This window comes from Coregonus clupeaformis, chromosome 13, assembly GCF_020615455.1.
Source record: "Coregonus clupeaformis isolate EN_2021a chromosome 13, ASM2061545v1, whole genome shotgun sequence".
In the NCBI taxonomy this organism is placed as follows: domain Eukaryota; kingdom Metazoa; phylum Chordata; class Actinopteri; order Salmoniformes; family Salmonidae; genus Coregonus; species Coregonus clupeaformis.
In genome coordinates this window covers 25,879,366-26,023,544 of record NC_059204.1, presented here as the reverse complement: position 1 = coordinate 26,023,544, position 144,179 = coordinate 25,879,366, and the positions used below count along the sequence as shown (strand labels likewise).

The window sequence follows — 144,179 nt, the reverse complement described above, 5'->3', positions numbered from 1 at the left end:
TAAACTTGTGATCATCAACATTATACAAATCTTTGGAGCGATGTTACGTTTGATAATGGAGCTCCGATGCATGCGTCGAAATCGCTAAGCAGCTAACTTCAAAGCAGTGTGTCGATGCGTGTATCACTTGTGACGTCACGAGAGGCTACACAGCTTTCAGCGGGATTGCTCAAGTAGTGCAAGGAGACCAGGTTCAACCAAAACAAGGATTTTATTAAAGGGCTTGGGAAACTAACGAAAGTATAACACAATACTGTTCTCTGGTGGCTCTTAAGGGTTAACAGTTCAGGGATGTCTCTTCCACATCCAAAATCATAACTCTCCCTCGCTCAAATAACTTTTCCCCAGTCTTACTGTCTTCCACGTTGCAGCTAGTGGCCAACCCAGCAAAACGTCCTTCCAAATGTCTCTCACGTATTTCCACAGGTGCATATATCCAAAGGTGAGTATTTCCCAAAGGTAAGTATCTCCAAATCCTTATATTCCTCATGGAAGTGGACGTGCAGCACTCTTGTCCTCCCGAGAGCCCAGGTTGGAGACTGTGTCTCTTCACCCCCCACACACCCCCTCAGTGTGTCTCTTCCCTTCCCCAAACCTTCAGCTCATCAGCTCCTCATTTGTTTCAGCTGCGTGGGAAGATTGGCCATAGAGGGGTGGAGTTCCCGACCATACCAGCAGATGGAGCCATAGCTGTCTGGGTTTGCAGCCACCTCAGGGGGATGTAACGTCCCTCCAGGACACAGCCTCTCGTGACATCACACATCCCCCTCCTCGGGACCGACGTCCTCGTCGGGGTAAAGGCAGCGAAGAAGGCATCACGCCGGGAGAGGGCGTCCGCATTGCCGTGGTGCTTGCCAGCCTGCTCTCTCTTCAACTCCTCCACCTCTAGGACCAGGGACTCAGCCTCCTGTTGTCTCTCCTTGAGTTTCTTACTGAACGCATCAGCCTTGTTTTTAGCAGAGTTTAGCTTCTGTTGAGCAGCTTTCAGTTCCTTCTCTCTCTCTGCCTCCGCATTCTTCATCTTGTTCTCCAACACCTTGTACTTCTCCTCTGCCTTCTTCTGGACCTCCTTACTACTGCGCAGGGTCTCCTCACACTCCTCGATGGTCCTGCGCAGCCTCTCCAGCTCCTCCTGTTGCTTATGGAAGGAGCTCTGTTGGAGTTTAGCCTGGAGGATATCTAACTCTTCTGTCTTCATGTCTAACTGTTGCTTTAACAAACGATACCTCTCAGCGGTCCCCTTCAGACCAGACAGTTCTTTGTCCAGATTCTGTAGCTCCGTCTCTGTGTCGGTCTGGGCACCTGCCATCCCTATCAGAGCCCGGGCGGGAGTGAGTAATTCGGAGGATTGCACCGGAGCCTTCCCAGGATGAGTCTTGCCTCTCCGTTTCCGAGGTACTCGGGTTATCCTCTCCCTAGACTCTCTCCAGAGTGGGTAAAAGGCTGGGCAGTCTCGTCCAATTAGGACAGGGACGGGGAGGGAATCAACCACCCCCCGCCGTCGTGTGTATGGTTCCCCGTGTGCTGGTCATTGTAAGTTCAGTAATGGGGTATTCTCTGGTGTCCCCATGGACACAGGAAACTGGGAGGACTTTCCCCGGGGTCAGACACGTTGGGCCCACCAAATCCTTACGCACCAGGGTGGCCCGGCTACCAGAATCCAGTAAGGCCTCCACATCATGGTGATTCACAGTTACCGGGCAGGTGGGGGGTCGATCTGGGCCGCCATCTACGACTCCCAAGAGCGAGGCAAAAGCGGTGTGTGGGTGCTGAGCTGGAGGACTCCGCAGTGGGCATAGGTTCATCGGCTGGTTTCCCCACACTGCCAGGAGATATGTCCCATCTCCCCACACCGGTAACACTGTCGAGTTTCCCCCTCCTGGTGTACTCTTCTTGGACCCGTCTGGTTTCTGGCTCCCCCTGGAGCCGGGATAAGTCCTGACGTGGCTGGGTTCGAGACCTTGGGGTCCTTTGGACGGGTTCTTCCCATTTGTGGTGGGGCCGCACTCCTGGGGTCTTTTTCGGGAAGCATTCAGCATCTCCGCTGTGGCCTGGTACTTTTCCACAGCTTCCACGGTCAGATCAGCCGTGGTCAAGGCCTGTTGACTGATGACCCGTTTTGCCTCATAAGGCAGGGCGCGTGAGTAACGATCCACCACAACGGCCTCCACCACCGCCGCTGCTGTATTCCTCTGCGGATCCAGCCATTTCCTTGCGATTCGGACAAGTTCATGCATCTGCGCCCGAGGAGGTTGGTCTGGTTGGAAGGTCCAGCTGTGAAAGCGCTGGGCCATACCAAACTTTGTGAGTCCATATCTGCTGAGGATCTCAGACTTCAGGGCATCATAGTCAGTAACCTGGTCAGGGCCCAGGTCCCGGACAGCATTCAGCGCTTCCCCGGTTAGAAAGGGGGCTAACAGACCAACCCACTGTTGCTTGGGCCAGGCTTCCCTAGTGGCCGTGGCCTCAAATGCATGCAGGTATGCCTCAATGTCATCGGTAGCTCCCATCTTAGATATAAAGTCACTTGCCTTTATTGGGCGGGTATTTTGGACCACCCTCTGTCTCTGCAACTGCAATTCCTCTGCCTTCAGAAGGTTGGCTTTCTTTTGCTCCTCCAAGAGAGCCACGTTTGCTTGCATCTGGGCTTGCTGGCCAGCAACAAGGGCTTTCAATATGTCCTCCATTTCAGTCGGGCGGGGAGCCTACGGCCAACTTGGAAAACTGGGTGATCAAACCTTCGGTATCCTCCTCTGACATGCACTATTAACGCTTGAGCGTGCCCGTATTCACCACCATCTGTGACGTCACGAGAGGCTACACAGCTTTCAGCGGGATTGCTCAAGTAGTGCAAGGAGACCAGGTTCAACCAAAACAAGGATTTTATTAAAGGGCTTGGGAAACTAACGAAAGTATAACACAATACTGTTCTCTGGTGGCTCTTAAGGGTTAACAGTTCAGGGATGTCTCTTCCACATCCAAAATCATAACTCTCCCTCGCTCAAATAACTTTTCCCCAGTCTTACTGTCTTCCACGTTGCAGCTAGTGGCCAACCCAGCAAAACGTCCTTCCAAATGTCTCTCACGTATTTCCCACAGGTGCATATATCCAAAGGTGAGTATTTCCCAAAGGTAAGTATCTCCAAATCCTTATATTCCTCATGGAAGTGGACGTGCAGCACTCTTGTCCTCCCGAGAGCCCAGGTTGGAGACTGTGTCTCTTCACCCCCCACACACCCCCTCAGTGTGTCTCTTCCCTTCCCCAAACCTTCAGCTCATCAGCTCCTCATTTGTTTCAGCTGCGTGGGAAGATTGGCCATAGAGGGGTGGAGTTCCCGACCATACCAGCAGATGGAGCCATAGCTGTCTGGGTTTGCAGCCACCTCAGGGGGATGTAACGTCCCTCCAGGACACAGCCTCTCGTGACATCACACACTTTATCAGAAATACATAATCAATGACGTCTGAAGCTTCGTTTGATCACGTGCTTTTCCAAACCGTGTGTTGCAAAATGCGAGATCCCACTGATTTCGCTGTGGTTCCGGTGCTTTCTTCGATTCCAAGCTGCTTTCTAACATTTAATGACCTCTACTGAACACCGTACTTACAAATATAGTTATAAAAAAGATTTCACTTGACTGGTAGCTTAGCAGGTAGAGAAGGAATGTTCAGGGACGTGAGGGTATGAGGTAAAATCCTGCTATTTTGAAAAAGATTTGTGAAACCACATTTTCTGCACTGTTCAAATACTTTTTTGTATTTATTATAGTATAAGATTCTGTCTTAAGCATAAAAATAATGCCATATATTCAGTTTTTGAAAAATGGACAACTTGAAGGTAAAAAAGGGAAGATTGACACAAACCTGGTATTCCAACTGATTATGGCTACTAAAGCCAACAATTTACAGCAGCGCCACAGAGTTTTGATGAAAACTGTGGATAAAAAAAAAAAACTTTCTGATAATCACATGCTGCTATTTATTGCTGACCAGCAGATGTCACTAATGTGCATTGTGAACAGATAATGCAGCACTGAGTAATTAACAGTTTTTCTGCACAATTTGGTGAAAGAGCCAAAGCCTTCAGAAAGCCTTGGTTTCCCATCACTAACTCCGTGTTTATCACAGTGATAAAATGATTAACTTTACTGTAATACAGTTTGTTGACTTAAAAATGGTCAATAGGCTAACATTAGCTAGCTAGCAAACACAATCTTATACATAATCTTACCTTCTACATTGTGAATGTTCCCTTCTCTTGTAATGCTCTTGTAATGCTTCCTACCTGCTATGAAAAAGTGGTAGCTGTTTTTTCTTATTCTTTGATGAGGTTTAAGGGCCATTGGCATCCAATAAATGTTGCATTACCGCCACCTACTAAACTAGAGTATAAGTCCCTTATACTTTGCTTAAAAATATATTAATACCCTACCACCTAACACTACAACCACAAAAAAATACAAAATACAAAATAAAATAAAAATATAATATCATACTCCACTATTTAAATCTATTTAGTCCTACTTCAGGCCAAGAGCCTGAAAGAATGGGACACCACCACTTAACACACCCTGTAACTCTTCTGACGTCAAGTCTCGAACACCCAAATACCTCTCTGCAGCTGCCACCACAACCTCTATTTTCTGCAATTTACGTTCCATCCCTGCAGTACAGTTGATAGCTATTGCCATAAATGCCAAAAATCCAATCTTACTGAAACATATATAATTTGTTGGTTTATCCATATGTACTGGTACTGATCTACTACTCACACCACTCCTCTCAGGTTCCCTCCCCTTAACCCATCTTCCTCTACTTTCTTCACTGCCTCAGCATATGACAACTTCTGCACTACTCTAACCTTGGCAACCTCAACCTGCCTCTCTCGCACAGGACATTTCTGGTCCCCAACCCCATGGGCACCCTTACAATTAACACATACCACTACTTTCCCCAATGCTACACATTCCTTTGTCTCATACCCTTTCTGCACACTTCTCACATCTAGGAACCTCCCTCCTACACACTGCTGCCACATGCTCATAAGCTTGACACCTGTAACAACGTAATGTATTTGGCACAAAAGCTCGTACAGGATGACTTATATATGCTAACATCACTTTGTCGGGCAAAGACTCAACATGAAAATTCAAAAGAACAGACAATGACTTTTCTGTTTCACCACTCACGCCACCCTGTCTGCGTCGCACCAAATGACGAGTATCACAAACACAGGGAATCTTCCCCTTCAGTTGGTCAACTTTTACATTTACCGCTGCCCCAGTAATCACTCCTTTCATTGGCGCCCTTTTCTTGAGAGCAAAACAATTCACATCTCTTGCCCCCATTCGCTTAACGCGGAGCGCCTGCTCCCTCTGACCAGCAGAAACAAAAAAAATTATCAAAAGTCCACTTCTGGTTACCATCACCAATTCCACAGCACCCAACTCTGTTTTCACCCACCCTGAAACCACAAATGGATCAGCCAAAAGGCAAGGGTCCACTTTTTCCAAACACTTCACTCCTACTGTCACAGACTCATCTTTATCCTGACCCTCGGTGCAAGCCTCGGGCTCCGAGAACTTCACCACAGCTACCACCTCTGATACTTCGCCCTCATTCACTTCCATTTCTCCTCCTGTCTTCAGCTCACTCTGCTTACACTTTCTACCATTCTTCTTTAACAAACCATCTCCCTTTTTTCTGCCATTTTTTACAGACTCAAGCTCACTCTCTTCCTCCCTCTCTCTCTTAGACCTCCTCTGCCTCTCCTTTTCCCTCCATTCCTCCTCCGTATTCCAATTATACATCTCCTTATGATAATACTGCACTACTCTTGACATACATCTTGTTCTTGGCTTGTCAAGGGACGCCATTTAACCGGCTGTCACAATCTCCGTACAATCAGCACGAACCCCTCGGGATGTCAACAGTGCATCCCACTTGTAAAGCAGCTGCTTCGTCTTGATGTTCTTTATCAATAGCTACCGCAACGCTTTTCCATTTCAAACAAGCGCGCTCTCTTTCTGCCCACGCCTTAGCTGTTTTTTCCCACTCTAGCCTCGCTTTAGTTTATGACTAATTCCAATATAGTCACCAGTTGATTAAAGCACAGGATTAAAGCCTATTATAATTATCCACAACGTTATTAACCTCTTAAATGTAACTAAATGTAATCGAAAATACAATCGAAGTAATCCCCAAAAGTAATTATCATGAGAGGGCAATAAACAGTAACGCTGCATACTCCAAGTAAGGTTCAAATCTCACTTTTCTGGTAAAAATAGTTAGAAATCGCAGAGATGTAGTCACTTTTGAGGACACAAGCTCAAGTACACAGTACAAATATGATAAAAATATGAAATATTTGATGATGTATTTCCTATTTTACAAAACAGTATGAATAAGGCTTTAAATTACTATTAGTTGAAGTCGGAAGTTTACATACACCTTAGCCAAACACATTTAAACTCAGTTTTTCACAATTCCTGACATTTAATCCTAGTAAAAATTCCCTGTTTTAGGTCAATTAGGATCACCACTTTATTTTAAGAATGTGAAATGTCAGAATAATAGTAGAGAGAATTATTTATTTCAGCTTTTATTTCTTTCATCACATTCCCAGTGGGTCAGAAGTGTACATACACTCAATTAGTATTTGGTAGCATTGCCTTTAAATTGTTTAACTTTGGTCAAATGTCCTGGTAGCCTTCCACAAGCTTTCCACAATAAGTTGGGTGAATTTTGGCCCATTCCTCCTGACAGAGCTGGTGTAACTGGTCAGGTTTGTAGGCCTCCTTGCTCGCACACGCTTTTTCAGTTCTGCACACACATTTTCTATAGGAATAAGGTCAGGGCTTTGAGATGGCCACTCTAATACCTTGACTTTGTTGTCCTTAAGCCATTTTGCCACAACTTTGGAAGTATGCTTGGGGCATTGTCTATTTGGAAGAACCATTTGCGACCAAGCTTTAACTTCCTGACTGATGTCTTGAGATGTTGCTTCAATATATCCACATAATTTTCCTTCCTCATGATGCCATCTATTTTGTGAAGTGCACCAGTCCCTCCTGCAGCAAAGCACCCCCACAGCATGATGCTGCCACCCCCATGCTTCACGGTTGGGATGGTGTTCTTCGGCTTGCAAGCATTCCCCCTTTTCCTCCAAACATAACGATGGTCATTATGGCCAAACAGTTCTATTTTTGTTTCATCAGACCAAAAAGTACGATCTTTTGTAGTCTGGCTTTTTTATGGCAGTTTTGGAGCAGTGGCTTCTTCCTTGCTGAGCGGCCTTTCAGGTTATGTCGATATAGGACTCGTTTTACTGTGGATATAAATACTTTTGTACCTGTTTCCTCCAGCATCTTCACAAGGTCCTTTGCTGTTGTTCTGGGGTTGATTTGCACTTTTCGCACCAAAGTACGTTCATCTCTAGGAGACAGAACACGTCTCCTTCCTGAGCGGGATGACGGCTGCGTATCCCATGGGGTTTATACTTGCATACTATTGTTTGTACAGATGAACGTGGTACCTCATTTGTCTGTAAACAATTGTTGGAAATATTACTTGTGTCATGCACAAAGTAGATGTCCTAACCGACTTGCCAAAACTATAGTTTGTTAAGAAGAAATTTGTGGAGTGGTTGAAAAACGAGTTTTAATGACTCCAACCTGTAGACTTCCGACTTCAACTGTATTTTTTCTAAATATTGTATAATCAATTTATAAAATGACTACCTATAAGATTTCACCTTCCTTATAACTGTAAAATACATATTGGTATATTTAGTGTTACAGAAAATGCTGACTAGCAAAGGTAGGTAGATCCCAAAAATGCTGTCAAGTACATGGCAACTTTTCTCATGTTTGGATATTTTTCCTTCACGATAAGGTTCCAAAAGTGTTCCCCCAATACCCTCGATTTGATTTGGAGGTCACTTTGCAGAGTAAAAATTTCACTCTCGAACGGCTGATGTCTCCATGTGAAACAATGATGCAATTTCTGTTCCAATTTCGTCAACATCAACTTCCACACCAAACGGAAAGCACATAAATGTTGCCACAGGTTCCAGGATCGCAAAGTATTTTTTAAGATGCTCCCTCAAATCCTCATCCATCATGTCACAGCGCAGTGTAACATTATTTCTGGATAGCTGAACATCCTTAATAGCGGAAATTATTTCTGATTTATTTTTGAAATCATCAAACAATGATTCTGCTGCCTCTAAAAAGGCCTCTTTTACCATTTCTCCATCCTGGAACGGTTTCTTGTGCTTTGCTAGTATGCAACTCACCCGGAATGATGCAATCGTGGCTGCCTTTGATAATGAGCTGGGCCTTGTAAAGATTGATTGTTGGGCAGCTAGTTGAGACTTCAACTCTTCTACTTTTCTCTTACGTAGTTCACTTTTAGCTGGAAAGTCACTTTCATATTTGAAATGCCTCTCGACATTTCCCTTCTTAGCAAGATCTACTTATGAATGGCAGATCAGACACACACATTTTGAATTTGTTGTGGTGAAAAAAATATCTTCCTCCCACTCACAGTGAAAGTGGTAGATTTTCGGTTTCTTGCTGCTTGGTCCAGCACTCATATTAAAAACGTAACCGCAACTTCACAGAAAAAAACGTAGTAAAAAAACAACTACCACTGGAACAACAAAGAATATTCTGTTACAGGTCTCGCAAGCGTGGAAATGTAAACGTACTAACTGCAGACGGTTGCTATGGTAGCGAAAGTTTGGAAAACAAATGTAGCAACTATAGTGCCACGGGTTGGTCCAATTTTATGTCAATCAAGCAGTTTCTTTTATATTTTGGCTGTGCAGTAATATTCGACAAAGAAGCTAAACAGTAATCAAAGCATACGGTGCTTCAGAACTGTGGACCTCATTATTTTTAAACAGGCTCGATGGTAATGCTGTGAATTGCCAAAATATATATTTTTTGTGCATACATTTTGAAAACTTTTATGTGGTCTACTAGAAAGAAGTCCAATGTGCTACAGTGATGAAACCACTCTCCTGCTGCGTTACGATGTAAGGATTCCATGCATTGTTAGTGGCTATGATATAGGGTTCAGCCAGAAGTTGATGGACAGTCAGAAGAGCGAATTAAATGGTAGGAGTGACATCCCAGCTTCAGGTGGTGTCAGATTTCACATCCCGCTTCACACACAGTGTTGCCAACTTTGACTGACTTTGTTGCTATATTTAGCGAGTTTTCAGACCCCTCTAGCGACACATTTTCAAAAAAGCGACTAGCGACAAATCTAGCGACTTTTTCTGGTGTTATTGGAGACTCTGACGTGAAAGCACGTATCGTTCTTACTCTTCTCAACGAGCAGCGGGTGCTTTGTTAACCCCGTCCCAAAGCACTCACAGGCGGCCCAGTCCTCGCGCAGCAGTCCCTCCCAGCTGCAGTCAGAGCAGGAGATGTTCACCCCTCCGCGTCCAGACTGCAAATGAATCGCGCATTCGGGAAGCTGCCGCTGGCTGATCCCGCCCTGGCTTACATTCAGGGCGGGATGTAAATGTAGGGTGTTTTTTACTCACTTTTTGTCTCTCCCACAACGTTATTCCTCTCTCCTACAGCCTCCATCACAATTACATGCACATTGCCAATTATGCAAATTAGGTGATGATGTCATTTAGCAACATCTAGCAACTTTCCTTACTGAGGAGTTGGCAACACTGTTCACACAGGCAGAAGAGACATTCTACTCACATGCTGTCTGTGAGAATCATGGCTACCGCTCAGTGCAAACCATTTCGATCTATGGTGTCCACATATCGATTTATTAGCGAAAATGTCAGTCTGAACTGGTACCAGAACCATGCAGGTCCCCAAAACAGGTGACTTTACATCGAATAAGTTTTAAAGCTGAGATCCGCATTAGGGGAAACGGTGCTACTGGCTGCCCCAGGCATATTTGTTATTTTGTTTATTAAATGGAGAAGAAAAATCTCCAGCATTATGTAAAAACTTTTTTTTAAACTGTTGTACATACCCTGCTGTTCTATCGCATGTGCAATGATGTCCGACCAAAGAAAGTTTAGTTGTTTGAAGTAACATCTTTGTTGTAATACCGCAAACGGACGTGGCAGTTTCACCGCTACGGATTCCAACTTTAGCCTTTGAAGAAAACTCATAAATTCTACCTATAAAGTGTTACCATTTTTATTTTAGTTCCTGATTCTGAAGTCCAGGATTAAGATGATTGTAATATTCATATGTGTCAGCATACTGAATTGTAATTAGATGCATTATACTGTCATATCATACTGTGCTATGATTGGTTAAGACCACCCAGGTGGTGAGGTCATTCTAAGATGATCATGGCCAGAGACACATGGACATGCAAGTTATAGCTAGTTAATAAAGAGCTACGTTTATAAATATCCTGTCGTCCTGCATTTTATTATTTTGTACAAATCATACAAAACAAGACATGGTGTCAGAGTAAAAGGACTAAAATATGGATTTTGCTGGAGTTCCTTCACCTCGAATGGATTGGGGGTCTACAAATCTACCCGATGCATGGCGTCAGTTCAAACAGCATGTGGAGCTGATGTTCACGGGTCCTCTGAAGGAAAGAGGAGAAGAGGAAAAGTGCAGCTACCTTCTCCTCTGGATCGGTGAAAAAGGGAGAGACATTTACATCACATGGACACTTACCGAGGCTGAATCAAAGGTACTGAAAACATACTACGATCGTTTTGAAGCATATGTTGTGCCAAAGACCAATACAATTTTCGCTAGGTACAAATTCCATGAGAAAGTACAAGGCGCTAGCGAATCGTTTGAACAGTTTGTCACTGAGCTGCGTCTGCTTGTGAAAGACTGTCATTATGCAAACAAGGATGAGATGGTCAGGGACCGTATTTTATTTGGAATACACTCACCGCGAGTGAGAGAGAAACTTTTGAATGTTGGATCAGAGTTAACGCTGGACAAAGCTATCGACATAGCCAGATCTCACAAGCTAGCACAGATTCAGATGAAAACCATTTCAGGCGGCAGCACGAGCGCATCACGTGAACAAGCAGTGCACGCAGTCAGGCAGACATCAGAGCACACCTCCAGTGCCCAGAGAGCATGTTTCAGAACGGAGACAGACAGAACTCCAAAACAGAGCGACACAGACTCCAAACGGCCCAAACCATGTGGATATTGTGGATACAAAGTGCATGGCGAACAGGGGAATTGCCCAGCTAAAGGCAAACAGTGTACTAAATGTGGAAAATGGAATCACTTTGCAAAAGTGTGCAGAGTTTACCGTGGAAAAACAGTACATACAGTGAGTGAAGATGAAATGTCAATCAAAGAGTCAAATGCTGATGAACTGTTTATTGATTCAGTGACACAGAAAAGTCAGATATCAGAGACAGAGCAAGCCTTTGCTGACATTGAGATAGGAATACAAGGCACAGAGCTAAAATTCAAACTAGACACTGGTGCACAAGTAAACATTATTCCTCTGAGTAAGTACAGAAGCTTGACATCTGAGTGTGAGCTACAGCCCACCATGCGCAGACTGACTGGTTATGGTGGTGAACAGCTCCCAGTAAAAGGCACATGCACTCTCAAATGCAAATACAAGGAAAGGGGCATGATGTTGGACTTTTACGTTGTTGACACTCGAGCACCTGCAGTGCTAGGTCTTAAAGCATGTTTAGACATGGACCTTATCAAGCTAGTTTTATCAGTGACAGCACCAGTAGAGATAGAGAATGTCATGGAGGAGTTTGCTGATGTTTTTACAGGAATAGGACTATTCCCAGGAGAATGTACCATTCACCTTGACCCAGACGCAACCCCTGTGGTCTACCCACCGAGAAAGATTCCACTTGCTCTCCGCGCCCGTCTGAAGAAAGAGTTGGAGAGCATGGAGCAATCTGACATCGTCACCAAGGTTACAGAACCGACGGATTGGGTCAACGCGTTAGTGGTGGTGGAGAAACCACGCACAGGCAAGCTCAGAGTATGTCTCGACCCAAGAGACTTGAACAAGGCTATCAAACGCCCCCATTACCCCTTACCAACGCTAGATGGCATCACACACAAGCTAGCGGGCGCACGCTACTTCAGTGTCATGGACGCCAGATCAGGCTACTGGGCTATCAAGCTCACAGAAGAGTCATCTAAGCTCAGAACGTTCAACACACCGTTTGGACGCTACAGGTTCCGTCGCCTGCCTTTTGGGATTATCTCAGCCCAAGACGAGTTTCAGCGAAAGATCGACGAGGTGTACGAAGGCCTCGACGGAGTCGTGGCAATTGTGGACGACATCCTTGTCTATGGTCGAACCAAAGAGGAACACGACAGAAACCTCAATGCGATGCTGCAAAGGTCCCGCGAGAGAGGAGTCCGGCTCAACCCAGAGAAGAGCACAGTCGGCGCTACAGAGGTCAGCTACTTCGGGCATCTTCTCACAGCGAATGGAATCAAGCCAGATCCGCAGAAGATCTCAGCCATAAAGGAAATGGAGCCACCAAAGAACCGCGCAGAGCTGGAAACAGTGCTTGGCATGGTCAACTACTTAGCCAAGTTCGCACCCAGCCTCTCCAATGCTAATGCACCCCTGCGTCAGCTGCTAAAGCAGTCCAGTGAGTTCCTCTGGGACAACCAACACGACATCGCTTTCCAGAAAGTGAAAGACTTGATCACGAGAGAACCAGGACCAATCCTTGCCTACTACGACCCCAACAAAGAGCTCAGACTCCAGGTGGACACGTCAAAGTATGGACTAGGGGCAGTGCTACTGCAAGAAGGAAAACCCATCGGCTACGCTTCCAAATCTCTCACAGACTGTGAAATCAACTACGCTCAAATCGAAAAGGAGCTGTACGCCATTCTGTTCGGATGTAAGCGTTTCCATCAGTATGTCTATGGACGACAAGTCATTGTGGAATCAGACCACAAGCCCCTCGAGTCAATCATGAGGAAACCGTTAGCCGCAGCCCCGCCAAGGCTACAGAGAATGATCCTTCAACTACAAAAATACGACTTCACAATCACTCACCGTCCAGGCAAAGACATCCCTGTCGCAGACACACTCTCCAGGAAGTTTCTTACCTACAAGGACAGCAGCCTCAGTGAAGGCATGGACATGCAGGTGCACACTGTGTACAGCAACTTACCAGTTAGTGACACAAAACTGAAGGAGATCCGAGCAGAAACAGAAAAAGACACACAACTCACACAGCTGAGGAAAGTCATACAGTCAGGATGGCCTGAGGAGAGGAGAAAATGCCCTCAGAGCGTCTCAGAGTTCTGGAACCATCGTGACGAACTATCACAGATCAACGGAATAATTTTCAAAGGAGAGAAAATCATCATTCCTACCAGTCTCAGAGAAGAGATTTTGACAAAGATCCATGCTGGACACATGGGCATGGAAAAGTGCAAACAGAGAGCACGGGACATTTTGTTTTGGCCCGAATGTGCAAACAAATAGAGGACATGGTTGGTAAATGCCCCACCTGTCTTGAACGACGCCCCTCAAACACCAAAGAGCCAATGTTACCTCACCGTATCCCAGACCGACCCTGGCAGGTCGTGGCAACCGATCTGTTCACGTGGAACAACAAGGACTACATTATAACAGTGGACTACTACAGCAGATACTTCGAACTCGACTAAGCTTCACAGCACCACATCTGCAGCTGTGATACACAAGCTGAAAGCAGCCTTTGCCAGGCATGGCATTGTAGAGACTTTAATATCTGACAATGGGCCCTGTTACAAATCAAATGAGTTTGAATCCTTCACAAAAGCATGGGAGTTCACACACGTCACCACAAGCCCACATTACCCTCAAAGTAATGGCCTTGCTGAAAAATCTGTGCAGATCGCTAAATCACTCATGGACAAAGCAAAGCAGACAAGAGAGACCCCTACCTCAGTCTCCTTGAATACCGCAACACTCCAGTTGACAACTTCAAATCACCAGCCCAGCTGTTGATGAGCCGCAGACTTCGCTCAATCCTTCCCAGCACCAACCAGCAGCTGCAGCCTGAGGTTGTCAGCTACAAGGAAGTGCATGCAAAACGTGCACAGAGACAACAACAGCAAAAGCGATACTACGACAGGTCAGCCAGACCACTGCCACCACTGAACGACGGAGAGTCAGTTAGAATCCAGGAGCATGGCTACTGGAAGCCAGCAGTCGTCATCCAACCAGCTGACACTGAACGTTCATATCTCGTTCGCACCGCAGAAGGAGCGGTGTACCGCCGCAATCGTCGTCACCTACTGAACACAAAAGAACAACACACTGACGAGATGAACTGTTCCCCTGAAAGAGAACGGGTGGACTAAACACAGACACAACACAACATACACCATACTTACCTGCAACACCACAAGAACTGTTGACTGACACAGAAGCATGCTCAGCTTCATATCACACAAGGTCAGGAAGAGAGGTCAAGCCTAGAGCTGTCCTAGACCTGTGAAATTTCAAAGGGTGTAGGCGGATCGCTGCCCTAAAAAGAGTTCCAGACTGTAAACTTGTTATTGAAAGTTAACTTGAAATGCTTTGGTATGGTATTTGTTTGATATGTTGAGATGTCATTGCTACAGTGAAAAGCCGAGTTGCTGAGAAATATTTGTTCTAAAAGTAACAGTATGCTGAATCATTGTTTGTCTGTTATGTTGATGCAGTTGGTGCAGTTTAAATGGTTACTTACCTCGAGTTCAAACTACAGAGCATATATTCAAAAGAAACGCTTTATTGTTCTACATATTTTTTCTTTTTTTTAAAAGAAGGGGGATGTAATATTCATATGTGTCAGCATACTGAATTGTAATTGGATGCATTATACTGTCATATCATACTGTGCTATGATTGGTTAAGACCACCCAGGTGGTGAGGTCATTCTAAGATGATCATGGCCAGAGACACATGGACATGCAAGTTATAGCTAGTTAATAAAGAGCTACGTTTATAAATATCCTGTCGTCCTGCATTTTATTATTTTGTACAAAGCATACAAAACAAGACAATGATGATAACTGTGTCTGGATCAGCAGTTTAGGGCAGTTCCGTTTAGACAGCCATGTCTCAACCCTACCACAAGGGGGAACACAAATCCCACTGAAAACCTCAGTCCTATACATGCGAGAGCTACAGAACAACTTCACTTCCTGATCAAGGCATGTCATCAGTCTAAAAGGGCCTCCCCTGTATTCCTCTCCCTAAAACCTTGACAGGTTAAAAGAAAAGCATATTTCTTTGACATATGTTTTCAGATCAGTGCAGAAAAGCAGATGAAACAAGGAAACCTGGAATATAAATTCCTAAAAATCTACACTGTGGACAATGGTCAGCCTGGTTTCATAGACTAGACGTAACATAGTAAACTTAAATTCGGGACACTCAAATTATTATATTTTACGTTTGGTATGGTTACTTAAGGCTAAAACGAAAGGAGGGTTGTTGGTCGGGGAGGATGGTTGGGTGTAAAATGTGAATGTCTAGCAACCCAGAGGTTGTGGATACGAATATCATCACGGACAACTTTAGCAACTTTGCAACTACTTACTTATTTTTAGCTACTTTGCAACTACTTAGCATGTCCCCTAACCTTAACCCTTCAACCTAACTCCTAACCTTAATCTTAACACTAACACTAACCCTAACCCTAACCTTGACCCTTAGCCTAGCTAACGTTAGCCACTTAGCTAATGTAAGTGATAGCCACCTAGCTAACGTTAGCCACAAGAAATTGGAATTCGTAACATATCATACGTATAGCAAATTCGAAACAAATTGTAAGAATAGCAACATATGCCTTGCAGTTCCAAAATCTAATCAGTGTGGGACAGACAGCGATTCCCACAGTCCTCCTCTGCTCTCTCAGTGATGCAGTCTGGGAAGAAAACTCCTAGCTGGCCTGTGTGTGTGTGTGTGTGTGTGTGTGTGTGTGTGTGCGTGTGTGTTCGCAAATGCCTGTCCTTCTCTGGAAGAGAAAGAGAAGGGGGGGGGAGTGCAGCGTGAACTTTCCTTCCTCTGGGCCCTCAGCGGTCCCGAAACAGGCGACCCCGGGCCCTCTGAGGAGCAGCTGTCAGACCCTGTGTCCTGGCTTTTCCGGCCTGGACTGTGGGAAAGTCAGGAGCACTGCTCCATCCCTCCAGCCTCCCTCTCATCCTGCTTCCTGTTGGGACGCTAAATATACCCAGGCCTTTTGTTCCCCGCGCTTCCCAAAATATGCTGCCACCGCCACTGACATCAAACATGTTCTTTCCGAGTTCCTCCCACCGGCCTATCGGATGCTGACACTCTTCCCTGGCTGGCACAGAGGTCTGTTTTCCTGCATGGAGAGGAGATTAGATGCCTGGGGAAGGTGGGTTTGGGAGGTACGTGGGTAGAAGGATAGGGGAGCTGTCTGGGCTGAGAAATAGGATGGCTAGTTGAGTTGGAAACCGAGAGCAGAGAAGTCATTGACCTGGTGAATTGAGTTCTGATTTGGACTAAGACTTTTATAGTTTGCATTAATGACGAATTAATAATCCAAAGACATGTTATATCAACATGGCTGGGTGAGCTCAATGGTGTTCACCTGAATGATTATGATTTTGAGCTGATTGACTTTCCAGTCCGTCTAAGACCAGACAAGGTCTACAATCGTTTTCTAAATCATGGGTCAGGACATGCACACTGTAGGTAGGTCACAGCCAGATTCTCTGATGTTAGAGCTAAAAACTGGGTTCAAGCTAGAAACACACACACCATTACACAAACGCATGCGCATGCACACACACCATTATACATGCACCCATACACTCACATGAGTGCACAAATAACCACATTTCCCTTTCCGTTTTCCTTTTAGCCCACTAGCCATAACTGGGCCATTGGACTGAGCATACTGTAGAGCCATAGAGCAGGGGAATGGAGGAGAGGAGGGGCGAAGCGGAGGAGACGAGAAGACCGTGTGATTATAGTAAAGGAGAAATGATTAAATAATTTACTCTAACCCTTCCTCAGGGTGGAATCTCAAAGATAACAGACAGAGTGTGTGTGTGTGTGTGTATGTGTGTGTGTGAGTCCTGACTCTCACACACACAGAGATGTGATGCTGCTTGGTGGACATCATCTAATCATCCGTTAGTCATTTGATCCGTCTCCCTGTGTTATTTCAACATCTATTGTATCTCAACCGGACCTTTGTGCCTCTTTCCCTTCTCACAGAGATGACTGGGTCCATTCAGATCAACCTCTCTATACGTCAATGGTCTGTTTCACCTCAAATAGCCCATCTCCCTCTCTGTCTCTCCCATTCACAAAATAAAGGATGCTGCCTGAGTCTTCTGATGAGTAATAGTCTGGGGCTCTGGTGACTAAACCCCAGGCTTTCGCATGTACCCAAGCACCCACGCAGACACACACACACAGTAGTAAACATCTGACACGAACAATGGCTAACAAGCAGTGATTATCACAACCCAGCTCCCATCACTGCAGCAATGACTCCAACACCACCACTCGCATCCACATCCACATCCTAGCCCTCCCTCCCTTCCTACCTCACTCTCCCCCTCCCTCTCTCTCTCCCTCTTTCTCTCTCCCTTCCAGGTCAGTGGCTGTGTCCGGTTGAATCGATGCACTCAGCAATTTGTAACATTTTGAAAAATGCAAGGAATGCAGCAGCGTTTCCTGTTTCCAGCCGACAAACCACACAGGATTAGAGATCACACACACACGCTGAAACACACACACACACAAGAAAACACATACAAAACTCACTAACATTACACAAGCAACAATCACACAAACACACACAGTTATCCAAGGGTCTCTGCCTGCACCCTCCTGTGGGTATTTCCACATCCTCAGTGCATCCAATAAATGCCCCCAGAGAGAACAGCAGAGCAGAGTACAGCCCAGCCGTGGAGGAACAGAACACAGCTCCAGTGAACAACATGAACATCTGGGTCTCTCATAACGTCTCGGGCCTCCAGATACAGACCCCGTTCCAGACATTGGCCAGAACCCAGGGAGATGGCAGCAGGCCAGGCACTAAGAAAAACATACTGGTTCAGAAATACTGCAGGAACCCTCAGAGGACCAGACCTCAGATCAGCTCCATCCCTGTGAGAATCATCCCACCCCCAGCTAGCTCTCCTTCTCCCTATCCTATCCTGGGTTCAAATAGTAGTTGTTTTATCGAAATGTAAGTTTCCATTCCATTGGTTCTGTTGCACCAGGCAAGCTTGATCAAATGCAGATAAATGATGTGAAAGAAAACAAATTGAACGCAGATCTGCTTCCTATTTCCCAGGCCACCCCAGCCCTCCACATGCCCCCACGACAGAGGAACCTTTCTGGGGGGTTTTGGTCAGAGTCAGGGAGGGTATTGGAGAACATCTGTGAAGAGTGTATACACAATGATACACACACACACACATGCTACACACACACGCTACACACACACACACCAGTGGAGGCTCCGCAGAGGAGGAAGAAGAGGACTATCCTCCTCAGTGAATTTCATACAAATGTTAAAATGTTAGATAAAACTATACTAAATAATTGATTAAAACACACTATTTTGCAAAGAAGGTCTACAGTATTTTCAACAGCACTCTGTAGGGTAGCACCATGGTGTAGCCATAGGACAGCTAGCTTCTGTCCTCCTCTGGGTCAATACAAAACCTAGGAGGCTCATGGTTCTCACCCCCTTCCATAGACTTACACAGTAATTATGACAACTAGACGGAGGACGTCCTCCAGCCTATCAGAGCTCTTGCAGCATGAACTGACATGTTGTCCACCCAATCAAAGGATCAGAGAATGAATCTATTACTGAAAGCATAAGCTACAGCTAGCTAGCACTGCAGTGTATAAAATGTGGTGAGTAGTTGACTCAAAGAGAGAGAAAGACAATAGTTGAACAATTTTGAACACATTTCTTTCTTCTAAAATGAAGGAGAAGCAAGAGAGAAATAGAGAGACAGAGATTTCGTAATTTATTTTTCACTTTCAGTTACACTTACTTAGCTAGCAAATGCAGCTAGCTAGTTTAGCCTACTGAAACACCCTGCTCAAACAGAGGGATGCTATGTTAGCTAGCTGGCTATGAATTTCCAACACAACACTGGAACTCTTCCAAGTCAAGGTAAGCTTTTGGTATTACTAATTTATTGCAACCGGGGCTCGCCGGTGTAACTGCTTACTGACTGTACACTGTAACGTTACTGCATGATTGTAGCGGGTTTACAAACGCGTTAGTTCTATTAGCTATGCTGACTATGACGTTACTTTAGCTAATGTGGCGACAACGATGTAGGCTGTGTGTAGCGGTTTGGCTTGGAAAGGTTTTTTCGCCTGGTCACATACAGCTGATGTGTTGTGCATTGAAGTCCACAAGCGAAGGGAAGTGGTGAGAAGAGGAAAGCACATAGATGCGAGAAGGAATACAATGTGGCTGCTATGAAAGTGAACTGTGTTTACGCGTGATCAGGGGTGTATTCCTTCCACCGATTCTGTTGAAAAACGTTTCTTAAACGGAAGCAAACGGAACAAAACGAGGATAAACATACAAGAATTTGTCCAATAGAAACTCTCGTTTGCAACTGTTGGAGTAATGATTACACCCTATATCAGCTAGATGCAGGCAAGAGTGTGCAAGGCAGTATTGAATGTCACTGTCTGTCCATGTGTCACTGTCTGTCACCTCAAATTTGTCTCTTGACCTGTGTGCACATTCGTTGTAAACTTTCATTCATAGGCTAAGTTGTAGCAACCTCATGATGGGTATAGGGAAAATTTGAGTATCATGTAGTAGCCTAAACCTATCGCTGTTACATTGAACTGGGTGAATTAAATATGAATGAGAATCATCCAATATGCTGTAATAGAAATAAGGCCATGCTCATGAAAAAATAATAATCCTACCTCATCTTAAACGGCACTGACCGCCACTGACACAACACCTTTTAACAGCAGTCCAGATTTACATCCTCTTCCTGATCCACAGGATATCATCCACATGGCTGTGTAGCCTCTCTGCCTGACTCACATGTCTCTGTCTGAAGAGCTCATGGTGGCTCACGCTCAATACACTCACTGCTGGGCTGGGACTGGGGCTGGGACTAGGGATTAGGCTAGGGATGAGGCTGAGGCTGGGACTGGGGCTAGGGCTGGGACTGGGGCTGGGACTAGGGATGAGTCTGGGACTGGGGCTAGGACTGGGGCTGGGACTAGGGATTAGGCTAGGGATGAGGCTGAGGCTGGGACTGGGACTAGGGCTGGGACTTTGGCTGGGGTTTAGACTGTGGCTAGGGATGAGGCTGGGGCTGGGGAAAGGGCTGGGACTGGGGCTGGGGCTTACACTACCGGTCAAACGTTTTAGAACACCTACTCATTCAAAGGTTTTTCTTTATTTTTACTATTTTGTACATTGTAGAATAATAGTGAAGACATCAAAACTATGAAATAACATATATGGAATCATATAGTAAACAAAAAAGTGTTAAACAAATCAAAATATATGTTACATTTGAAATTCTTCAAATAGCTACCCTATGCCTTGATGACAGCTTTGCACACTCTTGGTATTCCCTCAACCAGCTTCATGAGGTAGTCACCTGGAATGCATTTCAATTAACAGGTGTGCCTTCTTAAAAGTTAATTTGTGGAATCTCTTTCCTTCTTAATGCATTTGAGCCAATCAGTTGTGTTGTGACAAGGTAGGGGGGGTATACAGAAGATAGCCCTATTTGGTAAAAGACCAAGTCCATATTATGGCAAGAACAGCTCAAATAAGCAAAGAGAAACGGTTCATCAAGGTCAGTCAATACGGAACATTTCAATAAATGTTTACGTTTTTTCAAGTGCAGTTGCAAAAACCATCAAGCGCTATGATGAAACTGGCTCTCATGAGGACCGCCACAGGAATGGAAGACCCAAAGTTACCTCTGCTGCAGAGGATAAGTTCATTAGCGTTACCAGCCTCAGAAATTGCAGCCCAAATAAATGCTTCACAGAGTTCAAGTCACAGACACATCTCAACATCAAATGTTCAGAGGAGACTGTGTGAATCAGGCCTTCATGGTCGAATTGCTACTAAAGGACACCAATAAGAAGAAGAGACTTGCTTGGGCCAAGAAACACAAGCAATGGACATTAGACCGGTGGGAATTGGTCCAAATTTGAGATTTTTGGTTCAAACTGCTGTGTCTTTGTGAGACGCAGAGTAGGTGAACGGATGATCTCCGCATGTGTGGTTCCCACAGTGAAGCATGGAGGAGGAGGTGTTATGGTATGGGGGTGCTTTGCTGGTGACACTGTCTGGGATTTATTTAGAATTCAAGACACACTTAACCAGCATGGCTAGCACAGCATTCTGCAGCGATACGCCATCCCATCTGGTTTGGGCTCAGTGGGACTATCATTTGTTTTTCAACAGGACAATGACCCAAAACACACCTCCAGGCTGTGTAAGGGCTATTTTACCAAGAAGGAGAGTGATGGAGTGCTGCATCAGATGACCTGGCCTCCACAATCCCCCGACCTCAACCAAATTGAGATGGTTTGGGATGAGTCGGACCGCAGAGTGAAGGAAAAGCAGCCAACAAGTGCTCAGCATATGTGGGAACTCCTTCAAGACTGTTGGAAAAGTATTCCAGGTGAAGATGGTTGAGAGAATGCCAAGAGTGTGCAAAGCTGTCATCAAGGCAAAGGGTGGCTATTTGAAGAATCTAAAATATAATATACAGTGAGGGAAAAAAGTATTTGATCCCCTGCTGATTTTGTATGTTTTCCCACTGACAAAGAAATGATCAGTCTATAAATGTTATGGTAGGTTTATTTGAACAGTGAGAGACAGAATAACAACAAAAAAATCCAGAAAAACGCATGTCAAAAATGTTATAAATTGATTTGCATTTTAATGAGGGAAATAAGTATTTGACCCCCTCTCAATCAGAAAGATTTCTGGCTCCCAGGTGTCTTTTATACAGGTAACGAGCTGAGATTAGGAGCACACTCTTAAAGGGAGTGCTCCTAATCTCAGCTTGTTACCTGTATAAAAGACACCTGTCCACAGAAGTAATTAATCAATCAGATTCCAAACTCTCCACCATGGCCAAGACCAAAGAGCTCTCCAAGGATGTCAGGGACAAGATTGTAGACCTACACAAGGCTGGAATGGGCTACAAGACCATCGCCAAGCAGCTTGGTGAGACGGTGACAACAGTTGGTGCGATTATTCTCAAATGGAAGAAACACAAAAGACCTGTCAATCTCCCTCGGACTGGGGCTCCATGCAAGATCTCACCTCGTGGAGTTGCAATGATCATGAGAACGATGAGGAATCAGCCCAGAACTACACGGGAGGATCTTGTCAATGATCTCAAGGCAGCTGGGACCATAGTCACCAAGAAAACAATTGGTAACACACTACGCCGTGAAGGGCTGAAATCCTGCAGCGCCCGCAAGGTCCACCTGCTCAAGAAAGCACATATACAGGCCCGTCTGAAGTTTGCCAATTAACATCTGAATGATTCAGAGGAGAACTGGGTGAAAGTGTTGTGGTCAGATGAGACCAAAATCGAGCTCTTTGGCATCAACTCAACTCGCCGTGTTTGGAGGAGGAGGAATGCTGCCTATAACCCCAAGAACACCATCCCCACGTCAAACATGGTGGAAACATTATGCTTTGGGGGTGTTTTTCTGCTAAGGGGACAGGACAACTTCACCGCATCAAAGGGACGATGGACGGGGCCATGTACCGTCAAATCTTGGGTGAGAACCTCCTTCCCTCAGCCAGGGCATTGAAAATGGGTCGTGGATGGGTATTCCAGCATGACAATGACCCAAAACACACGGCCAAGGCAACAAAGGAGTGGCTCAAGAAGTACATTAAGGTCCTGGAGTGGCCTAGCCATTCTCCAGACCTTAATCCCATAGAAAATCTGTGGAGGGAGCTCAAGGTTCGAGTTGCCAAACGTCAGCCTCGAAACCTTAATGACTTGGAGAAGATCTGCAAAGAGGAGTGGGACAAAATCCCTCCTGAGATGTGTGCAAACCTGGTGGCCAACTACAAGAAACGTCTGACCTCTGTGATTGCCAACAAGGGTTTTGCCACCAAGTACTAAGTCATGTTTTGCAGAGGGGTCAAATACTTATTTCCCTCATTAAAATGCAAATCAATTTATAACATTTTTGACATGCGTTTTTCTGGATTTTGTTGTTGTTATTCTGTCTCTCCCTATTCAAATAAACCTACAATTAAAATTATAGACTGATCATGTCTTTGTCAGTGGGCAAACGTACAAAATCAGCAGGGGATCAAATACTTTTTTCCCTCACTGTATATTTTCTTGTTTGTTTAACACTTCTTTGGTTACTACATGATTCCATATATGTTATTTCATAGTTTTGATGTCTTCACTATTATTCTACAATGTAGAAAATTGTAAAAATAAAGAAAAACCCTTGAATGAGTAGGTGTTCTAAAACTTTTGACCGGTAGTGTAGACTGCGGCTAGGGATGAGGCTGGGTATGGGGCTTAGACTGCGGCTAGCGATGAGGCTGAGGCTGGGACTGGGACTGGGGCTAGGACTGGGGCTAGGGCTGGGACTGGGGCAGGGACTGGGGCTAGGGATGAGGCTGGGGATAGGAATGGGGCTGGGACTGGGGCAGGGACTGAGGTTCGGGATGAGGCTGGGGCAGGGACTGAGGCTGGAACTGGGATTGGGACTCTGGTGCCTACTCAATACACTATGAGTTAGATAGACCTCCCTGTAACATAGTGTAGGGCTGGGGCAACTCACTATGAAGCATTTCACTATGGCACCAATTCAATACAATATACTGTAGAGCTAGTCCTGGTAACATTTGACTAAGGCACCCACTCGATACAGCGCTGGGCTGGAGTGTGATCCCTGTGCGCTCCCTGTAGCAGTTCCACTGTGGAGAGGCCTGCCGGGCCAGGCAGCATGGATCGACAGGACAGATCTATAGGCAGAGCAGGATGGACCTCGGTGCTGCTCATTGATTGACTGAGGGCACAGAGAGAGGTGAGAGTGCATTATGGACAGAGAGAATGAGAGAGAGGGGGAGAGGAGTACTGTACTTTAAGCTGCATAAAGAAAAATGTGTGTGTGTGTGATAATAGAGGGATACTCTATAGAGATGAGAAAGACGAGATATGAACGATGGATGACAACAATAAGAGAGAGGAGCGAGAGAGAGATATGAAGGATAAAGGCCAGCAGAAAGCAAAGAGTGATAGAACAGTTGTGAATGAGTTGTGAATGATGGAGCAGAAATAGAGTTGTGAATGATGGAGCAGAAAGAGAGTTGTGAATGGTGGAGCAGAAAGAGAGTTGTGAATGATGGAGCAGAAAGAGAGTTGTGAATGATGGAGCAGAAAGAGAGTTGTGAATGGTGGAGCAGAAAGAGGGAGGGAGAAGGAGATAGGGGGGAGGAGTTGTTAGCAGTGGATGAATTCCAGAGAGAGGAGGAGAAGAGGAGAGGAGTGTTGTCATCCAGGCAGCAGCAGCAGCAGCAGGAAGTGTGTTAAACCTCTCTGCTGACCCCCGACCTCTGAGATACCATTCCCATCATCTCCTCCTCCAGCTGTCTGCACTCACACACACAAACATACACACGCACACACACACAATCTTCTCTCTTCTCTCCCTTGCGCTCTCTCTCTCAGTTATCTGCCAAAAACACATCTATACTTGTTTTCTGAATAGCTTCCATCTCTCTCCCTTCCCCCTCTCAAATGCTATCCTTTGGCATCCCAGTTAAAACAAATCTGTTTCTTTCCACACCTTTTCTCTCTACTCTCTTCTCTCCATCCCTACATTACTTCCTGTTCATGACTACACAGCCTTTCTCCTCCGCTCCTTTCTATTCAACCAACTCCCAAAGTCCTGATAATTAGCATAAGTATTCATCCAAGTCATTATAATAATGACCATTATACAGATTTACACTGGAATCTCCAGTGATTTCAGAAATTTCTGAATGAAATTATTAAGATAAAGGTCTGAGCTGCTCTATACTATAGTTCCTGTGGATCTAATCACAGCACTGGCACAGAGCAGAGGAGGAAGGGAGTGAGGTAGAGAGCGAGAGAGAGAGAGAACAGTTTACAAGGAGGGAGGAAATCACCCATCTCTCCCTGTTTTCCTCTTTCCCATTGTCGTTGTCCCCCCACACACGAGAAGGATCTGCAGATGTGCAGTGTATTATCGGCTGTTTACCACCACTCCCTCCATCCCTTCCTCCCACCATTCCTCCCTCCCTGACACACATTCCACACACTGCAACCACCAGCCACAGCAGAGAAGCCTCTTTCTCCCCCACAAACACACACACACACAAACGGAAGACTCCTCAAAGCTTGTCTTGTCTGATTCCCATGGTATCCAGGCTAATGGTGGTGCTGTGTTGAAGGGGTCTGGTTAGCCACTGGGCCCAGGCCCATACTTTAGTCCCATTTCACTGACCCTAATTGGGTTGATTATCCAGTGAGTCTGGTGGCCAGATGACTCCCATGTGTGAAGCATTTCTCAGGGATACTGAGGGGGAACAGACCTGACTTGAAGATAAACTGAGAAAATAAACGTGTGAATGAGAAAGGATGTGGTTTACTCATTTAGCACTATTATAGTGGAGGAGAGTAGTCTCTCCACTCCTCCCTCTCTTCTCCCCCCTCCCCCTCTCCACTCTCTCTCCTCTCTGTGTTGTGTCTAGCAGCACATAGTCAGGCACTTCTCAGGATGGCTCCAGCATACCCCAGGACCCCGGCCCCTCTGGCCCCGCTGGGTCCTCTCTGGCGCCTGCCCCTCCACGACACCTCCACCTGTCAACAGCTCCAGGCTGCAGCCCTGCAGCTGACACACACACATGCCCAGGACGCCAGGCTCAGGAGCCCGCCGTGAAGGCCCTGAGCAGCGGGTCGGAATGCTGGAGTGGTTTAGGTGGGGGTGGGGGTCGAGGTTGGAGGGTTATTCCATTCAATTCAATTCCCTGTACATTATTTATCCCCAGGGTGCTATTGTGTGTGACAATGCAGACAACCAACAAGAACCAACAATAATAGGCTAATCTTAATCTTTACATACTTTACAATAAGTGTACGGGCCTGCATGAATGGACATCAATTAAAGGGATAGTAAACAAAGCATGTATTATTGTAAGCAACATTGTATACAGAAAGAAGACAGTCTACTCAAACAGTTCCAATACAGATAGTGTGTATGTCCATCCTGGAAGCCTTAGCTCCATCCACATCCCAGGCTCAGGATTGACAAGCAGGGCCTCTCACCAACACACAGATAAGGCTGAGCTAGGGGCCACGGCCTGCTCTGCTCCCATAACCTGTTAGATAACTGCTAACCGCTAACTGCAAACACACACACAAACTGGTGTAGTCTACTCTGTGAATGTTCTGTTTGGGCTCCAGGAATGCATTCATTGTGACTGACAGCTGTATGGAGACTTGACAGACAGGTACTTTTGTTCCTCCGGGGCTTTGAGACTGACTCCCCGGGCATCCAGGACAGTGCCTGTATAGAAACAACAAGGGCCACAAAGGAGATGCACAAGGCAGCCGGGGTAGGGGGTCGAGCAGGGAGAGGAACGCCCCTAACCCCTAATGCCTACTGCTTTAACACCGAGGTTAAAGGTTAAGGATGGAAGTAGTCTCATTTCAATGTGGATAATTGGCTAATATTTGGTTGGGACATTGATCAATGAGATTACAACCTATATTTAACCACTCAAAAAGACAGCCAAAAGTTAGTTGAATTTCCCATGTGTTGTCACTATGCTTTCAACCATCTAGAAGCACAACCAAATTCTATCATTGCGCTATCAATCAAATGTCTATCATTGCGCTATTAACAATTTAAAAGCACAGCAAAGTTGAAATGGGAATACAATGTCAGATATTCTGTTTATTTATACAGTGGGGAGAACAAGTATTTGATACACTGCCAATTTTGCAGGTTTTCCTACTTACAAAGCATGTAGAGGTCTGTAATTTTTATCATAGGTACACTTCAACTGTGAGAGACGGAATCTAAAACAAAAATCCAGAAAATCACATTATATGAGTTTTAAGTAATTAATTTGCATTTTATTGCATGACATAAGTATTTGATACATCAGAAAAGCAGAACTTAATATTTGGTACAGAAACCTTTGTTTGCAATTACAGAGATCATACGTTTCCTGTAGGTCTTGAGCAGGTTTGCACACACTGCAGCAGGGATTTTGGCCCACTCCTCCATACAGACCTCCAGATCCTTCAGGTTTCGGGGCTGTCGCTGGGCAATATGGACTTTCAGCTCCCTCCAAAGATTTTCTATTGGGTTCAGGTCTGGAGACTGGCCAGGCCACTCCAGGACCTTGAGATGCTTCTTACGGAGCCACTCCTTAGTTGCCCTGGCTGTGTGTTTCGGGTCGTTGTCATGCTGGAAGACCCAGCCACGACCCATCTTCAATGCTCTTACTTAGGGAAGGAGGTTGTTGGCCAAGATCTCGCGATACATGGCCCCATCCATCCTCCCCTTAATACGGTGCAGTCGTCCCCAAAGTAGAGGTCTGTAATTTTATCATAGGTACACTTCAACTGTGAGAGACGGAATCTAAAACAAAAATCCAGAAAATCACATTGTATGATTTTTAAGTAATTAATTTGCATTTTATTGCATGACATAAGTATTTGATCACCTACCAACCAGTAAGAATTCCGGCTATCACAGACCTGTTAGTTTTTCTTTAAGAAGCCCTCCTGTTCTCAACTCATTACCTGTATTAACTGCACCTGTTTGAACTCGTTACCTGTATAAAAGACACCTGTCCACACACTCAATCAAACAGACTCCAACCTCTCCACAATGGCCAAGACCAGAGAGCTGTGTAAGGACATCAGGGATACAATTGTAGACCTGCACAAGACTGGGATGGGCTACAGGACAATAGGCAAGCAGCTTGGTGAGAAGGCAACAACTGTTGGCGCAATTATTAGAAAATGGAAGAAGTTCAAGATGACGGTCAATCACCCTCGGTCTGGGGCTCCATGCAAGATCTCACCTCGTGGGGCATCAATGATCATGAGGAAGGTGAAGGATCAGCCCAGAACTACACGGCAGGACCTGGTCAATGACCTGAAGAGAGCTGGGACCACAATCTCAAAGAAAACCATTAGTAACACACTACGCCGTCATGGATTAAAATCCTGCAGCGCACGCAAGGTCCCCCTGCTCAAGCCAGCGCATGTCCAGGCCCGTCTGAAGTTTGCCAATGACCATCTGGATGATCCAGAGGAGGAATGGGAGAAGGTCATGTGGTCTGATGAGACAAAAATATAGCTTTTGGTCTAAACTCCACTCGCCATGTTTGGAGGAAGAAGAAGGATGAGTACAACCCCAAGAACACCATCCCAACCATGAAGCATGGAGGTGGAAACATCATTCTTTGGGGATGCTTTTCTGCAAAGGGGACAGGACGACTGCACCGTATTGAGGGGAGGATGGATGGGGCCATGTATCGCGAGATCTTGGCCAACAACCTCCTTCCCTCAGTAAGAGCATTGAAGATGGGTCGTGGCTGGGTCTTCCAGCATGACAACGACCCGAAACACACAGCCAGGGCAACTAAGGAGTGGCTCCGTAAGAAGCATCTCAAGGTCCTCGAGTGGCTTAGCCAGTCTCCAGACCTGAACCCAATAGAAAATCTTTGGAGGGAGCTGAAAGTCCGTATTGCCCAGCGACAGCCCCGAAACCTAAAGGATCTGGAGAAGGTCTGTATGGAGGAGTGGGCCAAAATCCCTGCTGCAGTGTGTGCAAACCTGGTCAAGACCTACAGGAAATGTATGATCTCTGTAATTGCAAACAAAGGTTTCTGTACCAAATATTAAGTTCTGCTTTTCTGATGTATCAAATACTTATGTCATGCAATAAAATGCAAATTAATTACTTAAAAATCATACAATGTGATTTTCTGGATTTTTGTTTTAGATTCCGTCTCTCACAGTTGAAGTGTACCTATGATAAAAATTACAGACCTCTACATGCTTTGTAAGTAGGAAAACCTGCAAAATCGGCATAGTATCAAATACTTGTTCTCCCCACTGTACATACATATACGCATATACATACATATATACATACATATCCTTTAAAACTATATATATTACCCTTTATTACTTTCCAACCCCACCATCCCTTCCCTAATTGGAGTAAACCAGTGAACAACAATGCTTAGGCCTATACTTCATGCTTATACATACTATATACATTTTATGGACACAGTCAATAATTATATTTTGTTTGTTTTTACTCCTGAACTTCCTCCGATCATTTTCATGATGTCCATCTGGTATGCTTCTATTTGCCATATCTTTCTAACTGTGCTCTTTCACAAAAGCTCACAATATATAACCTATATACAGTGAGGGGAAAAAAGTATTTGATCCCCTGCTGATTTTGTACGTTTGCCCACTGACAAAAACATGATCAGTCTATAATTTTAATGGTAGGTTTATTTGAACAGTGTGAGACAGAATAACAACAACAAAATCCAGAAAAACACATGTAAAAAATGTTATAAATTGATTTTTCATTTTAATGCGGGAAATAAGTATTTGACCACTCTGCAAAACATGACTTAGTACTTGGTGGCAAAACCCTTGTTGGCAATCACAGAGGTCAGACGTTTCTTGTAGTTGGCCACCAGGTTTGCACACATCTCAGGAGGGATTTTGTCCCACTCCTCTTTGCAGATCTTCTCCAAGTCATTAAGGTTTCGAGGCTGACGTTTGGCAACTCGAACCTTCAGCTCCCTCCACGGATTTAGGTCTGGAGACTGGCTAGGCCACTCCAGGACCTTAATGTGCCTCTTCTTGAGCCACTCCTTTGTTGCCTTGGCCGTGTGTTTTGGGTCATTGTCATGCTGGAATACCCATCCACGACCCATTTTCAATGCCCTGGCTGAGGGAAGGAGGTTCTCACCAAAGATTTGACGGTACATGGCCCCATCCATCGTCCCTTTGATACGGTGAAGTTGTCCTGTCCCCTTAGCAGAAAAACACCCCCAAAACATAATGTTTCCACCTCCATGTTTGACGGTGGGGATGGTGTTCTTGGGGTCATAGGCAGCATTCCTCCTCCTCCAAACAAGGTGAGTTGAGTTGATTGCCAAAGAGCTCCATTTTGGTCTCATCTGACCACAACACTTTCACCCAGTTCTCCTCTGAATCATTCAGATGTTCATTGGCAAACTTCAGACGGGCCTGCATACAGTATGTGCTTTCTTGAGCAGGGGGACCTTGCGTGCGCTGCATGATTTCAGTCCTTCACGGCGTAATGTGTTACCAATCGTTTTCTTGGTGACTATGGTCCCAGCTGCCTTGAGATCATTGACAAGATCCTCCCGTGTAGTTCTGGGCTGATTCCTCACCGTTCTTATGATCATTGCAACTCCACAAGGTGAGATCTTGCATGGAGCCCCAGGCCGAGGGAGATTGACAGGTCTTTTGTGTTTCTTCCATTTGTGAATAATCGCACCAACTGTTTTCACCTTCTCACCAAGCTGCTTGTCGATGGTCTTTAAGCCCATTCCAGCCTTGTGTAGGTCTACAATCTTGTCCCTGACATCCTTGGAGAGCTCTTTGGTCTTGGCCATGGTGGAGAGTTTGGAATCTGATTGATTGATTGCTTCTGTGGACAGGTGTCTTTTATACAGGCAACAAGCTGAGATTAGGAGCACTCCCTTTAAGAGCAAATCAATTTATAACATTTTTAACATGCGTTTTTCTGGATTTTTTTGTTGTTATTCTGTCTCTCACTGTTCAAATAAACCTACCATTAAAATTATAGGCTGATCATTTCTTTGTCAGTGGGCAAACTTACAAAATCAGCAGGGGATCAAATACTTTTTTCCCTCACTGTACTTATTATGGACACAGCATGTCTTCCACTAGTTATCTTGTTGTTATTAGTTGTTGTTATTAGTCCCATCCTTCAGCTCCATTCAACACCTCCCATCTATCTCTTAACACCATCCATATTGGATTTCTATTTGCCATATATTTTTCAACTGTACTGTGATGTTTTACAAAAGTTCTGAACCTTTCTATTCTCATTGTTTTTATAGTTTGTGAATTGAAAATAAACATTTTTGCTAAAAGTATTATTATATTATTGATCGATTGACAATGACTTTTCAGATCACCCAGTAGTGCTATCTGCAGGGTCAGCTCCATGCAAATATTACAATCCTTCAGCCATTCCTGGACCTGTGTCCAGAAACAAGCTAAAAATGGACAGTACCAAAACAAATCATCTAATGATTCTGTCTCTTCACAGCCAAATCTGCAGAGCTGGGAAGATTGTATCCCCCATACAAATAACATTCTATTGGTAGCAAGAATGTCATGGAATCGGTACGTCAAAAATCTCTTTTCAACTATTTTGCAATCTATATGGGACGGCTGTCAATCTTTTGGTCCTTAAATGAAACTGGTAAACTTTTTTATTTATCACAATTTTCCTTAACCAATTATGTTCTTTAATGCAAGGCCGACAGCCAAGTTACTTAGGTTGTTTTCCTCTTCCATTTTTGCGGTAATGCTGCAATTATTTGGTTGTAATTTTGGGTAGAGCAGACATTTCCATATGTTTATGTTAGCTGCATGTGCGACATAACTCCACCATTCCTACCGATAATATCATTTACGAAGATTATACCTTTTTTTTTTTTTTTTCTTAAAAAATAAAGGTTTTTTGTCAATTAGTATATTTGAATTGAACCACAATATTTGTTGCATTATTTGTTCTGTCGTTTCTGGAGGATTCAATTGAAATTGCAGCCAACTTTCTATGGCTTGTTTTAGAAATAGTGATATTTGGGAGATTATTTCCTTTTCAAATACCTGAAAGTGAGGGGTTGTAATCTGAATAAAGGGAAAAAGTCCCTTCTTGAACATTGGGTGAGACAATCTTACTAGTTTGCTAGAGAACCAGTTCGGATTTAAGTACAGTGGGGAAAAAAAGTATTTAGTCAGCCACCAATTGTGCAAGTTCTCCCAATTAAAAAGATGAGAGAGGCCTGTAATTTTCATCATAGGTACACGTCAACTCTGACAGACAAATTGAGAAGAAGAAATCCAGATAATCACATTGTAGGATTTTTTTATGAATTTATTTGCAAATTATGGTGGAAAATAAGTATTTGGTCAATAACAAAAGTTTCTCAATACTTTGTTATATACCCTTTGTTGGCAATGACACAGGTCAAATGTTTTCTGTAAGTCTTCACAAGGTTTTCAAACACTGTTGCTGGTATTTTGGCCCATTCCTCCATGCAGATCTCCTCTAGAGCAGTGATGTTTTGGGGCTGTCACTGGGCAACACAGACTTTCAACTCCCTCCAAAGATTTTCTATGGGGTTGAGATCTGGAGACTGGCTAGGCCACTCCAGGACCTTGAAATGCTTCTTACGAAGCCACTCCTTCGTTGCCCGGGCGGTGTGTTTGGGATCATTGTCATGCTGAAAGACCCAGCCACGTTTCATCTTCAATGCCCTTGCTGATGGAAGGAGGTTTTCACTAAAAATCTCATGATACATGGCCCCATTCATTCTTTCCTTTACACGGATCAGTCGTCCTGGTCCCTTTGCAGAAAAACAGCCCCAAAGCATGATGTTTCCACCCCCATGCTTCACAGTAGGTATGGTGTTATTTGGATGCAACTCAGCATTCTTTGTCCTCCAAACACGACGAGTTGAGTTTTTACCAAAAAGTTCTATTTTGGTTTCATCTGACCATATGACATTCTCCCAATCCTCTTCTGGATCATCCAAATGCACTCTAGCAAACTTCAGACGGGCCTGGACATGTACTGGCTTAAGCAGGGGGACACGTCTGGCACTGCAGGATTTGAGTCCCTGGCGGCGTAGTGTGTTACTGATGGTAGGCTTTGTTACTTTGGTCCCAGCTCTCTGCAGGTCATTCACTAGGTCCCCCTGTGTGGTTCTGGGATTTTTGCTCACCGTTCTTGTGATCATTTTGACCCCACGGGGTGTGATCTTGCGTGGAGCCCCAGATCGAGGGAGATTATCAGTGGTCTTGTATGTCTTCCATTTCCTAATAATTGCTCCCACTGTTGATTTCTTCAAACCAAGCTGCTTACCTATTGCAGATTCAGTCTTCCCAGCCTGGTGCAGGTCTACAATTTTGTTTCTGGTGTCCTTTGACAGCTCTTTGGTCTTGGCTATAGTGGAGTTTGGAGTGTAACTGTTTGAGGTTGTGGACAGGTGTCTTTTATACTGATAACAAGTTCAAACAGGTGCCATTAATACAGGTAACGAGTGGAGGATAGAGGAGCCTCTTAAAGAAGAAGTTACAGGTCTGTGAGAGCCAGAAATCTTGCTTGTTTGTTATTGACCCAATTCTTATTTTCCACCATAATTTGCAAATAAATTCATTAAAAATCCTACAATGTGATTTTCTGGATTTTTTCTCATTTTGTCTGTCATAGTTGACGTGTACCTATGATGAAAATTACAGGCCTCTCTCATCTTTTTAAGTGGGAGAACTTGCACAATTGGTGGCTGACTAAATACTTTTTTCCCCCACTGTTTAATGTTTGTATGACTGAAGCTTTTATTGATAGGTCTAATGCTTTAATATTTAATAATTTCTGTCCTCCTAATTCATATTCATTATATAAATAGGTCCGTTTAATTCTATCTGGCTTGCCGTTGCAAATAAAATGGAATAGGTTTTTCTCATATAATTTAAAAAACTGTTCGTGCCTACACCTAGCGAACAGTTTTTTAAATTATATGAGAAAAACCTATTCCATTTTATTTGCAACGGCAAGCCAGATAGAATTAAACGGGCCTATTTATATAATGAATATGAATTAGGAGGACAGAAATTATTAAATATTAAAGCATTAGACCTATCAATAAAAGCTTCAGGTGTAGGCAAGACCATAAGCAAATAGGTAAACTGGGATAATACTAAAGAGTTAATCAGGGTGATTTTTCCACAAATTGACAGGTATTTACCTTTCCATGGTAGCAAGATCTTATCTATTTTTGCTAACTTTCTATTATATTTTTTTGGAGTGAGATAATTTATTTCATTTGGGATATGTATTCCGAGTATATTCACATCACCATCAGACCATTTTATTGTTAAACTACATGGTAATGTAAAAATTGTATTTTTTAGTGATCCAATACGTAATATAGTACATTTATCATGATTTGGTTGTAATCCAGAGAGGTTAGAAAATGTATCTAGATCCTCTATGAGGCTGTGGAGGGATTCAAGTTGTGGATTTAAAAGAAAACATGAATCATCAGCGTACAATGACACCTTTGTTTTTAAGCCCTGGATTTCTAATCCCTTGATATTATTGTTGGATCTGATTTTAATAGCTAACATCTCGATGGCAATAATAAATAGATATGCCGACAGTGGACAACCTTGTTTCACTCCTCTTGACAGTTTAAAACTTTCGGAGAAATAGCCATTATTTACTATTTTACACCTAGGGTTACTGTACATGATTTTAACCCAATTTATAAGAGATTGTTCAAAATTGAAATGCTCCAGGCATTTATATATAAACCCCAGTCGTACTTTATCAAATGCCTTTTCGAAGTCTGCTATGAATAGTAGGCCTTGTTTCCCAGATTTTTCATGGTGTTCTATTGTTTCCAGTACTTGCCTTATATTATCTCCAATGTATCGCCCATGTAAAAAAGCTGTCTGATTAGAATGAATAATGTCCGACAATACCTTTTTAATTCTATGCGCTATACATTTTGCTAGAATTTTTTGCATCACAACACTGAAGTGTAAGTGGGCGCCAATTTTTTTAATGGACTGGATCTTTATATTTTCCACTTGGCTATTTACTGTATTACAAAAGTAATATTGAATTACTTTTATCTACATTTAAAGGAGATGTATCTACTGCTTGGATAGTTCAATTTTACAGATGTAAAATCTTAATTTGAGCTAGTTTGCTACAGCAGGAAAATAATCCTGCAGCAACAGGAAATGTGAATTATTATGTCGATTATAATTAATGGACATTTTTGTAGGGGTTGATACATCTTTCTTTAGGGCAAATAAAGTCCAACATTTCTAAGAGGAAATTACAAACTTAAGAAGCCTTTTTAAATTTCAAATACACTACAAGTTTGTAGAGGAATTTTTTTTGTTGACAACCAAACACAATTCACTAAATATCATTACATTTGAAATCAACCAGAGCTTGAAACCCTAGGCCTATTGTATTGTATATTTTTTGTTTAATTCTGGGTTGAATTGAAACAAACAGCATCGCTGATGGTATATGAGTGATAAAGTAGTCACATTTAATGTGCTCTCTTAAACATACCCTTTGAAATGATTTCAATAGTAACAGTGTCTCTATATATTTCGTTTTAAAGTGGAGATCTCTCAATAATCATTCTCAGGATGGCACATTGGTAATAGTCAGTGACAAATATCATAGCTAAAGAGGGTAGGGCTTGGTTAAAGCCCTGGATGGGAGAACAGAATGTAGCTGTAGATAGGTCAATTCTCCAGTAGGAGGTGCTGCCCTTTATGTTTTTATTCTGATAATGGATAGAACGTTGTTTTAAAGGTACACATTTTATACAAGGTCTGTCTATGTCGAAATTTGGTTACCATGATGACATAATCCTGTGGTTGAAATTTCACCATCAAAACAACAGTTAATTACTTTTTTCAAATCCAATGTATTTTCCACCTAGATTCCATGTCACAATATCTTGACAAATTACATTGAAACAACGTTCATTCAACCAGTTTGTGCCCAGTGGGTTGTCTCCTCACTGGCAGAGCAGAGGAGGAGAGGATGAGAGATCACAGGGGGAGCTGGGCTGGGGTTGTAGGCTATAAGGTTGTAGAAGTAGAGCTATATGAGAAAATGAAGGATGTTATCAGAGAAAGGTATAAGTCATGACACCTATATTTGAGTATTGTGTCACGTGTGTTTTGGTGTAATTGTGTATTATTGGCATGTTGGTTTCAATGTGCAAAAAAAATAGCTCTATTCAATCCGCTTTATAGCGTGATTGACAATTAAAGCCAATGTTCCTGAGATCGTGGAGACTGCATTCACAGTAAGCGCTGCATATGTCGGCTCAATCAGGAATTACCTTTACATTTTAACGTGGATCTTCCGTGATACGGATTGAATCCAGAACAAAGTCTCTTTACTTCAATTAATGTCTTTCTTTCTACAGGATGGAGGTATTCTGAACAAATCAAATCAAAAACAAATTATATTTGTCACATGCGCCGAATACAACAGGTGTAGACCTTACAGTGTAATGCTTACTTACAAGCCCTTAACCAACAATGCAGTTTTAAGAAATAATACCCCCCCCCCAAAAAAAAACACAATATAAAATAATACGAAATAAAAGTAATAAATAATTAAAGAGCAGCAGTAAAAATAACAATAGCGAGGCTATATACAGGGGGTACCGGTACAGAGTCAATGTGCGGGGGCACCGGTTAGTCGAGGTAATATGTACATGTAGGTAGAGTTATTAAAGTGACTATGTGTAGATAATAAACAGAGTAGTGTAAAAGAGGGGGGGTCTGGGTAGTCTGGGTAGCCATTTGATTAGATGTTCAGGAGTCTTATGGTTTGGGGGCAGAAGCTGTTTAGAAGCCTCTTGGACCTAGACTTGGCGCTCCGGTACCACTTGCCGTGCGGTAGCAGAGAGAACAGTCTATGACTAGGGCGGCTGGAGTCTTTGACAATTTTTAGGGCCTTCCTCTGACACCACCTGGCATAGAGGTCCTGGATGGCAGGAAGCTTGGCCCCAGTGATGTACTGGGCCGTACGCAGTACCCTCTGTAGTGCCTTGCGGTCGGAGGCCGAGCAGTTGCCATACCAGGCAGTGATGCAACCAGTCAGGATGCTCTCGATGGTGCAGCTGTAGAACCTTTTGAGGATCTGAGGACCCATGCCAAGTCTTTTCAGTCTCCTTAGGGGGAATAGGTTTTGTCGTGCCCTCTTCACGACTGTCTTGGTGTGCTTGGACCATGTTAGTTTGTTGGTGATGTGGACACCAAGGAACTTGAAGCTCTCAACCTGCTCCACTACAGCTCTGTTGATGAGAATGGGGGCGTGCTCGGTCCTCTTCTTTTTCCTGTAGTCCACAATCATCTCCTTTGTCTTGATCACGTTGAGGGAGAGGTTGTTGTCCTGGCACCACACGGCCAGGTCTCTGACCTCCTCCCTATAGGCTGTCTCGTCGTTGTCGGTGATCAGGCCTACCACTGTTGTGTCATCAGATGGTGTTGGAGTCGTGCCTGGCCATGTAGTCATGAGTGAACAGGGAGTACAGGAGGGGACTGAGCACACACCCCTGAGGGGCCCCCGTGTTGAGGATCAGCGTGGCGGATGTGTTGTTACCTACCCTTACCACCTGGGGTGGGCCCGTCAGGAAGTCCAGGATCCAGTTGCAGAGGGAGGTGTTTAGTCCCAGGGTCCTTAGCTTAGTGATGAACTTTGAGGGCACTATGGTGTTGAACGCTGAGCTGTAGTCAATGAATAGCATTCTCACATAGATGTTCCTTTTGTCCAGGTGTGAAAGGGCAGTGTGGAGTGCAATAGAGATTGCATCATCTGTGGATGTGTTGGGGCAGTATGCAAATTGGAGTGGGTCTAGGGTTTCTGGGATAATGGTGTTGATGTGAGCCATGACCAGCCTTTCAAAGCACTTCATGGGTACAGATGTGAGTGCTACGGGTCGGTAGTCATTTAGGCAGGTTACCTTAGTGTTCTTGGGCACAGGGACTATGGTGGTCTGCTTGAAACATGTTGGTATTACAGACTCAGACAGGGAAAGGTTGAAAATGTCAGTGAAGACACTTGCCAGTTGGTCGGCGCATGCTCGGAGTACACGTCCTGGTAATCCATCTGGCCTTGCGGCCTTGTGAATGTTGACTTGTTTAAAGGTCTTACTCACATCGGCTACGGCGAGCGTGATCACACAGTCGTCCGGAATAGCTGATGCTCTCATGCATGTTTCAGTGTTACTTGCCTTGAAGTGAGCATAGAAGTAATTTAGCTTGTCTGGTAGGCTCGTGTCACTGGGCAGCTCGTGGCTGTGCTTCCCTTAGTAGTCTGTAATCGTTTGCAAGCCCTGCCACATCCGACGAGCGTCGGAGCCGGTGTAGTACGATTCGATCTTAGTCCTGTATTAACGCTTTGCCTGTTTGATGGTTCGTCGAAGGGCATAGCAGGATTTCTTATAAGCTTCCCGGTTAGAGTCCCGCTCCTTGAAAGCGGCAGCTCTACCCTTTATCTCAGTGCGGATGTTGCCTGTAATCCATGGCTTCTGGTTGGGGTATGTTTGTACAGTCACTGTGGGGACGACGTCATCAATGCACTTATTGATGAAGCCAGTGACTGATGTGGTGTACTCAATGCTATTGGAAAAATCCCGGAACATATTCCAGTCTGTGCTAGCAAAACAGTCCTGTAGCTTAGCATCTGCTTCATCTGACCACTTTTTTATTGACCAAGTCACTGGTACTTCCTGCTTTAGTTTTTGCTTGTCAGCAGGAATCAGGAGGATAGAATTATGGTCAGATTTGCCAAATAGAGGGTGAGGGAGAGCTTTGTACGCGTCTCTGTGTGTGGAGTAAAGGTGGTCTAGAGTTTTTTTTCCCTCTGGTTGCACATTTAACATGCTGGTAGAAATTAGGTAAAACAGATTTAAGTTTCCCTGCATTAAAGTTCCCGGCCACTAGGAGCGCCGCCTCTGGATGAGCGTTTTCCTATTTGCTTACGGCCGTATACAGTTCATTGAGTGTGGTCTTAGTGCCAGCATCAGTTTGTGGTGGTAAATAGACAGCTACGAAGAATATAGATGAAAACTCTCTTGGTAGATAGTGTGGTCTACAGCTTATCATGAGATACTCTACCTCAGGCGGGCAAAACCTCGAGACTTCCTTAGATATCGTGAACCAGCTTTTGTTTACAAATATACATAGACCACCACCCCTTGTCTTACCAGAGGCTGCTGTTCTATCCTGCCGATACAGTGTATAACCCACCAGCTGTATGTTATTCATGTCTTCGTTCAGCCACGACTCGGTGAAGCATAAGATATTACAGTTTTTAATGTACCGTTGGTAGGATATTTGTGCCTGTAGTTCGTCGACTTTATTATCAAGCCAATAGTATCGATGGCAAAGGCAGATTAGCCACTCGTCGCCGGCTCCTTACCAAGCACCCTGATCTCCTTCCGCGATATCTCCTTTTCGTTCTACTGCGAATGACGGGGATGAGGGCCATGTCGGGTGTCTGGAGCAAATCCCTCTCGTCCGACTCATTAAAGAAAAATTATTTGGTGAGTAATTGCTGTTCTGATGTCCAGAAGCTCTTTTCGGTCATAAGAGACGGTAGCAGCAACATTATGTACAAAATAAGTTACAAACAATACGAAAAAACACACAAAATACAACAGTTGGTTAAGAGTCCATAAAACGGCAGCCATCCCCTCCGGCGCCATTAAACATGTGTGTGTGTGTGTGTGTGGGGGGTTGGGTGTAGGCAGGAGGATGGGAGAGGCTAAGAGGTCTGCTTTAATGCACTTCAGTTTGTGATGATGAGCAGAAAGAGTGTGTTTAATCAGTGCATGCATGCTAACCCACTGGGCACAGACGTCATTTCAACGTCTAGTTTTGATTGAGATGTCAACTAATATGAATTCAACATGAAATCAACAAATATAGGTTAGAAGTTGGGTGAAAAAAAGACAAAATTCCCTTACGTAGATGATTTTTTTGCAAATCCAATCAGTTTTCCACGTTGATTCAACATCAGATAGATTTTTTGTTGTTGAAATGACGTCGAAAGAACATTGATGCAACCAGTTTTTGCCCAGTGGGAATACACACACACACAGTCACTCACACAGTCACTCACAAACACACACACACACATCTGTATTCACTCCTCTAAGAAGCCATTAGTGTGAGCTGGCCTTAATGACTTATTTATGGGGCAAACAGAGTGGCGTCGGGGAGTGGAGTGAAGAACCACGGACAAAGACTTGCTCCCCCTGACCACTGCTACACCATGAACATACAGCAGTCTATACAGCACAAATACACACACACATACATACATACATACATACACACACACACACACACACACACACACACACACACACACATCTTTTCAGCATGGCAAATCAGCAGGGCGAGGAAAGGCCTCACCAGTCTTTTTGACCAACAGGATATGGATATGATTACTGCTCTGTTCATCAAACCTGACAGTCTACAACACTAGGGTTAACACAGTATGAGCATCTCACAAACACACACTGATGCAAACACCCACACACCAGAGAAGAGGCAGCCAGACGTAGGCCATTTGGAAACACCTTTTATTGGTTATCTTCAGCCATGAGGGCTGCAGCCGCCACACCACTCCAAGAGAAACCAAACCAAAAAGCCTAAAACATCATCCTTGCAACTTCCACCGTCAAATAAATACTTTTCTCTCAACGCAACCATTAAATAAATATCTGTGACGCATCGGTAATATCAGCAACGGAAAAAAATAAGTGTGAAATGTATATTTAATATATATCATATATTCATTTAGATAGATTTCTAAATATATATATATATATATGTCCATATATTCTCCTTAAATGATTTTACAACATACAAGATGCCAATTGTACCAAAGCAATACTTACTAATACGACATGGGGAAGTTTAGTGGTTAACTTGTAGCCTGCATACAGCACCCAAGAGGGTTAGTTGGTTGTTATTCTGTAGAAATGAATGTATAGTACAGTACCCACCTACACACGGACCCCTTCCTCTCAACACCTGACCACCTGGGAGATAGAGCTCTACAGGGGAAGGACTGTGGAGGAGAGGACGTTCACCTGGGCCTTACACAGTGGCAGTGAAGTGTATGGGTGTGTATTTGTTTGTTTGTGTGTGTATGTGTGAATTTGTGTGTGTGTGTGTGTGTGTGTGTGTGTGTGTGTGTGTGTGTGTGTGAAATGAATCACAGAGAAAATAGTGAAGTTGAGGTACATCATAAAAGGTGTGGCACATGGTAAATGAGCTTCTCCTCCACAGTGCAAAACCTCTAGAAGGGTTAGAAGTATTGACCAGGTCTGTGACTCAAGGTAAGTGTTCACTATAATAGAAAAGAATCATAGCAACATCAATCATAATAAAAAGGGGAATAAAATACATACATGTATACAATAATAGTCTGTATGTACATATAAAAATATATCAAAGTAACTTTAACAAATCGGATGAGTGTGTGTGTTCATAGGTGAATACAAGCACACACGCGCACGCACATACAAGCACACACACACACATACACATGCTTGACACAGCGTGTTACTTTTCACATCCGGTTTTGGATATCAGTGCATAAGACAACTAGACCCCCCAGACTCAGTCCCTCCATCCCTCCATCCCTCCTCGCCTGTTCTTCACCTCCCCATGTTGGTGTGGTATGACCTCACTCCTACAGGTTAAGTCACTCCAACATCAGTCCTCCTAGCGGATGGTCAGCCTGTCCACAACCTCCTCCTCCCCTTCCTTTTCTTTCCTTCTTTCTCCACTTCCACAGCTCTCTCCCACACTACTTTCCTCCATTCCCCCTTCCACACTCCTCCCTTCCTCCTTCCCCATTAGAATCTATCATACAGCTAATGGCCTCCTCTCAGAGATCAACTCTCAGAGAAGGAGGACAGGAACATATTAAGGCGTCCGCATGCTTCCCAGCCGAAACAGTTTTGAATAGTTCCTGCATATATTATGATGACATTTTGTGAAGTTTTTGTTTGTTTTAGTCTCCAGCAAGGTTATTTTGGGCTGTTCGAGCACACTAAACTTTTTCTCGAGACAAGACGAAATCGGTAGCTGAAGTCTATGCCCCTTAATCGGTGATTGGACAACAGTAAGGATTCTTCAATGAAGTGTTTGTTGCCATTCAACTCTAGACGATTCATTATTATGCAAACATTTTCACTGGAGAAATACTGGACCTAACATCTTAGTTAGATGTCAAATTGCGCGACTAAGATCTCCTCTGCAAAAACGTCAAGGTCTTCTAAAGGAGTATGTGAGCACACTTGTTCGGTTCGCCTAGTTGAGTTTGTCTAGGCGCCAGCCGAACTGAAGCATGCGGACACCTTTATTTTGTCCAAACAGTTAGTAGGAATGTGACTGGGAGGGAAGGGGTGCTAAGATGTGATGCTGGAAGGTGTTAGCTAGCCCCCCTCTGCCCCCCAATGGGGTCGGGGGGAGGACCTGCCTGGGGTTAATCAAACTGGCCAGAGGAATCTGTCAAGAAGAGGAAAGCCCTGGCAAGGTACGTATGACCATGCAAAATGCATAATGTGTTGTGGACGCAGTGGTAAGGATCTGTAATGGAGGTCATATTTCTTATCTGGCTCCCTGTCCTACGCCTTATCTGGCTTACTGTTCATCCCCTATGATATCCCTCTGTATCAGGAATTTGGGGTAGCTCCATCTCTTTGGTGCACGGTAGACAGCAGCAGTATCAGATAGAGGGAGGAATAGAGGAGAGGGGGAGGAAAGAATGGGTCAGGGGAGGCTTGGGGAGGCTGAGGGATGGGTAGAGGCATTGGAGGTGAGGAGGGGAGAGGCAGGCGGTGAGGGGTTGGGGAAGTCTGGCGTCAGCCTGCCGTGGAGAGGAAACCTGACCAGACTCTGGGTCCTCTGAAGCAGCTCCGCTAAAAATAAAACAGGAGGCATTTGCTGACAGCAAACATACACAGGCCCGACACACACTACTGCAGGAGGGGACATGACACCCACACACACTCACATATACACTACATGGCCAAAAGTATGTGGACACCTGCTCGTCAAACATCTCATTCCAAAGTCATTGGCATTAATGTGGAGTTGGTCCCCCCCTTTGCTGCTATAACAGCTTCCACTCTTCTTGGAAGGCTTTCCACTAGATGTTGGAACATTGCTGCGGGGACTTGCTTCCATTCAGCCACAAGAACATTAGTGAGGTTGGGCACTGATGTTGGGCGATTAGGCCTGGCTCGCAGTCAGCGTTCCAATTCATCACAAAGGTGTTCGATGGGGTTGAGGTAGGGCTCTGTCCAGGCCAGTCAAGTTCTTCCACACGATCTTGACAAACAATTTCTGTATGGACCTCGCTTTGTGCACAGGGGTATTGTCATCCTGAAACAGGAAAGGGCCTTCCCCAAACTGTTGCCACAAAGTTGGAAGCATAGAATCATCTAGAATGTCATTGTATGCTGTAGCGTTAAGATTTCCCTTCACTGGAACTAAAGGACCTAGCCCAAACCATGAAAAACAGCCCCAGACCATTGTTCCTCCTCCACCAAACTTTACAGTTGGCATTATGCATTGGGGCAGGTAGCGTTCTCCTGGCATGCGCAAAACCCAGATTTTTCCATCTGACTGCCAGATGGTGAAGCGTGATTCATCATTCCAGAGAACACGTTTCCACTGTTCTAGAGCCCAATGGTGGCGAGCTTTACACCCCTCCAGTCAACGCTTGGCATTGCGCATGGTGATCTAAGGCTTGTGTGCGGCTGCTCGGCCATGGAAACCCACTTCATTAAGTTCCCAATGAACAGTTCTTGTGCTGACGTTGCTTCCAGTTTGGAACTCGGTAGTGAGTGTTGCAACCGAGGACAGACAATTTTTTTACGCACTACGCGCTTCAGCACTCGGCAGTCCCGTTCTGTGAGCTTGTGTGGGCTACCACTTCTAAACTGGGTAGTTGGAAAGGTGGCATCCTATGACGGTGCCATGTTGAAAGTCACTGAGCTCTTCAGTAAGGCCATTCTACTGCCAATGTTTGTCTATGGAGATTGCATGCCTGTGTGTTCGACTTTATACACCTGTCAGCAACGTGTGTGGCTGAAATAGCTGAATCCACTAATTTGAAGGGGTGTCCACATACTTTTGTATATATCGTGTATACTGTACATACACAGGTAAGAACACACACTTACACGCAAACATTTGTGCACATACACATGCTCGTGCTAGCACACACACACACACACACTGCCTGGTCATAAGGGAGGCACCCCCAGGTTAGTCTGTTAGTTAGACAGCTGGGGACACTACAGACGATCTACTCTCTATATCTCACAGTGCTTTCCATATTAAATTAGCTTAATCACTTTAGATTCTCCGGGTACATCATGGTCCCTTTTTGGTGTTCCACCTTTAGGATAGGGTCTTTGCATCAGCCTCAGACAAAATGTCTGCCATGGCCGCTCGTTGTATGTCCATTCAGTTGGTTGGCTCCAGGATGCCTCTTCAGAGAGGAAGGGGAGGGAAGGAGGCCGACCCTGTAGACTCCCTGTAGACCACCCTGTCTCTGTCTCTGTCATGCCTGGAATATACATTTGCTGGAGACCCCTTTTATTAATGGCTGTGTTAGGATTTGTTCTAGTAGCTTACTCACTGTACTCACACGTAACACATGGTCCACTCTCGCTATCTCTCTCTCTACCTCTCTACCTCACTCTCTCTGTACCTATCTCTCTCTCTCTACCTCTCTAGCTCACTATCTCTCTCTACCTCTCTACCTATCTCTCTCTCTACCTCTCTACCTCACTGAGGAGGAAGTCCAATAAATAAATAGGTCAAGTCTCACAGCGCAAACCCCAGCCCATCACACAGCACAGTGAGGTTGGTCTGTTGAGTAAAGGTCTGGTCGGCCCGGCAGGCGCACACAGAGAAGAGCCACAGTACTATGTACACTACACTGGCCCACACAGTAAGGGGAAGGTAGAGACAGTATGCCCACACTGTAAGGGGAAGGTAGAGACAGTATGCCCACACAGTAACACAGTAAGGTTACGTTTGGCAGTCAGTTCAGCGAAACGCACCAGGCGGTTATCAGGTTTCGGCTCGAGTCTCCACACGTACAGTACAGTTACAGTAAAGTACAGTAAAGCTGTTGGTCATTTCTCTTCAGGCAGGAGGAAAAGAAGAAGTATGGAAGGTACGTAAGGTGAAAGGTCACGGTAGGTAGGACATGACGGGCTGGGCGATTGCATTGTCATGGCAATATTGTCACTGAGACTGCGTTGTCTAGGCGACGACTGACTTCAGTTGCACCCCTGTCATACAGGCTTCTCCAGGGACTTGCTGCGGAAGGGGGCGTGTCCGGGGTTGGGGTTGGAGGAGGAGATCTTGCGGCACACAGTGTTGGTGTTGCTGCAGCGGCAGCCGGGGCGGGTGGCTCGGTCGTGGGCCCGCTGGCATATGGCGAGGCACAGTCTGGCAGGCGGGTAGCAGCAGAGACAGGGCAGGCACAGCGCCAGAAGGCCCATGGTACCCCAGCGAGCGCAGGCGTGGGCGGGCGTGCAAGCGCAGGGCCGGTCGGCACAGTTGTCCTCGTCGTCCTGAGCGGAGCAGTGGTAGAACATGCCCTTAACACAGCACAGACAGGTGCCGTACTCCACAGCACTCTCAGCAGAGCAGAGGCAGCGCTGCCCACAGGCCCAGCAGGACGGCAGGCTCCGCGGGGCGCAGCACTCCTGACACTTACACCTCCCACAGCGCTCGCAGATAAACAGGTGCAAGCCCAGGTCATCTCCCTCCGCCAGGCCTTTACCCAGAGAAGTCTCAGGCTTAAGTTCTCCTTTAGGCTGGGAGCGCACCACCAAGGCCAGGCCAGAGTGGGAGGGCGTCAGGCCCGCCAGGAGTCTCTGGTCAGAGGCAGCGCTTGTCCGGGACATGGCTGAGCTGGTCGTACTGGAGCGACTCAGATGGGTCAGGTGGGCGTGTTGCTGCTGGCTCTGGCTCCTGGGGATAGGGGCGTGGGATGGGTACCCCTGAGGGTAACCATGAAGATAACCTTGAGGGGGGTACCCATGGGTGATGGGGAAGCGGTCATCGTGGGCATAAAAGAAGCCAGACTGGGAGGCGTGGTCCAGGGCCACGGGGCGCTCCACGTAGTCATTGCTGGCCCGGATGGAGCGAATCTGGTCCAGGGAGAGGACAGGCACCTGCTGGAGGTCAAGCCCATCCGGGTCCATCCTGACTGGGGGAGGGCCACGACCCGGGGGAGGGTCCATCCTGGTCCTGGAAGGAGAGGCACCAGGGAGGGGGTTGGGGTTGGGACTGGGGCGGGGGGCTCGCACCTCTCACGGCACATCAGAGAGACCTGGAATAGAAGGAGAGAGATACATTTTAGAACATTGTTACATTTCATCCCAGATCACATTAAAGAAACTCACACTTCTTTACCCCTAAAAGTAATCACATCAACCAGCTCATCACTCTTTCTTACTCTTTACCACCTACAACACATCTGGAAAGCCGGAAGTCAACATCAGATACTTTTCACTTTCTCACAACTCATTCATGCAGACAGCTTCAACATTTCACTTCCCATGTTTGGTAAAACTGTACATCCAGTAGAGTGGACATATACTGCAGTTAGGCAGACCTGGCCTGAGCACCATGACTGAGTTATATAAACTGGACACAAATAGACCCAATATCCACATAGGCATTATTATCAATATCATTATGAGCATTGAGATTCTCCAGTGCTGAGAGTATAACTATTATTATCCAGGCAGGGCCAAAGAGATAAAGCGATTAGCCTGGCCTGTAATTTAGCATCTGTTCTCCTGCACAGCTAAATCTCTGGCTGCATTTAGAGACGCAACCCAGTTCTAATATTTTTTTCACTAATTGGTCTTTTGACCAATCAGATCAAGTCAAATTAGTGAAAAAATATCAGAATTGGGCTGGCTGTGTAAACTCAGCCTCTCTGTAAACTCAGCCACACACACACACACACACACACACGCACGCACACACACACACACACTCACACACAGCTGCTGGCTCAGAGGAAAGGAAGGGCATTGGATCTGCCCGCCTGTCCGTTCACCTGTCCGAAGAGGGTGACACACAGATATACAGAGATGAATTAGCGAAAACGTTGCAGTGTGTTAGTTGCTATGAGTGTCACTAAGGTCCTAGGTTGTCATTGTTGTAACTCAATCTGGGGTTTGGAAGGGAGAGAGAAATGCCCCCTTTAAAAACTGTTCCTTTTGTTTCAGCCTTATCCTCCACAAACAGGAACAACGTAGATGTTGGAATGTAGATGGAAAACATTAGTATCCTGGAATTAACACACAAACATGTTGGCTTGTTTCATTACAGTGACATAAAGTAGTAAGGAACAGTTCCACATTCTGTGGACAATAACATTTATTTTATTTTATTCTAATAATACAGTATGTGAGTTTTAGTAAAGATAATGTTGCACATACAAAAACACCCTCTGAAATATCTGATACAACTCCTACAACTAACGACAACAGATGCAGCAGAATCTTTTGTTATGTGTTCAACAGGCTATTATGTTTCATTCGATACCCTGATACATCTGGTTCTGATTTATAGGTACTTTTCCTCCTCTCCACCCGTACCAAATGGCCTGAGGGGATAGTTCCCTTCATTTCCCTGTGAGAGGACAGACAAAGAGGGAGGGAGGGAGGGAGACAGGAGCGTAATCAGAGTAATCAGGCCAAATGGAGAAGCATTTAAAGCAGAAAGCCAGATGAGCAGATTAGATGGAGGAGAGAGACAGGAGCGCACAGATGGAGGGACGGATGGAAGGACGGACGGACGGACGTAGCCAGGAACGGAAATCCATAGTCAGAAACAGCAATTAAAGCTAGCAGAGTGAAGGGCGGTTGGTTGTGGTTGGATGGAGACATGTTGGATGGGTGGGGTTGATAGAATGGGATGAGAGGTTGGGGCACATATTTTACCATTTCCAATGTAAAATGATTAAATACTTTGTACTTATGTACCTTTATTTATTTATTTTTTTGATTTTATTTTTGTGGCAGCCCACAGAATGTATATATTGTACCTGTACCAGCCTTCCGGGGAGCTGCCGGCAGAATTCCTGCCAACGATCCTCTCGCAAAAGGTACGATACCATCCAACCTCACACAAACATACTGTAGATACACACACACCGCCACCCCAGCCCGCAGCCATACAGTGAAGATAAGGTCGGAAGCTCAGAATGCATTTTCAAATTAGGCGGAGGAGGGAAGGGAAGTCCTTCAGAGTAATCACTTCAAATGAAGCGGCACCCATCCACTACACAGCTTTCAGACATGCTCCACAGCTATCAGACCATCTAATTGTTAAGAGAAGCCAGCTGCTCAGCTCTTTCCATGACCTCATTCTGTAGAGTCGTCCGGACCAGGGCAGGGTTCAGGGTATAAACGTGTGACCAAGCCCTTCACTGCTGAGCCAGAGATGGGATCTCTTCTCTGGCTTAGACCACTCCCCCCACCAAACCCCCCAAAAAAAAACTTTTCAGCTGGTCTTGGTCTCATCACAGATCTCAGATCTCGGGTCTAGGTCTGGATCATAAGAGGATAGAGTGCAGGCTTTTGCTCCAACCCTACTATAACTCACCTGACTCTAGGGCTAATCAGGGTCCTGAGGAGCAGCTGATTAGCATAAGGTGTATTATAGTAGGGTTGGAACCAAACCCTGCAGCCAGGAGGGTATCCCCTGAGGGTTAGGGTTTGCTCTGATCACACATGGTCCCCTGTGGCTCAGTTGGTAGAGCATGGCACTTGCATCGCCAGGGTTGTGGGTTCAATTCCCACGTGGAACCAGTACGAACAAATATGAAAATGCATGCACTCACTACTGTAAGTCGCTCTGGATAAGAGCGTCTGCAAAATAACCAAAATGTAAATCACACAGACATTTTATCTCAAGCAGCTGTTGATCTCAAACTTTCTGTGTTTTACTGTTTCATTTGTTTCTGTATTGCACATTTATAACACTTAAAAAAATTACTTAACTCTAGATGTAGAAAGCAAGATCAGAGCGACATCTGTGCGTGAATACTGTTGACTCATTCAGTACGGCAATGTTTACATGTTGCATTTGGAGCAGCATTAGAATCACTGGCTGTTCTTTCCCCCCACTCAAGGGGTTGGAAGCCCTGTCCTTGTGGGAGCTGTTTGGGAAGTCAACTCCCATTACCCAGAATCCTTCCCTCTCCCCCTCCACCTACCCACCGGGCTCCACTCCACCCTAACGCCACGCCACCAGCTGAGCAGACCGACTGCTCTGTAAAGTGAGATGTAAGAGAGAATGGAGCCAGCCATCCTTCCATTTTCACCCCCTCCTCTCATCTAACCAGTGTGGGTGCCAGAGGATCGATATCTGACACTCAAAGGCTGTGGGTGGGGATGTGGATGGGGGCCTGGCTTAGTGCAGTGGCCAGGGCGGGGCAGGGGGTTAGGGCAGGGGGTTAGCGTTAGGGCAGGGGCTGGGGCTGGGGTTAGGGCAGGAGCTGGGGCTGGGGTTAGGGTTAGGGTTAGGTCAGGGGCTGGGGTTAGGGCAGCAGCTGGTGTTAGGGTTAGGGCAGGGGTTGGGGTTGGGGTTAGGGCCGGGGGTTAGGGCAGGGGCTGCGGTTAGGGTTAGGTCAGGGGCTGGGGTAAGGGCAGCGGCTGGGGTTAGGGTTAGGGTAGGTGCTGGGGTTAGAGCAGCAGCTGGGGTTAGGGCTGGGGTTAGGGTTAGTGTTAAGACAGGGGCTGGGGTTAGGACAGGGGCTTGGGTTAGGGTAGGGGGTTAGGGTTAGAACAGGGGCTGGTATCTGCCTGGCTCTGGCTGGTCTGTTTTATGTGTCTGCTCCTGCTTTTATCATCTGGGTCGGATGCAAACCCAGCGGGACACAACGCTCACTCATTCCATGATATCAAAAGCTTTCACACTCATTCCTCTCTCTCATCTGTTCATCCCTTCACCTCCTCCTTACACTGTCGTTCTGTGTGTGCCCCTCACACACCTTTCAGGGCCTCAGATGTAAAACAATATTTATTTTTTTAATGTAGGAGAAGGAATTCAAGACTTGAGCGCTTTCAGGTCTGGGCAGGAGGCACATCGATACAGGGGCTGCAGGATAGAGAGAGAGAGAGAGAGAGAGAGAGAGAGAGAGAGAGAGAGAGAGAGAGAGAGAGAGAGAGAGAGAGAGAGAGAGAGAGAGAGAGAGAGAGAGAGAGAGAGAGAGAGAGAGAGAGAGAGAGAGAGAGAGAGAGAGCGAGAGAGAAATGACAAAAATAGAAAGAGAGACAAAGGAGAGTAAAAAAGACAAGGGGATTGAGAAAGAAGAGAGCGAAAGAATGAGAAGACTAGAGAGAACGTAGAGTGAAGGAGAGAGCAAGGCATAGAACAGAGAGAGAGAGAAAGAGAGTGAGGTGGACAGTAAGTGAGAGGGAGAGAGAGGGCCAATGGGAAAGAGAAAGAGTGAGAAAGAAAGCAAGGGAGATACTGTACGTACACTGAGTGTACAAAACTCTTTCCATGAGATAGACTGACCAGGTGAAAGCTATGATCCCTTATTGATGTCACTCATGAACTCCAACGCTGCTGGGTTTTTCACTCTCAACAGTTTCCGGTGTGTATCAAGAATGGTCCACCACCCAAAGGACATCCAGCCAACTTGACACAACTGTGGGAAGCATTGGAATCAACATGGGCCAGCATCCCTGTGGAATGCTTTTGACACCTTGTAGAGTCAATGCCCCGCGACGAATTGAGGCTGTTCTGAGGGCAAAAGGGGTGCAACTCAATATTAGGATGATGTTCTTAATGTTTTGTGTGTATATATATATATATATATATATATATATATATATATATATATATATATATATATATATATATATATATATATATATATATATATAGAGAGAGAGAGAGAGAGAGAGAGAGAGAGAGAGAGAGAGAGAGAGAGAGAGAGAGAGAGAGAGAGAGAGAGAGAGAGAGAGAGAGAGAGAGAGAGGATAAGCGATAGAGCTCAGGGCTGATGTTTACTTGGCCAGCCTGCCGTCAGAGGTAACCTGAAGACAGGGCCGTGCGCTGGGGGAGTATCAGTGGTGAGTGAGCCCTGCCTCGCAGCTCTGCCCTGGGGCTCTCTCTCTGCAGCCAGCGCCTGCTCCTCTGCCCTCCCTGGCACAGTAATCCAATCTGCAGCAGGAACAGGATGAGGACTGGAGAGAGCTGCACAGCGCATATTATTCATAACGATCGCCACATAGGACCCTGCTCCTCTCAGCTCAGCTCAGTTAGAGAGGGAGGGGGAGGGACTCCAAACCAGAAACATAGAGTGATGGCCTAGTGTTCATTTACTGTGTATCACACACACAAAGCCCCCCCACACACACACACAGGGGGGTCATACTGGTTTGATGGCTGGACTAGTGTGGTATCATGGCGTTAATGGCGATGTGAATGGCTGAGGGTGGCCGATGACATCATAATGTTGAGCTATTTTTGCCCGTCGCCAGTGACCCCTGGCCCTCCCCTGGCCCTCCTCCCTCTATACCCCGCTCTGATCTGATGTTATTGCTGATAACAGTGGAACCATTCTCTTCTTCTCTCCTCTCCTCCTCTCTTCCCCTCCTCTTCTCTTCTCTCCTCTCTTTCCCATCCTCTCCTCTTCTCTCCTCTGTTCTCTCCCCTCCTCTCCCTTCTCATCCGCTCTTCCCCTCCTCTCTCCTCTCCTCTCTTCTCCTCCTCCTCTCAGCCCACAGCTTCCTACAGGGCATCTGTCATTAGACATATACATTTTCCAATCCTCTCTCTCCCCTTCTCTCTTGCTCTCTCTCTCTCTCTCTTCTCACACAAACACACACAGACAAACACACAAATACACACACTGCTTATCCCTCTCCCTTACTCTTCCTCTTTCTTTCCTCCCCTCCAGATTTGCAGCTGAGGCCTAAGTTTGGGTTGGCACTTGATAGGGCACAGACACGAAAACAACCCACCCAGATATGAATGGGGGCCCTGGCTATTTGTCTGTCTGTCTGTGTGTGTGTGTGTGTGTGTGACTGGCTAACTGGCTGGTTCCCCTGTGCGCGAGCTGTCGGGCAGCGGGACCCAGGGGCCACCCTCTGGCCCCTCGGGGAGTGCAGCAGGATTGAATGACAATAAACTGTATGAGATTCCGGATGTGCCGAATCCGACCCCCAGGAAGGACTGAAATAGACACTGCAAACCAGCAAGTCCGGGCAGGAGAGAGAGAAAGGGAGATGAGAGGAGGGAGGGAGGCACACAGAGAGATAGGAAGACCGCGTCAGAGAGAGCGAGAGAGAAAGAGAGACAGAAAAAGAGAGAGAGAGAAAGATAGACAGAAAGAGAAAGAGAAAGCGAAAGAGAGAGAGGGAGAAAGAGAGACAGAAAGAGAAAGAGAAAGAGAGAGAGGGAGAAAGAGAGAGAGAGAGAGGGTGACACTAATAAAGATAAAGTAGACGACAGTGAACGTGAAAAAACAGTGGAAAGTGGGAGGGACTGGAAGTAGTTGGAGAAAGTAAGAGATAAGAAAGATTGAAGGAGTTGAGGCATAGAGAGAAACCATGCATGTATGTGTGTGTAACCCACCATCTTGTGTAAGTAGGGGTGAGAAAGAGAAGTCACCCCTCACAGCACCCTGTCTAACACAGTGAGTTATTTCCCCTTTCCACTATGGGCCAATGGTTCCAAACAGTAGTACCAGTCACGCCACGCAACATCCTCTTTCTCTCTCACTCTCCCAACTTACACACACACACTTGTGCAACTTCACTTCTCTAAAAATGATGTTTTCAGCAACTTTATAAAATTTGCACAAACAAAAATCTAACTAAATATGCAACAGATTCTAAAAATCATGATGGTTATTTCGATGGACTTAAGAATGTATTATGTATGTATTTAACTCATATCAGCCCCTATTTCCAAACATTAAACCTTGGAACATGAAGAGATACATTTTTATGTATTTTACAACCAAACGTATACATAATTGTCAAATTCAATACTTTCCACAGGAGCATTCTTTCAAACAGCAACTTTTATTTTCTCTTTTTTATTTTATTAATTTTTTCCAAAGGACATTGAGGTTTGCTCATCCAACAGTTTGTGGTTGATGTGGATTAGACAGTGCATTTGCTCCTCTGGCCTGGTGTTAGAAAAAAGATCTCTCTCCACTCCACTCATCCCATCCCATCCCTCTATCCCTCCATCACTCGTTCATCCATCCGCCCCTCCAGTCGGGCACAGCGGAGATGGGTATTGACATACAGTATCCGACCTTGAGAACAATCAATGGCAACCCCACATGTCCCCATCCCACTTACACACACCACACCAGTTACACACACCACACTAAACTATCCCAGTTACAGTACACACACCACACCACTCCAAACCAGTTAATCACACCACACCAAACTAGCCCAGTTACAGTACACACACCACACCACTCCAAACCAGTTAATCACACCACACCAAACTAGCCCAGTTACAGTACACACACCACACCACTCCAAACCAGTTAATCACACCACACTAAACTAGCCCAGTTACAGTACACACACCACACCACTCCAAACCAGTTAATCACACCACACCAAACTAGCCCAGTTACAGTACACACACCACACCACTCCAAACCAGTTAATCACACCACACTAAACTATCCCAGTTACAGTACACACACCACACCACTCCAAACCAGTTAATCACACCACACCAAACTAGCCCAGTTACAGTACACACACCACACCACTCCAAACCAGTTAATCACACCACACTAAACTATCCCAGTTACAGTACACACACCACACCACTCCAAACCAGTTAATCACACCACACCAAACTAGCCCAGTTACAGTACACACACCACACCACTCCAAACCAGTTAATCACACCACACTAAACTATCCCAGTTACAGTACACACACCACACCACTCCAAACCAGTTAATCACACCACACTAAACTATCCCAGTTACAGTACACACACCACACCACTCCAAACCAGTTAATCACACCACACTAAACTATCCCAGTTACAGTACACACACCACACCACTCCAAACCAGTTAATCACACCACACCAAACTAGCCCAGTTACAGTACACACACCACACCACTCCAAACCAGTTAATCACACCACACCAAACTAGCCCAGTTACAGTACACACACCACACCACTCCAAACCAGTTAATCACACCACACTAAACTAGCCCAGTTACAGTACACACACCACACCACTCCAAACCAGTTAATCACACCACACCAAACTAGCCCAGTTACAGTACACACACCACACCACGCCATTCTTCCAGTTAGACACACCACACTAAACCAGTTACACAACATACCGGACCAAACCACAACACGCCAAACTCTCCCAGTTAGACACACCAAACCACTATCCCAGCAATATAAAGCTTTAAACAGTAGGGCCAGCAAAGAACCCACAGAAAGTAGGCCACTTCTACACACAATTAAATTGAATATAAAGAATACATGTGAGAGTCTGGTAAAAGCTCTTTTGATTACCCGCTTGTAGTGTTTTTCCTCATAAAATAGAGATGGGTGGGTTGGTACAGTATTTTGGGAGGGGGGATGTTTGTACCTACCTCTAAATGGGGGGAGATCCATGCTGCAGTGAGATGGGGCGTCTTGGGGTTGGGGAGGTGGGGGGGGGCAGCTCTCTCAGTTCTGTGGCGCTACAGCGCCTTCACCTTGAGTCCCCTCCGCAGGCTTTTCAGGAGCGTCCCTGGAGTGCAACCAATCCCACGCCTCCTAGGGTCATTCCCCGCAAAGAAGAAGAAGCAACAACCCAGCCCTGACGACAATCAACCAATTGCCCTAACGACAAGCAGCCATTCGACAATGCCTTGTCAGGGGCACAGCAGGGGCAGAGAGGTCTCTGGTCCACAGTGTGGAGACCAGAGGGCAGAGTGTCGTGAGAAATATCCCAGAGAACACAAGAAAAAGTAACAGCCAGGTCCTCCGCTTCAGAATGAACAAATAATTGTACTCTTAAAAAATAAGGAAAGCTTGTGAAAAAAGTTATCAAATAAAAGTGAAGGAGTTCCAAAATCACAGCAGTCAGGGATATTGTAGTAGTATGGCTCTGTAGTTTCTCTCTCTCCTCTCCCTGAAAGCGTAATGACTGAGTTCTGGATAGTCTCTCTCACACTCACTGTTTCTCTCTCTCTCTCACACTCACTGTTTCTCTCTCTCTCTCTCTCTCTCTCTCTCTCTCTCTCTCTCTCTCTCTCTCTAACTCTCTTGGGTCAGTCCTTCCTGTCTGTGCGTTTATCCTCTCATTCTCTGCGAGCCGAGAGTGTGTGTAAGTGAGTGCATGAGAGACACAGAGAGAGGGGGAGAGATGGAGGGAGGGAGGGAGGGAGAGAGAGAGGAAGGGACGGTGGGAAACAGAGAGAACGAGAGGGGGAGGGGGCTGGACATGAATGGTAGAGGGAGGCAGGGGAGTGTTCTGTTCAGGGTGGGGGTTAAATGTTTGCTGCAGATAGTTAATGGCTAAGTGGCATCATCAGGCTGAAACTGAATATCTAATTTGCTCTCCCTCAGGTACTGTTCCATATGAGTCTATGAGCAGAGCCTGGCGAGAGAGAGAGAGAGAGAGAGAGAGAGAGAGAGAGAGAGAGAGAGAGAGAGAGAGAGAGAGAGAGAGAGAGAGAGAGAGAGAGAGAGAGAGAGAGAGGGAAAAAAAACGGGAGAGTGAGCACAAGAAAAAGAGAGAAAAGAGAAGGAGAGAAAAGACAGAGGAAGTGAGGGAGAGAGGGAGTGGGAGAAAAAGGGAGACATCGAGGAAGACACAGAGAGGAAACGAAAGAGCGATGAGCAAGAGAGAAGAAGAGAAAGAGGGAAAATAAGGAGGTTGGCGGGGAATGCACTGAGTGGGATTTAGTCATAAAAAGCCTCACCAGGTTGATAGTATCAGAGAAAGGGGGAGAGAGCGAGAGAGGGAGAGGGAGCGAGAGGGGGAGAGAGAGAGAGCGAGAGAGAGCAAAGGAAAGAGAGAGGTTAGTGCTGTTGGGGAGCCACAGGAACTATCAAAAGCCCTCATAAGACACAAAGCTGCCACTCAACCTCTCAGTCATTGGTTCTGTGCCACTCTGAGTCCTCTCACCCACAGACACAGCCCTGAGAGCCTCTAAAACATCTTCAAGACAAAAATGTTTGCTCTATTTGCTCAAAGTTGCTTTATTTTGTTAACTTCAGTATTTCCGGTCTCATTCTGGAAAGCCTTGTCAGCAGCACTCTAGGTAATGATAATAACTGTCAATGTCAATATTGATCATGTATATTTTTGCAGTCAAATGTATATTTCAGACCCTTCCGTTCCGCCGGCCTCCTGTCTTACTCAGCAGGTTCTCTGGGGCTGACTGTTCTCTTCCATATAGACGGTATGCATACAGTATATACATCCACACATCCCTACACAGTCATCTCCATGGTAATCGTACACTGCCCAGGGTTCTAATGTCACAGGACAAACAGCGCTGCTTCCTGCTGGGGAAAATACCTGAGAGGAGGGAGTAGAGGAGGGTGAGTGTGTGTGTGTGTGTGTGTGTGTGTGTGCGTGTGTGCGTGTGAGGGAAAGAAAGGGGGAGAGAGGGGAGGAGAGAAAAAGAAGCAGACTGGTCATCTTGCAGGAATGCCCAAAGAGAAAGAGAGGGAGTTGGAAAAGTCAGAGGGATGGAGGGTGTAAAGATAAATGGATAGAGGGATAGAGAGTATAGAGGAGTGGATAGAGGGATAGAGAGTATAGAGGAGTGGATGGAGGGATAGAGAGTATAGAGGAGTGGATGGAGGGATAGAGAGTATAGAGGAGTGGATGGAGGGATAGAGAGTATAGAGGAGTGGATGGAGGGATAGAGAGATGGAGGGATAGAGAGATGGAGGGATAGAGAGATGGAGGGATGGAGAGATGGAGGGATCGAGAGATGGAGGGATGGAGAGATGGAGAGATGGAGGGATGGAGAGATGGAGGGATCGAGAGATGGAGGGATGGAGAGATGGAGAGATGGAGGGATGGAGATAGTTCTGTGCCAGGCAGGATCAATGTTAAATGGCCTGGTTAACGACCGGCACACAGCTGACAAAGTCATTCATTTCTGCCAGGACTCTGCACTGTGTGTGTGTCCCACTGTCACAGTTCCACAGGCATACACTGTGAACACTCTGTTGCAGAACCCCAGAGCCAGGGGTCAGTTCTGCCCGCTAGGCCCTCAGGATCAGGTTACACAACACACTGCAGTCCAGTGCTGACACACGCACACATGCACAACACACATCAGTACAATTCAGTTATACTGTCTAGACCTAACTACAGACTTATAGATAACCACTTAGGCTACGTTACATTCAGTTATACTATACAACCTACAAGTAACTGTCAAAATAATGGAAATACTTGAGTACGTGTCACGATTTCCTTCGAAGCTTCCTCTCCTGGTTCGGGCAGGCTTCGGCGTTCGTCGTCACCGGTCTTCTAGCCACTGCCGCTCCTCATCTCATCATTCCATTTGTTTTGTTTTGTTTATTACACACACACCTGGTTCATATCCCCTCATTAATACTTGTATAAGTGTTCCCTCTGCCCCCTTGTCCTTGTGGGTGATTGTTTATTGTGAGGAGAGTGTAGCTCGGTTGATCTCTGTGTATTTTGTATTGCCGGGGTATATTTTCCCTGTGTGCCTGTTTGGTTCCAGTGCGCCTGTTTTGCGCACTGGACTGTTTGACGCATTTCTGCGTAACTCTGTATTCTGTGATTTACCCTCCTGTGCCTGACTCCTTCAAATCACCCATCACAACATGAGGGATACAAAGTATATTGGAAGCAGGTGCTTCCACAGAGGTGTGGTTCCTGAGTTAATTAAGTAGTTAACATCCCATCATGTATAAAAATGCTGGGCAAGCCATTATTTTGGCTACCATGGCTATGCCTCCGTAGGACGACAATGCCCCCATTCACAGGGCACGAGTGGTCACTGAATGGTTTGATGAGCATGAAAACTATGTAAATCATATGCCATGGCCGTCTCAGTCACCAGATCTAAACCCAATTGAACACTTATGGGAGATTCTGGAGCAGCGCCTGAGAGCGTTTTCCAGCACCGTCAACAAAACACCAAATTATGGAACGTATCATGGAAGAATGGTGTCACATTCCTCCAATAGAGTTTCAGACACTTGTAGAATATATGCCAAGGTGCATTGAAGCTGTTCTGGCTCATGGTGGCCCAACGCCCTATTAAGACACTTTATGTTGGTGTTTCCATTATTTTGGGAGTTATATGTACTCTGACTGTGTTTCATTCCAGACATTTGCTCCCTTACCTCTGTCCTCATTCCCTCCCTCCATTTACTCCTCCTTCAATGGAAGTGAATGCAGGCATAGGGAAGGAAACAACTTTCTGGACTGAAATGCAGCCGTAATCAAGCTCCCCTCATTCTATACCACACTGAGCTTCATAAACAGAGCCATCTGTATCTAATCAGAATAAAACCTCCTCCCTATCCCCTACTCCCCCCCCAACACCATCACTACTCCCAGATTTCCCCCTGTCCCTCCAATCCCTAGCTATAGTCTCTGTTTAGCCCTGTGCAGATGAAGCAATACACCGTTACCCTCCCTAGCAACATCCCCTCTCCCCCTCATCACCCCTCTTTAATTCCGCCACCCCCCTCCCTCCCTACCCCTATTCCCCCTAGTCCTATGTCTATGAGGTAATCCCTCTCCCCTCTTCCCCCCAGCCCCTCCTTCGCGCCCCCATAATTGTTCCTGATATTTCACCAAAGTATCCGTATTCCATTAACTGACCAGGGCTTGTTGATTGACTCCGGCCTCCCCCTGAAATAGCAGGGCTGGCCGCCGGCCAAACACCCATTTCCTGTTGGTCTGAGAGGCTGCAGGCAGCCGCTGGGGCTCAGATGCATTTCCTGACTTTTATTAATGACCAGGAGTGCATCAGCAGCTAGAGCCTGCGAGCCCTGACCGACGCATACCGCTCAAGAGAGAGGGAGGGAGGACATGGGGATGAGAGTGAGGGAGGGAGTAGGGATGGAAGGAGAGATAGAAGAGAGGGTGGGGGATGAGTGTGTGTGAGAGAGAGAGAGAGAGAGAGAGAGAGAGAGAGAGAGAGAGAGAGAGAGAGAGAGAGAGAGAGAGAGAGAGAGGGTAGTGATGGATGAAGAGATGGAGATACAGAATTCAGTGAGATTGAGAGAAAGAGTGAGGGAGAGTGAAGCGTGAGAAGAAAGATGGAAAAGATGAGAGATTATGAGCGACTGTTTTAAATAAATGGAGAGAGGGAGTGAACCAGAGAGAGAGAGAGAGAGAGAGAAAGATGAATAAAGAGATGGGGGAGTTTAAAGATAGAGTCCATAATTACAGAAGTAATCTCTTCCATGGGAGAACAGAGAGAGTGGAGCGGCGAGGGCTCTGCCTGACAGAGGGAAACAGAGAGAGTGGAGGGGTGAGTGCTCTTCCTGACAGAGGGAAGCAGAGAGAGTGGATGGGTGAGGGCTCTGCCTGACAGAGGGAAACAGAGATAGTGGAGGGGTGAGGGCTCTTCCTGACAGAGGGAAACAGAGAGAGTGGAGGGGTGAGGGCTCTTCCTGACAGAGGGAAACAGAGAGAGTGGAGGGGTGAGGGCTCTTCCTAACAGAGGGAAACATAGAGAGTGGAGGGGTGAGGGCTCTTCCTGACAGAGGGAAACAGAGAGTGGAGGGGTGAGGGCTCTTCCTGACAGAGGGAAAAAGAGAAGGAGAAATAGTGACGTGACATGACATGGCAGCTGTCAAACGAGGCCATTCTCCCAGGTCAAATAATAAATTGACAGACATGAGGGTGATGGGGGCACATCACTGATACAGAATGGTAGGGGCTAGGGGAGGCTGGGGTTAGGGGGTAGGTGTACCGATCACAGAAGGTGGTGAGGGTTGAAGGCCAATGAGGGTGTGTGGTATGGTAGGGGCGGGGTACAGACTAGAGAGACACAGAGTTGAGTTAGAGAAGGTTGAGGGTTGTGTGTGGTATGGCATTTGAAGCATGGGGGGCCCACTGCAGGGGTCCTGGTTAGAGGGGTCAACAGAGGCCAGAGAAAGAGCTGCCACTCATACATTCCTTAGTCAGAGTGAAGAGACAGAGAGAGTACAGCTTGGGTTATGGATGGAAAGAAGGAGAGAGAAAGAGAGTACAGTTTGTGTTAGGATGGAAGGAGAGAGTACAGTTTGTGTTAGGATGGAAGAAGAGAGTACGGTTTGTGTTATGGATGGAAGGAGAGAGAGAGTAAGGTTTGGGTTATGGATGGAGAGAGAGAATATGGTTTAGGTTATGGATGGAGAGAGATAGAGTGAGTGAAAAACAATGAAAATGAAAACTTCTGGATCTGAATGGGCACCTTCACATGTTTAGTTACAACAGAATTTAGGAACTCAAAGAACTCTGACTGACAAAGACAGATATGGTAAACTTACCAAAAACAATTCGAGAGAGAGAGAGAGAGAGAGAGAGAGAGAGAGAGAGAGAGAGAGAGAGAGAGAGAGAGAGAGAGAGAGAGAGAGAGAGAGAGAGAGAGAGAGAGAGTCTGTAAACCCAATAGCCTCTGTGGCCCCAGGGGCTTAGAGTGCACAGGCAGTGCAGGAAGAGATAGACTGCATTATCCACATCAAAGCCCTGAGTTATCAGCCATAATCAATTATTCCCTGTTATCCCCAGCCCCCACCCTCACATCCCTCACTGCCTCCCCCAACAAATCTCACACACAGTTGTCCACGCATCCGTCAATTGCAGAGCTACAGCAGGCCTGTGGGAAAGGAGAGAGAGAGAGGAAGGGAAGTTGGGAGCGATGGAGAGAAAGAGAGAGAAAGGGATTGCATAACGGGATGGAGAGAGGGGAAGCTTCCCTACAACCTCATTCTCCTGAAGGGAGCAGTGGAGGACCTACCAGAGACCAGCAGCACTCATCACTAATTCATGAAGGATGCATAAAACTGGCTATGGAATCAATTCAGTCAAGAAATGTGTCACAAGATAATTAGGGAACATCAGAAGTGAATTTGATTAAGCGTCTCTCACAGTTTTATCTGACAATAGCCTAACACAATAATAGTTCAACTAGCACAACAACTAATACTTATTTGACTGCTAACATTACTGATAGCACTGCAATGACTAACCTCTAAACTACTAGGTCCACTACTAGTGTACTACCATTACCAAACATAGATAGAGTTACTGATCATCACAACATACTGTATGTGTGCATCGTCAGTCAGTCAGACCAGTGAATGGGGCAGTGAAATGGTGGACATTCTGCCTGAGCCAAGCCCTACAGAGATATCATGAAATCATTCACTGAGAGCAGAGCAGAGGAAGGCTGCTTCCTATCATTCCGTCACTCTGAGGCACAACTGTAGGCTGCTGGCCCCCTCAGAGAGAGAGGTAGTGATGGATACAGAATTCAGTGAAATTGAACAGCAGAAAGGTGGACTGAGATTGAGAGAGAGAGAGTGAGGGAAAGTGAAGAGAGATGGAAATTATGAGGTTATAAGTGACTATTTTAAAGAGATGGGGAGAATCAGAGAGAGAGAAAGGTTAATAAAGAGAGAGGGGGAGTTTAGAGCTAGAGATGGAGACAGTCCGTAATTACATCATATGGAGGAAAGATGAGCCTAGCCAACTCTTCCATGGGAGAACAGAGAGTGGAGGGGCGAAGGCTCTGCCTGACAGAGGGAAACAGAGTGTGGAGGGGCGAGGGCTCTGCATGACAGAGGGAAACAGAATGTAGGGGCGAGGGCTCTGCCTGACAGAGGGAAGCAGAGTGGAGGGGTGAGGGCTCTGCCTGACAGAGGGAAACAGAGTGGAGGGGTGAGGGCTCTGCCTGACAGAGGGAAACAGAGTGTGGAGGGGCGAGGGCTCTGCATGACAGAGGGAAACAGAATGTAGGGGCGAGGGCTCTGCCTGACAGAGGGAAGCAGAGTGGAGGGGTGAGGGCTCTGCCTGACAGAGGGAAACAGAGTGGAGGGGTGAGGGCTCTGCCTGACAGAGGGAAACAGAGTGGAGGGGCGAAGGCTCTGCCTGACAGAGGGAAACAGAGTGTGGAGGGGCGAGGGCTCTGCATGACAGAGGGAAACAGAGTGGAGGGGCGAGGGCTCTGCCTGACAGAGGGAAACAGAGTGGAGGGGTGAGGGCTCTGCCTGACAGAGGGAAACAGAGTGGAGGGGCGAGGGCTCTGCCTGACAGAGGGAAACAGAGTGGAGGGGTGAGGGCTCTGCCTGACAGAGGGAAACAGAGTGGAGGGGCGAAGGCTCTGCCTGACAGAGGGAAACAGAGTGTGGAGGGGCGAGGGCTCTGCATGACAGAGGGAAACAGAATGTAGGGGCGAGGGCTCTGCCTGACAGAGGGAAGCAGAGTGGAGGGGTGAGGGCTCTGCCTGACAGAGGGAAACAGAGTGGAGGGGCGAGGGCTCTGCCTGACAGAGGGAAACAGAGTGGAGGGGCGAAGGCTCTGCCTGACAGAGGGAAGCAGTGGAGGACCTACCAGAGACCAGCAGCACTCATCACTAATTCATGAAGGATGCATAAAACTGGCTATGGAATCAATTCAGTCAAGAAGTGTGTCAAAATAATTTGGGAAACATCAGAAGTTTATTTTATTAAGTGTCAGTTGCTACAGTACTGTAAATTACAATTCACATTAGGCACATTACACTTACTTACATTACCCAACAAATTTGACAGAAAATCTATAATTTCCATAATATCTATCCAATGTAAAATCAAAGGTGTGATCAATGAAGACATCCTCTACAAAAACATTTTATTTTTCAGATATAATTGCAACATAGGTGTACTACTGTCTAATCAAATGTAAGAAATTAAATTAAACAAATTAAATGAATGAAAATAAAACATAACGTTTAGCACGCATTCATTTGCATCAAGCCTGTCTTGAGCATTTGGCCATAAATTCTCATCCACATCACAGTGAATGTCCTCATTGTTAATGCACCGCGGGAAACACCTTTTGGTATGGCGAATCCAAGATTGACATTGGTCTGCACTGATGTAGTCGCATGCCTCATCCATGGCCAGAAGGAGGATGGCACGCTCATGGGGATGGCGATCGTACACCTTCCACCTCCATGCAAAAAATAATAATCCTCAATAGGGTTGAGGAAAGGAGAGTATGAGGGAAGGTATAGGGTCACAAATCGGGGATGGGCCCCAAAACATACTTGAACCACCTCTGCATGGGTTAAGAGCGTTGTGCCAGTAACCGAAAGGTCGCTGGTTCTAATCCCCGAGCCGACTAGGTGAAAAATCTGTCGATGTGCCCTTGAGCAAGGCACTTAACCCTAATTGCTCCTGTAAGTCACTCTGGATAAGAGCGTCTGCTAAATGACTAAAATGTAAAATGTAATTATCCCAAACAATTACATATTGTAGGTGACCCCTTCACCTTGACAGACCTGCTCAATTTAATTGAGAAACACAATGAGGTGTGCAGTGTTGTAGAATCCAAGTAATGGCCTACGTCCTACCACACCATCTACAGAGATAGCTGCGCACATGGAGATGTTTCCCCCACGTTGTCCAGGCACTTGGACGGTCGCCCGTTGGCCGATGAGGTTCCGCCCACAGTGCTGAGTTTTGGCCAGGTTGAAGCCCGCTTCATCAACAAAATATATACTTGTGATGGTTCACAGCAGCATCAAGCACCATCACCCTCTAAGCATATATTTCGGTTGTGCATCAAATATTAACAGTAATACAGTATATAGTGCTGTACCTGAACATACTCGGCCCACAGTTGTTTCAACCGGACGTTGTTTCTCTCAAAAGGCTCCAGGTAAATGTGTTTCATAGATACCTGGTGCCTCTTCAAAAGGCAGGCGATTGTTGGTAGGCTGATGGATGCCACATTGGCAAAGGTGTTATCGTTCTCCTCAAAGGCCTGATTTATTTCAGACAGCCATATGTCATTCCTGGCCCTGACCATTTCTACAACTGCTGGTCGGTCAGCACACAGCCACCACCATGGGGTCTTCTGTCAATTCTGAGGGTAGAACAGAGTATACTGTCAATAGATTAAGAATACTGTAACATGTTTTGTGAATTTACATGCATTACAATATGTCATTTACTGTAAATGTAATGGTAAAACATAGTCCATATCCTACAGACTTACCGGTTTTCTTGGCGAAATGTTCTCATGATCGAATTGACAGATGATCTTTTCAAATTGGGGTGATTTATTCTGGCAGCCTCTGCCATGGTAAGGCCTCTGTTTACCACATGGTCAACGACGATGGCCCGGACGTCCTTAGATAGTTTCCTGCCGTCTGCCTCCCTCTCTCGCTCTGATGTCCACCTCTTTGACAGGCCAATTCCCACCTCTTTAATTGGGCCCATACCCACCTCTTTGACGGGCCCCTTGTCCACGAGCTCTTTGATTTCTTCCTCTCCCTTGCTGTCTATCTTGCTCCATGTTGAAAGAAATTGCAAGTGTTCACACACCCTTTCATATGGTGGCCAATTGTGGTTACCACTATTTTAAATCAATTAGCAATAACGAGTAGTCATTATGTATGGTTATCATGTATCATACATGTAATTTAGATGTTTATACTTTACAAACACACATTTTATTTCTGTAGTTCTCAAAATCCATATAGAGTAGACAAACCAGTTTAAAATATATAGGTTTACCAAATGGTTAAGTGATTAATAATAATAATAATAATAATAATAATAATAATAATAACATGCCATTAACCGTTAAACCCAGTTGGATTAAGTGATGGTCAAATGTATTTAAACAAATGAGAAGAGAATCATATGAAAAGTATTGTGACCATTGCATTGTGAAAGGCAATTACTTTATATGAAAGGTATTTCTAGATGAAACACTGATTAGGTTTGGTGAAAAAGTTACTGTGTGATTTTGTGTGTTGTACTTACCGACAATTGAAAAAGTTTTGAAAAAACAGCCTTTTTGATTATCTGTTTTGAGTTTTGTACTAAGTGTTGTGAAATTTTAACACATACTTAGTACCAAAGCGATAAAAGAAAACTGTAATACTACTGATAGTGCTGCAATGACTAACCACTAAACTACTAGGTCCACTACTAGTGTACTACCATTACCAAGCATAGATAGAGTTACTGATCATCACAAGGTCTGTGTGAATCGTCAGTCAGACAGACCAGTGAATGGGCCAGTGAAATGGTTGACATTCTGCCTGAGCCAAGCCCTACAGAGATACACTATATACATACAAAAGTATGTGGATACCCCTTCAAATTAGTGGATTCGGCTATTTATACACCCGTTGCTGACAGGTCTATAAAATCGAGCACACAAGGCATGCAATCTCCATAGACAAACATTGACAGTAGAATGGCCTTACTGAAGAGCTCAGTGAATTTCAATGTGGCACCGTCATAGGATGCCACCTTTCCAACAAGTCAGTTTGTCCAATTTCTGCCCTGCTAGAGCTGCCCCGGTCAACTGTAAGTGCTGTTATTGTGAAGTGGAAACGTCTAGGAGCAACAATGGCTCAGCCACAAAGTGGTAGACCACACAAGCTCACAGAACGGGACCACCGAGGGCTGAAGCGCGTAGCGCGTTCGTCGGGAGCTTCATGAAATGGGTTTCCATGGCAGAGCAGCCGCACACAAGCCTAAGATCACCATGCGTAATGCCAAGCGTCAGCTGGAGTGGTGTAAAGCTCACCTCCATTGGACTCTGGAGAAGTGGAAACGCGTTCTCTGGAGTGATGAATCACGCTTCACCATCTGGCAGTCCAACGGACTAATCTGGCTTTGACGGATGCCAGGAGAACGCTACCTGCCCCAATGCATAGTGCCAACTGTAAAGTTTGGTGGAGGAGGAACAATGGTCTGGGGCTGTTTTTCATGGTTTGGACTAGCCTCCTTAGTTCCAGTGAAGGGAAATCTTAACGCTACAGCATACAATGACATTCCAGACGATTCTGTGCTTCCAACTTTGTGGCAACAGTTTGGGGAAGACCCTTTCCTGTTTCAGCATGACAATGCCCCCGTGCACAAAACGAGGTCCATACAGAAATGGTTTGCCGAGAACGGTGTGGAAGAACTTGACTGGCCTGCACAGAGCCCTGACCTCAACCCCATCGAACACCTTTGGGATGAATTGGAACGCCGACTGCGAGCCAGGCCTAATCGCCCAACATCAGTGCCCGACCTCACTAATGCTTTTGTGGCTGAATGGAAGCAAGTCACCGCAGCAATGTTCCAACATCTAGTGGAAAGCCTTCCCAGAAGAGTGGAGGCTGTTATAGCAGCAAAGGGGGACCAACTCCATATTAATGCCAATGATTTTGAAATGAGATGTTTCGACGAGCAGGTGTCCACATACTTTTGGTCATGTAGTGTATCATGACCTCATCCACTGAGAGCAGAGGAAGGCTGCTTCCTATCACTCACTCCCTGTCACTCTGAGGCACAACTGTAGGCTGCTGGCCCTCTCTGCTGGCAAGAGAAGGTAACTGCACCCAACTGGTGGCGCCCTACTGGAGTAGGATATAGTTGCCACTAGGCCCCCTTTTTATTGCAGTTTCATAGGTGGAAGAAAATACAAACAAAAACCAAAGACAAGTGCACCAGTGTTACATTTTACAATTTAATTACACTTCCAAAAAGCAGAGGGTTAATGCCTAAATGGAAAATAACAGGTTAACTTTACATGGGCGAGCACAGGCAAGAGATAACTTCAGGGTCGTTCTTGAATTATGGTGGCATTTGGGCAAGGCATTTTGGAAAAAATTTACTTAATTTTTCTAGATTTTTTAATTGAAATGTATTTGGGTACATCTTCCCATTCTAAATCAACTAATATGGTAGCTTAATGACTTTCAATATTTTTATACCATTACGATAACACTGTGCCACCAGTAGGAGTAGTAACACCAATGAGACATTCTAGGTAAATTAGGATTTTCTGAAATGGAGGCCACAAATGCTCATATCTAAGGTCATCAACCCTTTATAAATCATTTACTAAAGTGATAAGATGAATAATTTTGCTCACAATGTTATTTCCCTTCATTTAAATAGACATTGGATTTAGACACACCAAATAATCAATGGAATCCTCAAATTTTTGGACATACTAAAAGGGTGTGATTAGCTAATCATTTTCTTTAATATACACCCCTCCTCCAATAACAGTTTGCCACTGGAGAGAATGCTCAAGGTTCTTGCATATCTTTGTAATCAGTGATTTACAAGGCGGTAACACCAATGACATAAAACTGAGGGACACACATTATACTAGTAAAAAAAGAAGCTATTTTAATAGCCTTCTTTGTTTTTATTCATCTATACAATATATTAAATACTTTTGTTCACTGTCTAGCATTCAAAATAGTAGATAGATCTCTAAATCCCCAAAACATGTCACTACACCTCTACACATCACCAGGGGGACAAGCCAGTTTTCTAGCCCCCAGTAGTTTCTACCATGCATACTAATAGATGTTTCGCAGTATAAAGGACTTACATATGTTTTCTTATTAAATAACAGTTACATAAAACGGAAAATGTATTATTTGTCATGTTTTTGTCATTTGAAAGTGTTTTAACATGGTTTCAAAGTCAAGGGACAGCATTTACCACTGCAATTAAAGAATGACCCTTCAGCAGATAACAATCCAAAGGAAAAACATGGTACTCCATACATTGTTTATTGTATTTTTTAAATGTTCAGTTCATCCACCATTTTATTTAATCCATAGAACCATGCCCCAGGCCATGTCCAACCCAGTCATTCATATTCTGATACACCCCACTCCAACCCCCCTCCCCAACCCCAAGCGCAGCATTCCATTCAATAACCCCTCACTCAAAACAGATCCAAACAACATGTAAACCAAAAAAACAAACCCATGCACCTCTTAAGGTATAAACATGAAACAAAATGCAGCTGAAACATAACACAACTATGTACCATTACCTTGCCACAAAATAAAAGCAAAAGACCAGAACAGAGGCTGATTTATTTTTCAATGTCTGCCAAAGCAAATTCTACCATACAGTCTCTTTTATTAGCGCATAATTAAAGCATATTTTGCTTCCTTATTTACATGCATAGTAACCATACTATCATCATAGCACCTTTAGAGGAGATGTCCTAAAGACTAGCAGGGTAGTGGTGGCTCCATGGAGGACAGACAAACTAGTGAGCTGTATACTAATAAGCACCAGCCCCCTCTTCCCTGTCCCCTCCCCAGCCCTGCTGGCTGTAGCATAAGCATTTTAAATTTTAGTCATTTAGCAGATGCTCTTATCCAGAGCGACTTACAGGAGCAATTAGGGTTAAGTGCTTTTCTCAAGGGCACAGAAAGATTTTTCACCTATTCGGCTCAGGGATTTCGAACCAGCAACCTTTCGGTTACTGGCCTAACACTCCTAACTGCTAAGCTTCTACTATAACATATTTGGTCGTTGAGTATTTGATGCCCCCCATCCCAACCAAAGTGAAGCCTCCCGTCCAAGCAAACCCCATTTGGTCCAAACCACCCATCCCAAATATTGGGGTGCTGAACCCCTACCACCACCACCCTGGGAGCCCTGAGGACGAGGGAGGGGGAGAGGGAAGCATGCGGGGGGAAGGAGGGAGGGAAGGAGGGGATGGGGGTGGGGAACGTCAGGGTCTTCTTGTCGTTCATTCCTGTGCAGAGCAGAGAGAAGCAGTGTCTTTAAGGGGTCGTAATGATTTCCTGTTTCGAGATGAACAGAACAAAGATACGGTCGTTATGGCGTGAAGGACTAATCCATCAGCTGTAATTACAAAATATTTGTTTCTCGCTGTTTGCCACTCACTGCTTTCTGCCATACAACTCTTTCATTCAGCATTGGAAAGACAAAAAGCTTGATATCATCTAGTCCTATGATTGACTTGATGTCATAAGAGTGCTGAGACTAACAGTGGATCTCCAACTAGGGCTGCACGATATGGGCAAAAAATCTAAAAAGCATCGTTTGGAACAATCTTTTGACTGCATCTGACCTAACGGAACTGCATGCAAATGTAAAGGGAATCTAACAGCAAGGAGGAGGAACAGCGCTGCTTGAGTGACAGGGGGTGGGTCATGGTGTGTGTGTGGGAAGCGGCCACAAAAGGAGAGACGGAGAGAGACAACAGAGTAAACTATAAAAACATTATACGCAGTTAAGAAGCGTTTCTAAATATTGCATGCGATATGGATCTCTTGCGATATGGATATTGCACATGTCAATATTGCAATTTCAATGTGAATTTACTTAATTGTGCAGCCCTACCCCAATCCCGGGAAAAGTCTGTGCTGTCACCCTAAATCCATTCCAAACTTACTCACAACCCCTTGCATGACTCTCACAAACAAGGACACCTGTCCAATTAAGCATCCACAACCCCAATATGGAATTTAGTAGAGTCAGGAGAATATCCATTTATTTTACTACTAACAGAAAGAGGCAGAATTTAACACGGTCTCTCCATGCCATCAGTGCCTGGCTCTCCAGGACCACAGAGGAGTCAACTTCCATCCATCATCCTCTCATCACAGGCTCTCCTCTGACAGGGCCAGGCTCTCTCCCTCCTGGGGCCCCATGGTAGTACACACAGGGTTAACACTATTTGGCCATGCCAGAATGGACAGATGAATAGCCCTTTCTAATCACTAATCATATTTTACTTTCAACCACTAACCCTAACCTTAATCGTTACCCTAATCTTTCCCCTCACTTCAAACTCTAAACTGAGAACAATAGCTGATGTACTTACTCCTCAGTTCTGACAGTATAGCTATACTGTAGTTTGTCCTTTCTAGCATGGCCATCTAGTTTCTACTTCCTCCCTGCTCTACTCTACCTGTTTGATCATCTCCCCCGTCCGGCTCTGGATTACGATGGTCTTGGTATCCTTGACGGGCGATGTGGAATTGTAGTCATCAGTCAGCAGGCCCAGGAGAGGGTACTGGTTCCTGTACCTACACATCAGTTATACAAAGTAAGGACCGCATACTGGTTGGTTATGTACCTACTGTACACCAGTACAAATTCCTGTTTTGGGAAATACCACACGAGGCATTAACCCATTTTAAGGGCGCTACTACCCCAAATATTCCCCATAGAATAGGCTCATGGTATTGTGGGGGGCTGACCTTTTGGTGATAGTGGTCGTGGTGACGTTCCTGGAGCCTTCGCTCTTCTTCTCCTGCTGCAACCGCCAAATCTCCTGGAGGTTAAAGGTCAGAAGTCAGAGATAGGAGGTCAAAGGTGAATAGGGAGGGAGGAGGAGGAATGAGGCCTGTGCCGTAAAACAGGTGTTAATGATGGAGCTAAAGGTGTACGACGTGTCAGGTAAATACATTCCTGAGGTGAAATGAAAGGATCCTTCAGAGCCACATTATCACAACCACTGTGGGAGAATATAGTCAGACTGGCCTTACCAAAACCAATCACTTGATTATGGGAACAAATTAGGCAACAGACCCTAGAAGCAGGGTGAGAACAGACCCTAGAAGCAGGCTGTTTTTCTACTCCAAAACTGTTAGGTTAGTTTGGTTCTAGTTTTTTCCAATTACAGGAGTAGGCATTTCCTAGATCTGATCCTAGATCTGTGTCTAAGGGGCCGGGCTGACCAGTGACCAGTAGCTATGACCCCTGACCTCTTCCTGACGTTTGATGATGACCTCCCGCTGCTCCAGTGTTGCCAGCAGCTGTGTGATGCGGAGCTGCAGGCTCTTGTCACCTGACCTCTCTGTGGTGTACTCTGTGGTGATCCGTGTCAGCTGGGTCTGGACAGACAGACAGATAGTCAGAGACACTCACAGTCAGTATAACCACTAGCTACCCATATTTCTTCTCACAAGCACAGTCAGTACTGCTACAGTACTTCCACCAGAGCAGGAAGGCCGCATCCCTGTATCCATGCATCCCTGTAGGCTTCTCACCCTGAGGCTCTGCAGTTCCTTGTCCTTCTCCTGGCGCAGGGCAGCTAGCTGCTCCGAGTACTGACGTGACAGCTCCTCTGTCTTCATCTGAATGGTGCTACTGCTGCACTGGCCAGCCAACTGGATGAAGAAGGATACAGAGGGAGACACAAGTTAGTTAAGGAAATTCGATCTATGAGTTCAGTCATCATGAGTAGGACGAATTGCTAAGAATTTATTATCTGAAGTGAGATGGGTTAGAGTCAGAGATGGAGGAGGGTAGCGTTAGAGTACCTTCTGTTTGAGCATCTCGTTTTCCTTCTCCATGGCTCGGTAGCTGCCCTCCAGTTCTTTGATGCGGAAGTCCCTGCCTGAGTCTGTAGTGCGGCTGCTCAGGAGCTGAGTCTCCAGGGTCCGCTGGCTGGAGCTGCTTTCCTTCAGAGATATCTATATGGATGGATGGATAGAGTTACTCACACAGTCATACACCCATTGCACTAACATACAGGGCAGAGATACTCTCTTTCAAAAACACCTACAGAGGAGGTGTACACGCAGGCAAACACACAGTAGAAGACACACACATACACACTCTCACAAATTCTCACACACACCTACCTGTAGCTGTCTGTTGTTCTCTCGTATGGCCTCTAGGAGGCGGTCATACTGCTCAGCCTGGTCAGCCTTGAAGCTCAGGTCTCTCTCCAGGGACTGCTTCTCACTCTCCAGACGCTGGGAGAAAAGAGACAGAGACAGTAAGACTGTAAGATGGCCTGCCTGCATGTATATCTCAATGAGACAGTTAAGATAAGAGCATAAGAGGTTCCTATAGGGGCCCAGGCCCCAGGTCATACCCTCAGGTCCTCTGACATGTGGATCAGCTCCTCCCTCAGACTGCTGAAGGTAGTCAGAAGGAGACGCATGGTCTTGTCTGCTGTCAAACGGGTCTGAGAATGAGGGAGGAGAAAGAGGGTGGGAGCGAGGGAGTGAGGGAGGGAGAGCGAGAGAGAAAGAAAGAAAATAAAGGAGAGATATTGATGAAAGAAAAGTGAGAAAAAAGGAGAGACAGAGACAGAGAGAGATAGGAGGTTAGGTGAGGTTTTATGAGCCAGTTTCAGGCATAGTGGAACAACGAAAGGAATATGTGTTGTCCATGGGCGGATTGGCCGTCAAAATGGACAAAGAAAATAATGAATACAGTGGGGGAAAAAAGTATTTAGTCAGCCACCAATTGTGCAATTTCTCCCACTTAAAAATATGAGAGAGGCCTGTAATTTTCATCATAGGTACACGTCAACTATGACAGACAAAATGAGGAAAAAAATCCTGAAAATCACATTGTAGGATTTTTTATGAATTTATTTGCAAATTATGGTGGAAAATAAGTATTTGGTCAATAACAAAAGTTTCTCAATACTTTGTTATATACCCTTTGTTGGCAATGACACAGGTCAAACGTTTTCTGTAAGTCTTCACAAGGTTTTCACACACTGTTGCTGGTATTTTGGCCCATTCCTCCATGCAGATCTCCTCTAGAGCAGTGATGTTTTGGGGCTGTCGCTGGGCAACACGGACTTTCAACTCCCTCCAAAGATTTTCTATGGGGTTGAGATCTGGAGACTGGCTAGGCCACTCCAGGACCTTGAAATGCTTCTTACGAAGCCACTCCTTCGTTGCCCGGGCGGTGTGTTTGGGATCATTGTCATGCTGAAAGACCCAGCCACGTTTCATCTTCAATGCCCTTGCAAATGGAAGGAGGTTTTCACTCAAAATCTCACGATACATGGCCCCATTCATTCTTTCCTTTACACGGATCAGTCGTCCTGGTCCCTTTGCAGAAAAACAGCCCCAAAGCATGATGTTTCCACCCCCATGCTTCACAGTAGGTATGGTGTTCTTTGGAAGCAACTCAGCATTCTTTGTCCTCCAAACACGACGACTTGAGTTTTTACCAAAAAGTTCTATTTTGGTTTCATCTGACCATATGACATTCTCCCAATCCTCTTCTGGATCATCCAAATGCACTCTAGCAAACTTCAGACGGGCCTGGACATGTACTGGCTTAAGCAGGGGGACACGTCTGGCACTGCAGGATTTGAGTCCCTGGCGGCGTAGTGTGTTACTGATGGTAGGCTTTGTTACTTTGGTCCCAGCTCTCTGCAGGTCATTCACTAGGTCCCCCCGTGTGGTTCTGGGATTTTTGCTCACCGTTCTTGTGATCATTTTGACCGATCTTGCGTGGAGCCCCAGATCGAGGGAGATTATCAGTGGTCTTGTATGTCTTCCATTTCCTAATAATTGCTCCCACAGTTGATTTCTTCAAACCAAGCTGCTTACCTATTGCAGATTCAGTCTTCCCAGCCTGGTGCAGGTCTACAATTTTGTTTCTGGTGTCCTTTGACAGCTCTTTGGTCTTGGCCATAGTGGAGTTTGGAGTGTGACTGTTTGAGGTTGTGGACAGGTGTCTTTTATACTGATAACAAGTTCAAACAGGTGCCATTAATACAGGTAACGAGGGGAGGACAGAGGAGCCTCTTAAAGAAGAAGTTACAGGTCTGTGAGTGCCAGAAATCTTGCGTGTTTGTAGGTGACCAAATACTTATTTTCCACCATAATTTGCAAATAAATTCATTAAAAATCCTACAATGTGATTTTCTGGATTTTTTTTCCTCATTTTGTCTGTCATAGTTGACGTGTACCTATGATGAAAATTACAGGCCTCTCTCATCTTTTTAAGTGGGAGAACTTGCACAATTGGTGGCTGACTAAATACTTTTTTCCCCCACTGTATTAAATATTTTTAAAAATAATGGACACGGCCAGTGGCCCATGGGCCTGTTTCTTTGTATGACTTTTGCGCTATAACTCTGTTGTCATAAACATCTATATTGAGCATTTGACTGACCAGTGGGCAACGGCCGGCCCCCCTACCAAGATGGGCTTGCCTGGTTTTCTGATTGCTGAGCTGAGATGGCGCAAATTCACATTCAAAGTCAAACACGCATCATCAGAGAGTGAGACCCGCCCTGAATCTGTCAGTCACTCAGTCAAAACAGAAAAACGGAAAGGGCTCGAGGCCGACGCATTTTCTAAAAGTTCTGGTTCTGTTGGTCCGAGTGTTGTGTCTGTGAGAAATGACAGATCAGCTGCTGTGGTGCAGTCGAGGTAGGAAGAAAACAGAGAAATACACACTCATGTACACTGACACAGATTATGTAGCCTACTGCTGCCAGTTAGGCTTAATATTTTGGCTGTAAATTGTATGAAATATATTTCATATCTACTATAATAGGCTAATTAGGGAAGTGGGATTCGGGGGAATATTTAGACACTAGGCTCCTTGCAATATAGCCTAACAAGTCGTTAGATTGGCTTTTATAACACATAGTTAAGGCAATAGCCATCTACTAGGCACGTACTCTGTATATAGTGCTTTTTACTAAACACAAGTCATCATGTATTACAATAAAGGTATATTCGGGAGACTGTCTGTGTATTTTAATTGTTTTATCTAAGTTTATTTGCTTCTGAATCTAAGTCTCTTCAGCCCAGCGAGTGAGTTTATGAGCTGTAGTAACAAGTGACTAACAAGTGTCAGATTACATTACATAGCCACCGCACTGAAGGCAGGAAAGTCCCGCCTATCTCCCGCATATTTCATTTGCTGAAAGGCCGGTCACTTCTTGGCAGAAAGATACGCATATGAAGCACAATGCTGGAAATCTATCTGCATTCATATAAACTATTCCCGGCATCATTCTTGACAAACATAGACTGTCATATTGAATTCAATAGAAGAAAACTGAGAGATAGGGAGAGAGAGAGACTGCCAGTTCCTTAATATAGCCATTGGCAGCCAAAACATTAAGGAACTGGCAGTCTTTCTCTCTCCTTCTCGCTCTCTGTTTTCTTCTATTGAATTATATGTAGCCTAATATCTAAACACGTAGCTAAGTGGGAAGGGGGGGGGGACACTTGACATGCACTAATTTGAAAGATTTTACTGAGTTACAGTTCATATAAGGAAATCAGTCAATTGAAATAAATAAATTAGGCCCTAATCTATGGATTTCACATGACTGGGCAGGGGTGCAGCCATGGGTGGGCCTGGGAGGGCATAGACCCACCCACTTGGCAGCCAGGCCGACCCACTGGGGAGCCAGGCCCAGCCAATCAGAATGAGTTTTTCCCCACAAAAGGGCTTAATTAAAAATAGAAATACTCCTCAGCATACTCCTTGTTCAGAATAGTTAGGCTTTTATAATGTATTATATAAGCCAATGGTCATCTATAAAGGCATTTATTCAGTGATTTTCTTCTTTCTCTAATATATGTGTTTATTAATTCACAACCTGGATGGGTAACTTTATTTTAAGGGGCCGTAATAATCCATTTATAAGGCATTTATACATTTTTATCATTACTCCCACATTAATAAACTATTTACTAATCATTATTAAAGTATTTTTGCAGCCCCTAATCTAAAGTGAGGGCTATTTATACTTTATAAATATTATGAGTGACCAGTGTAATTTACATTTACATTACATTTTAGTCATTTAGCAGACGCTCTTATCCAGAGCGACTTACAGTTAGTGAATACATATTTTTTTTTTATACTGGCCCCCCGTGGGAATCGAACCCACAACCCTGGCGTTGCAAACGCCATGCTCTATCAACTGAGCTACATCCCTGCCGGCCATTCCCTCCCCTACCCTGGACGACCGCTGGGCCAATTGTGCGCCGCCCATGAGTCTCCCGGTCGCGGCCGGCGGCGACAGAGCCTGGATTCGAACCAGGATCTCTAGTGGCACAGTTAGCACTGTGATGCAGTGCCTTAGACCACTGCGCCACTCAGGAGACTAACTGAATGCCGACACTTAGACATTGTCACATGTTTTCTATTGAGAGAGGGTTGAACAGGCCAGGGTGTGTAGAATCTTTCCTTACCAGGAACTCACCCTTGTCGAGATAATCAGCGATCAAGTCACTGAGACCTCCCCTCGTGAATTTATCCTTCAAACAGCATGACAGCAGTTTGGTTGTTAGCCAATATCAAAGCTTGCTATCGAGAGCTGCCCTGTCGTGCAGTCGCGTCGCAGAAATTTGTATAGACGGGGAACATTTTCAACTGGTCTCTAGCTGTGTCATCCAGGGCCTGGTTTCCCAAAATCATTTTAAGATTAAGTTCATCGTTAGAACCTTCGTAGGAGCATCGTTACATCAAAACCATCGTTAGTAAAGTTGCACTTGAAAACGCTCGTTATTTATTTAGAACAGCTAAGTGCATCGTTAGATTTGTTTTTGCCCTTCCATTCCACTTTATACACAGAAGATCTCTGCTAACATTGAATCAAGCTGTTTATCTGTCTCTCTGTGACCGCCGATAACTTCGTAACGAAGTTGACTACAAATACAAAGTTGCCAATGTCTATGATATTGAACAAGCGAAGGATAAAAAGATGATTCAAATGAAAACCGAGATGACTGCATAAAACCATAAACAGGCCTATAGGCTACATAAGCATTAGAATAAGACACCTCAATATTTGCAGCCATAAGGTGATACTGTATCTCTCTAGGAGCTGATCCGTGGTCAGTATTGTGGATCTTTGGCCGTTGTAGGAATGATGCATTGTTAAAACCCTTCTAAGCCTAAGTTGCATTGCTATCGGGAAACCGGGCCCAGAGCGCTAAGTTGCTGTGTGTCTCCATGAAAATGTCTGGTCACTGATAGCTAGGTTGCTGATTATCTCGGCAAGTCTGAACGGCAGTTGAGGCTACCTGTTCATCATCTAGACCAAATTTCTCCCAAAAAGATTGAACAAGATATTGTAGTAGGTGCCAGGCACACCGGTTTGTGGCAAGAACTGCAACGATGCTGGGTTTTTCACGCTCAACAGGTTCCTGTGTGTATCAAGAATGGTCCACCACCCAAAGGACATCCAGCCAACTTGACAGTGGGAAGCATTGGAGTCAACATGGGCCAGTATCCCTGTGGAACGCTTTCGACACCTTGTAGAGTCCATGCCCTTACGAATTGAGATTGTTGTGAGGGCAAAAGGGAATATTAGGAAAGTGTTCCTAATGTTTCGTATACTCAGTGTATATACATGTGTGAATAACTAGCTTACTAACATTTACAAATGTGGGCGTAATGATTAATAAATGGTAAGCAAATGGTTTGTAAATGCCTTATAATGCCTTACAAATGGTTTATTATGGACCCTTAAAATAAAGTGTTACCCTAGGATGTTGCTGGGCCCACTACAGGCACTGTTACCAGTGGTGTGGTAAAGGATGCTAGGCTTAGTAGAGATACAGTGGGGAAAAAAAGTATTTAGTCAGCCACCAATTGTGCAAGTTCTCCCACTTAAAAAGATGAGAGAGGCCTGTAATTTTCATCATAGGTACACGTCAACTATGACAGACAAATTGAGGGAAAGAAATCCAGAAAATCACATTGTAGGATTTTTTATGAATTTATTTGCAAATTATGGTGGAAAATAAGTATTTGGTCAACTACAAACAAGCAAGATTTCTGGCTCTCACAGACCTGTAACTTCTTCTTTAAGAGGCTCATCTGTCCTCCACTCGTTACCTTTATTAATGGCACCTGTTTGAACTTGTTATCAGTATAAAAGACACCTGTCCACAACCTCAAACAGTCACACTCCAAACTCCACTATGGCCAAGACCAAAGAGCTGTCAAAGGACACCAGAAACAAAATTGTAGACCTGCACCAGGCTGGGAAGACTGAATCTGCAATAGGTAAGCAGCTTGGTTTGAAGAAATCAACTGTGGGAGCAATTATTAGGAAATGGAAGACATACAAGACCACTGATAATCTCCCTCGATCTGGGGCTCCACGCAAGATCTCACCCTGTGGGGTCAAAATGATCACAAGAACGGTGAGCAAAAATCCCAGAACCACACGGGGGGACCTAGTGAATGACCTGCAGAGAGCTGGGACCAAAGTAACAAAGCCTACCATCAGTAACACACTACGCCGCCAGGGACTCAAATCCTGCAGTGCCAGACGTGTCCCCCTGCTTAAGCCAGTACATGTCCAGGCCCATCTGAAGTTTGCTAGAGTGCATTTGGATGATCCAGAAGAGGATTGGGAGAATGTCATATGGTCAGATGAAACCAAAATAGAACTTTCTGATAAAAACTCAACTTGTCGTGTTTGGAGGACAAAGAATGCTGAGTTGCATCCAAAGAACACCATACCTACTGTGAAGCATGGGGGTGGAAACATCATGCTTTGGCGCTGTTTTTCTGCAAAGGGACAAGGATGACTGATCCGTGTAAAGGAAAGAATGAATGGGGCCATGTATCGTGAGATTTTGAGTGAAAACCTCCTTCCATCAGCAAGGGCATTGAAGATGAAACGTGGCTGGGTCTTTCAGCATGACAATGATCCCAAACACACCGCCCGGGCAACGAAGGAGTGGCTTCGTAAGAAGCATTTCAAGGTCCTGGAGTGGCCTAGCCAGTCTCCAGATCTCAACCCCATAGAAAATCTTTGGAGGGAGTTGAAAGTCCGTGTTGCCCAGCGACAGCCCCAAAACATCACTGCTCTAGAGGAGATCTGCATGGAGGAATGGGCCAAAATACCAGCAACAGTGTGTGAAAACCTTGTGAAGACTTACAGAAAACGTTTGACCTGTGTCATTGCCAACAAAGGGTATATAACAAAGTATTGAGAAACTTTTGTTATTGACCAAATACTTATTTTCCACCATAATTTGCAAATAAATTCATTAAAAATCCTACAATGTGATTTTCTGGATTTTTTTTCTCATTTTGTCTGTCATAGTTGACGTGTACCTATGATGAAAATTACAGGTCTCTCTCATCTTTTTAAGTGGGAGAACTTGCACAATTGGTGGCTGACTAAATACTTTTTTTCCCCACTGTAGCTCAGAGATGAGTGCAGTGGAGGTAGGAAGAAAACAGAGAGACACAGATGTACTGCCAGTTCCTTAATATGTTGGCTCTATATTTAATAGCAATTAACACTTAGGAGTGACAGACAGAGTGACAGAGAGGAGAAAAAGGAGAAGAACAGACAGACAGACATACAGACAGACAGACAGACAGAGACAGAGTGACAGCAGAGAAGATGCAGAGACAGACAGCACAACAGGGAGGCAACAGAGGCACAGTTAAAGTGGTGAGTTGTGTTTCCAGTGGTGCTTTTACATGTTGTACTTGTCTTAAACATGAGCTGGTTAAAAAAGGAGGAGGACTATGTTTCACCGGTCACTGGTAGAGTAAAGTTGCCTATGTTATGTGTCAGTAGAATTACTGCCTGGGTGTGTAAGTAGCAGGCGCAGTGATTGAAATGCCAGGGCTGAATTTTTGTCCCAGTCTGCCCCTGGTGTTACCTGCAGCAGGTAGCGGATCTGCTGTTTGGTCAGCTCAGATGCTCCTTTGGGGATCAGGGCCTCAATGTCCTCTCTCTCTACCTGAATACACACGTGAGCATCAAATGGTTACTTTCATTTCATACTTTCACTTCCAGCATATATAAATAGCTACTGTACAGCAATTTAAACAGTACAAGACTATGATATGATACATATGATATGTAAAACCATTGGTCACCCCTCCCTGCTGTACCTTGTAGTCATTACTGGGATCTAAGAGGTGTTTCCTGGGAGAGAGATGGAAAGGTAAACACATTACAGGGCATGACAAACACACAATTAGATTGAATAAACCATCTCTGTCTCCAGTCTATACAGGTTATCATTGAGTCAGCAGCAAAGGGAACAAAGGGATGTGTTTGCTCAGTGAATCACAGGTACTATGAGTAAACAGAGAGTTTAGAGAAATGAGAGAGGTCAGGTTTGACTGACGGTTGTAATGTCTAGTGACTAATTACAGGATTTACAGTGATGGATTACACTACGGGTGTATTTAGAAAGGGGAATATGCAGGCCTATACATTACTGAGTTTTACATTAAATTCCTGTGAGTTTTACATTATTACATTATGCACCTTTATATATATACAGTGAGGGAAAAAAGTATTTGATCCCATGCTGATTTTGTACGTTTGCCCACTGACAAAGACATGATCCGTCTATAATTTTAATGGTAGGTTTATTTGAACAGTGAGACAGAATAACAACAAAAAAATCCTGAAAAACGCATGTCAAAAATGTTATAAATTGATTTGCATTTTAATGAGGGAAATAAGTATTTGACCCCTCTGCAAAACATGACTTAGTACTTGGTGGCAAAACCCTTGTTGGCAATCACAGAGGTCAGACGTTTCTTGTAGTTGGCCACCAGGTTTGCACACATCTCAGGAGGGATTTTGTCCCACTCCTCTTTGCAGATCTTCTCCAAGTCATTAAGGTTTCGAGGCTGACGTTTGGCAACTCGAACCTTCAGCTCCCTCCACAGATTTTCTATGGGATTATGGTCTGGAGACTGGCTAGGCCACTCCAGGACCTTAATGTGCCTCTTCTAGAGCCACTCCTTTGTTGCCTTGGCCGTGTGTTTTGGGTCATTGTCATGCTGGAATACCCATCCACGACCCATTTTCAATGCCCTGGCTGAGGGAAGGAGGTTCTCACCCAAGATTTGACGGTACATGGCCCCGTCCATCGTCCCTTTGATGCGGTGAAGTTGTCCTGTCCCCTTAGCAGAAAAACACCCCCAAAGTATAATGTTTCCACCTCCATGTTTGACAGTGGGGATGATGTTCTTGGGGTTATAGGCAGCATTCCTCCTCCTCCAAACACGGCGAGTTGAATTGATGCGAAAGAGCTCGATTTTGGTATCATCTGACCACAACACTTTCACCTAGTTCTCCTCTGAATCATTCAGATGTTCATTTGCAAACTTCAGACGGCCCTGTACAGTGGGGAAAAAAAGTATTTAGTCAGCCACCAATTGTGCAAGTTCTCCCACTTAAAAAGATGAGAGAGGCCTGTAATCTTCATCATAGATACACGTCAACTATGACAGACAAAATGAGAAAAAAATTTCCAGAAAATCACATTGTATGATTTTTTAGGAATTTATTTGCAAAATATGGTGGAAAATAAGTATTTGGTCAATAACAAAAGTTTCTCAATACTTTGTTATATACCCTTTGTTGGCAATGACACAGGTCAAACATTTTATGTAAGTCTTCACAAGGTTTTCACACACTGTTGCTGGTATTTTGGCCCATTCCTCCATGCATATCTCCTCTAGAGCAGTGATGTTTTGGGGCTGTCGCTGGGCAACACAGACTTTCAACTCCCTCCAAAGATTTTCTATGGGGTTGAGATCTGGAGACTGGCTAGGCCACTCCAGGACCTTGAAATGCTTCTTACGAAGCCACTCCTTCGTTGCCCGGGCGGTGTGTTTGGAATCATTGTCATGCTGAAAGACCCAGCCACGTTTCATCTTCAATGCCCTTGCTGATGGAAGGAGGTTTTCACTCAAAATCTCACGATACATGGCCCCATTCATTCTTTCCTTTACACGGATCAGTCGTCCTGGTCCCTTTGCAGAAAATAAGCCCCAAAGCATGATTTTTCCACCCCCATGCGTCACAGTAGGTATGGTGTTCTTTGGATGCAACTCAGCATTCTTTGTCCTCCAAACACGACGAGTTGAGTTTTTACCAAAAAGTTCTATTTTGGTTTCATCTGACCATATGACATTCTCCCAATCCTCTTCTGGATCATCCAAATGCACTCTAGCAAACTTCAGACGGGCCTGGACATGTACTGGCTTAAGCAGGGGGACACGTCTGGCACTGCAGGATTTGAGTCCCTGGCGGCGTAGTGTGTTACTGATGGTAGGCTTTGTTACTTTGGTCCCAGCTCTCTGCAGGTCATTCACTAGGTCCCCCCGTGTGGTTCTGGGATTTTTGCTCACCGTTCCTGTGATCAGTTTGACCCCACAGGGGGAGATCTTGCGTGGAGCCCCAGATCGAGGGAGATTATCAGTGGTCTTGTATGTCTTCCATTTCCTATTAATTGCTCCCACAGTTGATTTCTTCAAACCAAGCTGCTTACCTATTGCAGATTCAGTCTTCCCAGCCTGGTGCAGGTCTACAATTTTGTTTCTGGTGTCCTTTGACAGCTCTTTGGTCTTGGCCATAGTGGAGTTTGGAGTGTGACTGTTTGAGGTTGTGGACAGGTGTCTTTTATACTGATAACAAGTTCAAACAGGTGCCATTAATACAGGTAACGAGTGGAGGACAGAGGAGCCTCTTAAAGAAGAAGTTACAGGTCTGTGAGAGCCAGAAATCTTGCTTGTTTGTAGGTGACCAAATACTTATTTTCCACCATAATTTGCAAATCAATTCATTAAAAATCCTACAATGTGATTTTCTGGAGAAAAAAATTCTCAATTTGTCTGTCATAGTTGACGTGTACCTATGATGAAAATTACAGGCCTCTCTCATCTTTTTAAGTGGGAGAACTTGCACAATTGGTGGCTGACTAAATACTTTTTTTCCCCACTGTATATGTGCTTTCTTGAGCAGGGGGACCTTGCGGGCGCTGCAGGATTTCAGGATTTCAGTCCTTCACGGCGTAGTGTGTTACCAATTCTTTTCTTGGTGACTATGGTCCCAGCTGCCTTGAGATCATTGACAAGATCCTCCCGCGTAGTTCTGGGCTGATTCCTCACCGTTCTCATGATCATTGCAACTCCACAAGGTGAGATCTTGCATGGAGCCCCAGGCCGAGGGAGATTGACAGTCTTTTGTGTTTCTTCCATTTGCGAATAATCGCACCAACTGTTGTCACCTTCTCACCAAGCCGCTTGGCAATGGTCTTGTAGACCATTCCAGCCTTGTGTAGGTCTACAATCTTGTCCCTGACATCCTTGGAGAGCTCTGTGGTCTTGGCCATGGTGGAGAGTTTGGAATCTGATTGATTGATTGCTTCTGTGGACAGGTGTCTTTTATACAGGTAACAAGCTGAGATTAGGAGCACTCCCTTTAAGAGTATGCTCCTAATCTCAGCTCGTTACCTGTATAAAAGACACCTGGGAGCCGGAAATCTTTCTGATTGAGAGGGGGTCAAATACTTATTTCCCTCATTAAAATGCAAATCAATTTATAACATTTTTGACATGCGTTTTTCTGGATTTTTTTGTTGTTATTCTGTCTCTCACTGTTCAAATAAACCTACCATTCAAATTATAGACTGATCATTTCTTTGTCAGTGGGCAAACGTACAAAATCAGCATATATATATATATATATATATATATATATATATATATGAATACAGTGCCTTCAGAAAGTATTCATACCCCTTGACTTATTCCACATTTTGTTGTGTTACAGCCTGAATTCAAAATGGATTCAAAAATAAACGTTCTCACCCATCTACACACAATAGCCCGTAATAACAAAGTGAAAACATTTTTTAAGATGTTTGAAATTCACTGCTCGACTGAGGGACCTTACAGTTAATTGTATGTGTGGGGTACAGAGATTAAGTAGTCATTCAAAAATCATGTTAAACACTATTATTAGTCCATAAAACATATTACGTGACTTGTTAAGCAAATGTTTACTCCTGAACTTATTTAGGCTTGCCATAACAAAGGGTTGAATACTTACGGACTCAAGACATTTCAGCTTTTCATTTTTAATTAATTTGTTAAAAAATTCTAAAAACATAATTGCACTTTGACATTATGGGGTATTGTGTGTAGGCAAGTGACAAAATATCTCAATGTAATCCATTTTAAATTCATGCTGTAACACAACATGTGGAAAAAGTCAATGGGTGTGAATACTTTCTGAAGGCACTGCATATATTATATTCAGTTATAGGGCCTCTCAGTTAGAATATTAGCCCACGACCTGCCTCACACCTTGACAGTCTTTTATGACCTAGCCTGGCAAGTTAAGTTAGAGGGACTTTCTGAACCAAGTGTGAAACTGAGGAAACAGGAGAGCCAGAGTTAACACAGATGATTTAAATACTGAACCAGCCCCTGAAACCAGCCCTACAATAGTGTTGTCACGATACCAGAATTTTGACATCGATACCGATACTGTCACACCCTGGCTCTGGGACTCTATATGTTGAGCCAGGGTGTGTTCATTCTATGTGGTTTATTTCTATGTTGGGGGTTCTAGTTTGTTGTTTTCTATGTTTGCCTGAGTGACTCCCAATCAGAGGCAACGAGTGTCAGCTGTTGGCTGGTTGTCTCTGATTGGGAGCCATATTTAACTGTCTGTTTTTCACTTTGTGTTTGTGGGTTTTTGTTCCATGTCGGTCATTGTTACCGTGGACTTCACGAGTCGTTTATTGTTTTGTTGTTTCGTGTGTGCACTTTAATTAAATAAAGTAATCATGTTCGTTCATCACGCTGCGCATTGGTCTCTCCCTGACGATCGTGACAGATACTAGGTTTAGTATCACGATACTCGATACCATCACAATACTCGATACCAAAACGATACCACGGCAACAAAAAAAAGGGCATATTAGCCAGTCACAAAATGGCACTTGATCCAGGCAGGTCTTTTGAGTTCAATATCATTACATTTGAAATGTTTTATGTACATTTTTCAGAGACAGCCATGTATGCATTAATGAATCAATTGTACAATCAATTTGACTGTGTTTTTACCAATCTAACAACATAACACCATAATGGTAATCATTTATTTAATGGTAAATCTCTATTGATAAACTGGGTAAATCAAGATGTAAGCTAGGCCTATTCACAATATAGGGGAATGCATATCCAATAGGAGTGTGTGCATGTATTGAGTTATTGAGCTTGTTTTGGCTGATTTCATGGGGCTACAGATGACAAACAATCTGTTTCCTTTCCATGTGGAACTTATTTTATTGTACTGATCAACAACATTTGCATAGAAGAAGCAGTCATTTATTTTATAAAATTGTGCGCTGTCTCTAAGACCTAATAATGTCATTCACACACACAGTGAGAGAGAGAGGAGAGACGTGACTGAGGCGAAGGACACAAAGTTAATTAATAAAGTTCTTGGCAATGACTGTATGATTTTAGGTGACAATCAGCTTTGAGATCCTCATATTTTGTGTTATGGTTTGCATATTATCACAAACAAAGTACTAGGGTAGTGAATTGATGTTAACTTCAGCTGTAAGCTAGCAAGGAAAGTTAGCCTACAAAACTGGAAGCTACCGGTATCTTCTTGCATAGACATTGTCTTGCGAACAGTAATTAACAGTTGCAACATTTCTACATGCTGTGTTGCATTATTCAAGTGTGTTAACTTCTGTGCAGCATGAGTGGGGAGCTAACATGATGCAGCCTAGCTACAGATTGTACAGTAGATAATGTGATATAACCAAAGATTTTTGGTGTCCATTACTGGGCGTTACAGGAAAGCCCCATACAAACTGCCGCCATAGATTATTCAACTAACCTGTTCTTGGCTATACTTTCTTTGTTCTCGATTCAGTGAAAAAAGTATCTTAGAAATGTCAGTTTCCAGTTGCAGGTGTTTTTTGTGTGTTTTTTTGCCATGGGGCAGAGTGAAAATGCTGTTTTTGAGGTCAGGTATTCTTGAAAGACCGGACAAAATTTGAAATATACACTACCAGTCAAAAGTTTGGATACATCTACTCATTCAAGGGTTTTTCTTAATTTTTACTATTTTTTACATTGTAGAATAATAGTGAAGACATCAAAACCATGAAATACACATATGGAATCATGTAGTAACCAAAAAAGTGTTAAACAAATCAAAATATATTTTATATTTGAGATTCTTCAAATAGCCACCCTTTGCCTTGACAGTTTTGCACACTCTTGGCATTCTCTCAACCAGCTTCATGAGGTATTCACCTGGAATGCATTTAAATGAACAGGTATGACTTCTTAAAAATTAATTTGTGGAATTTCTTTCCTTCTTAATGCGTTTGAGCCAATCAGCTGTGTTGTGACAAGGTAAGGGGGGTATACAGAAGATAGCCCTATTTGGTAAAATACAAATTATTGTCCAACAAGTGTTTAAAGACCATGATTGTTTAATTCTAACATTAGATTATTCAAATATGTAATAAAAATCTCCAAACGTATTTTTGTTTTGTTTTATAGCACTATTAAATGCTCCAGGGCAAATGCTTTAAGCATTTTGGCATGTTTTTAAAAAATTTAGAATATAGAACAACATTTATAAAGCAAACATTATCCCTTAGGTCTAGCACAGCAAACACTTCAATTGTTTAAGCATATATTGCAAAACAGTGATTAAAATATTTTTTGAATATTGACAAAAGAATATGATCTTCAGGGGGTTAGCCATCAATGACACAGTTGACAAGCCACTGACGGACTTGACGACAGATATTCAAAACAGACATATTTTTGCCTCTAAAAATAAAAGTTCAATACAACCATTTGTAAAATATGGAATATTATTCATTTATAAATCCCCAATAAAAACAAAACCATTCTATCAGATCTTTCAGCACTCTGATGGAGTTGACGTTAGATAAAAATCTGACAGAGTTTATGTTTTGCGGAGTTGACAAACATTTATTTTTTCTTCTTCTCTCAAGTGGTACACACAGTAGCAATCTTGGTTTTTGTCAGTTGCTTTATGACTCTAAAACTTAATTAAATGTACACTGAACAAAAATATAAACGAAACATGCAACAATTTCAAAGATTTTACTGAGTTACAGTTCATATAAGGAAATCAGTCAATTGAAATAATTCAACAGGCCCTAATCTATGGATTTCGCATGACTGGGAATACAGATATGCATCTGTTGATCACAGATACCTTTAAAAAATAAGGTAGGGGTGTGGATCAGAAAACCAGTCAGTATCTACTGTGACCACCATTTGCATCATGCAGCGCGACACATCTCCTTCGCATAGAGTTGATCAGGCTCTTGATTGTAGCCTGTGGAATGTTGTCCCACTCCTCTTCAATGGCTGTGCGAAGTTGCTGGATATTGGCGGGAACTGGAACACGCTGTCGTGCACATCGATCCAGAGCAATCCCAAACATGCTCAATGGGTGACATGTCTGGTGAGTATGCAGGCCATGGAAGAACTGGGACATTTTCAGCTTCCAGGAATTGTGTACAGATCCTTGCAACATGGGGCCATGCATTATCATGCTGAAACATGAGGTGATGGCGGTGGATGAATGGCACGACAATGGGCATCAGGATCTCGTCACGGTATCTCTGTGCATTCAAATTGCCATTGATAAAATCAAAATGTGTTTGTTGTCCGTAGTTTATGCCTGCCCATTCCATAACCCCACCGCCACAACATATACATCAGCCAACCGCTCTGCTCTCTGCCCGGTACAGTTGAAACCGGGGTTCATCCATGAAGAGCACATATCTCCAGCGTGCCATTGGCCATCAAAGGTGAGTATTTTCCCACTGAAGTCGCTTACGACACCGAACTGCAGTCAGGTCAAGACCCTGGTGAGGACAACGAGCACACAGATTAGCTTCCCTGAGACGGTTTCTGACAGTTTGAGCAGAAATTCTTCGGTTGTGCAAACCCACAGTTTCATCAGCTGTCTGGGTGGCTGGTCTCAGACGATCCCGAAGGTGAAGAAGCCGGATGGGGAGGTCCTGGGCTGACGTGGTTTCACGTGGTCTGCGGTTGTGAGGCCAGTTGGACATACTGGCAAATTCTCTAAAACGACATTGGAGGTGGCTTATGGTAGAGAAATTAACATTCAATTCTCTGGCAACAGCTCTGGTGGACATTCCTTCAGTCAGCATGCCAATTGCACGCTCCCTCAAAACTTGAGACATCTGTGGCATTGTGTTGTGTGACAAAACTGCACATTTTAGAGTGGCCTTTTATTGTCCCCAGCACAAGGTGTACAGTGAGGGAAAAAAGTATTTGATCCCCTGCTGATTTTGTACGTTTGCCCACTGACAAAGAAATGATCAGTCTATAATTTTAATGGTAGGTTTATTTGAACAGTGAGAGACAGAATAACAACAAAACAATCCAGAAAAACGCATGTCAAAAATGTTATAAATTGATTTGCATTTTAATGAGGGAAATAAGTATTTGACCCCCTCTAAATCAGAAAGGTTTCTGGCTCCCAGGTGTCTTTTATATGGGTAACGAGCTGAGATTAGGAGCACACTCTTAAAGGGAGTGCTCCTAATCTCAGCTTGTTACCTGTATAAAAGACACCTGTCCACAGAAGCAATCAATCAATCAGATTCCAAACTCTCCACCATGGCCAAGACCACAGAGCTCTCCAAGGATGTTAGGGACAATATTGTAGACCTACACAAGGCTGGAATGGGCTACAAGACCATTGCCAAGCAGCTTGGTGAGAAGGTGACAACAGTTGGTGCGATTATTTGCAAATGGGAGAAACACAGAATAACTGTAAATCTCCATCGGCCTGGGGCTCCATGCAAGATCTCACCTCGTGGAGATGCAATGGTCATGAGAACGGTGAGGAATCAGCCCAGAACTACACGGGAGGATCTTGTCAATGATCTCAAGGCAGCTGGGACCATAGTCACCAAGAAAACAATTTGTAACACACTACGCCGTGAAGGACTGAAATCCTGCAGCGCCCGCAAGGTCCCCCTGCTCAAGAAAGCACATATACAGGGCCGTCTGAAGTTTGCCAATGAACATCTGAATGATTCAGAGGAGAACTGGATGAAAGTGTTGTGGTCAGATGAGACCAAAATGGAGCTCTTTGGCATCAACTCAACTCGCCGTGTTTGGAGGAGGAGGAATGCTGCCTATGACCCCAAGAACACCATCCCCACCGTCAAACATGGAGGTGGAAACATTATGCTTTGGGGGTGTTTTTCAGGACAACTTCACCGCATCAAAGGGACGATGGACGGGGCCATGTATCATCAAATCTTGGGTGAGAACCTCCATCCCTCAGCCAGGGCATTGAAAATGGGTTGTGGATGGGTATTTCAGCATGACAATGACCCAAAACACACGGCCAAGGCAACAAAGGAGTGGCTCAAGAGGAAGCACATTAAGGTCCTAGAGTGGCCTAGCCAGTCTCCAGACCTTAATCCCATAGAAAATCTGTGGAGGGAGCTGAAGGTTAGAGTTGCCAAACGTCAGCCTTGAAACCTTAATGACTTGGAGAAGATCTACAAAGAGGAGTGGAACAAAATCCCTCCTGAGATGTGTGCAAACCTGGTGGCCAACTACAAGAAACGTCTGACCTCTGTGATTGCCAACAAGGGTTTTGCCACCAAGTACTAAGTCATGTTTTGCAGAGGGGTCAAATACTTATTTCCCTCATTAAAATGCAAATCAATTTATAACATTTTTGACATGCGTTTTTCTGGATTTTTTTGTTGTTATTCTGTCTCTCACTGTTCAAATAAACCTACCATTAAAATTATAGACTGATCATGTCTTTGTCAGTGGGCAAACGTACAAAATCAGCAGGGGATCAAATACTTTTTTCCCTCACTGTACCTGTGTAATGATCATGCTGTTTAATCAGCTTCTTGAAATGCCACACCTGTCAGGTGGATGGATTATTATTATTATTATTATTAAGGAGAAATGCTCACTAACAGGGATGTAAACAAATGTGTGCACCAAATTTGAGAGAAGCTTTTTGTGCGTATGGAACATTTCTGGGATATTTTATTTCAGCTCATGAAACATGGGACCAACATTTTTTTACATGTATGAGGACATTAATAAGGGGTCCTTATGGTATAGCTTACCCTGCTCATTCCAAGTCAATCTGACGGAGTTTACCAAATCTCCAGACACATATTTAAGGAATCACAGTTGAGATAAATATTATTTAAATTCACAGAGGGCTATTGCAAGAAACGACATAAGATCATGTTTCAGTTAATACATTTTTTAAAACACTTTTTTAGAGTTTGAAATTAGGATCCTTTGTACCGGACAAGGGCATTTCCAGGCATAGAGCCGACATGGAAATGTATAATATTTAAAGTATTTAGAAAATTCTAAAAACAAAGATTTCCCATATAAAAGTCCCCTAAATGTACATTTGAAACTCAAATAATGCAATAAAGTTTTGCAGTTTTAAAGCACTGTATTTCATACTATAGCCTAGTCTGGTCAGCTCAGTAGGATCTAGATTTACCCTCTCCCTTCGGTTTCTGTCTTGTTTCTTTCGTATTGATTTTGTTCTGTTTTGAGCTGGGGGGAAAAGCTATATATAAATATGGCTATATGTTGAGAAAAACAAAACACACCTTCCACGTATCTTGGCCACGTGTTCTGAGATGCAGGTGTGGATGTCACAGTTCTTCCTGTAAACCTCCGCCAGCAGCTCTCCGAAGAAACGTGTGTCCATCTTCACCACAGGCTCCACCTCCCTCACCTCACTCTTTATCCCCACCTGAGACACGTCCTCTATCACCCTCTTCACCACCTTCTCCTTCACGATGTTCACCATTTGCTCTTTAACCTCCTCCACCTCTTCTACCTCCTGGGGAAAAAGAGAGGGGAAAAGTTTAAACTTATACATCAATCTGTCACAAGCAAAAGAGAGAGACTTACCCACCATCACCATGGCATAAAATGGCAATATGGCATCTACAATTATTGAATCAATCACCCTACAGTGCTATAATACAAGACATGCAACAGTTCTTTCCCCTAGGTCATGTCTATCATACAGTGCATTCGGAGAGTATTCAGAACCCTTGACTTTTTCCATATTTTGTCATGTTACAGCCTTATTCTAAAATGGATTTTTTTTTTTATCCCTCATCAATCTACACACAACACCCCATAATGACAAAGCAAAAACAGGTTTTTAGACATGTATTAAAAATAAAAAAACTTTAATATCAGATGTAAATAACTATTTATACCCTTTACACAGTATTTTTTTTTTTTGGGGGGGGGGGGGATAGATCAGCTTAATATTGCAGATAGATTGGAACTTCCATCAATGTAATTGTCTGCATCACTTCCAATCCCCCATGTTTTTTATATATACAGTGGGGAGAACAAGTATTTGATACACTGCTGATTTTGCAGGTTTTCCTACTTAAAAAGCATGTAGAGGTCTGTAATTTTTATCATAGGTACACTTCAACTGTGAGAGACGGAATCTAAAACAAAAATCCAGAAAATCATATTGTATGATTTTTAAGTAATTAATTTGCATTTTATTGCATGACATAAGTATTTGATCACCTACCAACCAGTAAGAATTCCGGCTCTCACAGACCTGTTAGTTTTTCTTTAAGAAGCCCTCCTGTTCTCAACTCGTTACCTGTATAAAAGACACCTGTCCACACACTCAATCAAACAGACTCCAACCTCTCCACAATGGCCAAGACCAGAGAGCTGTGTAAGGACATCAGGGATACAATTGTAGACCTGCACAAGGCTGGGATGGGCTACAGGACAATAGGCAAGCAGCTTGGTGAGAAGGCAACAACTGTTGGGGCAATTATTAGAAAATGGAAGAAGTTCAAGATGACGGTCAATCACCCTCGGTCTGGGGCTCCATTCAAGATCTCACGTCGTGGGGCATCAATGATAATGAGGAAGGTGAGGGATCATCCCAGAACTACACAGCAGGACCTGGTCAATGACCTGAAGAGAGCTGGGACCACAATCTCAAAGAAAACCATTAGTAACATACGTCATGGATTAAAATCCTGCAGCGCATGCAAGGTCCCCCTGCTCAAGCCAGCGCATGTCCAGGCCCGTCTGAAGTTTGCCAATGACCATCTGGATGATCCAGAAGAGGAATGGGAGAAGGTCATGTGGTCTGTTGAGACAAAAATAGAGCTTTTTGGTCTAAACTCCACTCGCCGTGTTTGGAGGAAGAAGAAGGATGAGTACAACCCCAAGAACACCATCCCAACCGTGAAGCATAGATGTGGAAACATCATTCTTTGGGGATGCTTTTCTGCAAAGGGGACAGGACGACTGCACCGTATTGAGGGGAGGATGGATGGGGCCATGTATCGCGAGATCTTGGCCAACAACCTCCTTCCCTCAGTAAGAGCATTGAAGATGGGTCGTGGCTGGGTCTTCCAGCATGACAAGGACCCGAAACACACAGCCAGGGCAACTAAGGAGTGGCTCTGTAAGAAGCATCTCAAGGTCCTGGAGTGGCCTAGCCAGTCTCCAGACCTGAACCCAATAGAACATCTTTGGAGGGAGCTGAAAGTCCGTATTGCCCAGCGACAGCCCCGAAACCTGAAGGATCTGGAGGTCTGTATGGAGGAGTGGGCCAAAATCCCTGCTGCAGTGTGTGCAAACCTGTTCAAGACCTACAGGAAACGTATGATCTCTGTAATTGCAAACAAAGGTTTCTGTACCAAATATTAAGTTCTGATGTATCAAATACTTATGTCATGCAATAAAATGCAAATTAATTACTTAAAAATCATACAATGTGATTTTCTGGATTTTTGTTTTAGATTCCGTCTCTCACAGTTGAAGTGTACCTATGATAAACATTACAGACCTCTACATGCTTTGTAAGTAGGAAAACCTGCAAAATCGGCAGTGTATCAAATATTTGTTCTCCCCACTGTATAATCCCCTTTATTACTTTTCAACCCCGCCATCCTTTCCCTACTTGGGGTAAATTAGTGAACAACAATGCTTAGGCCTCTACTTCCAGCTTATACTTACTATCTACATTTTATGGACACAGTCAATTTTACAATAATTATATTTTATTTGTTTTTGCTCCTGAACTTCTACTGTCAACCTCTCCGATCATTTTCATGATGTCCATCCGGTTTGCTTCTATATGCCATATCTTTCTAACTGTGCTCTTTCCCAAAAGCTCCCAACATAAAACCTATATACAGTGGGGGAAAAAAAGTATTTAGTCAGCCACCAATTGTGCAAGTTCTCCCACTTAAAAAGATGAGAGAGGCCTGTAATTTTCATCATAGGTACACGTCAACTATGACAGACAAAATGAGAAAAAAAAATCCAGAAAATCACATTGTAGGATTTTTAATAAATGTATTTGCAAATTATGGTGGAAAATAAGTATTTGGTCAATAACAAAAGTTTCTCAATACTTTGTTATATACCCTTTGTTGGCAATGACACAGGTCAAACATTTTCTGTAAGTCTTCACAAGGTTTTCACACACTGTTGCTGGTATTTTGGCCCATTCCTCCATGCAGATCTCCTCTAGAGCAGTGATGTTTTGGGGCTGTCGCTGGGCAACACGGACTTTCAACTCCCTCCAAAGATGTTCTATGGGGTTGAGATCTGGAGACTGGCTAGGCCACTCCAGGACCTTGAAATGCTTCTTACGAAGCCACTCCTTCGTTGCCCGGGCGGTGTGTTTGGGATCATTGTCATGCTGAAAGACCCAGCCACGTTTCATCTTCAATGCCCTTGCTGATGGAAGGAGGTTTTCACTCAAAATCTCACGATACATGGCCCCATTCATTCTTTCCTTTACACGGATCAGTCGTCCTGGTCCCTTTGCAGAAAAACAGCCCCAAAGCATGATGTTTCCACCCCCATGCTTCACAGTAGGTATGGTGTTCTTTGGATGCAACTCAGCATTCTTTGTCCTCCAAACACGACAAGTTGAGTTTTTACCAAAAAGTTCTATTTTGGTTTCATCTGACATTCTCCCAATCCTCTTCTGGATCATCCAAATGCACTCTAGCAAACTTCAGACGGGCCTGGATATGTACTGGCTTAAGCAGGGGGACACGTCTGGCACTGCAGGATTTGAGTCCCTGGCAGCGTAGTGTGTTACTGATGGTAGGCTTTGTTACTTTGGTCCCAGCTCTCTGCAGGTCATTCACTAGGTCCCCCCGTGTGGTTCTGGGATTTTTGCTCACCGTTCTTGTGATCATTTTGACCACACGGGGTGAGATCTTGCGTGGAGCCCCAGATCGAGGGAGATTATCAGTGGTCTTGTATGTCTTCCATTTCCTAATAATTGCTCCCACAGTTGATTTCTTCAAACCAAGCTGCTTACCTATTGCAGATTCAGTCTTCCCAGCCTGGTGCAGGTCTACAATTTTGTTTCTGGTGTCCTTTGACAGCTCTTTGGTCTTGGCCATAGTGGAGTTTGGAGTGTGACTGTTTGAGGTTGTGGACAGGTGTCTTTATACTGATAACAAGTTCAAACAGGTGCCATTAATACAGGTAACGAGTGGAGGACAGAGGAGCCTCTTAAAGAAGAAGTTACAGGTCTGTGAGAGGCAGAAATCTTGCTTGTTTGTAGGTGACCAAATACTTATTTTCCACCATAATTTGCAAATAAATTCATAAAAAATCCTACAATGTGATTTTCTGGATTTTTTTTCCTCATTTTGTCTGTCATAGTTGACGTGTACCTATGATGAAAATTACAGGCCTCTCTCATCTTTTTAAGTGGGAGAACTTGCACAATTGGTGGCTGACTAAATACTTTTTTCCCCCACTGTATATCCCAGAGCCCAGCTCAAGAAAGGACCTGATTTACGAGTGCACATACAGTTACAGCTGATTGAGAAAGCATGCAGATTGAGCAGAAATTGACAACAATGTGAGATTTGATTAATCTACTTAATCTATGTCAAGTCCTAGGTGATGGAGATCAGATCCACCCTCTTCACCTGAGACACAAACACTCTGATCCCCTGTTGTAACCATTTTTTCCAAGCATCTCCATGCAGTCAGACCTTTGATTATTTTGTGCCACCTGGGCCACAACGATAAACCCCCTCTCTGATTGTCCGAGTGTGACCCCCTCCCCATGGGTTAATGCAGTGTTGCCAGCACTGCCACTACCTGGGTGGGGGTACCCCATCGGAATCCCCACCGGCTAGATGAAAGGTCGTCAAGGTTCTCATTAGCAGCTTTGAGAATTTCCTTGTATATAATGCTCTCCTATCAGGGGGCTCTGGCTTTGTAGGACCAACCCTGCCAGGCAGGCTCAGAATCTTGAGGGGGCGGTGCTGCTCAAGTAGGTCTCTGACCGCATTTATTTATCTGTTTAGGCTGCATACTCACAGCAGGTCCATAAAAGAGATGGGAACTTCTCTTTGGTGTATGGGTCGCTCAGGTGGGTGTCCAGGATATAGGGTTAGGGATCTTTCCATCATGATAGGACAATAAAAAATTAGATTAGATGTATACTATATTTAAAAATGTATATCCCTCATCTACACAAAATTGAAAGCTCTCTCTCACTACCCCTGCTCATAGACCCCCATCGGCTCCCATTTCCCCTCTCACTCACTTAATGCCGCACCTTTCCAAACACAAAAATGCACACCACATGGTTGACTGCGGAAGAAATGGGCCGAGCGTGCAAACGCACCCGCATCCACACCTGCCGCTAGGGGGAAAGGACGCCAGAGAGAACACAGGACCAACCACAACAACCATCCTCCAAAACAACAACCGGCCGCCATTAAAGACATGTTCTAATTAGTTGTATTTAAAGATGTATTATTCTGCTTGTTATCTTTTCTTGTTATATCGTTTTATCCTTTTATAAAATACTATACTTACTATAAATGTTCTTTAATATTGCAATCCCTATCATTGCTAGTATTGGGTGCTCCATTATTCGACTCCTCTATTACAACTTTTAGAATAGCCATGGAGTAGTCTTTGTGTCTCTGAACATTTGGTTGTCGATATAGTTTATCCACCACGAGTGCAACACGTTTCCCTTTTAATCTGTTTTCCTTGAAGATTGGATACAGAACTTTGGGCCTTTCTGCAATCTCCCTCGGGAACTGATCATTCATGCCTATTTTTGTGCCAGCAAGTCTTTTCCCTAGGCTTTTCACCATTGCTTTATCTTTAAAAAATGCACATTTGGCAACGATTGGGCGCTCATATTTCTGTCCTCTTTTTCCGAAACAGTGTACACGTTCGAGTTGGATTTTATCGACAGCCTCGAGTGGGATTTGAAGCGCTGTATGCAGGAAGTCCTTCATAATATTCTCGGTTATTTCTCCCTCCTTTTCCTGAATACCCGTAAGTACTAGATTTTCTCTCATCGATCTAGTTTGGATGTCTAGTAAGGCTTCTCTCAGAAGGTTGTTCTCCTTTTTAAGTTCCCTAACGTCCGTTTCCATCTTAGAGACTGTCACTTTTAATTTTTTGGTTTCTTTCTCCATTACCAATGCTTTTTCATCACTCATTTGAAGACTCGCTTTCAACTCTCTACGTCCTTACTGACCAATTCTAGTATGCCCAATTTGCCATTTATCGACTTCAACAGGTCGCTTTCCACACTTACCAGACCCAGTGGTGAAAAGCATATATCATCTGTATCAGTCGACGAGTCGCGTTTCCTCTTGGGGATCGGTTCTCCTCGCTTATCTTCCGCCATGTTTGGGTGTTGCGTGTTGTTGTAATATTTGTCGATATATTTCTCTAGCCTTTAGATTTTTTTTGTGTTATTATCCAGATTGAATTTTATTAACTGCAAATATATGAAATGCTAATATTTAGTCTAACTTACTGATTTTGAATATTATGTTTTTATCTTGAGGTGGTTTGTACCGCTTTCTATTCAATACGCCATCTTGTCTACGCGCACCCCTCCCCCTAACGATGGTCCTTTACACAGTACTTTGTCGAAGCACATTTGGCAGCGATTACAGCCTCGAGTCTTCTTGGGTATGACGCTACAAGCTTGGCACACCTGTATTTGGGGAGTTTCTCCCATTCCTCTCTGCAGATCCTCTCAAGCTCTGTCAGGTTGAATGGGGAGCGTTGCTGCACAGCTATTTTCAGATCTCTCCAGAGATGTTCGATTGAGTTCAAGTCCGGGCTCTGGCTGGGCCACTCAAGGACATTCAGAGACTTGTCCCGAAGCCACTCCTGCGTTGTCTTGACTGTGTGCTTAGGGTCGTTGTCTTTTTGGAAGGTGAACCTTCGCCCCAGTCTGAGGTCCTGAGTGCTCTGGAGCAGGTTTTCATCAAGGATCTCTCTGTACTTTGCTCCATTCATCTTTGCCTCGATCCCAGTCCCTGCCGCTGAAAAACATCCCCACAGCATGATGCTGCCACCAACATGCTTCACCATAGGGATGATGCCAGGTTTCCTCCAGAAGTGACGCTTGGCATTCAGGCCAAAGAGTTCAATCTTGGTTTCATCAGACCAGAGAATCTTGTTTCTCATGGTCCTCTGTAGCTTAGCTGGTAGAGCACGGCGCATGTAACGCCAGGGTAGTGGGTTCGATCCCCGGGACCACCCATACACAAAAATGTATGCACGCATGACTGTAAGTCGCTTTGGATAAAAGCGTCTGCTAAGTGGCATATTATTATTATTCTTGGGGACCTTCAATGCTACCGAAATGTTTTGGTACCCTTCCCCAGATCTGTGTCTCAACACAATCCTCTCTCTGAGCTCTACAGCCAATTCCTTCAACCTCTTGGCTTGGTTTTTGCTCTGATATGCACTATCAACTGTGGGACCTTATATAGACAGGTGTATGCCTTTCCAAATCATGTCCAATCAATTGAATTTATCACAGGTGGACTCCAATCAAGTCGTAGAAACATCTCAAGGATGATCAATGGAAACAGGACACACCTGAGCTCAATTTCGAGTCTCATAGCAAAGGGTCTGAATACTTATGTATTTTTAATACATTTGCAAACATTTCTAAAAACCTGTTTTCGCTTTGTCATAATGGGTTATTGTGTGTAGATTGATGAGGGAAAAAAACATACTTAATCCATTTTAGAATAAGGGTGTAACGTAACAAAATGTGGAAAACGTCAAGGGGTCTGAATACTTTCCGAAGGCACTGTATATGGCTGTCAACAGTCATGGTTGCCAGAATGTAGGAATGGGTAAAAATGACTGACAACGGATCTGGCTCTATATTGCTCTTGAACAATCAGACAGAGACCAATAAATCTTGGCAGATCCATGGCCTCCAGGACCAGGATTGATTATTTGTTACAATTAACATGTTCTGTTGTTTTTCAGCAGTATTTCAAAATTGTGACAGGTTGGCAGTTCTCATAATTGATACAGGTTCCAGATGTTTTTCTGGCTGAGGGGAACAGACAGAATACTTTGGGAAGTTGTCTCACCAATGACTTGTGTTTTTTATTATCTAATTGCTAAAACTGCACCTGTAGCTAGTTGATTTGAATTGGTTCAACAGGTATTTTGCCACTAAAGATTCCATCCAGCCTGACTATCTTCCACAAAGTCAACAGACCAACCATGTGGCCTAGACTTTCTGCACATGGCCACATGGTTTCTACATGCCAAGTCATAAAGTTAACCAACCCTTGCGTAACACTTATGCAATGTTAAGACAAGCAACTCGTGTGTGCCCTTCACATGGACTGTTCACTGTCTCTAGAAACACCACTCATCTGCATTGCTTACCAAAGCAAATTTTTTTCAGTAAATTAAGTTGTATTAAGTTGTGCTTCATGGACATCCTTTATTCTCTATTTGAAGTTAATCTCTCCTCAAATATTACTGCTTTCCAAACCAGGGAGACTTAAATGGTGCCCTTTGAGACGACACTGGCAACATTTTCAACTTCACCCATTCAGAGATAAGGGTTGGTTCAGCAACTGGATCGTTGTGCCCCATAATGGCTTGCTGTACTTTATCAGGACTCAACAGATGGGGCCCGGCTAAGTCCCACTGCTCTAGGGGAAGAAAATGAAATAATTCCATTGTAGGCAATAGCTTATATTGCCTGGTAAATGTCAGAGAAAAAAGAATGGACTTAAGAAAGAGTCTCAGATATCCCTTGCTGTAATTTCTTGGCTAATTCTAGAAATATCTACAGTTGAAGTCGGAAGTTTACATCCACTTAGGTTGGAATCATTAAAACTCGTTTTTCAACCACTCCACACATTTCTTGTTAACAAACTATAGTTTTGGCAAGTGCGTTAGGACATCTACTTTGTGCATGACACAAGTAATTCTTCCAACAATTATTTACAGACATATTATTTCACTTATAATTCACTGTATCACAATTCCAGTGGGTCAGAAGTTTACATACACTAAGTTGACTGTGCCTTTAAACAGCTTGGAAAATTCCAGAAAATGATGTCATGGCTTTAGAAGCTTCTGATAGGCTAATTGACATAATTTGAGTCAATTTAGCAGACGCTCTTATCCAGAGCGACTTACAGTTAGTGAGTGCATACATACCTGTGGATGTATTTCAAGGCCTACCTTCAAACTCAGTGCATCTTTGCTTGACATCATGGGAAAATCTAAAGAAATCAGCCAAGACCTCAGAAAAAAAATTGTAGACCTCCACAAGTCTGGTTCATCCTTGGGAGCAATTTCCAAATGCCTGAAGGTACCACGTTCATCTGTACAAACAATAGTACGCAAGTATAAACACCATGGGACCACGCAGCCATTATACTGCTCAGGAAGGAGACGCGTTCTGTCTCCTAGAGATGAATGTACTTTGGTGCGAAAAGTGCAAATCAATCCCAGAACAACAGCAAAGGACTCTGTGAAGATGCTGGAGGAAACAGGTACAAAAGTATCTATATCCACAGTAAAACTAGTCCTATATCGACATAACCTGAAAGGCCGCTCCGCAAGGAAGAAGCCACTGCTCCAAAACCGCCATCAAAAAGCCAGACTACGGTTTGCAACTGCACATGGGGACAAATATCGTACTTTTTGGAGAAATGTCCTCTGGTCTGATGAAACAACAATAGAACTGTTTGGCCATAATGCCCATCGTTATGTTTGGAGGAAAAAGGTGCGGGCTTGCAAGCCGAAGAACACCATCCCAACCGGGAAGCACGGGGGTGGCAGCATCATGTTGTGGGGGTGCTTTGCTGCAGGAGGGACTGGTGCACTTCACAAAATAGATGGCATCATGAGGAAGGAAAATTATGTGGATATATTGAAGCAACATCTCAAGACATCAGTCAGGAAATTAAAGCTTGGTCGCAAATGGGTCTTTCAAATGGACAATGACCCCAAACATACTTCCAAAGTTGTGTCAAAATGGCTTAAGGACAACAAAGTCAAGGTATTGGAGTGGCCATCACAAAGCCCTGACCTCAATCCTATAGAACATTTGTGGGCAGAACTGAAAAAACGTGTGCGAGCAAGGAGGCCTAAAAACCTGACTCAGTTACACCATCTCTGTCAGGAGGAATGGGCCAAAACTCACCCAACTTATTTTGGGAAGCTTGTGGAAGGCTACCCGAAATGTTTCACCAAGTTAAACAATTTAAAGGCAATGCTACCAAATACTAATTGAGTGTATGTAAACTTCTGACCCACTGGGAATGTGATGAAAGAACTAAAAGCTTAAATAAATCATTCTCTCTACTATTATTCTGACATTTCACATTCTTAAAATAAAGTGGTGATCCTAACTGACCTAAGACAGGGGATTTTTACTAAGATTAAATGTCAGGAATTGTGAAAAACTGAGTTTAAATGTATTTGGCTAAGGTGTATGTAAACTTCCGACTTCAACTGTACGTATTTGGCCTGATCGGAGTTTCAGGCTGGTTTCATTTGGCTTCACTGCCAGTAGAAAGAGAGAGAGCAATAGTGTTTCCTGTCTGATCTATCAAAGTGGAGGAGCCACACAACAGCCAGTCAGGCCAGATTCCAAAGGGGGACTGAGCCAATAGGAAGCTATGGTTTTCAGCAGGTTAGGTGATTCATACTTATTTAACACATGCACACACACATCAACAGCACTCCATCAACCTCCTCCCAATCTGCTCGACCCAGATCCAGTGGCCGGAAGAGGAAGACAGCCGAGAGTCCTTTGGAAGCTGAAATTATGCAGCAGGTGGAGGAAATATAGCAACGGCGACAGAGTCCTGCAAGTGCCCTCTTTGACACCATTGAACCATGGATAGTGTGTCTTCCTCCTGACAACCATATCGCATTTGTCAGGGAAATGATGTTGCATTTTTTCAGGATCATCGATCTGTACCTTGAGTCCGCCCCCCGTCTCACCCCAAAAACTGAACCCGTGTACTAAAGACATTTGTACAAATGTTGGTGTTAAAAATGTTTTTCTGTATTGTTTTTTTCTCTTATTCACAAGTTACGTTGCTGGGTATTTAGAATGTTTTTTTTGTTGGTCATTGGCTTATTTTATCATTCACATGTTAAGGTGGTGGCTAATTTACTGGTTTGCTTTTGTGGATTTTGTCTTATTTCCCCGTCTCATATTCCCCCTTTGCACAACATTCCTAATGCTCCTTTTGTTTGGCACAATGGTCTTCTTATTTGCACCCTGTGTTTTACATTGCACAATTTTCCTTGTTATATTTTGTTCATTTAAATAAAAACATTTCTAGTAAAAGGTCTGCAAATGTCTTTGTCTGGTTATTTATACTTGTGGCAGAAAATATTACTGTATTCTGAAGCAGTCAATCAGTAAGCTTGTAGTGCTTTGAATGTAGATGGTGTGTTCTTGGTGTAGTCCCGTGTAGCTCAGTTGGTAGAGCATGGCGTTTGCAACGCCAGGGTTGTGGGTTTGATTCCCACGGGGGGCCAGTATGAAAATGTATGCACTCACTAAAACTAAGTAGCTCTGGATAAGAGCGTCTGCTAAATGTAAAAAAAATGTAAAATGTTCTTATTGTCTACAGCTAGACAGCCATTCTCACCCATGTACCATGGCAGGAAGGTCCTCATTGAAATGGTTTAAAGGACACTTACACGTAACACAAGGTTGTAAATGGCCATTTAGATGAGGGTAATGTCTTGGGGGGTCTATCCTTAATGTCGGACAATAATTCTGTTGTTACATGTTACAAAACCCTGTAGTCGGGGGCGCTGTTGGAAGCCAAGGATGTAGCACGCGTCTCCCTATCGCTCCTGAGTTAGTGACCAAATTTATATATTTAACTTTGCAAAACTGCATACATTTCTGTTTGCCCAGGCGTCTGAAGAGACCCATAAACAACTCAGTTCAAGTTTAATAAATTTAAATTCGTAATGACATCAACCCGACCAAAAACAGAGTCTGCAAGAGCAGGCCGCCGAAACAAGCCTGCAACTTCTCCCGACTCACCCCCGCCATCGAACGCTACCAATGCCGGCCCCACGGAAACACTGACTGTGGAGATGCTACAATTCGTGATAGGCACCCTCAAAGCCGACATTTTCGGAAAAAATTGACTGTCTCTCTACCAACCTCAGGTCAGAGATATCAACGATCAAAGACGAGCTAAAAAAATCTATCGAGAGTATACAGAATAAGCTCGACGCACATGGGGTGACTTTATCGGATTTGGAGCGAGGGGCTACAGACCACGGCACTCGCATTAGCGAGCTAGAGGCTAGCGTCGGCTCATTGACAACTAGGTGGCATTCCTCGATAATAGATGCGAAGATATGGAAAGTAGAATGCGGAGGAACAACATTCGTCTATTGGGAATACCGGAGGGAGTGGAGGGCCCAAGACCCACGGAGCACATGGCCCAGCTACTTCAGGAGCTGCTCGGGCTAGAGGAGAAGCCATTGCTAGACCGGGCTCACCGCACTCTGCGTAGCCGACCCAGGGATGGAGAACCCCCACGACCATTTGTCATCAGGGTGCATTTCTTTCACGTCCGCAACGACATACTGAGAAGATCGGGAGAAGCATCCCTCTTCTACATAAGGGTAAAAGAGTCTCGATATTTGCGGACTACACAACAGCTGTGGCTAAGAGGCGGGCTAGCTTTGGAGCTGTGAAACGCCAACTACACACCTGCCCGGGCGTGAAGTTCGGCCTCATCTACCCTGCGGTTTTGAGACTGACTTTAACGGACGGTTCCATGCACAGATTCGAGGACCCGGCTATAGCGGCAGATTTCATCAACAAGAACGTGAAAGCGGCTGTTGTACCGCATGGTTTGTAACAAATGGTTGGCTAGCTGGTCTTCCTAGCAGGCTAGTTAGCAGGCCGAATGGGTGACTAACGAAGCCATCTCTGCTGGGTTCATCGACATATGAATGTCATTCTCTTCTTTATCTTTTTATTTCCAGCCCAGGTTTGCCGCCTCTAATGCCAATATCTGGGGGTCTGCATGGCTGTTTCAGTCTGATCATTTACCATCTGCGTCGAGGTTAAACCTCTCTTAATTGAGGATAGTTTTCCTTAGACTCTATTGGGGACCATTCTATTCATGTTTGGCTTACTCTAGTTAAATGGTCACTAATCTTAGGTAGCACAGAGTAAGAGTTATCATGCTTAGCTCTAAACTTTCTTCGATTTAGGGTTTTGCTTGCATCTCATTTGGGGAGATGCTTCGGCAAGGGCAGGTGTAGGAAGGTTTGTTCATGTATATAGTTGTATGGTTTTTGTGCCTCTTCGTTTGTCTTTGTTTTTTTACATTTGCCTTTTTAGGTTCAACTAAGATCTTCAGTTTACATTGTACCTTGTCCTTTACACATCCTCTCTCTCTCTTAAGATATGACTCAGCCTAGTGTAGCCCATACTGCTGGAGGGAATGGCTTTAATTTTATTACTTGGAACTGCAGGGGCATAAAACTAGTTAAACGCAGTAAGGTGCTACACCATCTTCATCATTTGAAAGCTCACATCATCTTTCTCCAAGAAACTCATCTGAAGGTATCACAACACTCAAGTCTTAGGTGCAGATGGGTGGGTCAGGTGTTCCATTCCTCATTTCAGAGTAAGACGAGAGGGGTGGCTATTTTACTTCACAGATCGGCACCTTTTACATGTTCTAAGGTGATCGCAGATCCCCATGGTAGATATATAATTGTCAGTGGTAGGCTGCTCAACACAAAGGTTCTTCTTGTTAATATCTATGCTCCTAATTGGGACAACGGTGATTTTTTCAAATCGGTTTTCTCTACACTCCCAGATATGTCCACCCATATGTTGATTTTAGGAGGTGACTTTAACTGTTGGTTAGACCCACAACACTGGGATCGATCCTCCACTAAACCTACCACCCTATCAACCTCAGCTAGAGTTGTTCGAACCTTTATGTCTGAATTCGCAGTCTCAGATCCTTGGAGAATGGTTAATCCAGCTGGGAAAGCATACTCTTTTTTCTCATCGGTTCACCACACTTTTACGCGCATAGACTACTTCCTTGTTGATGACCGGCTCCTCCACTCCATAACTTCATGTTCATATAACCCAATTGTTGTATCTGACCACGCCCCTGTTACTATGGAAGTAGCATTTCAAAATGTTGACAATAATCACCGACCTTGGCGACTAAAAAACCCAACTGCTCAGTAATGAACACTTTGTCAACTTTGTTTTGAGTCAAATCGACTTTTTCATGATTACAAATAGAACCCCAAACATCTCTCTGCCTCTACTCTCTGGGAAACTTTGAAAGCTTATATCAGAGGTGAAATTATCTCCTACACTTGCATGAGAACAAATTGAAAAGGAATAGGTTATCTATGCTAACACGCTGTATTGCCCAATTAGATGACATTTATGCCGTTTCACCATCCCCAGATATTTATAAGGAACGTTTAACTCTGCAAGCAGAATTTGACACACTATTAACAGACCAGGTTACTGAAATGCTTGTCAAGTCTAGGAGCACTTACTATGAACAAGGAGAGAAAGCCAGTAAATTATTAGCTCACAAGTTACGTCAACAATCACCATCATCTCAGATTACAAAAATTCGCACATCATCTGGGATATCATTAGATCCTGGGGAGATCAATGAGGAGTTCAAGAGATTTTACCAGTCTCTATATACCTCTGAAAGTAAAGCGGATACACTGGAATTGGATAATTTCTTCCACTCACTATCTGTGCCTTCGGCGGGATTTAAAAAATTAGAGCAGCCGATCACTGTTGAAGAACTGTTCAACGCTGTCAAATCCCTTCAATCTGGAGAAGCCCAGGGCCTGATGGCTACCCGACAGAGTTTTATAAAACGTTTATCACCAAAATAGCCCCTATTCTAATTGAAATGTACAATGATGCATTTGTAAATGGTGCTCTCCCACATACTCTCACTCAAGCAACCATTTGTGTTATTCTTAAAAAAACAAAGACCCTCTTGACTGTGCATCATACCGTCCAATTAGCCTACTAAATGTGGACTATAAAATTCTAGCCAAAATTCTGGCAACGCTTAGAAACAGTCCTCCCCATCAATTATCTCTCCGGATCAAACAGGATTTATAAAAATAGACACTCATTCTTCAATCTCCGAAGATTATTTAATATTATATACAATCCTTCTGTCAACAATACCTCTGAAGCCATTATATCCCTGACGCGGAGAAAGCGCTTTTGATCGGGTGGAATGGAAATACCCTTTTACACTCTAAATAAATTTGGCTTTGGCTCCAAATTCATGACCTGGATAAAACTTCTGTACTCATCCCCCAAGCCTCTGTCAGGACTAATAACACTCAATCAGATCGCTTCCTCTGCAAAGATCGACACGTCAGGGTTTCCCTTTAAGTCCCTTACTGTTTGCCCTCGCCATAGAGCCACTTGCAAATAGCACTTCGCTCCAACCCCTCATCAAAGGCATAGTCAGATACGGGCACGAACACAAACTGTCTTTATATGCAGATGATTTATTAATATACACATCCAATCTTTCTGTCTCTGTCCCTGCTGCCCTTGCCACTTTCGCATCCTTCTTCGGTCACATATCAGGGTATAACCTAAATCTCAGTAAAAGTGAATTGATGCCACTTAACATGGCTGCAAAAAAATCCCCTTTACATAACTTGCCATTTAAAATAGCACACAGCAGTTTTATTTATCTCGGGGTACATGTCACAATTAGGTTTGAAAACCTTTTCTCAAGCCAACTTTGTCCTCTCTTAACCCGTACTAAGGACGATTTGGAACGGTGGTCTTTGCTACACCTCTCCTTAGTTGCTAGAATTAACTCTATTAAAATGAATACTCTCCCCTAAATTCTTATACCTCTATCAGTGCCTTCCAATATTTCTACCCAATACATTTTTCAAAAAGACTGCGCCCTAATTCTACCCTTTATATGGGACAAAAAGCCTCTTGGGATGCGAAAACAGCTCTTGCAGAGGCCCAAACCAGACGGCGGTCTAGCTCTACCAGATTTCAGATTCTATTATTGGGCCGCTAACCTTAGGATCATTCAGTACTGGTTGCAGAGCAGAGTAATATTCCCACCCCCAACTTGGCTGGAGATGGAGGCTGCCTCGTCTACACCGATCAACTGTCTTCCTCGCTCACTCCTCTATTACAGGCCCTTACTCCTCCTTCACCAACAATACATGTGTCAAAACAACATTGAAGATCTGGAATCAATTTAGGCGCCACTTTGGGTTTCAAACAACCTCTTCCTTGGCTCCGGTAGCCTCAAACCCAGCTTTTCCCCATCTATGATTGATGGTGCTTTCTCAACATGGTCTAATCTCGGTATTAAAAGATTCAGAGATCTGTATACTAACAATACATTTAGTACGTTTCCCCAACAACTATCAGCTAAATTTGGTCTCCCCAGACATCATTTTTTTAGATTCTTACAAGTCCGGAGTTACATCCGCAGCATAGATCCAGGATTCCCCAACCTTTCTAGTGGAACACAGTTCGACACATTTCTCACCCCTCTTCCTAATCAGAAAGGCACAATGTCAATAATCTATAGTCAAATTTGCTCACTACAAGCCATCTCATTAAACAATATCAAATCCTCTTGGGAGGAGGAACTGGGTGAGGAAATATCTGATGAACTATGGGAAGAGGCACTCAAAGGGTACATAGCTCTTCTATTTGCGCTGACACGGCCTCATCCAATGCAAACTCATTCATAGGGCTCACTGGACCAAAGCAAGACTATCAAAAATTTACAAGGATGTGAACCCTAATTGTGTTCGATGTAACCAGTCCCCTGCTAATCATGTGCACATGTTTTGGTGCTGCCCATCTCTTGTTGGTTTCTGGAAAGACATCTTTAACACACTCTCAGAATTAGCTTACACAGATCGAGCCAGCTCTCTCATTGCATTATTTGGAGTTTCCTTACCCACAATACAATTGACCAAAATGAATAAGGATGTAATTGCCTTTGTCACGTTGTTAGAGACGATTAATTTTACTTAGATGGAAACCCTCTGCAGCCCCTTCTCATGCTCTTTGGATTAAATCTATTTTGAATTGCATAAAGTTGGAGAAAATAAAACAGACACTCAATGGGTCTGTAGACAAATTTATGCAAAGTGGGCTCCCCTTCTTTTCTTATGTCAAAAGAATACATTTCCCTGCAGTTCCAGAGTGATGTATATTTATATATTGGTGATGTAAGAAGCCTGGTATGTGCATATACGACATCTCGGATGTAAGGACTGTAATAACTGTGCTAGCTGACCTATAACAACTGGATCAAAACAGATATTCTTCCCTTTTTTTTTTTTTTTTTTTTTTGTGTTTTATCTTATTTATGTACTTAATGTCTATTTTTCTTTCATGTCTGTCTCTCCATGTTTTGCTGTATTGATGTCTTCAAATTGTTGTTCCATATTCATACCAAATAACTTTCAAGTGTAATTACTTACTAAATGCTGGTACTGAAAATTCAATAAACAAAGTATATAAAAAAAAAAAACCCTGTAGTCTGTATTAGCCTTTGAAAAATATATGACAAACAAAAACAACATGAGAATGAAGTGTGTCTTTATGGTAGTCTTTATTGTGATTTGAAAAGTGTGAATAAGAAAAACAGCAAAATCCAAACAACAAAACCAGTGAAAACCACCATGTTTACAAAAAGTGTGTAGCTCACAACACAAGTTCTTTTGAAAGGGGATCCTACTATGACACAGTCACCCAGAGGAAGAGAACATATGTGCACATTTTCCAAACCACACACATTTACTGAAGGGTGCCACGTGTGATAGCAGCATCCTGGAAACAGTAGCGGTGCGTGGGTAAAATCACTGGGGAAGCCAAGACCCCCCCCCCGCCTTGCGACCGTGATATATAAGCCTAAAGGCTGAGACAATAAGAAGACATAGTGGCAGAATAAATTCAACCACACCTTTTTTTTCATCACAAAACCGGATAGCAACCTCTGTCCAGTGAAGTCCACAAAGCATATTGCATGTACAGTAACAGACAGTTACATGACCGACAACATGGTCAAACAAGTTAATGTTTCCGACATTTTTGGACCACTAAACAACTATTGATTTAGAACCACAGAGAGTTACTGCAAGTCGCAAAGAAAACAGTTGCCTCCACTATTCCAGCACCATTTCAACTTCAACATCATCAAATCACCTCTGCTTAGTCTAATACAGTGACAACTTAAAGATAACAAAAACAATTTAGTCCAATCAATTTTAGCTAAATATGATGTGGCTGTCTATGGTTCTGATTTCTGTGTGCATGCGTGTGTGCGTGCGGATGTGCGTTCGTGCAAGTAGAAGAACATGTTGACTCACCCTACTTGTAGAGAAACGCCAATGCCATCCTCCTCTCTTTTACACACTTTTTGTTTTTGTTGTCCTAGGCTACCTGGCTAAAAAATGCTTGCTCGCTAGCCTAACTTCCATTCATGGGCAATGTTAGCTAGTTAACATTAGCCTTCTACATCTAGCTACATATTGAACTTCCATCCTCTCAGGGCAGAGGCACAACAATGTATGAATGAATGGTTGGATCAGAATCGCCGTTATAATCATTGGCCAGTACAGAGAATTAAGTAAAACCACAAGTCCAAATCCCTATCTCCATCCATGGCTAATTTAGGAAAGGGACAATTTTAGCTAGCTGGCTAGCTAGCCACCGGAGGACAACAACACAACGAGATGCAACAATTTAGGTGTTTCTGTCAATGACGTATGTTCTCAATGGGATTTGATAGGAGTGACGCCAAATCCAAGCTGGCTTCCCTTGACAATTTTTTTGGTTCACCAGGACCATTCACAGTTGAGCTCGCTCAGTTTAGCTCAACGCTGATTGGCTAATTTTTTAGACTTTTTTTTATCAAGGGTGGCCAGATGGTCGCTGGCTTCCCTTGCCTTCAATGCTACGGGCGGCAACAATGTCATACTCATTTGGACCAGACAGCATCAGATAGATGGCCTACACGTAGAGAGACAGAGGGGCGCTGTTTTGCTCGCTCGGATGCTTTCTCCTGTGAGATACATTCAGCATCTTGCGAATTGAAGGAAAATGATGAAACACAGAGAGACTAAAGATACATTATTTTGGAAAAGACACCCGACCAGCTGGTGTGAGGAAGTAGACCTTAATGTTATCTATAGCAACTCCAGTTGCCCTGTCTGCCAACATGTTTCTTGGGTCCAGGAAGTCGGTGTCCTCTTGTACCACCTGTCTCCACTCTCCTGGATGCAGTTCCCCAGTGGGTGCGGAGTAGTCAACAAACGTGGGGTTGATGTACTGTGTCGATGACTCTGTGTTGTCAGTGTCTGTGGTGCGTAGGTAGTTGTGGAGGGTCTCAGCTTTCTCTGGGGCAACCTCAAGGGCTCGAAGAATGGATGCCAAAGCAGTTCTCTGAAATTCTTCTGGCTCTTGAGTGACGGTAGTTGTAAATCTTCTTGGCATCATCAAGGCCAGAAGAATAAGCATGTCATTAGTGTTGAACAGGAACATGAAGGCTATCAAATGTGTACTGTAACAACTGTATAGTCTATACTTTGGACACAGGCCCCCATCCTCCTACTGAGATGTCAGAGCACTTTAATGTGAGGCATATCATTACAACTTCTATTCACATTAGCATAATTTTCACATTATAATATTACCAGTCACATGCATTTACAATATCGTACCTGGATATGGTCGCATCATGTTGACCTTCATCCCGTCTTGTATTGTTCAGGGGACGAACATGCCATTTTCTCCCTCGTTTGTTTTTCTCACAAGTAGTAAGAGCAGTTCAAGCTCTTCCAATTTGGAGGCAGACATGTTTACTTCTGCTTCTGTAGCTAGTTAAATCCTTAAAGTAGTGTTGAAAGGATAGAACACCACACATGTACAGTGAGTGAAAAAAGTATTTGATCCCCTGCTGATTTTGTACATTTGCCCACTGACAAAGAAATTATCAGTCTATAATTTTAATGATAGGTTTATTTCAACAGTGAGAGACAGAATAACAACAAAAAAATCCATAAAAACGAATGTAAAAAATGTTATAAATTGATTTGCATTTTAATGAGGGAAATAAGTATTTGACCCCCTCTCAATCAGAAAGATTTCTGGCTCCCAGGTGTCTTTTATACAGGTAACGAGCTGAGATTAGGAGCACACTCTTAAAGGGAGTGCTCCTAATCTCAGTTTGTTACCTGTATAAAAGACACCTGTCCACAGAAGCAATCAATCAATCAGATTCCAAACTCTCCACCATGGCCAAGACCAAAGAGCTCTCCAAGGATGTCAAGGACAAGATTGTAGACCTACACAAGGCTGAAATGGGCTACAGGACCATCGCCAAGCAGCTTGGTAAGAAGGTGACAACAGTTGGTGCGATTATTCGCAAATGGAAGAAACAAAATAACTGTCAATCTCCCTCGGCCTGGGGCTCCATGCAAGATCTCACCTCGTGGAGTTGCAATGATCATGAGAACGGTGAGGAATCAGCCCAGAACTACACGGGAGGATCTTGTCAATGATCTCAAGGCAGCTGGGACCATAGTCACCAAGAAAACAATTGGTAACACACTACGCCGTGAAGGACTGAAATCCTGCAGCGCCCGCAAGGTCCCTCTGCTCAAGAAATCACATATACATGCCCGTCTGAAGTTTGCCAATGAACATCTGAATGATTCAGAGGAGAACTGGGTGAAAGTTTTGTGGTCAGATGAGACCAAAATGGAGCTCTTTGGCATCAATTCAACTCGCCGTGTTTGGAGGAAGAGGAATGGTGCCTATGACCCCAAGAACACCATCCCCACCATCAAACATGGAGGTGGAAACATTATGCTTTGGGGGTGTTTTTCTGCTAAGGGAAAAGGACAACTTCACCGCATCAAAGGGACGATGGACGTGGCCATGTACCGTCAAATCTTAGCCAGGGCATTGAAAATGGGTCGTGGATGTGTATTCCAGCATGACAATGACCCAAAACACACGGCCAAGGCAACAAAGGAGTGGCTGAAGAAGAAGCACATTAAGGTCCTGGAGTGACCTAGCCAGTCTCCAGACCTTAATCCCATAGAAAATCTGTGGCGGGAGCTGAAGGTTCGAGTTGCCAAACGTCAGCCTCGAAACCTTAATGACTTGGAGAAGATCTGCAAAGAGGAGTGGGACAAAATCCTTCCTGAGATGTGTGCAAACCTGGTGGCCAACTACAAGAAACGTCTGACCTCTGTGATTGCCAAAAAGGGTTTTGCCACCAAGTACTAAGTCATGTTTTGCAGAGGGGTCAAATACTTATTTCCCTCATTAAAATGCAAATCAATTTATAAAATTTTTGACATGTGTTTTTCAGGATTTTTTTGTTGTTATTCTGTCTCTCACTGTTCAAATAAACCTACCATTAAAATTATAGACTGATCATTTCTTTGTCAGTGGGCAAACGTACAAAATCAGCAGGGGATCAAATACTTTTTTCCCTCACTGTACACCTTGTGCTGGGGACAATAAAAGGCCACTCTAAAATGTGCAGTTTTGTCACACAACACAATGCCACAGATGTCTCAAGTTTTGAGGGAGCGTGCAATTGGCATGCTGACTGAAGGAATGTCCACCAGAGCTGTTGCCAGAGAATTGAATGTTAATTTCTCTACCATAAGCCACCTCCAATGTCGTTTTAGAGAATTTGCCAGTATGTCCAACTGGCCTCACAACCGCAGACCACGTGAAACCACGTCAGCCCAGGACATTTGTAAACAGGCATATAACACCGTATCCGGAATTTCAAATGTCGTCGCTAGCTAGAGTCAAAAAGAGTACCTCGGCCCCTCTTGCTTGATAAGCTACCGTGGCACCCCAAGTCCCCTAGTAGTTATACACTACACAAGGTGGACTTCCACTCTGGGTGGAACGCAAGGGAAGGTGTCCACTGCCCCCCAAAAACGACTCCACCTAAGAACATGCACGTAGATCTACGCATGTAAACAGTGTAGCGGCCTTAATGTGTCTGTATCTATGTAATTGTACACTGAGTGTACAAAACATTAGGAACACCCTCCTAATATTGAGTTGCACCCCCTTTTGCCCTCAGAACAGCCTCAGTTCGTCGGGGCATAGACTCTACAAGGTGTCAAAAGCGTTACACAGGGATGCTGACCCATGTTGACTCCAATGCTTCCCACAGTTCTGTTAAGGTGGCTGGATGTCCTTTGGGTGGTGGATCATTCTTGATACACACAGGAAACTGTTGAGTGTGAAAAACTCAGCAGCGTTGCAGTTCTTGACACACTCAAACCGGTGTGCCTGGCACCTACTACCATACCCCGTTCAAAGGCACTTAAATCTTTTGTCTTGCCCATTCACTCTCTGAACGGCACACATACACAATCCATTTCTCAATCGTGTCAAGGCTTAAAAATCCTTCTTTAACCTGTCTCCTCCCCTTCATCTACACTGACTGAAGTGGATTTAACAGGTGACATCAATAAGGGATCATAGCTTTCCTGTGGATTCACTTGGTCAGTCTAAGTCATGGAAAGAGCAGGTGTTCCTTCTGTTTTGTACACTCAATGTGTATATGTATTTATGTTTAAGAAAATAGGGACCACAATGGAAATAAGTCCCCGACGTTATTGTGCAATCCCGGTCACTTTTCAAAATCTTTGTACTGTGTGTATATATATATATATATATATATATGTTTTTTTTTTACTGACAAATAAAATCAATCAATCAATCCAAACTGTGCAGCAGCCATTTGATGAATGGAAAGAATCTGATACAAACACCAAAAAGTGTAATGACATTCAGAGATTGTCAAGCCAAGCCTTCTACAAGGTAGGAAGGGATGTATTTTCTGTTTGGTGAGATTGACAATCTATTTATCGTGGTGCTGAAAACGCAAACCATGATATTGAAGCACCCAAAGTCGGTATGCTTTGTTTATTGGTTGTGTGGTGCATTGGCACAGAAACCTGTTGCTGGAAAATAGCATGTAAATAATGCATGTATATAATGTTTTGTATACTCAGTGTATTTTATATAATTATAAATATGGCATCAAAATGTTGAAAATCTGATTTCCACCTAGCTGATCACTGTCTGCAACTGGCTCTGATCGTAGTGTAGGCCTAATGTAACAGGCAGGGAGAGTGAGCTCGTCCGTGGTGGTCGGTGAACCCTCAATCTGCGTGGCATCGACTGTACCACAAAAGCATGCTGAAGTGGCAAAGTCGATATCCACATTTATAGGTCACGACAGTTGTTGTTATTTGTGGTCATAAACATTATTTTGAGTTAATTCTATGAGGGTGTGCAAAAAAATGTACAGTACAAGGGGAGAGTCATGTGAACATTTTTACTTTGGGTGTAAGGGTTGGTGTGAGGTGTGACCCAGGTGCGGTGCAGGATATACAGTAGGCAGTAGACAGAGATGGTGAAACAAGGATATTTACTGGTGGTCCCGAAGCCAGAATATAACATAACGGACTTATCACGATAAAAGAAAGCGGAGCAAATAAGTCTCCAAAAACCGGCTGACAGCCAAAATATGAAATACTACCTAAGACTGAGACAAATAACGAAACAGGGAGAACACTTCTCAAGTACCTGTTTATAGGTCTCCGATCAGACACTGCATAGTACTGCTGGACATAGAGAAACTAGCAGAGAAAACTGAGCAAGGGAACACAGGGAAGTGAGGGCATAAATACACAGGTGAACAGGTAGACACAGGTGACACCAATAAGATAATGATTAGTCCAGACTGTGAGTGACACCTAGTAGGTCGCTCCGGAACTGCGACCCCTTCCTGTAACATTAGGGGAGGGGTTTGCTTTATTTATTTTTTGACACCTTGAGTTGGGCTGGGTCCAAGCTGGGTGTGTCTGACATACAAACATTCCAGTGATTTCTCCAGTGAAAGGGAGGTGGTAGATAGAGGCTGTGGTGACAGGCTTGGATTAACTGTCCCTGACGCTGGCTGCAACTTAACCGGTTTGGAGAGCAGAGAAACACTTGAGGCTGGACGCAACAGACTCTGTAAACACTTACTGCTGCTGCCCAGGCATAGCACTGAGTCAAACCTATCTGTCCCCACCTAGTTAAAAGGCAGTAAGGTCAAGCGCAGTGGTGTGGATGACTATTACATTTACATTTTAGTCATTTAGCAGACACTCTTATCCAGAGCGACTTACAGTTAGTGAGTGCATACATTTTATATCCTGAGTGAAACCTTTCTGTCTCTATACAAATACACATAGGTTACCACACCGTAAGGTCATGGTTATAAAATATACTGCATATACCCTTTGAGTCAAACCTATCTGTCTCCATATAGTTCAACCTAAATCTGTCTCCATATAGTTCAACCTGTATCTGTCTCCATATAGTTCAACCTGTATCTGTCTCCATATAGTTCAACCTGTATCTGTCTCCATATAGTTCAACCTGTATCTGTCTCCATATAGTTCAACCTGTATCTGCCTCCATATAGTTCAACCTGTTTCTGTCTCCAAGTGAAGCAGAGCACAAGTGCAGGGTTATGACCTCAGGCTGCAGAGAGTGTGTGGGAGAAGAGTTCAACTAGTCTCCCGAGTGGCGCAGTGGTCTAAGGCACTGCATCGCAGAGCTAGCTGTGCCACTAGAGATCCTGGTTCGAATCCAGGCTCTGCTGTAGCCGGCCGCAACCGGGAGACCAATGGGGCGGCGCACAATTGGCCCAGCGTCGTCCAGGGTAGGGGAGGGAATGGCCGGCAGGGAGGTAGCTCAGTTGGTAGAGCATGGCGTTTGCAACGCCAGGGTTGTGGGTTCGATTCCCATGGGGTATGAAAAAAAAGAATAATGTATGCACTAACTGTAAGTCGCTCTGGATAAGAGCGTCTGCTAAATGACGTAAATGTAATGAGGTAATGCTATAGGAGAGTGAGAGTGATAGTAAAGCAGGAGAAACTAAAGCAGGGAGAAGCAGATAAAAGAAAGAGGAGAAAGGCAGAGTGTTAGCTGTGCTATAGAAGAATGCAGAAACAAACTTATATTTTACTGTGTTTGATTGCATGCACATGGGCTATATTATTATTATTAAGATTGCTGTTAGGAGACTGCCCAAATCAGTCAATGTATCTTAAACCCCACTACACACCCAGCCATATCAATGACACCTGAACTGAACCAGCTTTCTGTCTCTGTGTGTGCACTACATATGATTTACTATAGTCTATATACTGTAGTGGAAAATTACTAAACACAGACTACTTTGATCCTATAGTCATTGATCAGGCCTAAGTAAAACACAACACTCTCTTTCCAATTCCTAAATGTTCTTAAGAAAGCCCTTACTAACCCAGACACAACCGTACATCTAGTGAAAATCTCACGTGTATCTGCTTTGTATCACATACAATTTGATCCGCATAAAAAACCCTTCGAACAAATCTATCTTATTATAGAATCTGAGACAGGAATCCCGTTTAACCATCAATCCATCTGTAATCTAATACGTAAAGGCAATGCATTATCATGGCTACACCTGGAAGTGTGTCAGGTCATTTTAGCCTTATCTATAAAGGCCCTGTGTGTGAACCAGGGCCCAGGGCATCAGTGTTACACTGTAATAGTACAGACATGGTATTTTTACCCTGCCTGTGTAGAGTGGGAAGAAGGAGTGTCAGCTTTCTAATAGTCTGCCCATGTGACACTGGAGGGACCTCACAGGAATGAGGAATGTGAAGGGACAAGGTAAACAGGACACAGATATATGCAAATAAAAGGGATCTATATAAAAAAAAATCATTATGAGGCCAGTTGTCCTGCACACACACACACACACACCTTTAAACAGTTCTCGAGCGATCAACTGAAATTAGAGGTAAGAGTACAGCATCCCTCTAGGTTGTAGTCCCATCTTCATCATCAAGGGCAGCAGAGTGCCAATAAAATGCCAAACCCAGTCATTCTCATCGCTGGGCTGGCTGCAGACCAATGGCAGTTAGTCTAGCATGGGAACACACGCCAGAGACTGAGAGAAGCTGTCTACATCCAAATGGCAATTACACTGGCTGCTGCCTATATGCAAAACCCAAGTTTGACATAGAAACATTCTTCAGTCTATATCAGCATGCCACTACAGAGGCTGATCTCTTAGACATTCACCATATGTTTTGATGTTATACCCCTGATGTTACCTCAGGCAGGTTGCCTAAAGACAAACAGTGATAAAATATGAAAGTCATTCCTGATGGTGTTTTTATAAAAAAGTAGACTACATGTTTGTACCTGACAATACATATTTAGTAACTCTCTGCCTGGTATTCAGATCCAACTCTGCTGTTAGCGAAAACAGAAACAGATCTATCTAACCAGATAACTAACTCTACTGAAATGCGCCATCTAACTCAAAAAAGTATTGCTCATTTGCTTAACATTTCTCAACATGGCTCAATGTCCTCATGGATTTATTCCAACTGTGTTGCAAATTGCAATACTGTAGTAATAAAATATTAAAAGATTTACTGCTGTAGTGCAGATGATGGGCAGATGTGTAAAGATGACTCAGTGAAGAGCAGAAATAGGTCAGTGGGGGCATCGGTTGCAGGGGCGGCAGAATTTTTTTGGGAAAGGGGGTGCGGGAAAACACGTTTTTTACGCCTCATTTAGATATCTTTCTGCTTATAATTACAAACATTTGGTAGGCTATTTGTTAGTCCACTTGTTGCTCTAGAACAGAGGTTTTCAAACTGGGGTTCGCGGACCCCTAAAGGCACTGCAAGGGTTCCACAAGGGAGGGGGGGTCTGGACATATTAAGGATTTTTTTAATGTGCATTTTATTTTATGAATATCACTAGCTGCAACAAAATACCATCGTGGATACCATTTTTATGTCTCTGAATCCAGTATGAAGGAAGTTAGAGAACGTTTCATGAGTCAATGCTAACTAGCGTTAGCGTAATGACTGGAAGTCTAAAGGAACAGTTAGCATGCTGTTCTTGCTCAAAAGACTTGCCAAAATCACGAACTATCCCTTTAATGTGGAGGAAATTACAGTCATTGGAGCTAATTACAGGGTTTTTCTGTATATAAGTGGTAATATCCGAGGTTAGAAAAACTGTTTCAGTGTCAACTTAAATGACCAAAACCAGATAGAAAGCATGCAGAAAAGATATTGAACTATATATATTTTTTTATAATACCATCTTTGAGAACTAACAATCACATAAAAGGTAGACAGTCAGCTAGAATCAATGTTTTTTGGTGGGGGGTTTACGGGCATTCAGAGCGCATGTCCCTTGATTTTGAGTTTAGGAGAGCCATGGCAAAATGCATAGAATTTCAGGAAATTAGCTTTAAAACTGTTAAATTGTCTCTCAGCTTCAGGCCAAACTGTGTAGAATTGCTGGAAATTTGCTTCATAACTGCAAAATCTTCTCTCAGCTCAATGGGAAAATGTGTAGAATTGCAGAAAATTCCCTTTACAACAGCTAAATGTTCTCTACGCCGCCATGATACCTTTCTAGATAGACTATGTTAGAGTTTACACTTCCTCTTCCAATGAAATGTGGGGAGGACAAAATAGTCTACCAAATCTATTCATTTTAAAATGTTGATTACTTCTACTTGCCATTATCATTCATTCAAGAAGTGATATTTTTTTTTTGCTAACATATGATGGGGGTCCCTGGGTTTGCCAGGGACACCCGCCCAGGCAAAGAAAAGTTTGAAAACCCCTTCTCTAGAATACTACATAAAGCCTTGCCAGAAAAATTGCATAAATCGATAGAATGAATGCATCATCAATAATCTAGTTGACATTGGTAAAGTTTTTTCTTTAATTTCTGCTTCTCTTGCGGAGTGAGGACCTTTAGGTACCGGGGAGGTTGTCCGTGCAGAATTTCCAAATGTCAGTTTGGCCGGTTTTAAAGGAAATTAAAAGCTGTGAAAACGATCCTTCATTGGATGCATATTTTATGTGTTGAAAATGAAATACTGTCACCTTTTATGTAGATGAAAACATTTTCACTTCTACTTAGGCTACACAACACTGTACCTAACTGCGCATCCATTCACATTCTCTCAAGATGCTGAAAGAAAGAAATAATATTTCTCCACTCCTGTTCCTGAGACAAAATTAACATTTGGTTTATAATTTTACAGCAAGAAACACTTAATTCTGCAGGAGTTAATATTAAAATAGGCAACATGTGAGGCCTACAGTCAGTGTCTAAACTTCAGTTACTATTTCAACTATTACTGTTCCCATCTGAACATCAAAGGTGTGCAAACCGGGGGGGTGGCCACGCCCACCTACATCTGCTGTCTCTGATCGGTTGGTTCCTAGAAACCAATAGCTAAATAATCAGATAATTTTCATAGAAAACTTTGTTTTCCTCTCAAACTAGTGTCTTGTTTGCTAATTTCTATGTTTGTAGAGGTGCTGACTGACGGAGGGTAAACTGTATAGAAAGAAAGAAAGTTGCACACTCTAAATATGCTCCCAACAATTTAATGGGTACCTAACCAAAGTTTCGGCACGTCTCTTGCTTCAGTTGTCTGACCTACCATTTTGGATTGGGGTCCAATTTAAAGATGTGGTTGTAATCATGCCACACTATTCTGATAAATGACAATATCACCTTTCATTTCATTCATGAGAACACAAAGTGAACTAATTTAGGAGATGAGAGAACGTTCCTGTGTGCACGCGAAGCAGAGCTGTCTACTAACTAGCCTACATTTTCCAGATTCATGCAAAAAGAACATTAGAAGGTTAGTGATTATCTTGGTCCCTCAGGGCAACAAAGCTAACTGACGTTTGGTTTGACACACCACTTTAAATCCAAATACCTTTTTAAGAGGAAACTTTCACAGAAGAGTGCCGTGGTTTTTAGTTAGAGTATGAAGAAAGTAAGAAACCTATAATTCTGTCTTTCAATCCCCACCTATTCCAGGTACAATAAAATGCATAGGTATGGTGTGATTATGAACATCAAGCTGGCAGACATAACTCCTGGATCTGTCCTCCACCCATAATGCACCTGACAATCAGTAGAGATTAACAGATGTGTTCCATGTGATTCAGTGAGAAAGGAAATCAACTGAATCCCTGTAGTAAGTCTATGGTAGTACGCCCTGAAGCGTTTTGATCTTGGACTTCATGAATGCTTCATTGCCTTCTTAAAATATGTTGAATGCAAGCCTGTACAACATAGGCATGTCACAACACACAGTGACCTTCCCAAGACCTTCCAAAGTTCTTTCTCCGATGTCACCCCGCTCCTCCGCACACTCCACTGGCTTCCAATCGAAGCTCGCATCCACTACAAGACCATGGTGCTTACCTACAAGGCAGCAAGAGGAACTGCCCCTCCCTACATTCAGGCTATGCTCAACCCTACACCCCAAACCGAGCACTCCGTTCTGCCACCTCTGGTCTCTTGGCCCTCCCTCTCAGCCCAGTCCATGCTCTTCTCTGTCCTGGCACCCCAATGGTGGAACCAGCTTCCCCCTGAAGCTAGGACAGCAGAGTCCCTGCCCATCTTCCGAAAGCACCTGAAACCCTACCTCTTCAAAGATTATCTTAAATAATAACCCTCCTCATAATCCTGATCCAACACAATTGCACTTGACCCCCACCCCCCTCCCTTTTCTAGCTCTGACATTGCTGATAGCTACTTTATTGAAGGAAAGTGTACTTACTATGCCTGTGATATGTGGTTGTTCCACCTAGCTATCTAGGTAAGTCGCTCTGGATAAGAGCGTCTGCTAAATGACTTAAATGTAAAACATTTAAATGTTATTTTTGCCTCCTTCAGAATGTCAATGGGAAAACCCCTTCTGGTCTCTTGGCCCTCCCTCTCAGCCCAGTCCATGCTCTTCTCTGTCCTGGCACCCCAATGGTGGAACCAGCTTCCCCCTGAAGCTAGGACAGCAGAGTCCCTGCCCATCTTCCGAAAGCACCTGAAACCCTACCTCTTCAAAGAGCATCTTAAATAATACCCCTCCTCACCTCGACCCCCCCCCCCCACACACATTTTTTTTAAATTATAATAATCCTGAACCAACACAATTGCACTTGACCCCCACCCCACTCCCTTTTCTAGCTCTGACTTTGCTGATAGCTACTTTATTGAAGGAAAGTGTACTTACTATGCCTGTGATATGTGGTTGTCCCACCTAGCTATCTTAAAATGAATGCACTAACTGTAAATCGCTCTGGATAAGAGCGTCTACTAAATGACTTAAATGTTATAACCTATAGAATAACCTAAACAAAGATAATTTGCAAATAACTCCTCAGTCTCTCAGTATGCCGCTGTTTCCCTTGCTCGGATGCTTTCTCTGGTTAAATACAGTGGGGAGAACAAGTATTTGATACACTGCTGATTTTGCAGGTTTTCCTACTTACAAAGCATGTAGAGGTCTGTAATTTTTATCATAGGTACACTTCAACTGTGAGAGACGGAATCTAAAACAAAAATCCAGAAAATCACATTGTATGATTTTTAAGTAATTAATTTGCATTTTATTGCATGACATAAGTATTTGATCACCTACCAACCAGTAAGAATTCTGGCTCTCACAGACCTGTTAGTTTTTCTTTAAGAAGCCCTCCTGTTCTCCACTCATTACCTGTATTAACTGCACCTGTTTGAACTCGTTACCTGTATAAAAGACACCTGTCCACACACTCAATCAAACAGACTCCAACCTCTCCACAAGAGAGCTGTGTAAGGACATCAGGGATAAAATTGTAGACCTGCACAAGGCTGGGATGGGCTACAGGACAATAGGCAAGCAGCTTGGTGAGAAGGCAACAACTGTTGGCGCAATTATTACAAAATGGAAGAAGTTCAAGATGACGGTCAATCACCCTCGGTCTGGGGCTCCATGCAAGATCTCACCTCGTGGGGCATCAATGATCATGAGGAAGGTGAGGGATCAGCCCAGAACTACACGGCAGGACCTGGTCAATGACCTGAAGAGAGCTGGGACCACAGTCTCAAAGAAAACCATTAGTAACACACTACGCCGTCATGGATTAACATCCTGCAGTGCACGCAAGGTCCCCCTGCTCAAGCCAGCGCATGTCCAGGCCCGTCTGAAGTTTGCCAATGACCATCTGGATGATCCAGAGGAGGAATGGGAGAAGGTCATGTGGTCTGACGAGACAAAAATATAGCTTTTTGGTCTAAACTCCACTCGCCGTGTTTGGAGGAAGAAGAAGGATGAGTACAACCCCAAGAACACCATCCGAACCGTGAAGCATGGAGGTGGAAACATCATTCTTTGGGGATGCTTTTCTGCAAAGGGGACAGGACGACTGCACCGTATTGAGGGGAGGATGGATGGGGCCATTTATTGCGAGATCTTGGCCAACAACCTCCTTCCCTCAGTAAGAGCATTGAAGATGGGTCATGGCTGGGTCTTCCAGCATGACAACGACCCGAAACACACAGCCAGGGCAACTAAGGAGTGGCTCCGTAAGAAGCATCTCAAGGTCCTGGAGTGGCCTAGCCAGTCTCCAGACCTGAACCCAAATGAAAATCTTTGGAGGGAGCTGAAAGTCTGTATTGCCCAGCGACAGCCCCGAAACCTGAAGGATCTGGAGAAGGTTTGTATGGAGGAGTGGGCCAAAATCCCTGCTGCAGTGTGTGCAAACCTGGTCAAGACCTACAGGAAATGTATGATCTCTGTAATTGCAAACAAAGGTTTCTGTACCAAATATTAAGTTCTGCTTTTCTGATGTATCAAATATTTCTGTCATGCAATAAAATGCAAATTAATTACTTAAATATCATACAATGTGATTTTCTGGATTTTTGTTTTAGATTCCGTCTCTCACAGTTGAAGTGTACCTATGATAAAAATTACAGACCTCTACATGCTTTGTAAGTAAGAAAACCTGCAAAATCAGCAGTGTATCAAATACTTGTTCTCTCCACTGTAGTTGCTGCCTCTTGCCAATTGAAGGAAAATTATGAAACGCGGATAGACAAGAATGAGAAATCATTTTATAGGTTTGTTTATTTTTTATTGTAATTTTTTGGGGGGGAAAGACTGGCTTCCCTTGGCATCCATGAATACATGCCACTTTGTAGGCTGAATGTCATTACACGTATGGTGTTTGTAATAGATGTCCCTTTCCATTCAAATGGCGGGTGCACAGCCCACTGTACAGATGCTGGATTTATTTTGGAGTAGACAAATGTGCGCAAGTAACCTACTTAACCTACTTTTTGAAGTGATTTGTTTGACAAATCAGATGAAAACATCATGACTGGTTGTGTTCATGACACATTAAAAGCTAAAACAGTTCAATTACATGGCTTTACTATAAAGCCCATAAAAAATGCCCATGCACACAGTGGTTCCTCAATTAAAGGTTTCGAGCTTATGTCGCGACAGTTTATGGTAGATGGTGGCAGATTGTGGTAAATTGCGTCATTCTGGAGAGGAAAAAGGTTGCCCATATTTTCAAGACATGAGCTACTTAATTTATTTTATTTATTACATTTTACATTTACATTTTAGTCATTTAGCAGACGCTCTTATCCAGAGCGACTTACAGTTAGTGCATACATTATTTATTTATTTTTTCATACTGGCCCCCCGTGGGAATCGAACCCACAACCCTGGCGTTGCAAACGCCATGCTCTACCAACTGAGCTACATCCCTGCCGGCCATTCCCTCCCCTACCCTGGACAACGCTGGGCCAATTGTGCGCCGCCCCATGGGTCTCCCGGTCGCGGCCGGCTACGTGCGGCCTACTTTATTTAGGTAATTTAATATATTTGTTTAGGCGTGGCTATTTAGTAGGCTATTTTTCAGCATAAAGCTATATTTGTCAGCATAAAGCTGAGTAACTCAATCATTAGTGGGTTTGGATAAAAATAAATAAGTACCAACATTCTTTCTGATCGTCTTTAATAAAGAAATGTTTTGACCAAGTTAATCTGCTCATGTTGTGTGTGTATGTGTTCAATTATTTGTGACATTGTGGTTACAATGAAGAATGTAAACGAAATAAATCAAATAAATCCTATTCATAATGAATAATCAGATGCATGTTGCAAGCTTGTCATTTTTCCTTTGTTTTGTATTGTATTATTATTATTTTGACAATACAAAACATACACATACAAACGACAACTACATCACACCTGCCAAGACCCACCTGCTCACACCCCCCCATCTCCAGCGCCCGCATCACTCTCTGCCACATGGCCTCAAGCTGCACCATTTTGTTTCTCTCTGTCGCACATGCACTTTCAACATTTGGATAATAAAGCATTGAGTATACGTTTTTTCAAGATGATTGATGAGAAAAGTATTATCCAACCAATGCGGTATCTCACTGCACCCTCATATGCCATGTCTTGAAATATGCAGACAGACGGATTAAATGTTAATTTACATTGTAATACTTCTGACAGCCAACTTTCCACCCATAACTTTTGGACTTTATAACATTCCCAGAAGGCATGGATTATTATAACCTAAAAAATAAATGTAATTTACTGCAGGCCTAAGACCTATGGGTTTAACCTTCTGAATGAATGATTATATTGAAGATAGAAGCTGCCTCTTAATGAGTTCTGAGAGCTGATCCATTACCCAACAAAATAACATCAATTTATTTAACCTAATTGTTTTAATGACTACAGACAGTAGGTTATTATTCCTCTTTTCAGCATTTGGCTAAAAAGAAACCATGCCATGAATTAAAAACAATATATTTTTATTTTCACAATGCAATGCGACAAATTGACAACTCAAATCGCTTTAAAGAGCCTTCTAATATTAGACAACACATAAATATACTAAAACAATAACTTCAAAAACAGTCCATTCATCACTGGATTTCTTTAAATTGCTGTGCAGGAAAAGGATACCCTGGGGGCAGTTACCCCAGGGGGCTAGTTATCCCTTAGCACCCTACTTGTGGATCTTGTTGATTCTCTCTATGCTTCAAGAGGCCTACTGTCCACTTGGTAATTGTATGGTTCGCAGGCTCGCAGCTGGCTTCTCTCTGAAACCTCAAATCTATCTGTAGGTGAACCATACAATTACCAAGTGGACAGTAGGCCTCTTGAAGCATAGAGAGAATCAACAAGATCCACAAGTAGGGTGCTAAGGGATAACTAGCCCCCTGGGGTAACTGCCCCCAGGGTATCCTTTTCCTGCACAGCAATTTAAAGAAATCCAGTGATGAATGGACTGTTTTTGAAGTTATTGTTTTAGTATATTTATTTGTTGTCTAATATTAGAAGGCTCTTTAAAGCGATTTGAGTTGTCAATTTGTCGCATTGCATTGTGAAAATAAAAATATATTGTTTTTAATTCATGGCATGGTTTCTTTTTAGCCAAATGCTGAAAAGAGGAATAATAACCTACTGTCTGTAGTCATTAAAACAATTAGGTTAAATAAATTGATGTTATTTTGTTGGGTAATGGATCAGCTCTCAGAACTCATTAAGAGGCAGCTTCTATCTTCAATATAATCATTCATTCAGAATAGGAAAGCCTTAAGATAAATAATCCACTTGTTTAGCGAAACATTTGTAGATAATTTTTGAGTAAAGTAGTAATATGTTGGATGAGTGTGTTGGTGGAACACTCATCCACTCACCCCCAAACATTGCTTTTTTGTGTCAGCAATTAGACATTGTTCTTGCGGGTTACCGCCTAGTATCCTATTATTTTCTCAATAGCTGGCCTTATGTTATCTGCAGTTTTGAGCTGCACTGTCCCACTCTGTGGTGGATAACACCCACTCTTCGTTTATGTAATGGGCTGTAAGGCACAAGTATCCTGTCAAGTGTAATTGCGCCATTGTATTTTCCCAAGTTCTCTATCAACTCCGGAACCACCCACCTGCTGATTTTTTTGCCCGATGCAGGACTCTAGTGCAAGAGAAGAGAGCCTTGGACAGAAACATTCACACCTCCATTAATTTACAAAAGGATAGTTTAATAGCTGGGTGTGAAAAATCCCAAAATGTGTGCCAGTTTAGACTACGGATAGATGCTGCCCTCAGTCAGAGTTGAGTCCTATCAGCACTATGCTTCTGTTCCTGCTTCTGTTGCCTATTTTTGTGTGTTTGTTTAATATCCTACTACAACCGCAAAATGTCGGATAAAACAATTTCAAAAATCCGGCTGTTTTTAAACTTTGCTATGCTGTAATAAAAGGCTTTACATGACAGACTCTCTGGTATTACTTATAATTTATTTAGTGTTGTTACACTGTTCCAAACGGGCAGAAATATTATATTGCAATCTAACAGCACCTGTATCTCTTGTGCTTTTGACAATGATGACAGACCTTTTTCTGCAACTCGACGCCCTCACCCCTCTCCTTATGCTTGTGTGCACGAACCAACTACGTAGGAGGTCCCGTTTTAAAAAAAATAGAGACTCCCCGAATGTCACGGTATGATTCGCACTATGCTAATACCCTTATATCAATTGCTGACCTTGAATGCAAACACTGTAACAATACTTTTGGAATTAATTTGATGTATTTGAACAGGGAACTGTACCAAATCTTTTAATTCGTTGAACCATCATAATTATATTGAAAAAAATCCACCTTGCATCGATTAAGGTTCAAAATGATATGGCCCCCCTAAACTGGGTCTGTGCCCAACCTTGGCAACACCATTCAAAATGTTCTGGACATGCCACTGTAATTAGTTACGTTACACATTCAATCTTAAAGAAAAAACACTTCAATTTACGTAGCACTTCAGAAGATGAACTTCAGAAGAAGTTCAAAGAGAAACACAGCTGCAGATAGAGTGATGACGGGGACTGTTGAATCAGAGGGGCATAAGAAGTCGCTTTATTATAAGGTGTGGCAGCTGGTTTGAACTTGACTAGGAGAGGCTCGCTCCATAACATAAGTACCCTGTGGACAAGCATTCAGGAAATGATGCTTCATTCATCTGTTTGCTTTTCTCAGGTGCAGGGTTATACTGGAGCAAATGGTTGCTCCCTTATTGCCAAATCACTATCACAAACAAGCATGTGGCTTTTCCTGTACAGGATCATCAAAGAAAGAACGAATGGTTGGGTCAATACACAATGGGCGGATTATGATAGACCTGTCATGTGGACCTGCACTGACATGCTGTTCTCTTTATTTGCCCATAGATGGTGGATTCTCTTAAGGTCCCCAAGTGATCATAAGTAGCCTAAGAGATGATGCCGAATTGTAAACAGTTCTCTACATCCTTAAGATACATTTTATAATATTATTGAATGTTAAACTGTTATACTCTTATAGGCACTATGCCTATTTCTTTACAAAATCAATATTCATCATACAGTGTATTGTAAAACTCACCTCTACAATTTGTTGTCGGTAGATGTCCGATTGTTCTGAACTATTTACACTGACCCTCTGGATATTCTGCAAACATACAGGTGACACCATCTGCTGCATAACCTGGGAGGGTTGGTTGACCAGCACATACTGCATCTGCTGCTGCTGAATCGCCTGCTGAACGGGCATCAGGTAGCGCACGGTCTCGTATCCATTACCGATTCCATACTGTACCGGAGCAGATGAAACACTCATAGTTCTGTAACCGTCGATGTATTGGCCCTGCGATAAAACTGTGGTGGCTGGGTCCGACGAGACGCTGACGGTCCTGTATAATGTGGAGGTATTGTGAATAGACATCTTGCTGCGAGTGCGAAGAATAACTTCCACCCAGGCAGAAACGTTGGTTAGATAATGAGTGCGTGCGAACTTTTATTATCGAAGATAATCGAATAGCTTACTTCATAAAATATTGTAGCAGAGTAATTTACCTAGGTCCAGTCTCTGAAATGCTGAACTTCCTTGAGTGAGAACTGAGAGTGTGCTTTGTGTTGTATTACTACGCAACGAAAGCATTGGGGGCGGCGATCTATGCAAATTACCTGCTGACATACCTTCTTGTTCTCAAATCACAGGGAATGTAGCCTACCTGAAGACTGGCAAATGTAAGGTGGGAGGCAATCAACATCTCTACAGTACAGGGGTTGCGTTCAGTTCGCTTCAACGTTTGCTACAATGCGTGACGGTTTGTAGGCCTACTAAATGACACGTTTTCCCAAAACGGTGCGCACCGTCCTTCAACAGCCTTGAAGTATGTTTGCTCCCGTTTGGTGGGTGTGCTGAGGGTCACCATCTGAAATCGCAAACTCGTGCAGCACACCATATGGTAGGCTAACTTAACTGCCTTCTGGGCCACCATAAACACGTTTTTCAACTGGTAGTTCAGTAGTTTCATTGAATTAACGTTGCACACCATATGCCACTACAGCCTATTTTTGGAAATCTGGCCCTCTATTTATAGAAAATAATGCTCATGTTAATACTTTGACCTGTAGTAGGGTGAGACAATAATTGTGTGCACATTCTAATAAAGATGTAATTTCCTTATCACTTGGTTACTCACCTGTCCACCCTTGTGTTGGGTGCTTAAAGATAAATAAATTACTGATTTTATTTAGGTGTGTACATTTAATCAAGTTATTTATACAAAGCCAAATCCAATATGTCACTGAAAATAGTTTACACATAATTAACCAACTACACAATCAATTGACTAAACAAGTAAAATGATTATAAATACGATTGCAAATACAGTTTTTATCGACAGACATTTGACCAAAGTGCAAATTACCAGGTAATGACAGGCTGAAATATTTGACAGAGACCAAACAGTGTTTCAGCCAGCTGAGTCACACAGCAGTAGAGAATACAATCATGAAAACAGAAATAAATAGATTTTCAGTCGTCAATATATAACAATACAGCAAGGCAAGTCTAAGGAGTCAAATGGTAACAGCTGATTGACAACATTGTACTGTCATTTTCTATTTTCATAATAGAAAGACAGGATGCTGAAGATAAAGCCTATAATGGATTCAGGGTTGGGGTCAATTCTGAAATTCCAATACATTGATTGAATCCATTTTCAAATTTGTTCCATTCTTGAATTAGAAGTTCAAATCACTCCCTGAATTGTCTCAACTGAAAATGAACTGATCACCAAAGCATGTATTAATATACACTACCATCAGTCCTGTGTTCCAATGGCACATTGTGTTTGTTAATCCAAGTTTATCATTTAAAAAAGGCTAATTGATCATTAGAAACCCTTTTGCAATTATGTTAGCACAGCTGAAAACTGTTGTGCTGATTAAAGAAGCAATAAAACGGGCCTTCTTGAGACTAGTTGAGTATCTGGAGCATCAGCAATTGTGAGTTCGATTACAGGCTCAAAATGGCCAGAAACAAATAACTTTCTTCTGAAACTCGTCAGTCTATTCTTGTTCTGAGAAATGAAGGCTATTCCATGCGAGAAAATTGCCAAGAAACTGAAGATCTCGTACAACGCTGTGTACTACTCCCTTCACAGAACAGCGCAAACTGTCTCTAACCAGAATAGAAAGAGGAGTGGGAGGCCCAGGTGCACAACTGAGCAAGAGGACAAATACATTAGTGTCTAGTTTGAGAAACAGACGCCTCACAGGTCCTCAACTGGCAGCTTCATTAAATTGTACCTGCAAAACATCAGTCTCAACGTCAACAGTGAAGATGCGACTCCAGGATGCTGACCTTCTAGGCAGAGTTGCGAAGAAAAAGCCATATCTCAGACTGGCCAATAAAAATAAAAGATTAAGATGGGCAAAAGAACACAGACACTGGACTTTTTCTTTGCAACTCTGCCTAGAAGGTCAGCATCCCTAGAAGGTCAGAGCCAGTTTGAGCTGTTCTGTGAAGGGAGTAGTACACAGCATTGTACGAGATCTTCAGTTTCTTGGCAATTTCTCACATGGAATAGCTATCATTTCTCAGAACAAGAATAGACTAACGAGTTTCAGAAGAAAGTTATTTGTTTCTGGCCATTTTGAGCCTGTAATCGAACCCACAATTGCTGATGCTCCAGATACTCAACTAGTCTCAAGAAGGCCAGTTTTTTTGCTTCTTTAAATCAGCACAACAGTTTTCCGCTATACTAACATAATTGCAAAAGGGTTTCTAATGATCAATTAGCCTTTTAAAATGATGAACTTGGATTAGCAAACACAACGTGCCATTGGAACACAGGACTGATGGTTGCTGATAATGGGCCTCTGTACGCCTATGTAGATATTCCATTAAAAATCAGCCATTTCCAGCTACAATAGCCATTTACAACATTAACAATGTCTACGCTGTATTTCTGATTAATGTTATTTTAATGGACAAAAACAAGGAAATTTCAAAGTGACCCCAAACTTTTGAACAGTAGTGTATACCAAAGTAATAATCCATTTGTGGTTAACAGACAGCAAAATGCAGCTGGAGCCAATGAAAGCAATAATTGTCCAATAATCATTTAAAAACGACTGCAATGTTGTTCCTAAACTGGACATGCCCACATACTGTAAATAAAAGCATGCAGTAAGCCCTGCCAAGTGTTTAAACAGGAATGAGAGGAAAAAGTACAGAACATACTCTGCATTGCTGAGTGAAGGGGCAACAGGTTCAAGACTTCAAGAATGTGTTCTTTGTTAAGTTAATATGGGAAAACATGATCATGTAATAAAAAATAAAAAAACAATACAGATTTGGAAAGAAATTCAAGAAAAGTTATTCGTAAAGTACTTTGGGATCCTGTGGGGAAAAAAGTGTATTACATCATTGTAAAGACACACAGATAAAAGCTAAAGGACGGCTCAGTAATGCATGACTGCTGAAACAACACATTAAAGCAACAAAACTAGTAATTCTAATAAAACTCAAAATGGCCATGGGACATGAGGCAGAGGAACAGAATCAGGCATCATATAGATTACAAACATGATCATGAAAGTAAAGTGTAAGGCTTGAGTAAGAATGCAACAGTGCAGTTCTCCTGGTACCTTGGCAACTGACCCATTCACAGACGGAGCTTTGCAACAGTGGTGCAATACAGTAGATACAGTACATGCACACTTTGGCACTTCTGCCCCCATATCCTAGTCCATTCAGGGCTTTACTCAAAGCTCAAAATAGAAACTCAAAGCAGTTACTCTAAAGTAACTATGTACAACTTAGACATGCCTGTCACAATACGGTCTTTACATGTGCGCGTCTCTCTGTGCATACATTTACATAATGTACACTGAACAAAAATATAAAAATGCAACATGTAAAGTGTTGGTCCCATGTTTCATTAACTGAAATAAAAGATCCCAGAAATGTTCCATACGCACAAAAACCTTAATCTCAAATTGTACACAAATTTGTTTACATCCCTGTTAGTGAGTATTTTATCCTTTGTCAAGATAATCCAACCACCTGACAGGTGTGGCATATCAAGAAGCTGATTAAACAGCATGACCATTACACAGGTGCACCTTGTGCTGGGGACAATAAAAGGCCACTAAAATATGCAGTTTTGTCACACAACACAATGCCACAGACATCTCAATTTGAGGGAGCGTGCAAGTGGCATGCTGACTGAAGGAATATCCACCAGAGCTGTTGCCAGATAAGTTAATATTAATTTCTCTACCATAATACATTGTTTTAGAGAATTTGGCAGTATGTCCAACCAGCCTCACAACCGCAGACCACATGTAACCACGCCTGCCCAGGACCTCCACATCCGGCTTCATCACCTGCGGGATCGTCAGAGGGGGGAGGGGGTGTGCGGAGGAGTATTTCTCTGTAATAAAGCCATTGTGGGAAAAAACTCATTCGGATTGGCTGGGCCTGGCTCCCAAGTGGGTGGGCCTATGCCCTCCCAGCCATGTGAAATCCATAGATTAGGGCCTAATGAATTTGCGTTTATATTTTAGTTCAGTATACTTTCATGGGAATCGCCGTGAAAACCAGGCAGGTCCCAGAAAAGTGCTTCCATTGCTGTGCATGTTCCAGACAACAGCAGACACCTCTGTTTCACACAAAGGGTTGTGGTGAAATGTACAGAAAGCAAAGTCACTCTCCGGGTACCCAATAGTGGCTTTGGTTCAACATCGGACTAAATTCAAGTAATGACAACAGAGTCCCCCATCTCATCATACATAGTCTCCCCACATAAAAAAAGTACTATTTTACTATAGAATACTACAGTACTTACTACAGAATTCTGTAGTAAACTATAGTATACTATACTACACTGTAGTATACCTTGATCATTTGTAATACTTACTATAGAATATTGTAGTATACTGTAGAATACTATAGTAAATACTAGACCACAAAAACACTACAGTAATTACTATAATATATACTACAGTATTTAATTTGCATGTACCCTGCCCATTCCCCTCCCCATATCCCAATATGTGCCACCCATAAGTGAGAAACCTACATGCCAAGTATATGCCATATATTGTGTTCCCTACAGGTTATTAAAAAGAGAACAGAGGCGCTGAACTGTCCATTCAGACCTCAGTCCTACCTACCTAAAGGTTATGGAAAATGTGCTCTTTGAGTACTAGTTTTTTTTCCTTACTACAGTATTTATACAATAGTAAACTGTAAATACTACAGTCAGGTCCGCAAAACTACAGTAAAGGCAGAAAAAAACACTACAGTGAACACTATAGTATTTAGCCATAGTATAGTATTTTTTCATGTAGGTCACCGTTGTCCTGAGTTCCTCTAACAGACTAAACAGCACCTATTGTAACCTTAACCAGGAAAGTAATTGAGAATAAATTATCTTTGACAATAACAACCTGGTTAACCTACCATGCTTTGCATTCTCTTCTAGCTAGCTCTGCCCAAAACAGTGAAGACATTATTTAAAAGTCAGATCAGACAGGCAAAAACCCAATCCTATACATTTAACAGCCACTATCTTTTTCTTGCACATCCCATGCAGTGGAGAGATGCGGTTAAAAACTAGCCAGACACAATCAGAGGCCTATTCCACATCCCTAAAAAAGCTCAAGTAGATCTCCAGTTACCGTTGCACACAGGATAGTCCTCCTCCTTTTCCCACAAGTTCACTTTAAAACGGTAGCAAGCTGGCAGTCAGCGTACCTAGCTAATACCTTATGGCCCAAACGGGCATCCGTCCTCAGCTACAACCTAAGCTTTAGCTGCCAGGAGTGGCATCAAGGGTGGTTGAGGGGTATGAGTATGAGGAAATGTTTAAAACACAACACAAATAATAAAGTTAAAATAATAAATATTATTAAAAGTTAAAATAAAACTAAGATGAGCATGCAGACATAGATTGTGTGACGAGGGAGGGATCGTGAATGTAACGCAGACAAAGGGCTGGGGTGTTTCCCGCACTCCGATACACTCTGGTCCGACGGAGTGTCCACTCCCTGTTCCAACTATAAGGGGAGTTTTTTCAGCTGCTCGAACGTGATGAAGAACTAAAAGAGCTTTAGTAAAGGACAACACATGGCGTCAGCCCTGAAGTATAATCTTGACATTGACTGTGCCCATCAAAAATAAATCATAACACTTTTAAGATTTAACTAAATAAAATGTACGTTTTGTTTGGTAATATTTTACAGTGATATTGAATAAAACAAGGTTCATCCTTGCATATTTTGCTTCAGTGTAAGTATTTGGCATCCTCTACTGGTAGCCAAGGAGAAAGGGGAGAAGAGCGCCATTACACAACCTGTACACTCCGTTCCACTCTGCTGTTCTCTCTATACCTTTGAGGGACAATAGGGTAATACAATTAGAACCTGATCCAGTTCCCAAAGGGAGATTACCTCACAACAACACAAACTGACAACTTGTCCTGCAATGCTGAAGTTGACCTACTTTTACAAGGAATGGTTCTCTATGATGTCTAAAATACTCAATATGACTTGATGCAAAACTGAACTGACATAATATAAATCAATGTGTAAATGCAGGGAGAGAGAGAGGGAGGTTCAGATGGCTCAGTTATTTGGATAATAGTGCTGGCAACACAGTGGATTTGAACTTTGATTCCACTGATGGAAAGGATACAATGATGTTCCATGGCCCCAGACGCAGCCAGTTGGGCCAGAAGCCCTTGTAGAGGGCAAAGAATCCCTCGTTCTTCCAGGTCTGCATCAATCCGTCCAGCGTGCCTTTATACATGGGGTTCCCAGATAGCACTCGTTGGTTCATCATACGCGTCCGCACCACGTCCACTGGGTTGGAGGCTAGCGCCCCCGCCAGGCCACACGTAAAACTGGAACTGCAAGCAGAGAGACAGATGTGGGAGAAGCCAGAGGTTCAGGTGTAATATGCACACTCACTGTTAGGTTTTCTATGATCTTTCTCAGAGAGTATGCCAGTACATACAGAATAACAAAAAGTATATATTTATATGCATTAAACAATATTGAGGTTTAAACTCACATAAAGTGTGTGAGTATGGTGTCTCCCATGGTGCCAGACTTGATGAGATGCTTCTTAGTGATGTCATAGACAGGAAGCTCCACTCCCACTACGATGGCTGCCCGCTGAGCTGTAGGGATGACGCCCTGAGGATGACAACAGTATAAATACAACAACCCAAGAGTACCAGTCACTCAACTGGTCACAATCTTAAATAACAACAAAGCTCTTCCATAAAAAAAAAAAAAAAAACTAAACAAAATCTTAACAATAGGCCTATATAATTCACCTACTACAGCTGTCCCAACCATACAGTACATGGGGGTAGTTGAGGACAGATCAGAGCCACTGTTTAATAGTTTGTGACAGAGAGGGGACCACTCACCCTCCACAGGCCGCGGGTTCCCTCTGTCTGGTAGATGTTTATGAAGTTGGACATCATGCTGCCTTGTAACAGACTGCCCTGGGCCTGCATGCGGATCTGAACACACAACACAGAACATCAGGGCCTGTGTTCAGCAAGGCAAAACGTTATGAGACATTCAGATTATGAGATGCCTCATAAACATGCCTCTGACACAAAAAGGAGTCACATCAGTTATATTCATGACATTTCTATCTGCAATGTCCGGTATCTAGATCTTTCAGGTATCTAGACGTTTTTCACCTTGACAACGTCAGTGGGGTTGGCCAGAGAGGAGGACAGGACTCCAGACACCACTCCACAGAACACATTGATCACCATAGTCTCATCTGTCAGAGAAAAGACCGGACAGCCGGTTACTGCTCCACATCAAACACACAGAGACAGATGCTAGAAAGACAGAGGTAGGTGCAACGGAACACAAGTGGCTATAATTCTGAACAAGAAGACTTTCGAAAGATCGATCATTTAGAGGTGAACATAAAATCTAAAAGATCGACACAAACATGCAGTAATCAAACTCCAGACAGAAAATCATGAGAATTATAAAGCCTACATGTAGAGAGAGCCATTAACTTATACATTACCGCATCATAAGTCAAATAATGACTAACTAAACTCAGCAAAAAAAGAAACATCCTCTCACTGTCAACTGCATTTATTTTCAGCAAACTTAACATGTGTAAATATTTGTATGAACATAACAAGATTCAACAACTGAGACATAAACTGAACAAGTTCCACAGACATGTGACTAACAGAAATGGAATAATGTGTTCTGAACAAAGGGGGGGGGGTCAAACTCAAAAGTAACAGTCAGTATCTGGTGTGGCCACCAGCCTCATTAAGTACTGCAGTGCATCTCCTCCTCATGGACTGCACCAGATTTGCCAGTTATTGCTGTGAGATGTTACCCCACTCTTCCACCAAGGCACCTGCAAGATCCCAGACATTTCTGGGGGGAATGGCCCTAGCCCTCACCCTCTGATCCAACAGGTCCCAGACGTGCTCAATGGGATTGAGATCCGGGCACTTCACTGGCCATGGCAGAACACTGACATTCCTGTCTTGCAGGAAATCACGCACAGAACAAGCAGTATGGCTGGTGGCATTGTCATGCTGGAGGGTCATGTCAGGATGAGCCTGCAGGAAGGGTACCACATGAGGGAGGAGGATGTCTTCCCTGTAACACACAGCGTTGAGATTGCCTGCAATGACAACAAGCTCAGTCCGATGATGCTGTGACACACCGCCCCAGACCGTGACGGACCTTCCACTTCCAAATCGATCCCGCTCCAGAGTACAGGCCTCGGTGTAACGCTCATTCCTTCGACGATAACCGCGAATCCGACCATCACCCCTGTTGAGACAAAACCGCGACTCGTCAGTGAAGAGCACTTTTTGCCAGTCCCGTCTGGTCCAGCGACGGTGGGTTTGTGCCCATAGGCGACGTTGTTGCCGGTGATGTCTGGGGAGGACCTGCCTTACAACAGGCCTACAAGCCCTCAGTCCAGCCTCTCTCAGCCTATTGCGGACAGTCTGAGCACTGATGGAGGGATTGTGCTTCCTGCTGTAACTCGGGCAGTTGTTGTTGCCATCCTGTACCTGTCCCGCAGGTGTGATGTTCGGATGTACCGATCCTGTGCAGGTGTTGTTACTCGTGGTCTGCCACTGCGAGGACGATCAGCTGTCCATCCTGTCTCCCTGTAGCGCTGTCTTAGGCGTCTCACAGTACAGACATTGCAATTTATTGCCCTGGCCACATCTGCAGTCCTCATGCCTCCTTAATTGCCTACCGTCTGTAAGCTGTTAGTGTCTTATCGACCGTTCCACAGGTGCATGTTCATTAATTGTTTATGGTTCATTGAACAAGCATGGGAAACAGTGTTTAAACCCTTTACAATGAAGATCTGTGAAGTTATTTGGATTTTTACAAATTATCTTTGAAAGACAGGGTCCTGAAAAAGGGACGTTTCTTTTTCTTGCCGAGTTTAGATCCCTCTGCAATTTGGATTTGTCACCATTTCAAAACATACTACTACTGTAATATTGTTACACTACTGTATTGGGGCAGTGAGATTGCACCCTGCCCCTCTTACAGCACAAGGTTTGAAATGGAATGGGGACCTTGATTTATTTATTAGTGATTATGACAGTTGGGGTTAAGACAAACTATTATCACTATAAGTCACCGGTAAGCAAAGCAAATCTACAGTGGAAGTAGGTGAGACACAGGAGTAGGAAAGTAATGATGGATTAAGTTTAGATCAATAGTTACAGTGAAACCTTGATCAATGTGACCAATAGTGTGGTCCTGGCGCCGTTCACTATGGCAGGAGAACGGGCGCTGGATTCCCCCGCCCAACCACCACCACCACACCAGGCAAACCACAGCCTGTACCAAAAATAAGCATTCAAAACAGTGGCACAACCTGGCAGAGTGAGGCATACAGAGTGAAGCAGCACAACAGCAGCAGGAGAGGTCTTCTCTTTACAACACACTGACACAATCACAGATAAAGCACAGTCCCCACTCCAGTGCTTAATTTGAGCCGGATCAGGATCCGGCACCTTTCCGTTTTAGACTGTTTCTTTCCGGAACCTATTTGGTCAGATCCGGTACCTCTCGTGGAATGAAAAATAATTGTCACTTATTGCTATGTAAAATGTCTAATAAAAACGATCAAAGAATTACTGCTGTCTGTTCAGAAAGAAATGAAATAATTCAGAATAGCCTACTACACCATGAGAAGGCCTATAATTTTGCCACATAGGACCAATAGCTTCTTTTAAAAAATTGCCTAGCTGTCGATTGTGTGTAGCCCAATCACAAGGCATAGCCTACAGTCGGGAACAAACGGCAAATCTGTCAGTGAACTGCATGCAGACAAAACAGGCCTTTCCCAAAATATTTCAAATACAATCGTGGGAAAACACAGGTTGGAAAGCAAATGGCTCCTGCTGAACAGAGAAGACTAATCTGTCTGCTGTAGGCTACCAAAATATTTGATCAACTTCCAAATATTTTTTTACAAAAATAATATAAGAGAGATAGGCTTTTGGCACGAACACGTCAGCCATCACCGGCGAGTGAGCTGCACAACATTTGGTGAGCATGGAAAGCATTTTCAGGACTATAATATCCTCCTCATATTGTAGCCTACAATATGTGTCTCCACACACCCAGGCTATTGATGGATTCAAGACAGGGTTATTTTTATTGATCTCAGATTCTCAGTCTGTCAATGTCAAAGTAGCCTGTCATTTCGATCATTTGTGCGGTATTAAAAAAACATTTCCAAAGTGTCCAGTCATGTAAAATGACGTAGAATTGCATGAAATGTGTTTATAAAAGGCCATATTTTCCCCCGGACCCTAGGCAACAACAGAAAACCCCATGTGTGCAACTTCTGTAAGTGCCTTTACTCTACTACTCTGTGCCACTACGCAAACGCAATGAAACGCAGAGCTCCCCAGGTCACCCCCCTCTTGCGCTCACTTTTTGTTCCGGCACCTCCCGATTTACAAATGAAGCACTGCCCCCACTCCCTACAAACCCCAATCCTTATTAAGTCTCAGATAAATCAGTGTGTCAACCCCTCTATGAACTAGGTGATCTCTTGTCAAACTCTGTTTGGTTTTGTTTGTCTACTGCAAAGGTTCAAATAATCTTATAAATTGTTTGCGCAGTAAATACTCAGTCTCTCAGTAGAGATTGCTTCCTGTGATATGGGAATACATGTTGGCGCCAGTTAAAGTAATGCAAACCTATTGATAGACAACTGAGGAGATTTGTTCCCGTCTTGCAATGGAGACTTCCAGTCTCCTGTTTATATTGGGCATTAGTGACGGCAGTTAGGCACTCTTGGTCTGGGTTTTCAGACATCTGCGTCAATGCAGGTTGTCCAGACAGGTATTTAACAGGTTTTCCCAAACTGTTATTTTTGCTGATGACAGTATGAGAACACACCCTGTCAGCTCTACTGGAAAGCCTAGAAACAAAACACACTGATCTTCAGAAGAATCAACGCAATTGTCTATTTCAAAATTACAGGCTTTATTTAAACCCCTGTTGATTGTTTTTTTGTGCAGATTAACAGTATGGTCACAAGTACTGACTGCTGTCCCCGCTAGCCTTTCAGGTTGGCCAGCTAACTTCTTCCCTCCAAACCCCCACTCCACACATTGCTGTAAAAGGGTGACTTTATGGTCCTGCCCTGGTATGACTGTTTGTAAGGTCAGTCCCTCACATGAATTTGGCTGGGACATGCAGTTCAGTACTCGATCAAAAGCTATATGGGTGGGGTCGCCAGATTGAATGTACATGTCGGAGATCCTTGACATTATAAACTACTGATGTTAAATAATTCTGAGGGCAAAAGTAGATGCCACAAGATACGACCAACCCTCATGTGTGATCCACAAGCACCACCCCACACAAACAGTCATTCTCTCATTAGTACTGACTTCTTGCCACTGATGATGCTTCCAGATTTATGCCCAGTTTTTATACAACATGCTAAAGGTCTATACAGTTGCAGAAGGCACCAGGCAAACAAGATAACCTTATTACAGGACCATGCCATTTCCTATGACACAGCACTATGTATGCAATGCATTGTTGCTTAAACCAGCTCCCAAGGACATACCATAGATGGATGTTAAGGGCAAAACAAACAAAAAAGAATGAAAGAGCAAACAGAGAATATGATGCGAGATAGAAAGCAGTGGGGAGTCATTGAAACGCACCTTCCGGATGGGTCACAAATAACCTCTTCAGTGTGTTGTATGTCCCGATCTTGATTGTCCCGTAGGAGGCTTGCCTCAGGAGAGCTGGGGAGATCCTGCACAGAGAAAGACAGGAATCATTTCGGGGAGTGTCAATTTTATGAACAAGTGAAGAGCGTTTTGCCTAACGTTCACACCCCATTACCTTGCCATCAGGACTGTCAAGACGTTGGCAGGCATGTGTATTCTGCCTGGGAAGCTCGGTTCCCTGCAACACTCTTGCAAATAAGCTTTTTGCAGTTTGTTTAGGTTGCGCACTATTGACTATTGTTGTTATCACATTGGTCACTCCGCTCTCAGGTAGTCTAGAAACAAACAGGTATTTCCAAAGCTGTCCCCTGATCAAAACCACAGCCAGGAAGAGCGTGTTCCCCCAGGTTGAAGTGCTAAAGCGCCTGCCCACTTTCCTTGTAAAAGGTCACGCTTTCACATACAAGACCAGACTCCATTTCAGTAGCTCAGAGGTCAATAGTTGAGAATAAGAGAAGGTTCTATTAGAGTGGCTTGAGGTTAATGGATAGTGGAGCAGGTTTACATGATAATGATCTAACTAAGAAGAAAAATATTCTGTTTAATTCTGTGTTCTACAATGGTAGAAATGAGACTCTCGGACACGGTGTATACTTGCAAATTAAACATTTATTGAAAAGTGCACCCCTTTGGCCACAGACCTTCGTCAAAGCATGACTTTTCAAAAACAAAATGTTCAATTTGCCAGTATAACACACAGCATAGGAATCTCTTGTACCATTTTTCAGTTGTTGCTTCTCCTATGCACCTTTGATCTAAGACAGGGATGGGCAACTTTGATGGGGTTGGGGGCCACAAAAAAATCGGAACTCATCATGAGGGGCTGCATTGGCTCGTGGGTCTGCTTACCCACATCCATACATTTACATTTTAGTAATTTAGCAGACGCTCTTATCCAGAGCGACTTACAGTTAGTGAGTGCATCAATTTTTCATACTGTCCCCCCGTGGGAATCGAACCCACAACCATGGCGTTGCAAGCGCCATGCTCTACCAACTGAGCTACACGGGAGCTTGGATGCATACCCACACATGCAGTCAGAGCCGGCCCTAGTCTTTTGGGCCCTAGCCTAAGAACAATGTTGTTTGACATTTCCTGCAATTCTACACATTTTGCCATGGGGCGTAGAGAAAATGTTGTACTTTTAAAGCATGTTTGCTGCAATTCTACACATTTTATCATGGGGTGGAGAGAAATTTCCAGTTTTAAAGCTTATTTCCTAAATTCTACACATTTTGCCATAGGGTGGAGAGAAATGTGTGCAGTTTTTATGATTTCTGAGTGACTAACAAAATCAACGGGGGCCCCCGGTTGGTAATTCGACCATGATTACTACAAGTTTAGATAGCTGGCTAGACTAATTTACCAATCTAAAAAAAAGTAACTGAGTTAATTGACTGACATAAGAGAAAAACTGCTGATTCACAACCAAATTTCGAAATTCCACCTTGTGTATTCTACTACTCTTACTCTCAATAGTAAGTTGAGACCCCGACTAGGGGGTGCATTTGCCCATCCCTGATCTAAGATGTTGTTTTCTATTCTGTTATTCTCTGACCTAAGCCTCTTCAAAGCCTCTCTGAGAACCCAGACCTGGACATTGTGTCCTGGATGTTGACACTCAGGCCAGGATGTTGAGCTGACCTGAATTTCTTGGCTCTCTTGCAGTAGTCCTGTAATGTCATCCTGTGCATACCATGAATGGAGCACATATTTTGTTTTGGCTGTAAAAACATTTGCCATGTCACTGAAGGGAACAATGCACTGAGACATTTGCAACAATTTCCCTAGTCAGCTGCACTGAAATTAATCAATGCTGATAAACTGCAGAAGATTACAATTCTGGCATCTCTTCTTCCTCATCCGTTTCACATGTAGGATTGGGCATCTGGATACCACACAATCCTACTAGTGAAACGGATGAGGAAGAAGAGATGCCAGAATTGTAATCTTCTGCAGTTTATCAGTATGAAAAAAAATATATATAATAATAATGTATGCACTAACTGTAAGTCGCTCTGGATAAGGGCGTCTGCTAAATGACTAAAAATGTAAAAAATGTAAAATGTCATACCGTCCTTCTCTCATACCGGGATACACAGTATTACCGGCTTAGTACACAAGGGACGCCAATGAGCAACAAGTGTAGGCTACATGCTTTGTGTGTGGAGTCGCTAGGGCAAGGGGCCTGCTACGCTCAGAGAAGACGGGCCAAGATAGGAGAGGAGAAAAAAACGCTAGGAAATCAAGATAGTGGCAGCTGTACAGATAACTCATCCAAAGGGCTTTGACTTCTCAAACATTGCAGAAAGCTAACAGAATGATGCCCCGTCACCTTATTAATTCTGCCACTTACTTTTATTAACTTGCAATAAAAATTTAGGAGTCGCGTTAATGCAGAATTCTGCATTTTTTACGCAGGAAAAATAAATAAATAAACACGCATAAGAAGTATCTTGCTGCGTTTTGTAAACGTAGATGTAAAATGCTTCTTATTGTAATTTCTGCTCGCCGTCAGACTAATTCTGTGCTTCAGTTGCACTTCTCCACTCAGATGAGAATTCACGAATGGCCATTCTATCAGCAGACAGCCCTCTGACTGATGTGTAGCTACTTTTCTCCGGTACTTTTCTTAGTGTAGCCAGCCTACTTTTCTCTGGTAAAATGCAAGACTAACTTTAAGCAAAACATTAGGAAATGTAGCAGGCTTCATTCTTTCTATTATAAACATTAGAAATGTGATGGCCATGCATCATTTACTGCAAAAAATACCTTGCTTTTTCACCGTAAGCTCATTTAGGCCTACGTGTGAGGCTGCCAGCCAAATAGCATTGCACTTCTGTTGTCATCTGATGGAAATAAAGCTACTTCCTGCTGAAAGTGTTGCAATATTATATTTTCTGTGAAGAAAAACTATTTTTGCACGTCCCTGATCATGCTACTGAAGCAACAACAAAAATCATTGACTTTCAATATAAAACACGACTCCTGTCAATACACAGCTGGACTCACCAGCTCCCGCTTTCTCCCGTTGTGCTATTTACAAACACGTGACTGGCTCAACTGCTCTGGGGAACTACAGTAAGCTCTGGATAAGAGCGTCTGCTAAATGATGTAAATGTAAAATGCAAATGTAAGCTTCATAATGTAAAATAATGTGGCAGGTAAAATGAAGAACACAATTTGCTTTATGTCCTAAAGTATTGCACAAGTTGACTGCAGGCATTTACTTAAAAAGTAGCTACAAATACTAAAAGTTATTGACAAAGACGTACTCACTTGCCCAAAAACGTAAAGTAGCTAATTTTCACATACACAAAGGGGAGGAAGCAGAAAGACCAGACTACTGGAATTCGTAGCAACCCCCCCCCCCCCATAGTGTATAGGCTAACATGTGTAAACCATATTATTTTTGGTCACCCAGAGTACAGTGCCTTGATGCCCTCCTCCTTGCCGATCTTGAACAGGGCGTGGAACATGCCCCGGTAGCGCACCTCCATGTACTGGGACTGGCCCTGCACCTGCAGCCGCGTCTTAGTCAGGTCTATGGGGAACGTACCTGAGGGGAGAACAACCGACAACATCATGACAACATTGTTAAGTTCAGAGATCCCTGGTAGTATATCAATGAACAAAGTTCAAATGACAAAGTGACCCCTCAGTAACTAAGATCAGGTAATAGTATATAAATGCAATGAGGTGGACTAACAATGCACTGATTGCAATGCAGTGCAAATCAATGTGATTTCTTTCAGCAAATAGGGTGTTGCATTGTTTAGTTTTTTTTTCCTAAGGAGGTGAAATAAAATGAATGTTAGTTTATCTAAGAGGTTACACAAGTACATATATAATTGCTTGGGGTTGCACACAATTGCGTCACTGTAGATCTACTACAATGGAGTACCATCATTAATAATTGTATGTAGCATTCATCATTTAGGGCCATCGCCATCACTCAATAAGAAAGACTGCTGCAAATCTCAGAGTACTTCTCAATGTTATGCAGCTAAACATGATTACTATATATGTGTGGGAATAGAATAATGCAATGAATGCATGATTCAAAAAATTAGTCTGAAAAGGGTTTGGTGCATCACGTACCGAATTCTGCGACAATCGAGGCCATCCCTCCGTAGATGAACGGTTTCCAGTTCAGGTTGGCCATTTCAGTGGTGGCCGCTTCTACCTGATCGAGCCCCGCTAAAAACAACAGCAGGCCGCCGAGATACAAATAAACAAATTGTTGTAACCGTACATCATATAACATTGTGCTACCTGATTTGATTACTCCACAAGATCTCATAAAATCAGCGTCACAGAATATTGCGCCGGAAAGGAAACCCTCTGTCAAAGATCCATGAAAGAGCCGTCACAAATGTTGGGAATTTCTATTTGCTGAAATTTAAGTCAATCAAATTGTTAAGCATTTCAATTGGCGTTGGTTGCTACATTCCCAGCTCGCACCACCGTGTGTAAGGTTAACGTGCGTGACAGCAATGTCGTTCAGTATTTTCACCCCGAGATAACACAATGTCATGTCATTATCTGATTATTACACTATCACCAGCTAACACTTTTAAAATATAGAGGTGAGTCCCAGTCATCTGAAATGTCAGTCAAATCAACGGAATACCCGTGCATTTAGTGAACCTGTTGGCCTGAGCCTGCCGGCAGCGCGGCATGTTAGCTTACTGACACATCCAGCTGGCTAGTTAGCTAACAGTTCTATAACTAATTTAGAAAACTCTCCACAAAACGCAGCACCACATAATGGCACCTACCTGTAATGTGAATAAAAGTCGTGCTCTGTTATTTTATTTTGGATCTCATGTCTTCGACGTCAAGTGGGTTAACTCTATAAATAAAAAACATCACAAAAGTTATCCGGCTACGTAGCTTTCCATTTCTAGTGGATTTGCGCCAAAACAGGAAATGAGGCACCGGAAGTTTCTTCTTTTTCGGTTGGGGTTTATCGGCAGTTGGCATCCAACGTTATGGTGCATTATCGCCACCTACTGTACTGGAGTGTGGGCCAGAGACAGGGAGAAACGAAATCCTACCAGCCAGCCCTGTTTCTCTTAAAAAAGATAACAACCACAGGAGGTTGGTGGCACCTTAATTGGGGAGATCGGGCTCGTGGTAATGGCTGGAGCAAATGAGTGGAATACATCAAACAATTGGTTTCCATGTGTTTGATGCTATTCCATTTGCTCCGTTCTAGCCATTATTATGAGCCGTCCTCCCCTCAGCAGCCTCCACTGATGACAACATATTTGAGACTGTATCTAATGACATTCTACTCAATATACTCTTTAAACTAATTTCCTGTATCCCCTTCTCCCTCATACTGGATCAACAACCTCCCTATCTTTCCGTAGGCTCTCCAACACTTCTAGATCAACTACTGGAGGCGGGAGTAGCCATGGTGGGTTTACAGGAATAGCTACCATTGGACTAAACTCCCTTGCATGTTCTGTCCTCGCTCATGTTCCCAGCATGCCTGTAAAATCCCTTCCGTGGATGAGGCACCCCATGTCCCTGTAGGTTGACCCAATAATTAATTGCCAGCTGCTGTCTCCTAATCTGCAATGGCATATCCCCCATCTCAACCTGTAGTGCAGACACTGGGGAGGTCCGAAACGCCCCACTACATATTCTGAGTCCTTGCCCCTGTATGACATCTAGCCTTTCCAATGAGGTCCGGGCTGCCGAACCATACGCTATAATGCCATAGTCTATTACAGATT

General features: G+C 43.7%; 3 protein-coding genes across 4 annotated transcripts; all 3 read right to left on the bottom strand.

The window, feature by feature from the left end:
- Positions 1-43,973: 43,973 nt before the first annotated feature.
- On the bottom strand, positions 43,974-46,226 carry LOC121578960 (protein sprouty homolog 3). Its single transcript, XM_045224570.1, has one exon. The coding sequence runs from the start codon at positions 46,145-46,147 to the stop codon at positions 45,191-45,193; it is 957 nt and encodes a 318-aa protein (XP_045080505.1). The 5' UTR covers positions 46,148-46,226; the 3' UTR covers positions 43,974-45,190.
- A 22,022-nt stretch (positions 46,227-68,248) lies between these two features.
- On the bottom strand, positions 68,249-126,719 carry LOC121579821 (protein POF1B-like). The gene is made up of 12 exons (XM_041894734.2): positions 126,225-126,719; positions 90,104-90,339; positions 79,533-79,566; positions 79,298-79,378; positions 71,758-71,850; positions 71,522-71,635; positions 71,198-71,350; positions 70,925-71,044; positions 70,640-70,768; positions 70,133-70,206; positions 69,841-69,958; positions 68,249-68,707 (listed from the first exon to the last, which is right to left on the bottom strand). The coding sequence occupies exons 1-12, from the start codon at positions 126,561-126,563 to the stop codon at positions 68,687-68,689; spliced, it is 1,512 nt and encodes a 503-aa protein (XP_041750668.1). The 5' UTR covers positions 126,564-126,719; the 3' UTR covers positions 68,249-68,686.
- A 4,467-nt stretch (positions 126,720-131,186) lies between these two features.
- On the bottom strand, positions 131,187-143,346 carry LOC121579820 (brain mitochondrial carrier protein 1). Of its 2 annotated transcripts, XM_041894733.1 has the most exons (9): positions 143,214-143,346; positions 142,534-142,632; positions 141,853-141,991; positions 138,364-138,458; positions 133,858-133,943; positions 133,576-133,671; positions 133,212-133,336; positions 132,834-133,047; positions 131,187-132,238 (listed from the first exon to the last, which is right to left on the bottom strand). In XM_041894733.1, exons 2-9 carry the CDS (start codon positions 142,595-142,597, stop codon positions 132,197-132,199), a joined length of 861 nt encoding a protein of 286 aa, XP_041750667.1. In that variant the 5' UTR covers positions 142,598-142,632; positions 143,214-143,346; the 3' UTR covers positions 131,187-132,196. The 2 variants fall into 2 exon arrangements, with proteins under 2 accessions (XP_041750667.1, XP_041750666.1); XM_041894732.2 differs by lacking the exon at positions 143,214-143,346 and having other exon boundaries at positions 142,534-142,792.
- Positions 143,347-144,179: the final 833 nt, after the last annotated feature.

Excerpts from the sequence above, each read along its gene's own strand:
- LOC121578960 (XM_045224570.1), bottom strand. The coding sequence starts at position 46,147 with ATGGACCCTCCCCCGGGTCGTGGCCCTCCCCCAGTCAGGATGGACCCG.
- LOC121579821 (XM_041894734.2), bottom strand. The coding sequence starts at position 126,563 with ATGTCTATTCACAATACCTCCACATTATACAGGACCGTCAGCGTCTCG. Across the intron at positions 90,340-126,224 it reads ACCGACAACAAATTGTAGAG|GAGGTAGAAGAGGTGGAGGA; the intron begins GTGAGTTTTACA and ends CTTTTTCCCCAG. Across the intron at positions 70,769-70,924 it reads AGGAACTGCAGAGCCTCAGG|ACCCAGCTGACACGGATCAC; the intron begins GTGAGAAGCCTA and ends CTGTCTGTCCAG.
- LOC121579820 (XM_041894732.2), bottom strand. The coding sequence starts at position 142,735 with ATGAGATCTTGTGGAGTAATCAAATCAGGTAGCACAATGTTATATGAT. Across the intron at positions 138,459-141,852 it reads ATCAAGGCACTGTACTCTGG|GATCTCCCCAGCTCTCCTGA; the intron begins GTGACCAAAAAT and ends TTCTCTGTGCAG. Across the intron at positions 133,944-138,363 it reads ATTTGTGACCCATCCGGAAG|ATGAGACTATGGTGATCAAT; the intron begins GTGCGTTTCAAT and ends TTTCTCTGACAG.